The following is a 144,179-nucleotide window of genomic DNA, read 5'->3' as shown; positions in this document are numbered from 1 at the left end:
AGCAGCATTCACATGGACTTGCCCTTTGGAGACAGCAGGGAAGTAAAGCAGGTGAAGAAACCCAACAGAAATTTCCACATTAGTGGCTCAAGTGCTCAGCTGCCCTGTCTCCTGGTTGCAGTTTTCCCAAGACCGTTGTTCTCATCATAAACTGTTGACTCAAAAGATTTCAAATGAAGCTATCCCACCCCATCCCCTGCTGCTCTCTTCCCAATACACAGAGATGCTTAAAACAAACCAGATGTGCCACATAAGGCTGTTTTGTGATAAAATCCTCAGAAGGCTCTTGCTTACCCAGCCTGTCCTCAAGTACTAGAAGTGGCCAGTTCATTTCCATAAGTTATTATGCAAAATAGCCCGACAAGCCAGGGTGCTGGGGAGATGATTTCCCTTCTCTAATGTGACTTTCACACTCTCCTGATGATATACAGCTTTAATAAAAAGCATAAAAAGAAAGTTCAGCTGAGTTGGGCATGTGGTGCACGACTCAGTCCCATTCCCCCCTCAGGCACTAATTTAAAACACATCCCAGGATACTGATAGGAGTCCAGCATGCTGAGAGCCTGGTGAGAATGCACACGAGTCCAGGGCTGGAAGGTCATAAACTGGCAGTGTCATTTTGCATAAGGATTCCCAGGTGATCCTCATTTCCAGAACAAAGGTAGGACACATCTGACACAGCTGATAAAAAGACACGAGGTAGTACTAATTGCTTCTGTAGTAGCACTTTTAATCCCTTCAACTTTTAGATAAGAATTTCTTGTGCTGCATTTTGGAACTGGAGGATCCCAAGTGGTCTGAGAGGTCACCAACAGAGCGCAGAGCCAGACACTCTAAATCTCAAACTGTTATCAGGTAGTAAGAGATTCAAAACACCACTGCCAGCCCACCACAAGCTCTCCTGGGGCTTGACCAACTTTCAGCAGAAGGTAAAATTACGTCCTGGCTTTTCACAGCCCTTTCAAAAGCCCTGGGAAGCGCAAATAGTACATTGCAACTATATCCTAACTACCCCTCTTCAGCCCAAGTACCCCAAGGTACAAGGTAGGGAAGGAGGTGATAAAAAAGGAGAGGGAAAGGGGAGAAGGGACAAAAAATAAATCCATTATCTGCTTGTAATTGCTCAAATTGTCTGAACTTCCCTTTGCTGAATGCTACTATTCCCTGTAGTGCTCCACTCCATCATCCAACCTTAATATTGCTAAATCCTTCATGCATGTGTCTGCTCAGGTATAAAGGCCTTCAGGACATATAAAGACCTTCAGGACAAAGCACAGGCCAGGCTCAGTGAGAGGTTTCTCATTCCCCCACCTCTAGAACCAGCCATGCAGAAGGCTCCCATTTGTCAGAGTGATTCAAATCCCTCATCAAAATTCAGCCAAATGGTGTTTGCAAAGTGATGACCCTCCTCTGGGTCATTATTATGTGAGGAAATAAATTGGAAAGAGAGAATGAAGAGACCCAGGTGGATGGTCACACAATGGGAAGACTGCAGTGATCCCAGCGCAGCCACGTGCTGCGTGTTCATCCTCAATGCTTTAAGGGACCATATTCTCCCTTTTCCAAAAAACACAGCCCCCTTTAATAGAAGAACAGCTTATGATCTTCCCCATAGAGAGAAAAGAAGGAAATAGTTTCATTAGAGAGAGGCTGATTTTCACTCTTGCTCCAGTAACACTGGGAATTGATAATTTCTATATCAGCGAACGCAGGGGTTATACTGAAGAAATTATGCTGAGGGAAGGCTACTATCTCAAATTTCATTTTGGATTTCTGTTGGGTTTTTTCCAGTGCTGCAGTTCTGGCACCATGAACAGCACCCCATTGCACTGGGCATTTATACAAATGCAGGTGGAAATAAGGATCCTTGTCCCCAGCCAAGTGGGACAAGTGATATCAAGGGGTCACACTTAATGGGCAAAAAGAAATGGTGAAACCAGCATGGGCTGCCATCAGGGCACAGCGATGAGGATGTTCCCTGCTTCTCAGGTAATAGAAGGAATATCTGTTTTAATACATAATCTTTTTAATGAATCACAGTGGGTGAAGCCGCAGATGCTCCATCTGAAGGGTACAGGGGGTTAAAATCACAAAGCCATCTCATGCTGTTCCTAGTGACAGCATTAGTCTTTGCTTCACATCACACTGGATTGAGCAGTGAAATCAGCAACTAAAATAATTTCCAAGAAACAATTACTTTGTTGGATTGTGTTTGGGGGTTTTTTTCCTCAGTTTTAAACACATTATTTCTTTTGAAAGTAAGAGTCTGGGGAGGGAAAAAAAAAACACAACAAAAAATAAACGGCAGTTCAGCTACAGTTGACTTATATCTCCAAAAAATAGAATTTGTTTTCCCTACTCCCTTTTGAAAGGGCATCTTGATATTTGTAAGAGAAAGTCTTTGGATATATGAATGTAATTACTTGCTTTCTCCAAATCTGAGATCTCCCAGTTGTGAGAAATGGCAATAGATGCTGTGAAAAACACAGAACACAAAACGGCCTCTATCCCAAGGGTTGTAGCAGAGGTTGCAAAGAAAAGGACAGAGGAAAACAGACAAAGGGAGAAAGAAAAGATTTGGGGCTTCAGGCACTGTGATGTTGTATGGCCACTCACCAGCAGCTGCCTAGCTCAAAATGTCATGATTCCCAGTTTGCCAGGACTGACACTACCTTTGGTGTTCCAGAGAGCCAGGCAGCTAAATAAGGATGAAAAATTCACAAGGGGAGAGAAAAGAGTGATGAGCCAAGTGATGTTAACTGTTCAATATGTTTTGGTCTTTCTTGTGGCACAGAGGGTCCAAGAGTGACCCAGCTGGGTAAGGGGCCTGTGTTTCGTACCCTGGGGTTTTTCCCCCATAAAGATGAAAATGGGCTGAAATGGGCTGAAATGGGCTGAAAATGAGAAAATGGGCTGACAGCAAAGCTCCCTTATCACTCTCTCTTCACCCCTCTCCTTCCCCTGCCCCCCCCCATCCTGAGGCTATCTGGGGACATTCATCTCCAAAAATACATGGGCACATTAAATAAAAAATAACAAATCCTGAGGATCCGATATCATCCATCAGAGAGACAGCCCTTGCTCTTTCTGATGACAATGGTGCTAATCTTATCCCCTGGCTGCTGCCCAGAAGTGACATAATGCTTAAAAATATGTGTTTGTTTTAGAGGCTATTTACCACAGGAGTGGGGGAGAGATGCGAAGGCAGGAAAGGAGCTGGATTTGTGGGCACCCCAGAGGGGATCCTTGGTCTATCACAGTCCATTTGCACAGCTCTGTGTCACTTTTAGACCCATCAATACAGAGGGGAGCAAAAGACTCCTTGTGCAAAGGACTTTAAGCTCTTTTTGATCCCTTTGGAGCTGAATATGCATGAGCAAGAGTTAAGAACACAAATGTTAAGGAAAGTATCAGCTGATCACAATTCCCTCTTCAATACCTGGACTGAGGTGACCCTGTTTAGCAGCAAATACAGATCACCTCTTTTAGTCATCTTTTATTTCAAGACTGATTTGATTTCTTCAGCATGAACTCTGGAGTGATTTAAAAGCAACGGGACCTGCTCTTTCAGCATCACTCTGATAAAAATAAGTGGTTAACTGAAGAGACATCGATCTGCATGAGCTTTGGTCTAAATTAAGAACACTCCCATCAGAAACCCCAACTGCAGACATGCTGTACTCATGCAAAGCAAAGCCAGATTCCTAATAGGAAAATTACTTCAGCATCTCACTGGGTTAAGCCATGCCACTATAAAGCCTTCCTGCCAATATAGGCCCCTCATCCAGATCTGTTGGAGGCAGTGTAGTCAAACTGGTTGTTAAAATCACAGCCAGCTCCCCAAACGCTTGTCAAAGGCTCATTTCAGAGCACCCAGGTCCCTCCTGGCCCAAACATGGGGCTTTCCAAGATGCTCATCTTGGAGAGACTGAGAAAGCTCAGTCCCTTTAGAAACAGATCTGAATTTTACATATATTTATACCCACAAACACACACACACACATATATATACAATGCTATCATGAGACACAGCATCATGGGTAGTCTGTAGTTTCAAGGGCCATTGAACAAGAAATGAGGTTTGCACTATTTATCCTGAAATAGATATGTAGGAACTGAGAAACCAAGTGAAACGATTTAAAATCATGGTTCTAAATACACATTTCATGCAGATTTTACTAATCCACTGTTTCCTAATTAGTAACATGTGAAAACAGAGTAGGCTATTTTGAACTTTCACAACACAGTAGATTAATCACCATTACACAGTGATTTAAACTCCCAATACATTTGCAAACAATAAATACTCAGAAAGCATAAAGTGACAGCCTGATTAGATCTAAAGTAAATATATTTCATTTAGTGCTTCAATGTCGTGATAGGAGGAAAAGGAGACCCCACACAGAGCTGCACCAAAACACGTTGGCTCCCAAGGCAAACACACCACCTCCCCTCCCCAATTCTGGTATTTCCCTTGCTCATCAGAGAAACAGCCACCAAGGTAACAAGGTGTATCTGGGTGGAAAAACTGACCTGTAGAAAGCCTGAGGCTGAATCTGATGTGGATGAAGTGCTGGGAGTGCAAGGGTAAGGAGAGCAGGATGTAACAGCACTACAAAGAGAACCAATTCCCTGACTCTAGGAATCACCAGCCCCTTGCCCAGCGTCTCCACCAATACATGACACATCAGGACACAAATGAACACAAAAAAGCTTAATCCAGATAATACCTGACTTCTAATCACAGAGGGCCAATGTGCTGGGGTTTATCATTTTAGGAGGGCTATTTGTTATTAGGAGGAGTGTTTTCCACTATGAATTTCATTGAAAAAGCAGAATGAAAGGTTGAATGAAAGGTTGGAGCCAAATTCTCCAGTTACAATCCTAGCAAGATTGATAGTCAGCCTCATTGTCCTAGGCTCCATAAAGAGAAATGGGCTGGATAAATCCTGACTTATTGCTTGATCCTCCCATTGCCTTTCAGAACAGTCTTGCCTGGCTTTGTCCAAATAGACTGATATGACATGTAAGAATTACTTTTTTATTCTTTGAACGCTTTGTGTAAAGATTTGCTCTGCAAATCTGGCTTAAAAGTAGGACAGAGGCAAAAAAAAAAAAAAATCCATCCTTCAAAGAATAGAACTCAATCCCTGAATCCAGCCACTTTTGGGTACTCAGGCCCTAGAAGGTTACAGAAGGCCAGCTTAACACACAAATTCTCCCTAGAACACTAATCAGTGCCTAGCAATTTGACAAGATAGAAATTTGATAACACATTGGCTAGCTGTGATTGCCCAGGGAGAAACATCTCCTTCATAATAATCTTGTTATAGGCGAGCAGTGCTATTTTTTGAGCCTATTCTTTGTGCGGAGCAATTTATTTTTATGGCTGGCAAAAGGAAATAAATTCCTCAGAAACGGCTCCTTGGTGAATCAGGGTCTGTGTAGCTCATTTTACGTTTATAGATAAGCAAAAGGTCAATTGAATGTTATGTCTTTTATGGCACAGTTTGCTAAGTCTTCACATAACAGGAAGAGATAACACAACTGCTCCAACGTTTCCCTCCAGGAGCCTTGGCTGAAGGGAGCCTTCTGTTTTGTGAGGTTGAAGCAAGGCATGGAAGATTGGTCACTTGTCACAGGGTATTTGTCTCGCTCGTGAGGTTTAATAGAGTGAGCAGGATGAGACAGGGTAGGTATTGCTGATGTGAAGGTGAGGAATGTGCTGGCACCCTCCAGTATTTCATGTTTCTTATCATGCATAGATACACCCAGTAACATTAACTTGTTAGAGAGTGTTTTCTGTGGAGTTTCCACCCCTGACCAAAAGAAGCTGGAAGCATATTCCCTCTCATGTACATCTGATTTAAAGCTTGGATCCTCACAGCACTACCTGGCTCCATTTTGACCTGCTGGGAGTCACCCTGCTGAGTTACATCTCACCCTTTTCCCACTTTGCCTTTTCTTGTGCTGTGTTTGGCATACCAGGGACTGTGATCCCAACTGACCCTAAGAGAAAAGACTAAGGTAAAAATGGCTAATGCAGCAAGAGTGGCTGCAAAACCTCACAGCACATTACTGCACTTGCTGGAGAAAAAAAAAAACTTCAAGAACCAGTTTCTGGTAAGAGAGGCTCCTGTGAACACCTAGCAGCACCTTCCTGACATTTTGAGTGTGTTCACAGGCACAGAGGGCAGCGACTGCTGGAGCCTGGTATTTCCAGGCTGTACTGTGCTTTCTTTGAGGACATAAAACAAAAATACATGCTGAACAGATCTAAACAGTTGCTCATTACACATGCACACCTCCCATTCCACTTTCACCCTATTTGCTTTTAGAAATCATTGCTATGAGCCCTCTCCTCTGCCCTCAAGTTCTCTTCTCTTTAGAGTTGCCTCATCCTCTTCAGGCAGCTGTCCCATGGTCTACAGAGAAGGGCACAGCCTATTAGTCCTCACCAAATCCTCTGATCCAGTGTTTGTCCCAGCCCAGAGGGAGAAACAGCACAGACAAAAAGCTCTCATATATTATTGGAGAGTTAATAAACCCATCAGTGCATATTTTCTGTATGATCTTGCTGCAGTGCTGAAAAAGCAAGCCCCAGCTATCTCTTTCAGAAGTTCTGCCAGTTTGATAAACACAATGATTCTCTTGATAACAAAACTGTTTGTGGAAGGCAAGCCTTGTGCTTCCACCTTTGCTCTGATGGATTTGACTGCATGCTCCTGCATCTACAGAGACACAGAGAGAGCAAATGAACTATGACTGAGCCCCCATTTCTGAACATATAACACTCTCAGCTCACTTTTGATGTAGTTAAATATCTTTCCTGGGTATTTAAAGCTAATCAGAGAGAGCATTACTCAGACAGCTTTTTAGCTGTCCTGGAAGTTCTTTTGCATTTGTGTGTGTATTGTCCGCCAGGCTCAGCATCTGCACTCTGTTGCTTTCCTGCTCTCATTTATTGTTTGATATCTGAATTATGTGCCAGCTATGCCGTTAAAATGAGCTCTTCGAAATAACCTTTTCCTCATCCACTGAAGCAGTTACAATTCCCTGACATAACTCATCTAATCACCACCTCAATGAGCAGGGCTTAATCTAAATGCATGTACTGAGCACCTGCCACATGTACTCTTCATTTATCTTACACGGCTTTACATTAAAATCTAGCGTGGACCTTTGATACATTATAGATGACTGTATCAGGCTGTACACGGCGTAAATTGGGAGCAGCCACTCAAAGGACATGACAATTATCTCCTGGCCGGTACATAGCTCTAATTAAACTACTGCCACCTTGAGGGATTAGCAATCAGATCCCAGGCCGTATATGGGAAGAACATGAAATGCAAAGCCCTGATTATTTTGGCACCCTCAGAGCACTTGAGCTGTAAAAATTAAAATGCCTTGGAAGGAAGAGCCCGTTGTAGCTGAGGGATTGTGTTACCTGCCAATGCAACCCACTGCACACTCACTGCACTCCAGAAATGTCCCCGACACAAGCCTGAATTTTTCAGCAGGGGAAGAGCAGACAGAGTTCACTGTTGACTTGGCTAAGCTGGCTGTTCTTCACACAAGATGTAACTGGAAGTTCAGCCTCTTTTTTTTTTTTTTTCTCTTTTATCTCTGTTTTAAAGATAGTGTGTGACAGAGTTTAGCTTGTCTAATCTCTTAAAGATTTTTCTATACATCTTATATTCCTCTGTTGTCTTACCAAGAAGAGCTTGTTTCCTTAGAGAACAGAAATGGTTGAGGTCTAATGGACTTGTTTTTCCATCTTCCAGCCAGTTTTTCCAGAGAAGCAGCAGCCTGGGTGCAGTCTCTGTATCTGCAGCAGGGCTGCACATTGCACTGCAATTTTCCAATTCTGCCCTTAGGATAATGACTGTGAGTCATGGTAACAGGCTTCCACAGTGCACTTATGGAACTGAAAACTCCAACTGAAAACCAAGCCCACAAAAGCCTCCAAAGGTTTTTGAAAAGGCTGAATGTCCATGGCAAGTCCTTTCACTACACTCATGTCACTGAAGCTGCTGTACCACCAAAGCAATGGATTTTAGCTGCATGTTGACATAAACACACACTTTTATGCACCACCTTGAATGGCAGAGGTGAATATCTTGGATCTATTTCCAGCTCCAGCCCCTAGTCCCTACAGGCTCTCTGCAGTCGAGGATTTGAGGCTGCCCATCAGCCATGTCAGGTTGGAGAGACCATTCTGTTCTGGAAAGGTATTTCAAAATAGGTCATAAAATGCAACTGCTAAGTGTAACATCCATGAATTCAGCTTCAGAGGGGGCACCTCATGGTACTGCCCAACAAATCTTCCCTGAAGATCCCATCCCAAAACACAGACAGCATTTTCATTTCCCTAATAAATACTCTCTATGAAAGGGAATATTGCATGCACCTGCATATTTAGGAACATGCTAATAGCAGTTCTGATAAACAATCCCAATACAAATGATATATATCTCTAGATCCATAGAATACATCTTAGATGGGCAAGAGGTAAACAATGTTTTTGGTGACAGAAGGCAACCAGTAGTAAATCAGAGGAAAGAAGAAAAAAAAGAAAAAAAACCTACAAAAATACCCTGAAAACAAAAACACAAAAAAAAAAACCAAAAAAAAACCACCAAAAACCCCAGTACGTTTCTTAGCTGTGGATCTCCACTAGAGCTATGTAAATATTACTGCCCTGATGATCAGCTGGCCTCCATGGCATTGCTGAAAATTAAACATAACCCTAGTGATGCTAATGACTTTGTTAATTTCCAGTAGTACCACAAGATTTAAAACCTCCTTTCTCACACCAGTGACTACATGTACCTCTCATCACTGGGAAAACCAAGGATGGATTCCTCCCAAAATAAATGGAGCAGAAAAAACATGGACTTCAAAAGGGTCAACTTTGCATTTTCCAATATATACATTAATTCATAAAGGCAACAAGCCAGACTTTTTAATTTTCCTATATAATAAACGCAATAAAAGTATCTTTCTTGCCTTATGCAACATTTGAATTCCATGAAAGAGAGAATATTAAAAAGGAGGGGAAACTGGAGACAAAGCCGTGTTATTTTGACAAAAGCAGCTATTACACAGATTGCCAAAATTGAGCAAATACTATACATAAACAAGCTAAATACACTTCCACCTTCTCTAAGTAGACATCTGGACACACATCACAGAGACATTAGCATCACCAGATGTGCAGAAATCTCTAAATTTAGTTCAGGATAAAATAACCCCTTTAGTTCAAGGAGTTTGTTGTTGTTTTGGGGTGGGCTATTTTTTTTTAATTTTGCTTTTTTTCAAAAAGCTCATTTGCTTTGCTTAGGAAGTAGAAAAGAAGGCTCTGAAAGGTTTCTGAACTGAGTGGTTGTCAGATGCCCGGCATAAATCAAACCTGACAGGGCAACAGGGAATGCTGATTTAACTCCCCCCAGCACCAGCTCCTACTCAGATCAATATAAATTTCCAAACGTTTAGAATAAATGTAAGTAAAATCATTCCAGTACCATAAACATTCCTTCCATTGTTTTTCCCCCTCTTTTTTCCCCAGATGCCATTTGGATGGGGCTCTGCAAGCCCTCCTCCATTTGACACTCCGCTTCCCCGAGCCGGCTGTCAGTGTTTGATTAATGGCTCAGATCCTGCGCACCACATTTACCAAAGACATGAAATACTCTCTGCAGCTCTGACTTTGCAAGGCACATTCTCCCTCCCATAAGCTGCTGCAGTCCCACAGTATATTTCCATGCTTTGCTTTCCATGGGACCTGCGAAATTTCTCCCCAGCAGTCAAGCCACAAGCTGAAGATTTTTATGGCAGGTGGCCCAAATTTTTTAACGTTTGAGCTGCACCGTGATGTGGATGGAACCACATTGGTCACATCTTGTACACCAGTGCTATATACATAAAAAAAAAAGATAACGTTCCCATGGTGTTGGAGTTTATCTTGAAATTGTAAATGGAAAATGAATGTGTGTTTGTGTCTGCGTGTGCATTTAGAATTGTCTTTATGTACAGAAAAAAATACAGAGTTATTGTGGAATACATATCTGGACTAATATGCAGATTCTGGGGATTTTCGTCCAAGGCTTTTCCTTCAGGCAGCAATCTAGTAACACAGATTAATCAGAGTCCTTGGAAGCAGTAGTTCAGATGGCAGGTGAAGAAGAGCTGCGCACGTCTGCTGAGCTGAGCCCAACCGATAACCCAGCCCAGGTTTCCATGAGATACCTTCCCAGCCAGGTCAGAAACATGAAGTTTGGGAACTTTTTTCTCCTTTTTTTTTTTTGGATGTTGCAATGATTTTTACTTCTGGACTCATGCACTTACCTAAAGTATCTTCTGTTCCATTAAGTCAGACAGCCTAGTGAAGAAGTCCAGCTGGAATAAGCTTTGGAGCTTAATAGGTGCTGCCTGGCTTGACATAAAAGGGACTGAACTCCACAAAACAGTTCCAAACATCAATTACACTACAATAATTTCAGCTAGGACCTTCACAGGATTTCTATAATTGTGTAGACACAAAAAGGCCAATAATTCACTGGAAAACTAGGCAGAGAGGAAGATTGTGGCACAGAAAAAGGAGAAGTCATTTATTTTTCCTTTTCTTCCTCATTGTCAGGCCTCATAACTTTGAAGAAAACAAAAATCTGAAGGTCTAATCTGTGCCATAAAGCCAGTTCCAGTGAGAGCATTTAAAGACAGCAGACTCACAAACATTTAACACTAACAAAATTAAGCACAGCCCCATCCTCACACTACTCAAACAGCTGGATTAAATTCTGTTCCATGTTCAACAGAGAACATCTTGAGTCCATTCTCTCCTTGAATTTTCACTAATTGGGAAGTTTTCTAGGAACAAGTGTGAGGAGGACCTAATGTGTCCAAGCCAGAAAAATCAAGGGACTACCACTGAAAATATGTATATTCTGCTCTTATTTTCTTCTTTGTGACCTTCTGGGCCTCTATTGTGCATGAGCAGGTTTTACTGACTGCTATACAAGTACATAAAAGAAAAACTGCAGCTCTGAAAGATATTCCATTGAAAACCTAGAGTAGGTTTTTCCTGTAAAAAAAACCAAAACAAAACAAACCCACAGCTAAAGAGCCTTAAATTTACCAAGCAGCAGATTTCAAATATTTAAAAAGAGCACATTTCTACACAAATCTTTATTTTTGGTGTGGAACTCGTTGCCACATAACATTTTACAGAGCAAAGTAGTGCAAGTTGCAACTCTTGGCACTTTGCTATGAAATAAATCAAACACTTTATTTTCTGAATGTCCTTAGTTTTCATCAACCCTTTGGTAGCCAGTTCAGCTATCTCAAAAAACAATGACAGGAATGCTGCAAAGTTCCAGCCCTCCCTGCAGTCTTTTCCACCCTCCAGTTCCAGAAACTCACCTAGACTAAATGTTTACAGGATAGAAGAGTTGTCAGACACTTATCCTTTGCCATCTGGCAGTAATTTGCACCCCCCAAAATAATCTCTTTTTGGGAGTTCAAACACCAAGTTCAAAGGAAAACCTAAGAATAAACAGCATATTTCACCTGGTATTGAAATCCCGAGAGAATTTCAGCATTACCTGATTTCATCTTGAAACCATTAATCTCCCCAGATTTACACCAAGGTTCAGGGCTTGGTTGGGGCAAAACTGAGGCTTTTCACAGATTTTTCACACCAACTTCACATGATCCTCATCAACAGCACTGATGGGTTTTTCAGAAGGAGAAAAAAACCCTGAAAATCCCAGCTTTTGAGGACACTTCTAGCTCAGCCTACATTTGAACTGTTTCTATTCATCTTTCTTGCCTGTAACAGGCTAAGACAAATCCGTTTGTGTTCAAGAGCACAGCATGGTGTAAGAATGGATGAAGATGCATCTTTGGAGGCAGATACCACCTCCGTGCAACTCACAGGAGGAATGCAAGTATTAAATTAGCTAACAAATGTTAAAGAATTATAGTACCTTTTCAGTTCGTTCAGAATATGAAATATTTCAAAGATTAAAATTCTTACAAGAAAGCCCAAACCCAGCCTTCCTGCATGGGTCATTTTATTGTTCCTTAGTACCTGCACTCCTGAAGTTCTAATTAGAGATGTTACAGATCTCTGAGAAGGATTCATTCTCACTGTGTTAGACAGCCAAAGTTTGAGGCATGAATGCCCTCTAAAGCACTTAATCTTGAAAATCTAAAATCCAAACTTTACAGTTTTTTTGGTTTTTTCTAAGCAAACTGTTGCTTTGTAATCTGCCCATCATTCCCAGCTATTAAGAGTTTACAAATACTTTCATTTTATATCACAAAAAGGCACTGTGAGTGAGGACAAAAATACTCCTAATGGTTTATTAATATTCACATCACTTGACATTTGTGCAGAAGCTAACAGAACACGATCAAGTTTAACCTTGTGATTTTATGCTTTTAGCAAGTGAACAAATTTAATGTTTTTAAACCCTTATCAACTGCTCTACACTCCCCGCCTTTAGAGCATAATCTCCATCAAATGCTGCTGCAAATGTTCTCCAGGTGACCTTGAAATGAATCAGAATATGCACAGAATCCACTTTGAGGAGCACAACAACTTGTTTCGTACTCAAGGAAAACAGACATCAAAACCAAAGAGGATTATCTGGGGCTGCCTGGGGAGGGTGATGCCTCAGTCACCTCCTACCACCCAATTTCATTAAAAACATGACACAGTGCAGAATAATACCACTGGAATAAGTGCCCTGTCCTACATGCTTTGAAGGGGAAAGAGCAGTCAGCTGTGTCACATGTATCAAACAAAGAATCAGAAGGTGTTTTTTTCAGGAAACAGGAGCCTCGGGGGAATAGAAAGAGAAATTAAATATTTCCCATATATGTTCCCAACATGCTTGTTGAGCAGATCCATATCAATAAAACCTGTCTTCCAAGTTCTGGCTACTTAAAATTAGTTCTATAAGCCTCGTTTCTAAAGCCCCAGTAATTAGGAATACAGGCTTGATTGGCATCTACTCATTGATATGCTTAGCAAAAGAAGCCGGAGTTGAACCATTGTAGAACAGTGGTAGAATTGTTGTTTCTGTGGCTCCTCTTGCTTAGGCTTCAGTTTATCTTGGAAGGAGGAAGAATAATTAGAGAAGGTCTTTATACAAGCAGTTATCAGCCCACACTTTCTGCTGCAGCAGAACCACCAGGAAAACTAACAACAGGCAGTGTTGGTCCTGATGACAAGGAAAAAAATATTGACTATTGCATTTATGCAATGAGTTCTGCTCTCGTTAACATGGTTCCCCAATGCCCCCTCCTAAGACAGATAAAACAACAGCACAGCCTGAAGGTTATAGAACCATACAGGCTATAGACTATAACAAAAATGCTCTCTACTTTCTTACAGTGGTCTGAATCATTAGGAGAAACAAAGAAAGACATTTTAGGTCCATGTTTGTCTTCTGACTTAGTTCTAAGTTATAGTGGTATATTCTGTTTGTTGTTCTTTGGACATACAATAACATAATACCATATCTTTTCCCTCATGTTTAAGTACTGAAAACTTGGGTAAGTGTGGGGGTTTTTCTCATCCTTCATAGATTTTTAGGCCAGAAGGAAACATGTTCATAGAATCACAGAGTCACAGAATGGTTTTGGTTGAAAGAGACCTTAAAGATCATCTTGTTTCAACCCCCTGCCATGAGCAGAGACACCTTCCACTGGACCAGGTTGCTCAGAGCCCTGTCCGACCTGGCCTTGAACACCTCCACAGATATGGAGTCCACAATCTCTCTGGACAACCTGTTCCAGTGCCTCACCACCCTCAGAGTAAAGAATTTCTTCCTAATATTTAACCCAAATTACCATACTTCAGCTTAAGGCCTCTTCCCCTTGTCCTACCTCCACATGCCCTTGTGAAAAGTCCCCCTCCAGCCCCTGTTCTCTTGTTCTCTTGCAGAACAGAAGTCAGCAAACTCCACCCAGTCATTTCTCTATCAAAGTCACAGCTACTGTTTAAGACTGTATTTTACACGGAGGAAAAACCACAAGGAGTCCTGGGTGAGTTGTTAGTTACCTTCAGCATCAAAAATAGCAGAGCTCGAGTTCAGGCAGCTTTACCTTCCTACCACTGGGTCTCGTTACATGCTTTACTTACCACCTCCAGATTAATGGAGCTGTCTACTATCTATTAGTGGATCAAATCACCTCTTAACCTCCTCTTCAATAAACTGAATAGATGGAAGGGAAGGAGACATTTAGCTCTCTCAAAAGGGTGTGAAAGAACACCAGTCCTTCCTCATCGTCAGAACAGGGGTGATGAAGGAGATGTGATCAGTGGCAGGCATTGTACCAGTCCCCAGGGGCAATGAATTTGTTCTAGGTAGGCTGGCAAGTTGAGAAAAATATGGATTTAACTGGGATATTTATGGTCAGCTATTGAAGATTCCTTCCTTTAGCTGGCTCCTGGTATAACACCGCCTTTGGTATTTCCCAGTGTTTGAAAGGCTTTTCCAGCAAATGCAGGAACAATGGGGGTTTTGGGGATTTTTTTTTGCACAATCCACATTCATTTAAAAAAAAAAATGCACAAGCATCATAAAAGTATACAAAAAAATTCCTTTTTTTCAGTCCATTCCAGTAACCTATAGAACTATATTAAGCAATTGGCAATTATGCCAGGCACATTATAATAGAAATGCACTGTTTATCACCCAAAGATCCCAGAGCAACAGCTTCCCTTAGATTTGAGGGGGACTAAACTCCACTCGCTAAAATTGCAAGCAGTTTGCTGGACGATAAGCCACCTGCAGCTCAGGTGTGCATAGGTCTAGGGGCTGTGTCTCTATTTTTATACAAATATACTCACAAAACCTCAGAATATCTAATATGAAATCACCTTTCAAGGCAAAGAAAACAAAAACTATGATATTATTACTGTACTATGATATTAATACCATTTTGGAGAGCCTAGATGTTTCATGGTTGTTTTGAATACTGGTGAATCTAAGAGAATAGGCTGGTTTCCAAGTATTTTCCTGGTTTTCTTCTATGACTGGCATGAGTAAGACCATTTGCCAGCTTCAGAACTAACCCCACAATTTACTTATAAGATTTCACCACCATTGTAAACACAGCTGAGAACAGATTATCAGAATTAATAATCAAGTTCCTGGTATATGAATATGTATACAGTTTTTATTGCTTTAATATTCTAGTCTTATCATTCCCCGAATTCCAGAATATTTCTGCCAGTAAACATGTTCATTCAAGTGTTTGCAGAGAGCCAGCATGCAAGGGGCATGAGCACTGGTGAAATAAATGAGTTTAGAAAGAGGAAGAGGGGAAAAAAGGAAAGCAGCTCGCTTGTTGAGAACTCCTCTCACCATTTTCCTTCCACTTGTCCCAAAGTATTTATCACATTCCTCAACTTTTTAAGAGAAACTCAAAAGCTGTAACACCATCAAAAGCAGCAGAAGAGGGAGAGAAAAGCAGGAGGTGGAAGAAATCTCAACACTGAGTCTGATTTGCTTCAAGACAGGGTTTCGTCCAAGGAATAATGAGTACAACCTGCTCAAAGATGAGACTCATCACGATTGTTACCTTTAATAACCCTGATTCCTCATAAGAGCCCTCAGTGCTCAGGATGAGGCTGTGAGCTGGCAGCTTGAATTATTCATGAGGGCTGGTGGAAAACAATCATCTGCTCTGGCATTAATGGTCTGTAAAGAGTTGTTTTTGACAAAACCATTTAACACCAGCAATAAAATAAATAAATTAATAAGGGGGAGGGGGAGAAGGGGAGCATAATAATGATAATAATAATGATGTACTGATGCAAGCCAGCATGGAAAATATTGGTGTCTTAGACTGCAGATCACGGGCCCTTCCATCTCATCAGGGAGGAAAGGAGAAAGGGGAAGAAAAAATAACAAAACAAAGAAACAACATAATACATCTTGCTCCAAAATGGTGAAATGCTGGAAGATAAATTTGGGTTGGAGTTGGACAAACAGCAGATCTTGCAGAGGAAAACATGTAGAGGCCAAAGAAAGATATTATAGGTAATTAAATCTCTGCTCCAAGCAGGGAGGGAGGCATGGAAAATCTGGAATGGTTTTCTCAGGTCTTTTTTAATGCAGTAGGAGGAAAAAGATTCATAGGGTGAATGACAACAGATCTTTTGGCTCCACCTCTACCATAGTCTTGGTAGATTTCCATGGCTGGTTACTACATGTAAGAGTGACACTTGTTCTCTCCTTGCTAAATAAAGAATTCAAACTCACATAACACACAGGGCACTTGAGAATTTAAAGTCCAGGTAAGAGTTAGGATTTTTAAGTGAAGGATTTTCTGTTACTCACTTTACTAGAGTAGGTTATGTCTGTCAGATCCTCTTCACAGCAACTTACAGAGGAGCATCTTTGGAAAAGGAAATTATTTTGCACCGTTTTCTTCTATTCAGCACATTCCAACCCATTTAAGAAGTGTGGCTTTTTGAAAAGAAAAAAAAAATAGCAGCACTTGGCAGTATTATTGTGACCCTTAAGTTGTTTGACTCTTGTCAGGAAATCATGTCAGTATAAATTTTCATTTAAATCTGTGTAAAACGGATTACTCTGCAATTGGGAGGTAAGATTCCAACAAGACAAATAAAATAAATATTAAACATTTTCTTGGCTAACTAAATGAGTCTACACACTGCTCATACCACATTTCATTTATTTCCAGTAAGATTTACCTTGTAAAAAGGGAGAAAATAGATCAGAACTATTTGTGCTCTTTGTTTAATGATAAAACCACTGACATAGGAACTGTTCAGATATTCAACAGTAAAATTTTTTTCTGGGTTTAGGAATCAAAAGCCAAAGTCTCAGGTCTCCCCAGAGCAGTGCTGATTTTAGTTGTCATCCATGGGGACACTGTCTGTGCTGCTCTCCGCTGGACACCTCCAGTGGCAAGGGCTCCAACATCTCCTCAGCTTATTTCTCACATTTTCCTGATTTCTGATCTTCTTGCCTTTTTCTAAGTCACCTAATACACAAGCAAAAATCTTATTCAGCATCCCAAGTGCCACAACAAGTAGCCCAAATAATAAATTGCAGCATTTATATCAGGTCATTTGTACCACAGAGTCAATTATAAATAAGTGGCTCTCCAAGCCTCACTCCACCAGCCCCGGATCCAGTAAAGCTTTCCAATATGCAGCTAATTTAACAGGCTATTTTTCATTGCCAGCCAGGCAAAGCAATTGAACACATGCTTAATTTCAAGCACACACCTAAAACTTACTGCTTCTAGTGAGACCAAAGCATTTATTGTGTTTTGATGAACCAAGCTGTTATGCACAGATCGAGCCAGCAGGATTATACATGTTCTAAAGTCATACACCTGTTAAGTGCTCTATTGGATTGAGGGCATAATTAGTGCAAAATGTAGCTATATTTATTTAATTACAAACAGGACTAATGACTAAAATTATTTTTAAAAGAGCAGGATGTTTCCAGAGGCCAACTGTGAAACCAACTCATATTCCAAGATCTAATTCTGCATCCTCTTTGAATCCAAAGGGAGACAAAACAACTGCTGTGTTTTTCTCAGTCCCACAGAAATCATACTTGAATCAAATTATCTTTTGTATTTATCAGCTAAATAATTCTGTCAACTGTCCAACAACTGCAGCAGCCCCAGGAGCTTTTGTAAACTAGCTGATGAATGATTGGTTAAATAAATCTGCTACAATTATTCTGGTAATGGAAAACAAAAACGACAGCATGTCTTTTCTAACACAAGCTAAATCCCATTTGCTGCTTTTTGGTAATGGGATATATTTTGTTTCTTTAACGGTGAGGATTTACATTTGTGGTTAATTGCAAAGCTCAAAATAGCGAAAGAATCTTTTTTTTTCTCTGAGATAGGATCTTAAAAAGCTAACACTCATATTGTCCAGGCTTATCATAATGTAACATCTGACTTAATGAAACTCAAGGATGACTCAAGCATCGCTGAATTTATAGACTTTTTGTGCGTTAAGAAACAGACATGAGCTCAGACTTCAACTGTAATGAATAGAAGCAAGAGCATGAACAAACAGCTATTTATATGAGGGCAGTGTCTCCACAAAAAGCTACAAGGTCCCTGGGTCAAACTCAACTGATGTAAATGCCTCTTTGCATTTTATTAGAAATATGTTTTAATAAAAAGCACAGCAAGGTGTCAAAACGGAGCCACACAACTCATCTTTTCCATAATCCTTCCATAATCCATTTATAACCTGCCTCAGTCATGTGTCTGCAAGAGACAGAAAAAGCCAGCAAGTCTTTCATCCTACTGAAACAAATTTCTGATAAGGCCTAAATGACTGACCATGAGCAAGCAAAGAATTGATGCGTTCCTGCCATTCCAGTATCACAAAATCTGTGTTCTGTCATCAAGTCAGAGAGGCTCATCTCAGGAGAAGCTGTTGTTTATCCATCCTCTGGGATGGATGGCACAGTTTAGAATATTTTTTAGTTGTTAGAAAAAGAGAAAGAAAGAAATCGCTTGGGCTTTTGTGTGGAGCTGTGTATATAAGAATTATATACACAGATATTGATCCTCTGGGGGGGGGGATAAATTTTTTTGATACTTTTTTTTTTTTCTTGTGAGGCAGGCCCAAATCCACCACAGTCTTTGCAGATCTTTGAATCCAGAAAGAAAGATATCCAGGGCTGCTTGCATGTGTTCTGACCTATGTTTTGATCCAGCATTTGTAACTCTGTGTTCTGCAAGTGTTTTTACAAGCCAAGATGTATTAAATAAACAGCAGAAAACAAGATTCGTGGGCTAGTTGGGTTTCATTTTAAAACTGAAATTATTTATCAAGAGAAGAAAGCTCACCCTCAGTTTAGAAAAGCTATGCAGCAAGAATAAGGAAAAAAGGCAAAAGCAATGGTTGACCGAATTCCTGTTGAAGGGATAAGGGAATTCAGACCTGCTATGTGAATAAGAAATCACAGAATTCTTTTACAAGCAGAACAGGCTTTGAAGTTTGCTCAAACACACTTGCCTGGCAATTTTGGATAGGCAGCAATCCATAAAAACATGGGTTCTTAAATCACCATCTGATCACAGGCAACTCATGGAGTTGGCATTCCCTGGATGAATGCCACACAGGTGTACTTACTTCATGAGCAGGTGATGTTATTTGGTCTATAAAGTGCTCAGGAAAATTTTAGTTGGCAATCCTACAGTCCTCAAGGAATAAATTTGTTTGTTTCAGTTTGTGGACAGTTACATTTACTTGCCACAAGCGTTGCAATACCATGGACAGAGCACTTATATTTAGAAAAATGGGGGGAAAAGGTTGACTGCAGTCCAAACAAACTGCTCAGTTCTTCCCATACTGTGTTGCTACTCTGGGGATATTAGCATCACTAGTAAGAGCTGAAGCAGTGTTATTTTGCCATCAACAGTAAAATTGTGGCCACATTTTCCCTTTTGGAAAGGAAAAGTTGTGCTTGACTTCACTAGGGCTAGAACTGGAGGGAAACTCTGAGCCACAGACACAAAATAGTGAAGCACAAAGAGGAGCTGACAAAGTGCTCACAGCAGAGTCACAGATGAGACAGGCTGAAGAATTCAAACCTCTGCAATTCAATGTTAGAGAGGCAAAGATTCTGGCAGAAGCACAACCTCTAAAGGGAGCACATTATAAAACAAGCTACATAAGTGTGTTTATGTTGAAACATGGAGACCTTTTTCTTCTTCAAATGATTAAAAAAAAACCAGCTTAAATTTTAATACACACATATACACGTGTTTGTGTATTGCTGTCCTTTCGTGGTTGCAATTTCTTTTCTGCTTCCAAGGATGATCAAGGTCAGTCTACAAGGTCTGAGGAACTTAATCAAATGCAAATTAAAACATGAACGCACAGAAGATCATAATATTCAATAAGGCAACTTTGGAAATAGAGTAAGTGAATTAGAGGGTTGAAGGCATAATTCATTTTCAGTGGATAATGTAAAGCTACATGGGAAGGAAATGCTTGTGTGTTTGCAAAGCCCAGAGTCAGCTCAGAATAAGAAACGGGATAGATGGATTTAGCAGGTAACACATAATGTTTCCCTGAGGTGACTAAATTTCCCTGAGAAATGAACCAATTCTTGCACCTGTGCTACAGGGTTATGAAACCCTGGGGAATGAAATATCTTGTCTAGAAGTTAAAATTTGTTATTGCATATGCAAGATTTAATTCATGAATATCTGTGCAGAGAGAACTATTTTCCATATAACTGCAGCTGTGTTCCGAGACAAGCATCCCAATGAAGAGAGAACAAACTCCAGTGAGTCTGGGAGAAGAATTTTCCCTCTGATGGCCTCCTGCTGACACAAAGTTCTTACAAGAATGGAAAAATCAAAGCATATCTGCACCTACAGCAAGAAACAAATACTAATGAGAGGCTAGTGAGAGATAGTGGTATAAGGTGATGTCTGTAGACTTGTCTGCTCCTGAATTCCCTCATTATTTGTATACAAAAAATACCAAAAATGAACAAGGACGTATGGGTTAAAAAATCTTGGAGAAATAACTCATCGCCACACCTAGAAAACCAGTAGAAAGTGAAATTTGTGGGCATTTGTTTCCTTTTCAGATGTTTTTAAAGTGAAGTATCTGATTTAAATAAGTTTGCAATCTCCGTTCTTACCTGCAGTTTTCCCATACATAAGATGGACACCCAATTCCTTACCAGCCCTTTATGGTTATCTGCTGAGTGGTATGATAGAACAGAACAGAAATCTTTAAAATATGAATTTGTGAGCTTCAAAGACTCTCTCTGGTTCAAAAAGGCATGAGTTTGTACCACCAGTGTATGAATATTTGAAGCCCTGAGAGAGAAGCCCTGCTCAGGTAGCTGCTCATGTCGCTGACAGAGGATGCTGCTCACCCTTTCAGGCTGAGCTCAGCACAGAGGACAAGCTACTAAATCAGACCTTGGCAGATCCAGCCCCCCAAACAACTGTGATGCAGTTCAGTCCCTGGTGGCAGCAATCCATAAGTAGATCACAGTTGCTTTGTAAATTTGGCCCTCGTTAAAATGGGTGAATGAATAATCTCATGCTAATTCTTGCAGTAATTCCCTTGCACACAGCTTTCATATTTCTGGATAATTAGAAGAAAATGTAATCCATTCCTAGAGACACATTGCTCTCAGTGTTTCCTTTTCTTTAATAAAGATTTTGCAATTACACTTCCTTGGCAAATGGCCCAGCTCAGTGACCTTGTGTATTTTACCTGTAGGATAAGCAGCAACAGGAATGGAGCACAAACAGCCACCAGTATTACAGCCTGTATTTAAATATTTGGAGGAAAACAGGAACTTGTTAGAGCAGGGCAGGCTTTTGTGAGCACTCCACCACTGCCATCCCCAGCTATTTAACATGTCATCAGCACCACCAGCTTCTCTTCTCGCCTTTCCTACTCAGCAATAATTAAATTGCCCACATCAGAGTGCACTAAACAGTACAAGTTCCCCTGATTTCTAGTAACCTTATTTCAGAAGCATCAGCTTTCCACTTTAACTTATTCTTTCTCCTGAATCCATTATCAGCACCAAACCATTCCCATTTCTTTTATAAACTTCAGTGAAGGAAAACATCTCTAGAGTACTGAGGAAAATAAAAACACATTAGAGGCCCAGAGTCAGGGATAGTCCTCGTCCACCTTCACTACCTGAATACCCAGTTAATTTATTTTAGCATGGCATAAATATCTATCTCCTTGCAGCCTAGGAACTACAGAAAAAAAAAACCAAAACAACCTATTTTTTGTTTAAATGAGGTTAAAAAACTGGGGCATTCTGTGGCCAAGCTCGTGACAGAAAAAAAAGCACTTTCCACCTTTGAATCTATAAATACTTTGTGGATAGTAATTCACCTTTCTATCTGCCCTGAACAGCAGGTTAATATTGTCTCACGCCTTTGGGACTGAAAACTGAGGTGCAGAGAAGCTTGGTGATGACTCAACATCACATGGCATTTTAGTGTTGGAAAGGACAATAAAACTGAGGCAGAAGAGCTACTGCAGTCCTTCCAGCTAATAAGTATATGTTAGGGAGATGTGCAAGCTGGGAGTCTGGTTGGCCACAGATTAACTCAGTTTTATCCTGGTGCAGCTGACTGTTTTTGGTGGAACACAGGATGGCAGCAAACATGGCTCATGTCATACAGTTCTTAAGGTCTAACGTCATCCCTCAGAGCAGGAAGAGACCTGCAGATATCAGATCAACACTCAGCTGCCTGTTTCCACTGCTCACAGCGTAATTAAATTATAAACAAAAGGAGCAGTTATTGATCAGGTTAAAATATTTCACCAAAAGAGACGCTTGTTTTGAGCCAGGCTATCCTGAGATTTGCAAGCCTCAACTGCAGCGATCAATCACAGCTCTGCACTGCAAAGCCCTAAAGAAACCTTTAATACATTGAAACTGTTACTGATAGACCCATTCAGAGAGAAAAGAAGGGGTGAGAAAAAAAAAGTCAAATGCTGACTTATCCTTTCCCTACTCCACTCAGAATCCACCTGGGGTCCACAAAACTGTCCTTTTCCCCTTTACATTATAAACCAAAATGACCTCCAAACCCCCGGTTTCTCCCTGGGTCAAGGAAGGGTTTTAACAAACAGCGTGGTAACATCTCCTGTGTTAAATCAAGGTTCAGGCACCAAACACACACAGGCAAAGTAGTCAGGAGAGAGCTTACAAGGTTAACAGCTGACAACTGACTGGAATGGCATGAAGGTTAATTGCTATTTGCAAAGCACTTTTCAGGTCTCTTCAGATAAAAGGTTTTCTGTCTCCATTAAGAAACTTTGAAGCAAACTGCAACCAGTGAGTAATCAGCGCTCCGTACCTCAAACTGCTCCAGACAATCAGCTCATAAATGCTGGCAGATGAAAAATATTTTGAAGCATAACAAGATGAGAAAACCCACTTCTTTTTTAATGTGAACATTTTATAGTGCAGCCCTGAGATCTCGGGAGGAAATGCAGCCACCACCTGGAGGTTCCATACCCCACAACCAGGGATTCACCATCCCCAAACACACGGAGCCCCGAAGGCCATTCCAGAGTGGTTTGCCCCACACTGACATCCCACAGAGGATGGACGCGACTTGCCTGGGGGGCAGGAACAAAGAACATTAAGAAGTGAAACCATCCCTGTCTCTCATCTCCCTGCCAGGTCTGACAGTTCAGAGGTGCCACAAAGGAACAGGACAGTGCAAGAGGAATAAACCAGGAATATGAAAGGGCAATGACCAGAGATGAGAGGAAAAGAGAAATGAAACAGCTCTTTGAAGCCAAACCCCATCTTTCTAGGGTAGCTACACAGTCAGGATTACAGTGGAACAGGGGAACACCACTCAGTCTACACCAGTGTCAAAAAGCCCCTTTAGATGTAAGGTGGTGTCATCTGCACTGTTTGTACATTCCAAGGAGAAGCATCCATAGATCAAGATAACCCCCTTTCTTGCTTGTGCTTTCAGCCTGTTCATTTTTTTCAGTGTCAGCAAATTCTGGATTGTTTGTAAGCCAAAAAGTGACAGCAGTTTGATCTTAGTTCACCCAATATGTGCTTGCCATGGGACATGTGGCTCCCATACACCAATTCATTTCATTAAGGAGCAGGAGCTGAGACTCTGAGATGGTCCTGTGACTTCAGTCCCAGAGAATTTTTTAAAAATTCTTCTCAGGCTTGTTAACCAAAATAAATTTTTAAAAAATTAAAAAAAGGAAAAATAAAAGGCCCATGCTAGTATGAGGAACAAGTGATTTTGGGTTTGGGTTAGGTTTTTTTGAAGAAGAAAAGCTTATGAACATGACCAATGCAAGCCTTTTCATTGAATTAAAGTTTGGGACAGAAGTTCTATGTATTGGTGGATGAGGGAAGACAGAGTAAACTAAATGCACACCCAGGGACAGGACTGTGAAAAGCCTGCATTCTCCCTAATATAATGAAAAGCTGAGAAGTGTGACATGTTTGCAGATTATTTATTAACAGTAGGACAGAAGCTATTTTAGGCACACGTCTTTAGACCATTAACAGAGTAATTTACTCTCCAGAGTGCCCTTTCAGGAAACAGTAGGAACTGAGTAAACCCAATATATCATTCAGAACCAGGAACAATTCTCATTGGTTTTTTTCCTAAATCTATTTCCTTTCTCAGAGCTTTGTCACCACATGGTCAACAAGGAAGCAGCGTAACAGGATCTGATAAGATTGAATTATATATTTTAGCAAGCTTCAGGAATTGAGACAAGGTATTTAAATAAATCAGTTACAGAATTGGGACAAATTGCTTTGCACCTTATTAAATGCAAAAAAACCCCAAAACCACAAAAAGGAAAAGCTTCACATGTGATCTAATTCATGAGGGGCTTCATAGCAATGATAGCAATGAAGGGTCAGGCACAGTTGTTTCTCATGATAGCATGTTAAAAATGGCTCTTTCCTGAATATTTTTTTTAATTCCTCCTAGAGAAGCAGGCAGCAAACATGACATAATGTACACCAAGGCCTGACAGCAGACAGGATGCGTTGCTGTTCTCCATCACTGCACGTGTTCGGTTTTGCGCTGCTCCAACAGCTGCGTCCTCTCTGTCTACACATCTTGTGTCAGATTAAAGAAAAATCAATCTGAGAAAGAACAAAAGTGCCCCCTCACACACAAATTGCACACTGATGTGTGGGGTGTGGTGTGCAGAGAGGCAGCATGCTGTGTGCACTGTGGGTTTGGAACTGGAGATTAAATGGCCTCTGCCTCCACCAAGGCAAACTGGAAGAGTGAATGTAAAGCCCAGAGAAAAGCAAAAACAGAGCCTTTTTCAAAAGGTTCTAATAATGTTAAGTGGGATGAATAATGTGAACAGGAAGGGATTTGTGTTCTGGCTTTCTCCTCAGAGAAGTCTCCTTTGATATCTCAAAATGGGACCTTGATAGGGTTTTCGGAGGATTTTCTGTCCTCCGGGGATAAATTTCACACAGGAAAAGGAAACAAGTTGGTAGGTACATAACAATATTAAATTGTTTCTTCCACAGAGCGACTTCAGTATCTTTTTTCCATCCCAGCTCCATTTTGACACCATCCCTCTCAAGGCTACAACCATATGAACATTCTCCAGTGCGATGATGTAAGACATATCAAAACATTTTGGGGAGATTGATGGTCACTTTGAAGCAGAAGAAAAGCATGAGAAGCCCATCCAAGTGTTCTTTTGTATCTCCTACAACAAAGCTACAAATTGATTTTAATTTTGTCAGAAGATGAATAAGATATTACAGCTGGTGCTGAGGTTTTGTAGTGTGGAAGTGGCCCTCACACTTCACTGCAGGATTCCAAAACCACCATGAGCCTTCCTGGAGCCTGCAGTGAAATCCCTACAGATGTGGGACCCTCCTCAGCACCCAAGGGAGCACATCAGTGGATTGAGGGAGAACCGGATGATGTCAAACTCATGCATTTACCCGGGAATAGTATTCCACAGTCAGAAACTAATCCTGAGAGTGTAAACTGCTGAACTGCTGCTAATTGTCTGCTCGTCCTCACTGTGTCTCTGTTAGCCTCCCAAATTGTGCTTCCACTCCCATTTATCAGATGTTGGTCTTTCCAGACCCTTGTATCTTTTTGGAAAGCCTGAAAAGGACATTCAGCTCTTGCTCTCAGCTCAATGGAATAAGCTAAATTAAAAGGGGAGTGATCAGCTTTCCCAGCTGTAGCACTGTGTGTCCACACAAATTATCTCCTTTCAGCTCCAAAGGCAGGGCTGCCTTACACTTACAACCTTTTATTTTCCCTGTAGAAGGAATTTTGGGGCACTCCACTTCGCAAAAACATCACAGAGTCTGTGTGTAAAGCCCTGTAAGCAAACCCTCACAACTATGTACAGCTTGGAAATATTCTCCTATTGCCAATACACTTTGTGTAAGCAACAAGTATTTGTGTGGACAAGGACTGCCTGGGAGTCACACTCCACCACCAGCAAGCTCAGGTTAATTTACTTATGCAATACTTTTTTTTTTTTTTTCTAAGAAATTCAGCTTCCTTTAAATAAAGCAGAGAAAACAAATAAAAGCACAGTCCAGATGGAAACGAAGCCTGTTCCTTCTTCATTAGCCAAGCCACAGACAAGTTATAATTCACATCTCCCTTGAGTCTCATCATTACCCAAATTTGGAAAACAAGCATAAGGGTTAGGGGGTGATGGTGGGGGGGTGGGAGGAGGGGATGCAGCTTGCCAGCAAATGACATGCTAGATTTCTTTGCTTTTAATTGTATCCGAAATAAATGAAACACTTGTTGTGGTCCAAGTCATGGGATTCCTTAATCAAGAGGGTAGAGCTGGGCTTGCGAAACTGAAGTCCCTGGGGAAATGGCTTCACTACTGAAGGAAACAAGTGACTCAGAGCCCCATCCTCGGGCTCAGAGCTTTTCTTGTTACGGCAGGGATTGCACATACCCAGAACTGGGAGCCTCACACATTTCTGGTAGGGAAAGTTCTAAGAGCTGAAAGGTAACATTACCCTCTGCTTCTAGGAGCAGAAATGCACAGTAAAGTCATTATCTGTAGGGAAAAAAATAAAAAATATTGTCAAAGAATGGGTCTCTTTAACAATTGCTCAAGCCTTCTAAACAATTAGAACTGTTAACGGTAGAATTGTATCTTATTTGCCTGATGAGTCTCATTTTTAATGCAATTAGGCAGCCAAGGTTTGACAGACTAGACTATCAGAGAGCCAAAGAGCCAAAGGGAATTTGCATATATTATAAAATAATTGGAATGGCAGGGTAAAGTAAGAACTAACCTGACCTAAGCCTTCACTCAAATAGAATAGTGTGAATAATTGATTTTCCACATTCCTGGCTGAACAAAAAATAGGAAAAAAAAAAAGTTCATCAGATTTTCTTTCTCTAATCTGTGCTAAAAAAAATTTAAAACCACTGGAATGTACAGAAAATGTTAAAATGAAATGCCCATTTGAAATATTATACTGAGGCATTTCATTTATAAGGTAAAATATTTGCAGCCAAAATAAACCAGCAAAATGAACATTTTTAGGGGAAAAAAACTTTGGACTGAAAAGTTTCACACATCTTTAATTCAGGGGAAAAAAAGGAAAAAAAAAAAAAAGACACTAAATACTCATTTTTTCCTCAGCAGAAAAAACACCCCATGTGCTAAAACGATTGTTTTTCAGTAGTTTTAATGACACACTTTTCAAGGATGCATTGTCAACTGCAAGATTTCCAGACAAATCCAGAGAGTTTGGAGACACATCCTCCATAGCCAATAGCAGACACTAAAATCTCTGCCTCACACATCAGGTGAAAATATCTCCCAGCTATTGGCCACTCCTCAGCGCAGCACCCCCTCTTCCATTCCTGAACTTTCAGAGTTCCAAATATCTTCTGAGCTGGTAAAAAAATGTTACAATCTTCAAATGTTAATAGTATGAAGAAAAACAATCAATTTCCTCATTGTGTTTATGTACATTGTTTTGCTTCCCAAAATGCGGCCTTTCAACTCATGTCTAGGACACAAGATCCAAAATATCAGGAAAGAATGGCTTTTGGCAAGCTTCCTACTCTCATCAGAGCCAAAAGGCTACCAGAAGAGGGGGTTTGGGAGGGGGTAAAAAGGGGGGTGGGTCAAAGAAAACAGAGCTGATGTCAACCAAATGAAAGGAAGCACCTGATTTTACAACGCTTAGTTGGACCTGAGATTTTACATTTCAGCTACTTGTTATTGCAGGACATAAATAGAAGGTAAATCCACTTTGCCAGACTGTTTCTACCTTAACTCTTGACTTACTTCTGGAGCTAAGCTGAAGCATACATTATTCTGCTCATGCAGCTTAACTCTTCACAGAGGTCAGAGGAGCTCATACTATTAAATAATGCAGGCTAGACAATGCTGACTTAATAAAACTCACGTGTCATTTTGTGTTGGAATTGATTTTCTTACTTGAAGGCCACTTTAGCTTGCAAATCAAAAGTGTCTTGTGTTGGTGCTTTCAAAGGGATGCTGCTACAGCCCAAGCTTCCTTCAGAAACAGAGATTGATGGGCTCAGGCCTGTGCTGGGTCAGTGTCTAATGGCCTCCTCTCAGGGGCCTGAATTATTCATAAGTGCAGGAGCGTCTCACCAGAGCATGTACCAGGGAGGATGTGTCATAGCTGCAGTATCAAACTGCTGCTCTGCACTTTGCAGGCAGAGTTTTCTCTCTCCCTCCCTCCCTCCCTCCGTTGCAGATCCAAGAAACTAACTTATTTTGATGACAGGCACATTTTTTCCCAACCTTAAGTCATCCCTAGGCAGGTAGACCGATTTCACTAATTTCATTTGGATTCTTCACACAGTTATATACTCTCATTTTCTAGCTTGTTTGATCCCAGGCTTCCCAAACAATGGCTCACCTGTATCCACCTGAGCTATAAACTTACTAAGGTCACCAGACTATTCGACAGCAAAGTTAAGAATACATTCACTACTCTCATAAAAATAATCCTCTCCCCACTTGCCCCCTTTCATTTGTCTGTAAATTTTCACTGGTTCTTTCTCAGAAATTTAAAAAAGGGTTTGTAATTCACACACAGGACACAGTTGTAGAAGATGTGAGACCCTTGTTTCATAGGCTGTAATACCTATGAAACTGGAATACTTTTGTCACTTTCCAGCCCTTTTCCTCTGGGCTCTGACCACTGCCAACAGCAGAGCTGGACTTTAATAACACAAATCTTACACCAGTTGTAGGCAGCTTTGACTATCAAACCATGCCCTCTTGGCTCAAGAAATAAGCAAGGCCCCAACAGAGCAAGAACTCTGAAAGGGAAAGCAATTAAACCACTTCTAGAATTAATTAAGTTTCACCACCAAGTACTTTCTATAAAAGGGAGTGAGTTCCAACCCAGGATGGAGCCCAGGAATATGCAGAGTGGCCCAGATCTCCTGAGAAGTTTGCAGGAGGTGAAATGCAAGGTACATTGCAAACAAAGCCTGCAGGTACAAGACAGGATGGGAAAAGGAATTCTGCTCTCACAAAAAGAGGCCAAATGTGGGTATATGCAAAGTCCTTTAGAATCTTTGAAGAGCTAATATGCAAACAAGTGAAGGAGCCTTTCTTAGAGTAGAGATGAACTGGCTGGGGCAACTTGTTTCTCTTCCCAGCTTTGCTACAGACTTCAACAATGTGAGTTTGGAAGAATAATTTTGAATTTGTGCAAAATTTGACTTTTGCCCTACAGCACATCTCATCCCAGCTACAGAGCCACACTGCAGTGGGCGTGAGTCAGGTTTGCAGCAGCTGACACATAAATGCACCTCTGGTTCCTCATGGGTCCTGCTCACTGCTGCAATAACTCCAAACCTCATTTAGAGCAGTGAGGCAGGGAAAACAGCGATGACAAAACCGGAATCGATGTTTAATGCTGTCAATTGTAACAATGACATTATGTAATTGGAAAAAAACAAATTACAGAAGACAGAACAGATCATAAGTCCTTCCTCTGATGATCCACACTGAACTTCTGGTTGATGGATTAGTTATGTACATAATTGCAGCCACTTAAATTCTGCAGAGCTGAATCTTCTCAGCTTCAGTCCAAATTAGCCTAAGAAAATCTAACCAATTAAAAGTAATATAAAATTCTGAAGGAAAACACGCATAGATATTGAGATACAAATTAGAAAGAGGAAACTACTTACAGAGAGACCCAGCAAATTAACTTTCCTGTGTGCTGAACTGTGCTTTGCCTGAATTTGAAATGACAACTTTGAAGCTGAAATGAAAACCCCAAACCTATTTAACCTACTTTATCTCCACCAAGTGAAATCGTTTGCAATGCCTTCACTGACCCACCAGCCAGGTAAGCAAAGAGACTCCAACACAAGCCCTAGGCTGAAGAACCTCATTAGCAATTCATATTTCAGCATTTCTGTTTATTGTCCCTAGAGCTCATTCTTGATGCACTAGGCCAACCTCATGAATTCATGAATAGACACAAAAGACTTATGGTCATCATTAGGATGTATTTCCCTCCAAATAGCCACTTTTTAAATGTCACTAATCTTTCTCAGGTCTGCAGCACAGAGCACCTAATTTGCTTAGGAAGTTTGGGAATGTGGAGTCCAATCAAAGACAGCATGTTAAGTGTACATGCTTGAATTTTATGAAATCTAAACACTTTCAGAGTCATTTATATTCTACTCTATCCTTGTGACCTTCTGGGCTGACAAGAAAAAAAACTTCCCTAACCAAGAGAGGTAGAAAATACTGATTTCATTTACACACTCCCTTTCCCATTTGCTTTCAAAAAAAATGAGGGAAGAGGAAAGAACAAAGATCAAGCTAGAAATTCCACTTAATAATACAACTTTTACTAAGGCTATGCCTCTGTTTAAGATGTGAAGCTACTTCTTGCTCATTCTCTACTGAATTTGATTTAGTAATTTCACCTACTCTTTTCTACTGAGGGGTTTATGTTTGAGGGGTTTATGTTTGATGGGTTCAAGATGTCACCTAAGTAAGTACATTAAAATTAATTAAAAAGATAAAGTGAAATAGGTATATTTTTGAGATAAGAAACCCTGAAATAAATTACTGAGCAGGCATAGGTGATCTATAAGGAAAAGATGAAAGAGCACAGAGTGTGAGGGGGATAGCAAACACAGAAGGAACATGAGCAGGGTGTGCAATGAAGCAAAGATGCCAAAGGAGGAAAACCACAAAGAAAAATGAAAATACAGAAAGATAGATAGTAGGGTCACAGAACACCCTGAGGGGAAGAGGAGCATGAAAAAAACAAACAACCCATGTCAATGTGAAAAGAATAAGCCAGAAAGGAGGTGGGGAAAAAAGGCTTCAGGAAGATCAGAAGAAAATCTGATAGAGTGACAGGAAAGGGTCTCCCACCAGACAAGGATGACTCCATCATTAAATTGATGACTAAAAAAATGATAGTACTCAGAAGGGCTCTGAAATTTCCAGGAAGGTGCCACACTAGCTAATGCAGCTAAAATGGGAAATAACAGGGAAGCCTCTCTTTAGCCCTATTTCCAAGGGCAGAGTCAGGGCAGGAGGGACGAGACAGCAGCCCCTTGGATGGAAGGGGCTGTGGGTGATCACAGCCTGTCTGTGCTTCCTCATGCCCTCTGCCATTGCCACCACACCTGTGAGGAGCCACAGGGGCTTTTTATACAAGTATCCCCTCAAGGAGAAGGGGTTTACAGGATCAAGACCTACTTTAAGGGAGGGAGCAAATAAGGGCAATGGCAGTTCAAGCTCTTCTCAAGGCAGAAAGCCCATAGGGCAGAGGGACAGTGGGATGAGGCTTGGGGCAGTCTCAGAAGCTGGGACTGTCACCTCACAGATCAGGCTGTGCACTGCAAACAGGTTTCCTGGAGAGCTGGAGGGGAATAAGAAAGGCAAGATATAAAAGAGAGGCTGTTGCTTTCTCTGCAATATAGGGACAAAGATTTCCCAAATATAAGATTTGTTGTCAGAACAAAGACCTGGTACATCACTATCACCAGTCAGAGCATAGCAATGTATGAGAGCTTTTCTTTCTTATCAGGTGCTTTTCTTTCATTTCTAATTGCAGATGACTGCTTGAATGCTTTCAGCTCAGTGTCCCAGTGCAACAGGAAAACTGCACCATGCTGTACTGTTCTCTCTTAGCTGGGCAGGGATTTTCATGTCATCTATTATTCACATCACAACTTGCTGCAGTGATTCCAGGAAGACCTCAAAAATGCCCTGTTCTCCTGTCAAGAAAAGGAAGGGAATATGATTTCCCCATACAAGGGGTCAGGAAACTGGAAAGCCAAACTCCTCCCTGTGCACAACCCCCATGTTTTACAGCAGGGACAGCAACACCAGGACTAACATAAGCATTTAAAAATTTAACTATGGCATCAGGCAGAAATAATCACATAATTCATAAGTATTAATCAATGTAGGATAAGAGACAAGCTATTTTCTTTTCTACGCTGCTCGACAGGAATTTGGGTGTGAGAAGACTCCTGTAGACATCTCGCCATAAAGATGAGACATTAGCAATAAAATGACTGTCAGCCTTGCTCTGAAGGAACTGAGGGTGCTGGTGCCACTCACCCATCAGTGCTGACAACAGAGGCTTTAATTGATGTGGCGAGGTGGGGATGTGATCACAGCTGCCCCTCTCACCTCCCTCTGCTGTTGTTCCTGACCCTTTCCCCCTGGTTATGGCATAGATCACACGTGACCTCAAAAAACAAAAAGAAAAAAGAAAATGAAAAGCCAACACACAGGCTGCAGTTGTGTTTTGGATACACTTGAGAGCTCCCAAGGAATCCAAGCCCTGTGCTGCAAGGCACAAGCTCATTTAAGGCGGAAAAGAAACCAAACCAGAACAAAACATACTCTTCTGACTTTCTAAGATATATGTTTCATAACCTGACTGTGCCCTAATTAACAGCTTAATTAATTTAAATTAACAAAGGAAACAGAGTAGTGGACAAAACTGAATTCAGGCTACTTCAAGTCCCAATTTACCTTACCTTTTCAAGAAGTTTTCCTACTTTATACTTCCTGCACCCACTTTTTTCCTACATTCCCATTCTACATTTGGATCAACTCCATTTTCACTGAAGCAAAATTCCCTTTGGCTTCAACAGAACCTGACTTTAAAGAGACACCAGTCTCTTTTTCTGACTCCAGGAAGGTGAAGATTATTTTTAATGCTGCTTTTGTGATATTTGGCTTGCAATTTTTCAGGAGAGAGGAAGGGGTCCCAGATGAGGAGTGGATTTGTATTGACTTCTATAAGGAAGGTTTGGGCCCATAAGTAAGTGACATTTTAATTTAATGAGAGTATGGAGAAGTTCTGTGTGCTGCATCATGGCATTAGGCATTTCCAATCACTAGAGCCTCATTCAGTACTTTTAGGCACGACATTTATTGCTCCTTTTTATGGTTATTTGTAATAAAAATGTTACCCATGAAAAAGTTATACAAAAAGGAAAGAGCAAACATGCAAATACACACAGGAGAGCCAAAAGCTTCACAGCACAACTTCTCCCAGGTCCAGCTGTTCCTGGGTTAGGGCTCAGAACCCTACAGAGCTCACACTTTCAATAGACAAGAGGGGGGAAAACATCAATTTTAGGAAATAAAAACAGCAGCACTGGAAAATAACAGCCCAGGACAGGGATTCCCACACCTGAGCTGCCACCAGCTGGGAAGCTCAACCCTGGGCCACGCTGCTCCCCCAGGTGCAGGGTAAATTTGATGCCTTAACCATCACTGCCGAAACAACCTTCCTTATTTGTGAGGTGTGATTGACTGGTGCAGCAAAGTAGCACCCATCCTGCAGGTAACTCCTGCACATGCAGCTCCAGCTTTAAGGTAGCAAATATTTAATATTTATTAAGAATTTTGGGTGTTCTCTTGATTTTTCTAGTAACTTTCCGGAAGACACAGAGGGGTTAAAGGCTCATCTGTGGGAGGCTGCTACCTCATCTCCATGCTGACTCACCCCAGGACATCAGCAAAGCTGAGAGAATAAAGTTCTCTCAGGGTCAGCCATAACCTGACCTGAAGGTAAAAGAAGGATTTTCCTGAGGTTTTTCCAGAGCTGACAACAAGCTGCTCAGTTAGAGGGGAGCAATCCTTCAGCAGAGGTACCAAAAAATAATCCCCTTCCTGAAAAACAGGACAGAGACTTCACTGTGGTACTTTGGAATATTTCTTCTAGTTCCATCATAAAAACAATAAAATAAAAATATCCAAGGCTTCTACAAAAACTGCTAGAGGGAAAACAGCAACTGGCTTACAACAGAACAAATCCCTCCTGCCACAGACAATATTTCATTATAGCAGCAGCAACTGGCCCACTGCACAGGAGTTGGTGATATTTGAAATTACGAACATGACACAAAAGTTCACAAGCTGATTAACACAATTACTGTTCATTTGGTCCTCATTGCTACAGCAGGGACTTCTGATTAAGTCAGGCTCTCCTGCAATTTCCCTGGATTTTCTTCCGTGCTTTGCATACCATGGGGCAAATATCCCAAATTCAGCCTAGTTATTTCACTTGGAGTGCAGCAGCCTCAGCAGTCCCAATTAGTCCATTTATAAGGAGCCATTTAGTTTTGTTCCCCACAAGCTACACATTCATTAACATCCCTAAGGTTAATTATGTAAATCTCATGTCCAGTCAGTCCTGTCTCAACTGGAGGTTTTCATCACCTTCTGCCATATACTTTGCTGATAACAGAGGCTCAGTTTAATTACAGAGAAGGATTGCAAGTTCCACTTAGGAAGAAAAGTGGGGATTTTCTCTGAGATTAGGGGGAAGAAAGGCAAAAAGTAGAAGGAAAGATTTCCCTTCGCATAGCACCAAACCTCTCGTAGTTTGCAGATCCCCACTACTCATATTTCCATATAATTAAAATAGAACAAAAATAATCAATCCTTACATGCCATCAGATAATAACAAACTCCCTCTATTTCACACCCTTCCCTCCACCCACAGCTGTTTCTGATCCAAGGTTTTGCAGTTCCAAACACCTTCTACTCCCTGCAAATTGAATGCTGAGCTCTACTCAACACTGCAGAAAGCACAGGGATCTGAAAAAGCTGTGAGGTGGGATGCTTCAAGAGGAAGAAAAAGCTGGTGTTTCTCATTATTTTTCCTTGTTTCCCCCCTCCCTGTGCCCCACATTTTGGCTGTGATGATATCCTGCAGCCACTGTACTTGGAACTGGAGCAGCTCAAGACAGGGATAGAGGAGACAGTGTCCTGATAGGGCCCGGGAGCATCCCTAGTGAGAAGGGATGGAGTAATTGCTCACTGCCAGAGGAGCTGTTTTATTGAGCCTACCTGCAGTTCAGCTCAGGCATGTGTGATAAACCCTGTATTTTAATATTCTTACCCTGATCCCGACTGGGACCTTACTGCCTCCAAAACTGTGGTTCAGCTGAAAGCCCAGAAAGCTTCAATTGGCTGGAAACCTCTTGAAAAGTACTAAATAATCACACTACAAAATAACTGAATAAGCAGAATACTGTCTTCTTGGCCTCCTGTGTCTGTTGCTTTAAAAACAGGCACATTTTGCCTGCAGCAAATCTGGTGTAAGCTAAGTAAGTATTGTTTTATTGTGACCTAGAGAAAAATTAAGCTTAGGTTTTAGAATTTAAGATGATCCTTCTTCACTGCATAGAAAGTAGCTGGGTTTTGGCCTTTTTTTTTTTGATTCCCTGTTCTTTGTTATTATCACTTCAAACTTCCCATCATCCTCCCAAATGCAGGTGTGTGTTTGATTCCAAGGCCTTTGCAAGCCAATTGTTTCACTTAAAACTAGCTTAAAAGAACAAAATACCCTCAGGTAGACCAGCTCCTATCAGCAGCTGAGGTACCAGATATATCTACACCATTTCTATTTGGAGCTAAAACCTTGCAGGATTATTTTCCCTATCGGTTTTTCCTTCTTCTAGGTAAATCATGTGGCCTATCAAAGCCATTTCTGTGATCTCCCTCAACAACACATTTGAAGGCGATATCAAAGAATTGCTGCTGGTGTTACACATATTACAGTAAGCCCCTGATAGCAGATGTTAATGCATTTTATGATTGGGAATGTTGTCTCAAGATAAAAACAGGCAGTCTGCGGGAATCAGCAAAAACCCACTTAATTTCACACATGTATGGCCACTGACGTGTGTGCAATGAGATTAGGCGATGCCCTTGTCGGCAAACTTATCATAACTTTCTCCAAACAGCAAATCCCTAATTAGTTTATACTGTGGCTTTGCAGAGGGTAAGCATGGCTGGAGAAGAACAAACCAGCTGATTTCACAGGAACATGCTTGCTTAGCCATTGTAAGAAAGTAAATGCCGCCTTAAAAGAAAAAAGCACTCGAATGGAAAGATTCATCTGGTTTGTTTCAGCAAGGTTTGCAGATTTATCTAGAAACTTCCTGAATCCCCAGCATCTTAATAAACTGGAGGTGGACCAGATCATTGCCAGAGGCTGTCTCTTAATTTAGGTGCAATATTGTTGAAAAACCCATTGAATTTGCCACTTACTGGTCATTTTTCCCATCCAGTGCGTGGTTTTTATTCAAGCAAGTTCATGTTGTTTACATCTGGAAGAGCAACAGAGAGATAGCTGTAGTGTCCTACTTTGAGGAAGCTATGTCTGTCCTACTTTGAGGAAGCTATGTCAGGGGGCAAAGGAAGAGTCAGAAAAGAAAGGCTGAGCTCATTTCTGCAGACAGCAGAAAGTTGTTCAATTTAAAGGGGGAAAAAAGCATCTTTCATGACCTTCCAGTGCCATCAAACCTGGGGAGTGAACTGCACGACCGAGCGTGGATCAAAGTGGTTTGAACAGATTTTTCTCAAAGAGAACTCCCTGGAGAGGGGAGATAAAGGTTATGGTGGCTCTGCAAAGGAGTTGTAGAAGTCCAGGGGACCTGCTGGTCATCACAGCACCAGGACATCAGAGCAGGGCCAGCAGCCTCAATGACCAGCAAGAGGATGAGGAGAGCGGGGAGATAACCACTGTAAATTATTGAGTGAACTCCTACATGATGGTCACACTGAGCTGCATTAATAGTAAAATATAATTTTGCTTTGATGCAGAAAAAAAATTTAAACTTCTGGTCTGAGTATTATTTTAAGAGTGAAAACCATCTTGAGTAACTGTTGCATTCAAATGTGACAAATTCATCCTTCAACATCATGAAATCATCTCCAAGAGGCCACTCATCTGCCTTCCTTCAATTTCATGTATCAGTTAATATATATCAGATAAGTGACTTTAAATTACTTCTCAGCTCCCCACATATTTCAGGCTCAAACTTATTCCCTATAGTCTTCCCCTTTTTAATACATACAGAACTCTATAAATAAGAGACATAATAGGGAATTGGAATGGAAGCATTAACTGGGCTATTTATAGTTTTATCTACAAAGTAGTTTCCCAAATGTTCTGATTGTCCTAAAACCACCACCTCCCAAAAGCACATCTCCAGCCCCAGACCTTCACCTCCATTTGCTGCAGCCTCCTCAGGTCACCTGTGCAATTCAGTCCTGACTTTTCTCTACAAAATGCAATGAAAAAAATTTAAATAAATTTAAAAAATAATAAGTACAATAATTTTTTTTTTTAATCCACCTTTTCTTTTTTTTTTTTTCAAATCCCTGTTCCACTCCTGGAAGCATCTCTTGGATAGGTAGAAACTGTATATCCAAGGAAGTATAATTTCCTCTACTACCCCCCAGTCTCTACCTAAAGAATCACTTTAAATCACAGTGAAGCACACGATGGCTAAAGGTCAAATTGTATTTATTTACTCATTAAAGGATTATTTGAAAGGTTTATTTTTTCTTCACCGTAAGAAGTCTATTTTTTTTTATATTGCCATATGTACGATATACATAAAGAATTTATATCTCTTTTAGAACAAAGTACTGCTAGGCCCCAAAATTTCTATTCTAATTAAGACTGAAAGAGAAAAAAAGAAAAAAAAAAAAATTACCTTTGCTTGACTCAAGACCATGAGCAAAACCTTCAGCTGAGTCCAACAAAAAGGTTTTTTGAACATTCTGGCAGCTTTAGCATAGTATTTGGGAGAAACTTACATTTGGCATTTTTACCCTCCAGAAATAAGGGGTTTTTAGAGCAAAAATGTGTTGCTGCACACCCACAGAATTTCAGCACAGACAAGGATAGCGATAGAACAAAGTAACATCCACATACACAATTTAATTGCATTTTAAGTACTGTAGTAATAAACCAAGTTTAACTATAAGATACTGGAATATTCTTCACATATTGTCTATACCCTCATCTCTCATGTAATGGTTCTCTGGAGTAACTTAACTTTTTTTATTATTATTCCAAGTCATATTGTTCAGCACCATGGGAAAGAATATGTAAATCAGAAACATAAATGCACCAGTTAAAGCTGCCAGATTGAAATAATGAGGGTGTTATAGCAATGACACAGCTACGTTTTGATATTTTTTAAAGAGCTAATTAAGGCTTCCTAATTACCCCAACCAGTGAGAGTATTACCCTCTTGAATTGCTATGAGTAATTAAGTTAAAGCAATTTTCAAAAGAAAAGTAATATAAGCTTCAGATAATCTTTGAATACCCCAACAGCAGCTGATAGATTATGTGGAAGAAGCGGCTATCCCGGCAAGAGCTTCAGCTCCTGAGAGGGGAATGTAGGAAATACCAGTTCAACCACTTGGGGAAGGTGAATGTGGCATTTGAACCCAGATTGAGATTTGGGTTTCTATTCAGTTTTCACAAATAGAAAAAGTAAAAATTCAACCAGTAGCAGAAAGTCACCAGTGGGTTTCTGAGGAAATATCTGAAGTACAAAGGATATTCTCCACATCAAGGAATTTTAAGATTAAAAGGACACAAAGAGACCCCAGTCCCCCTTGAAAGACAGTAACAAAGGTTTCATGAATACCATCACGTTAGATAAGAAAATGCTGCAAGCAGAGCATTCAGAACTGTCAAAACAGAACAGAAAATGCCACAAGGAGTTTGGATAAAGCTCTTGTCTGAGAGAACAGTTCTGCTGAAGGAATTAAGGTTTGTCTAAGTGTGCCTAACTTAGAGCCGCCAGGTCCAACCCTACACTTGCATGAGCCAAAGCACCACATATTCACATCCAAACCATTCACTTCATCGGGAGTAAACACTAGTGGTTATAATCCAAAGCCCTGGCTACTACAGACCACAGAAAAAGCCTTCAAAGTCTTTCGGGAAGGGCAAAAGATACAAAATATATACAGAATGTTTTAAATTAACAACTTCTTAATAAAACTTAGAATTGGCACATAGGTGAGAAAATGCACAAATTGGATCTCTGGCTTCTGCCCATTCAATGCCACCGCAGCTCCTCTGGGCCAGCTGAGGTACTGGTGCCACCACCTGCAGAGCATTTCCAAGTCCTTGCGCTCCCTGCAACACCATGCACCAGCAGTGAGACCAGGACAAGGTTATCAAGCCATAATTCTCACAGAAAGACTTGCCCTGGGTCACACCACGAGTTCTACATGGAGCCAAGCAGGGAATCCAATGTCACCATGAAATCCTTCTTCAGTGCCTTAGAAATGCCTCTTCCTCTACCAGAGCTGCTGCTTTACTTCATTCTTGACTCTGCTGCCAGCCCACGACCCTTACCATGTGCACAGCACATAAACCAAAAGGCCTCATCCCTCCTAAAGAAATTTCTGGGAAGACACGTTTTCTCCCCTAAAGGAAAACAAATTTTACTCGTGAGTGCTTCAGCTCCTACCCTGAACCAGAGGAATAACCTTCTCCTTTGCTACTCACAGATAATTTGTAAGTCTCCCTGCTGCCCTAATCCCAGTTTTCCTGAGTTACCAGGCTCATTCACCAGGTGGTTTGAGTTGCTCTGAAGTTCAGGGCAGCAAAGGCTGATGCTTTGCTTAGTTCTGAGTATCGTTCTGAAGGCTCAGGAGAACCTTTTCCCTGCAGCTCACTTGCCAGCTTTCTCTGAGCTCAGCCAGAGTGCTGGTGTAGGAGATGGTCACATTATCGTACCACTGGCTGAGCTTTACTAAAGGCTGTTTAGAAAATGGAGAAGGGGCATCAGCTAACTAGAGGGTATTTCGGGGTATTTGATATGGGACTAAGCCATGGAGGCCAGTTCTGGCAGGAGGAAAAGTGTTAAAATAGAAGATGGAGCTTCCTCTATTCTGTGGAATAAGAGTTTCTAGACATACACACAGACAGACCTGTCCCTGGATCTTTCCTCTGCTGTGAGGAGCCCAGCAGAGCTCTCTACCAGAGGGATGTCACCAGGAGACATCATAGAATGGTGTGGGTTGGAAGAACCCTTAAAGATTATCTCGTTCCGGCCCTCCTGCCATGGGCAGGGATAACGTAAAATGAAATACCCATGACATTGCTGATATTTCCTGTACAGAACTCACATACTCCATCCTGACACCTTCTCATTTTGGCATATTACCCCACACCTCTGATGAAATTTGATTAATTGATGGGAAGTTCCACGCTACCACTCCTGCTCTGTCGCAAACGCTGTCACACCCAGCCCTCGTGCTAAAACTAAGGACCACTGCATCATGCCAGCTCTGTACCAAGATACTGGAACAAAGATTGTAACAGTGATTAACAGGATGAAAAATCTAATGTCCTGCTTTGGAATGAAAAGAACACCCAAAAGTTTGCCCTGTAAGCAAGGAACAACTGCTTTTATTTTTCAGTACTGCAGCAGACTCCAAAAAGTCTATTTTAGGCCAGGCCCAGGATATAAAATAAAGGAGTCAGCTGCAAAGAAGGAATTAAATCCAATGATATCCCTCCCTTCTCATATACCTGGGTCCACAACAAACAAATGAGTCAATGTGAGAGGAAAAAACTCAATGAGCAATCCTGCGTTCGCGAGCATGGCTCGTGCATCTTGCTGTTCCAGGGGTGTTATCAGCAAAGCCTGGGTGTCCAGTCATTGCAGTGCTCATAATTGTTTTTATCCCCTTGCAAACAACCTGGTTAGGAGCAGAATTAAATTGATTTTTGAACAATGTTTACCCTTTTTCCTCGCCACCAAGCAGACAACCAATTAATGGCATTAAAGATTAATTAACGGGGAGGCCGGTGCACTACCTGCCAGACTAACAATTGTGTGGTGTTATATGTTCTGTTCTCAGCAAGACAAGTACCTGCAGTTCTGCTTGAAGTTTCTCTTTTGAAAAACTAGAGTGCAGCAAAATCGTGGAAAATGTCTTAAAGGAAAAAAAAAAAAAAGCCTGAGAGGTATGGGGATGGTGGGGTTTCAGCTGTTATTTGCCAGTGCCTCACTCACAGGGAAAGGTGCAGAGTGCTCAGTGACTTTGGGAGCATTTGGCCTAAAATGGAGTGGAAATGTGGTCTGAAGAGCTGGGTGTGTTTGTGTAAGTTGGAAGGAGGGAGAAAGTATATATTAGGCATTTCTCATACACACATACCCCACACCTGCTCTTGACAGCTTGTTCCATGTTTCCTATCAAATGTATAAATAAAGTATATACATTTTACATATAAATGGAGTAACACAAGCCCTGCCAACTCTCCATCTGTATACTCAGAAATAAGAGCACAGACATAGAGCTAGAAATCCATGTGCACAGGGACATGCAGGCACCCACTTAACATTTAAATCCTTCCCATCCTGTGAAGTTGCAAAACAAACCCTTCTTTTCCCCTGAGGTAATAAGTCTGTTAATTGTATTTCTTGCCCTGCTTTTCATTTTTATTTTCAGACCAATCTTTTTTTTCTTCTTCCTCAGATGTGTGTGAAATGGGGGTTTTGTTGGGTTTTTTTTGCTGCTGCTGAAGGATGTTAAGAAAATTTTGCTTAATTTCTCATAAAGTACTAAAGGGACTAAAAGCAAAATCAGATTGTGCTTGCGGCTTTCGTGCTCCAAATTTTCTATGCTGACTTTGTCCAATCTAACAGGTTACAGTGGAAATCTTCTGTCTCTCTTCCTCTCTGCTTTAACCCAGTCCACACTTGCTCAGAGCTATTCCCTTGAGCACACAAAGTAAGCTCAAAACACTTCTTGTTGTTTGAGGTGAGGGAGTCCGGGTTCTGGCTCACAGCCATACTCACTGCAGCTGCTTGGCAGAGCCAGTGGAGTGGGCAGTAGAAGTGATTAAGAAAAAAGGAGGGGCACAAGAATTTTGGATAGGATATGAAATAGCTGAGCAGCACAGCCAAGAGCTTGGTAACCCACTGCAAGTCAGCAGCAAAGTGATCTGGGGGCTGGGATTAAACAAAGCCAGCTTGACCCACTCCTGCTGAGGACGCTTTTATTGTACAGAGGGTCTTGCAGAAACTCCCCATCTCCACAGTAAAACCCATACCCCGCAGCTCTGATCCTGGCCCCAAATCTTCATTCCTCTTTCCCTTTCCCCCACCCATGGTCCTCTCTTACTTCCCACATAAGGTAGACTGGTCCCAAGTCCTGCTTAAAATATGATTCCCCCCTTATCTTCATGTTTCCCTGCTCTGAAACTTCCCTGCTCTCCCCATTTGCTCATCTGGTTCCTCTCTCTCCACCAAGGCCTTGAGGCTGCAGCAAACCCCAGAGTGTATCTTGTATATGTCATGTGTCAAATGGGGAAATCACAATATATTGCATTTCTGGGCTGAAAGTGGCTCTGGGAGATGCTCTCATGCCTGGAGGAGAGTTAGGACCCAGTAAAGGTGCTTGTACAGAGCTTTCACTGACTCAGGCTGGCAAGGTACAGAAGATTCCTCTGTTGGAGTGAGGGCAATGACCTCAGGAGTCTGTAACAGGTGACTCAGAGGCTGTTTCAACATTTTCCAGGAACACAAAGAGAGAAAAACAGCAGCTGCCATCATAAGTTCATTTTTCAATTAAAAAATGCATGCATTGATCCAGCTGCAAGCCAGAGGACGTGAACAAGGAGTTGGGTGACATCCCAGGGCTGGCATGTCTCAGTGTGCCTCAAGAGAACAACACAACAGTTCACTCTGGCTCTAAAATTCTCAGTACAGACTTGAAGCAGTTACCTCTGAGTATCGGAAAGGGGCTTTAAACAGAAGAAGCTGGTCTGGTAATCAACCTCTAAGGCATCACAGCTCTTCCCCTTCTCCAGTGGGACACCTCCATCAGCACAGCCACCACCATAGAATGGTCTGGGACCTTAAAGATCATCCAGTTCCAACCCCCTGCCATGGGCAGAGACACCTTCCACTAGGATCAGGTTGCTCAAAGCCCCATCCAACATCTCTTCCCACTTTGGTTTTCTGGCTCTGGAGCAGAGGAGCCATGCAGGCTTTCTGTCTTCTCCTTCTATTCATCAGCTGGAGAGATATAATGACAGATTATGATGATTCCTATTAGTTATCAGGAACTTTGTGTTCATCTCTGAAGCCTCTTTCAGGTTTGACAAGAATCACCTGCTGCTGATCTGAATGATGTGAGGGTCACTTGGGCCAAGGGAACCTTTATCACTTTCTCTCTCTTCTCAAGGGAGATAATAACAGCCAAGATTTTAGTTTAAGCTTATTAAAGCGCCCAGTTATCTGTTTCAGCATGGATAATTTAATCAGACAATTTAAATATTTATGAGGCTGCACTTTATTGTCGACAAAAGATAAAAATGTGCTTTAAGTGCTATTCAGAATAAGAATTATAATGATGATTAAAAAAGCCATTGGTAATGACACTTGATATTATTATTGTTAGCTCCTAAGATTACTGAACCATCACGGAGGACTGCAAACAAGAGCCCAGGAGCTGGATTGAAACACACTCCCTATCTCTGTCCGTGCAGATCTTGTGAAGAGATCCAAGGCTCAACACATCACCCACGCGTGCAGCCCAGAACTGTATCGTGTGTACTCAGAGGATAAAGCCAGCCCAACAAAGGAAAAATCACTGCAGTGCCTCCTGCCATCATTTAAAGACAAAAACCACATGAGTGACCCTGGGAAAGGAGCATTGCACAGACAGGGCTCACAGCTGTGGGCTGCAAGTCACCAGAACTGCAGTGCAAATCTGAAAGGAGAGTTCAGCCCTGCCTGTAATGCCTCCCACCCCTCACAAGCAGCCAAAACCAGCCAGTTAGGCACACTTTTAAACTAGGCATTGGTTCCTTTTCATCCTGGATCCTCAGGAAGGCATCTTTAGCACAGGCTTCTCCATTTCATATGGAGCCTGAGCATTTCCCAAGGTGAACAGCTTCACTTTTGGAGGTGTGGAGACTTCAGGGCTTCTGCCAGAAGAGACCTTGATCAGCAGGGTGTTCACACACAGAGCCAACAGTGAGCACATGGACAATACCCATTGATTTAAAACAATGGCAGAACACATTATTTATCTGAGGTCAGAACTTCTGAACCGAGTATTTTGCTGGAAGCAGACCCATTTAAAAAAAAATTAAATTAAGAAAACGTGTGTGGGGAGAGCCCTGCTTTCTACTTCATCGAATTTTAATTTTTTCTAATCTTTATGACCATTAAAGCTCAAACAATTTGAAGGCATATAAGCCATGCATGCAAGCTGAATACACAGAAAGCAGTGCAGCCTACCAGCTACTTTTGTTCTGCTTTGCCTAATTTCAACATTTTAAAATTATATTCATCCCCTTTCTTAATGTTCAGATTCTACTGGGTCAGTATTTTATTTATGAGTGCCAGCTACGTAAGCAGGTGGCAAAAGTTATATTTTATTTATGAAATATAAATAGGCAGCAAATCTGAATTAACTGGTAGAAAAGCTTTCATTTAGGGAATTTTTTCTATTTGAGCTCTTATTAATGTTACTTTGATGTCATGTATCATCTTAGCATATACTTCATGGGGTTGGAAGTGTGACATAAGTGGAAGATGGATATTAATATTCCTACCATTATTTCTACCTTCCCTACTAATACTGAAGACTACCACTTCCAGTAGAATAGAATAGACAATAAAGCCATTTAAAAACAGCCTGTCATTTATTTTATTTTTATTATTTTACATCAGAACCAACAATACTTATTGTGTAAAAATTTTGGTGGTATGTCAGGTAATATTCCAGCTGCTCATTAGCTTAGGTTGGATTTTGGGGAGGGTGTCTGGTGTTAATTTGTTTGACAAAAGACATTATTAAACACTTAGTACAAAAGATATTTCACCTTTTATTCTCGCTATTCTCTGTCTCAAAAGCAAACCAAATACCTCATCCTGCCTGTCACACACATGCACCAGGTGTCCCGTGCATAATTATGCAGTGTTTCACAGAAACACTGAGCCTGAAGGAACTTTTAATTCTTTGGAGGTGGAGAGGAAAATTCTCTTGTCTTCCTGATCAGATGAGGAATCCACTTTCAAGAAGGAAAAAAAAATAATAATTTTTTAAGATTTAAAAGCTTTGACTCATTTTCTAATCAATCATTTTCATTAACAAGTGCCTCTAAAATGCTGCTGCTACAGAAAAATATTTCAACCTGTCAAGGGCTTTCTTTCCTTCCTCCCTCCTGCACCCAATTAAGGCTTCTACTGCAGTTATTCCACTGCCTGCAGAAGGCTGAGCCTTTTTCAGACAAGTCCTTCCCTGTGGAGAACTGCCATTTACTTGCAGCTCTGAGACACTAAACCACAACAACGCCTATTTAAGAGCTGTGAAAACCCTTTTGGAGGCAGAACTAGGGAAAACACAGCCCAGCAAACCAGTTGTTCTGTCACATATTGAAGGGATAAAGCTGCACGAAAATTTGTTAAAAAAAAGATGCTTGAATCAAATTGCATGTAACTTGTTGAATCAAATACTAATAAATAGATATTAATACGTAACAAGGTCCCAGTAAACAGAGTGAGTTAATGTATTGTATTCAAGTGAAACTGAGTCACAAGAAGAACTTTCCTAAATATGTGAGAAGTGAATCAGAGGAGTGTTTTCGATGTAGATTCATTCAAAACTGTCTTCCAACTCCTGCTTTGCTTGTTTATTTACAGGTGCCTTACTGTGTGGCTCCTGATCCCTTAACAGATGCCATTATGGTTTTGAAACAACTTGGGAAACCATAAAAGATTTTTTCAGCAGTGGAATTCATGGAAGTTTGCAAAACTTGGTTCCACCGGCTGTCATCTCTTTCCCTCGCCCCCAGCATACTTGGTCAAAATGTTGAATTAATTGAGAATTTTTTCTTTCCAATTTCATAATTTCAGTAATTCTTTCAAACACTGCAAACCACTGAAACCCTCTCTGAAACCTCACAAATGTTCCCTTGGGTCCAACAAATACTCCTTACACAGTCTTTCTTCTGTCTCTTCACTGAACCTTAGCCCCAGCACAGATATTTGGGGTCACCATCTCCACAAATGAGGAAAGAGCTGCTGAGGAACAAATCCTGGCTCTCCTCAAGACCAAAAGAGAGCAAACCCAGCCTTTCCCTTTATCCCAGCTCCTGTGCAGAGCCACTGTCTGTCTCAAGCCAGAAAACTTGCACAAGCTGTGTGATTTCCCACCCTAGGTGAGGCTCTACGAATGTGAAGGTGAAGCAATGCAGATACAAAATTACTGGAAGATCTGATTTAATATTTCCTTTACTATGAGTGAGATAACTACTTGCTTCTGGGTAGGGAAAGAAAGAGGGAAGGGCAAAGCTGTGGCTGCTTTGTACATATTTTAGCAGGGCCTGTTGTGATAGGACAAAGGGCAATTATTTTTAATTTGAAGGAGGTAGAACATATATAAGGAAGACATTTTTTACAATGAGGGTGGTGATGCACTGGCACAGGCTGCCCAGAGAGGTGGTGGATGCCCCCTCCCTGGAAATATTCAAGGTGGTGGATGGGGCTCTGAGCAACTTGATCTAGTGGAAGACATCCCCAGTCATGACAGAGGGCTTGGACTAAAAGTCCTCTAAAGATTTCTCCTAGCTTAAACCATTCTATGACTCTATATTAAAAAAAAAAAGTATATCTATATATATAAAAATATAAATATAAATATATGCACAAGCATCACAGGAACTCTTCCTCTCCCAGCTCTCATCATTCACAAAGTACAGAACACTGAGACTGGTGCCCTTATGCATAATGGAAATGAGGCATAAATAGGAAAAAGACGGGTTTGTCTTCTTTGTTAACAATCTGCCTCTCCGCCTCAGAGGCAAGATGTCAGCTAGGTAATTTATTAGGAAATATCACCGTAGTGTAATATGGTATGTACTGTCCTTTGGGGGTTGAAAATCAAATATCCACTTGTCACTGGAAGGGTTGATTTAATTGATACATATAACGATTCACCCGATCGTTTAAATTTTTAAAGCTATGTGGGCTGGATTTTTCATAGTAAGAAGAGGTGGGGTTTAATTCAGGTAAACTGAGAACAATCACCAGAGTGGCATGCAGAGGTTCATGATCTTCAGACCCCAAACACCCCAAAACCAAGCAGCACCTCCCACTCAGACCGTCGGGTGCAGCCACTGGCACCTGCTGTTTGCCAGCCCATGGGATGCCCCCAAAATCAGCAGCGGCTCCAGCCAGCTGGGCAAGTGTCAGGCACTGAGAAATTCCTCCTCAGCCCCATGGCCAGGGAAACAAGGGCAACAGGCCATGCTCCTGAAACCTGAGATTTCAGCAAAACCCAAAGAAGGATTTTGAGACCAAGTGAGACCTCCCACAGCAGGCAGAACACCATGTGCTCTGCACCAGCAGGGAATTTGGTCTTGGTGAGGAGGGGTGGAGTTTTTTTTTTAGGTTTAATGAGTTATTTCTTAATATCCCAGTAACCACTATGTCATTCAGAAGGCAAAGACACACACCCTAAAGCACAAATCACTCTTGCCAGGGCAACCAGACCTCCCAGAGCAGAGTGTGCCCACTTGGTTTGTCCCATAACCCAGCAGTGCCCATCCTCAGGGAGCAACAAGTGACAGAGAGGTCACAGCAAAGGGTTCAGCCTTCCTGTTTCCAGGGATTTACTAATTCCCCCTACTCAGGGAAAAGATGGATGGAGGGAGGAAGCTGCGTTGAAAAGATTTTCGTGAGCAGGTGTCTTCCTGCCAGCAAGATGAGCCTGAACTGGAAAAACTCCTTCCTTTATGCCTTGTGCAGGCACAAAATAATCCTGGGTTTCACCTGCAGAGATGGAGACCAGCAGAGACAGCACCTTGATATGATCTCTGACCAACTCAGAGACTAAACTCAGGGACTGTATTTAGCAGAGTCAGCCAAACCAATATCTGTAACTTTCTTACAAATGTGTATTTCAGTTAATCAAAACTAATCTGCCTGCTTCTGTCAGTAAGTTGTTTTGGTTGTGGAAATATTTATTTTTAAAATAAAATTTAAAATCCACACAAATGGAAACCAAAACCATTTTAAATACAGGGTTTTTTTCAGATGGGAGTCACCTTCATTTTGTAGTTTGTTTCTATAACACACACACACAAAAAAAAAAAATCCCAACTATTTCATTTCGAATATATAAAACCTTAGACTTGTTTAAAAACAGTGTAAGGCATTTTTATATAAGAGAGGAAACAGAAAACCCAAACAAATCCATTTCACAGTAACCCACAATGAAATGTATTGCCAGTTCTTCATTTGGCCAGTGACCTTGAAAATCATAACTCCAGTTTAGGGTCTGTCTGTCTCTCCTCTAAGTGACAGCTAATGAATCAGATATGCATCCTGGCACAGAATTAGAACTACATCCTTTTGATATTACAACTTTTACAGGCATTACTTATACAAACTCACATTCTCATGCTTCTTGAGGTAGTAATTTTTCTGATGGTGTTGTTTCAAACCCATTCTGTAACTGCAGTGTGTTTAAGGAGGGAACCCAGCTGCATTGTTGGGGTTTTTTACGATCTCCTTCCAGGCTGCATCTGTACTGCTAATGAATAGTGACATCAAACACATAAATTAGACTGTAGGCTGAAGATAATTAAATTGAGAAACTTGACAAAAATAAACTGTATCAACTAAATCCCCAATTGCGAATTATTATATGCAGCCTTCAAGGTTTCAGCAGAACAATGAATACAAGGGGAGGAATACAGCAAGGTTTAAATTTCACAGGGAGAATTTGATATTCTATCTGCACTGTGAGCAAGTCATGTTGCATCAGATCAAATCCTCGCTTCATTTCATTGTGAAAAAAAATCTATTGTTGCCACTCTTTCCCCCTACTTCTTCATTATGAGGATGTAATTTATCGAAGCGCTCCTGAGAGTTTGCAGAAGGGAATGGCTGTAGCTTTATATATTTCAAACAGCTTCTTTGTTGCAGAGTGCTAGTGGTTAATAGGAAGATAATGAAAATATGGAAATTAAATTAATTTGCTTCCAGGGCTGAGAAGAATACTCTCTTTAATTTGCGATACACCAAGGTTATGGACAAAATTTGAAGAAAGAAAAAGGAAACGTGACTGCTGCATTCTTCTAGAGAAGCTGGTAAGGTGGGAATTTCTCCATTAGCCTGAGCTTGGAGAGAAATCAAGTGTTTTGCATATCGCTTACTAATGGTAGGGATCTAGATTTTGGATAGCATGGGAAAAAGTGTTAGTTAAACAGCATGATATGGGAGGGCAAGATATTGATCAGTGACACTCCAAGGAGGGAGACCAAAGTTTGAGTCAGTAAGAAGCAAAAGAAGTGCATGGATGGCCCTAAAGCCCAGCAAGATTTATTACCTCTATGAAACATAAATCCTAATTAAAGGCAAAGTCTTCTCTGGCTTTTTCAGACTACGCCTAATTAGCCCAGGGAATTCAAAATTCATTATTGGTGCCAGATACTACTCTCTGAATTGAGAAGAACTTTGCAACAGTGTGTGGAGTCTTAGTTCTGATGTGAGCAGCGGTGAAAGAGAGAGCACATCCCATGGGACATGCTGGGGTATCAGCAATTCCAGCTGGTCAAGGCCACTGCAGCTGGATGCCATCCTACACTCAGCATGATTCCCTTCACTGGCTCAGCACAGAGCAATGACCTTGATTCTGGCACGTCAGCCAACCCTTGAATGAGTCTTCTCCGCCCAAGCTCAACATTGTGGATGCTCTAAGAGTCCAACAAACTCAGATTCTCCCTTGAAGCTCCATGATGAAGATTAAAGCAAACCAACTCACCCCCCCAGACATCAAAGCATGTTTCTTTCTTACCCAATACGATCACACTGCTCATTGAGGTACTTTGCACAACATTTCCCCCAATCTCTGATTAAATAAATATCCTAACGGTCTTGGAGAAAGATATGACACACCAGCTTGTATCCTTTATGAATCTGGCAGGCAGTTAACAGAGTGCTAAGTGAAACACTAATCACTCAGGCAGACAAAACACTACTGCTATCCAAAATTGTGTTTTTCTCATTGTAGACACAAACCAGCTATATTAAACCTGCAAATACGATAATCTATAATGCTGTTACTTCATGTCTGCTCCCAACTGCTGTCAGGAGCCAGCTCCTACCTGTTGAGGCACCTGTGGCTACAAGCCCCCTCACCTCAGGCATGGTGGGTATCCACTGCTGCTGTCACCTGCTGGCACCTTGCAGACCATGGGTCTGAATGCCCCAGTGCTGCACTTGCCCAGATTTATAGCGCTCACATGCACCCATACCTTTTATATAGTCAAACACTATAACTGTGCCAGGGTTTCTAAAGCTGGATCAGAGACTGTCCAAACAACTGCCTCGCAAATATTTCTTTCCACAGATCCAGAAAATGAGAAATGCAGCAGATTAAGCTTGACAGCTTTTTCTTTCAAGTATGATTTCCTCTATCTCGTCTTCCCCACAGGCTTCCAAGAAGCGATGCATAAATACGAATAATAAAGAAATCTCTAAACTATGCCAATAGAACAAAAGGAATACGGAGATGATAAACCATTGTGCTTCAGAAGGAAAGCCAATGACTTCCAGCCAAGTTTTCAACAGGGCAACAAACACGGCAATTTGTTTCAGAGCTTCAAAGGGGACATAGCTCATCTCAAAAAGCTAGGCTTGGGGTGACGGAGAAATCTTCTCTTCCCTTATGGGCACCCAACATTGTCCATGAGAACATCTGGGACTGCCCCTGGTCAAAGCAGGACGAAACAGCAGATGGATCCACATGAACATGGGTAGAAGTGCAGGATAGAGAGCAACATACAGCAGAGCTGCCTTTCTCCAAAGAGGAAGGACACACAGCAGCCCCCAGGCAGCAGGAATCTCCCACCACCTTCAGGCACAGTCCCAGGCAGGAGACGGCACTCAGTAGGACAAGAAGCTGAAAAGTGAAATCAAAGCAATTAGCGACTTTGCTAAACTTGGCCAGGATTGCAGAGCTCATTATTTCCTGATAAGCCACAGAAACAGCAGGACCACAAGTGGTAAACATGATTCTGTGAAAAGGGTACAAACAGCTATGAAAATGTTGCAGCGATAATTTTTTTTTCTTTCTTTCTCTCTCTCTCTCCACAATTTTCATCCTCATTTCTTAGAATCTCCCTCAGAATAGTTTCTATATGAAGCAAGCATTGTCAGGAGCTCCTCTGTACTTTTTCATTCCCTTCATGTGGAAGAGCTGCTTGTACAAACTTCATTACACATTGGTGGAACAATTCTGGGGTTTGCGGACTAGAGAGAACCAGTGAAATCTTGGCTCCATCAAAACTAATTGCAAAACACTGGTTGCTGAAATAAATCCTGGGCCCATCTCAAAAGTTGAAAAAAAAAAAAATTAAAATTATGGCAGGAAACCGCAGGGCAGATATCTCATGTCTGGGAACATCTCATATCAGGAGAAAACTCGTGCAAGTGTTCTATGAACATTAACGCTACTGTCACGATCGTTATAATGAAAGAGTGACGTTCTGATTTACTTAAATCAGGCAAAGATATCCATCTGGTTAGAGTACTCATGACTGCAGTACAATATATTTCAACACTGTGGTTGCAAAATGATCTTTATTTTTTTCCATGGGAGATTACTCAAACCGTGATAATGTGTTTTTCCAAATTAAATAGATAACTTTACAGACTGCTGGGTAATAAAATACGAATAAACACGGAAGACATACCTTATTAAAAATTAGCTTGTCATTTTTCAGGCTCTCCTTTTGATTTGCAAGTTAATAAAAACCACAGCCAGTTGCCATAGGGAGGATAATTAATTATCCACCTATAAAATTAATGTTGGGGGGTGAAGAGGTTTTAATTTGAAATATTCATAGCACACAGTCAAACAGTAGAGATAGTGTTAGAAGTCTCCCACACAGACTGACAACTAAACTTAAACAAGTGCAATTTGAGTGGGTTTTTGAGTGAAGAACAGTTCTGATGGTGTTAAAAGGTGGTCAAAAGAATGACTCCGTTTACCAGCTCTCCTGCTAAAAGTAGTCACGTGTCTTCCTCTGGAAGGACAAAGAATTGCAGCGCTGGATTCAGACAATGAGCTGGGCAAGCTGCAGTCCCTGTGCTCCAGCACGTTTTTAAATGGGGCCAGTGCCAGTCCCAGGTCTCCCTGCAGCAGCTGTGCAGCACATCCAGAACCATCTGAGCAGCATCCTGCTGCTCACATGGACACCCCAGGACCAGCTGCACCCAGAGAGGCCCTGGGAGTTGACTCCAAACACGGCTGGGTGAGGACAAGACTCCCAGAAATGTATCTGAGCATGAAGTCAAGCAAATCTCTCCAGCATATCCCAAAGATCAGCTGAAGAGAGGTCAGTGAGAAAATTCAGGCCCCAGCCCAGTATTAAGTTTCCCACCCAGGCAAACCAGGGAGCCAGAAAAAAATTAATAAGAGGAGATAACAATGTCCCCAAATGCTGTGTGAATATTTTAAAACTGAATATTTATTCCAAAGTCAATTAAGGCAATTTTAACTTTTCATGAATGCTTCCCCCCAGAAGGTTTCAATAATCCACTAATGTGGAGATTTAGTTAATTTGAACCATTTTCTCTGTATCTTTTTCAGAACATTACCATGTCTTTAAATTTGCTCTGATGCTGCTAGTGAGAATGTAGATAACTGTGGAGTAGTTCTTGTGATGGAATGTACTCCCACATCTACTAAAAAGCTGAATAAAAGTCAGATATAATCAACTCATTATCACATAGGACAGCGAAAAGTTGCTAAATAAGTAGCTAATTTTTGAAGTGTTGTTTGGACCAGATTTATGCTATTAAAAGAATGAATATGAATATTCTTCATATATTATTGTTGCTAATTTTACACCACCATCACACAATGTACTGAGGCCAGCCTGGCCCCAAAGAGGTCACCATGAGATGACAGAAATGTGCAGAAAGAGGAAAAATTACAAGGAAACTGTGAGATCAAGATGATGACCGTGGCATGCACGTTCTATAGACCTAATCATTATCATCAGGCAACGGGGTAAAAAGTATGGACTCCAAGGCTGGTAATGGCACTGCTGTGGGGGGGCTGATGGTGGCTTTCCTCCAGGTGAAGGATTGCCTGAGAGAAGGGAGTAGAAATGCGTGATTGAAAATGTAATGAGCAGGTGATGAAGGCCAGCATTATGGGCTGATTGGAGGCAGGAACTTTGATCTTGTTTGATACAGGCTGCAAGATAAGTGGGGAAGAGCCTGTGAAAGCTCTGGGAAATGAAGAAAAGCCATTTGGAGGATTAGAGAGAGAGGAATGAGTACAGAGGTAGCACGGTCACAGTGATATATTCAGGTCCTATAACCAAGCCACATGGCATCTGTCAAAGCCAGAGGGAAAATGATGTTGCTGAAATGAAATAAGAGTTACCACCTGGACATGAGTTTTATTTAAACCAGTAGATAGAACTGTGTTTAAACCAATAGATAGAACAGGCCACTGGCTCAACTACTACACAGGACCTATTAGACAAATATGAATGTAAGACTTGCAGAACTACAGGAATCTAAACACAGCCTGGATGGGAGACATCTGTAGTGAGCAAAAACATGATGGGGATGTTTCAACCATAAAGGCATTTGTGACTGTGAGTTAGGAAAATTTCAACAATCTTGATCTGATGTCTAGACATTCACAAGGAGCTGTTGGAGGCCCATATTTTAGTTTGGCAGGAAGGTCTGCAGAAGACAGCTGGGCAAGCTGTCACACAAGAGACAACAGCATCATTCTGTCCACGCTTTCACTTGCGTGACTGCCTTTTACTGCCACAGAACTGCCTGTGCCCAGACAGAATCAACCAGAGATGCTCTTCTCCCCATCATGTTTTCAAGCTGTCAGGGCTTCACTTTGACAAATATTCCGGTGGGAATAGCATCACCATATCTCACAGTAAGAATAACTGCAGTCATCTGTGAAGAGCCTTAGAGAAAAATACAAAGCTCTACTGCACTATTTGGGCTCCTTCTGGAAAGGACATCAACTGCAGTAAGAGTGTTATTAATTACATTTCATAAAAGAAGGAGAACTACACTCTGAATGATAAAATGTTATTTTTTCCTGGAGTCTCATAACTTCACACACTTTTAAAAGTAAGTAAATGAGGCTGCCATTCTGAGAAAGAAGCCACCATTTATTGCCTTTTTTAAGCCTCCATTTATCGCAAAATTTCTGATTCACCCTCCCCTCACACTAAAATTGTGTTATAAATAAGACCATGAAGATCCAAATCCCACTTAACTCTGGTGATTCATTTTGCTAAACTACTGTTACCTGAGGGTAGACATATTTTAAACCACACTGAAATAATTACTTGGTGCCTTGTGGTGTTTCCTGAAGTTGGAAGCAAAATATAAAAGTTGACATTTGTTCTCCAGCAGGGCAGGTCAGAGCCCACCACAATTTCTACAGGACCCAGCTTCTTAAGTGAGAAATTCTCACTAATCAGGAGCTTCTTGGGCAGGTTAAGTGAAGCAGAAGAGAAAAACCTGGGTATTCTGTCACTGATCCAATGGGTGACAGTGTCCAGCCTAGAAAATACATTGCCTTGAGGATGTTTGCTATGACCTTCTCCATTTTTACCTCTAAAAGGGCCTCTAGTCATTTTCCAAAAATATTTCTGTGCAATACCTCATCCCTGATTGTTAAGGTGGCATTTACAAAATACCACAGTCCTGGATGAAATGTGTCAGGGTGACAGCTTCACAGATGGAAATCTCATTTTCTGACCCTTAGGATTCATATAATCTGGAAAACAAAGATACTAAGATGACGAGGATTTGGAAGTTTAAGTACCTGATTTGCAAGCACAATTAGGTATTTACATTCCAGAATATCACAGAATTTCAGCCTGCAGACAAAGATAGTTGCAGAAAGAAAGGCCTTGTGAAGACAGATAACAGGAGCCTAAAATTTGTACCACTGTTTGGCAAGACTATCAGAACATTCTGCCCGTAACTGTACTCACATTATCATTTACTTCTGCTACCTCTGAAATCCATGCCCAGCTACTTCTATCAATATTTTTCCCAGCTGACAGTTGCTAGATCCAGCTCAGGAAGAAATTCATCATTAAATTAACAATGTTCCCCTGATTACTCTTTGATTTCTTGTGCAATAGCTGTTCCCAGTTTCCCAGATTATTCCAGCAATGATGTGATTGGAGATGTCCAGCCTTCACTGATCAGAGCCCTGTGATATGAACCTACTCCCCTGAGAAATAAAAAGGTGAAAACAACTGAGTTCACATGGACAGCACCACTAATCACATTGCTCATCTGCTGCTCCTCTCACCACCATACATGGTTCTTCAAAGACACAGTGAAGGTTCATTAGCAAACACTGCATGGGTGAAAAAACCCAGAAGCCCACAGTTCATCAGCTTATACTTACACTGGGAGCAGAGAGAGGTCTTCAAATATCTGCCTCAGCTACTCAATCAACAAAGGATTTACTTTAAAACAAAATTAATTTGTAGGACACTGTCATATTATGCAGCAAGGACACAGTTCTGTTCTACTGGATTATAGGGTGGCTGTCCTTGCTCACTCACCCCTCACAGCAGCACGCTCTCACCTTCTCTTGGCAGTAGCTCAGCAAGACAGGCCCATATTGAAGACTAGTTAAAGCCAGACAAGAAGAAATGGAAACATTACACTGTGTCTTCCGGACAAATTAAAATTTCACTCTTGGTTCATTGAAAAGCCTGGACACCAATTACTCCATTCACTCTACCCTGCATGGCTAATGGATATGGATAGGTGTGAGCAGCAAACCACAGTCTCCCTCAAATGGGATGGATGCTCAGCACTGCAGAGCTGGAGCATTCAATTTCTCATCCACAGGCAGTCAGCAGAGAGAGCAGCCCTTCTTCCCCACCTTCACCTCCTCAGCAGAAGGGACCAAAGGAGTCTCAGACTGAACCATGGCATTGACTTACAAATGACTACAAGGACTTGCCAAGCAGTGGTTTGGTTGGGGCGTATCTAAAAGTCTAAGTCCATAATTCAGTATTTAACCTGGCCAAGGAATAGCTCAGAAATATTCCTTCCACAGAGGGCCAAAACATACATCCTGTTAAATCTAAAAATAACACTTTTCTGTATTTTGTTTCATGACTGACAGATGCGGTTCATCTTCCCAGTTTTAGTAGCCAGAAAGGGTTATAAAATAAGGACTAAAGAAAAACAAAAATTAGTAGAATATGTTCTGGTGAGAGGTACCAGTTTTTGAAGATGTGGCCGGATTATTATAAACCTCCTCTCATCATCTTTGGTATTTCTGAAAGATATATATTTAACATTCCAAAGGCCTTCAGTTTAAAACCACTCTTTAAGGGGTTTTTTATTATTTTTGAAACGTATCAGCCTGTAGAAGAGAAGATCCCCCTAAGAGTTATACCTCCAGTGTTCAGACAGATTTTAAGTTGGGTAATTGGCCAAATGACTAAACCATGTCTGTATTTCAGCATTGCACTACCTGAGACAATAATTCATCCATGAGCTTAAGCATAAGACAGTAGAGTTGTGTGTGACCAAAACAGTGTAATTATATATCAAAAAACACTGTGGAGAAAAATGAGATCCCACAGTAAACATGGTTCCCTACACACACCCACCCCACAGGAAATGGCCATAAAAAGAATAACAGTGTTTTATACAGCAAAAGAGTACCTTGGATAAGACTGATAAAAAAAAAATTCTCAGTCCTCAAGATTTCCAAAAATCTTGCAAATTTTTGCTGAAAGCTAAATACCTGTTTCATTTCATGACAGGCACTAACAAGCTTGATTTCCTTCTTCATAAGTGTCATGAAACCCAGAAATATTGATTTCCAGTTTGGACAACCGGTGTCAGATACAGCCAGCACTGTGCTTTCATGTAAAATTCGTCATAGAAATCCTTGCAGCCTTCTGATTAAGATCTGTACATATCTGCCTATTAATAAATGAAATTACTTATCTCCCTCATACAGAAATATAAATAGTTGTTGGCTAAACATCAGCTTTTAGTAATCAAATGCAAATAATCTCTTCTCAATGTGAAAATTGTTTCAGACATGAAGTAATGCATGAATCAGGCTCTTCCAAATGAGCATTTTTCCGGTTCAGTTCAACACAGAGAGTTACACTCCTGCAGCTTGCTGTACCCACAGTAATTACACCTGCAGTAACTCTACCACTGGGTCTGAAATCATCTTTGAGGGTTTATGTCCATATCCACATGGACAAGTCAGACAGTCTCAGAGCTTTAGTTCAGATCCACATGATCACACATGGTGGATGCCCCATCCCTGGAAGCGTTCAAGGTCACGTTGGGGCCCTGCGCAACCTGGGTTAGTGGAAGTTGTCTGCTCACGGCAGAGGAGGTGCAAAAGGATTATCTTTAAGGTCCTCTCCAACCTATTTTTAATTGACTTAATAATTAGTTAACCTACTTTAATTATGTTCCAGAGGTTTGAGCAAAAGAGGAGGGAATCAGAAAGGTGGAGTTAGCTTCTGAAGGAATTACCAAGCCAAAAATGTAACTGTCTCTCTTGCCATCTGCCCTGAGAATGCAAAAAAAGCAGCTTAAGCATGAAAAGAACAACAAAAATTCATTTCCAAGAGCAACAAATAAGGCATCTAAAAGCAGCCACGCCCAGAGAAGCATCTGTGTAAACCCTTAATCCTCCTCTGTGAAACTACCTTCCTGTCCTCTCCATATTCTGGCTTTTGTGTACTACACTGACATCCCAAGCTCTCCAAGTGCATTGTCCTGGAAGTTCAGGTATCTCCTTCAGAGCTGTGGATCCAGAGCATCTTGGCATGGATGAAAGGGACAGTGTGTTACTGTTATTTTAATTTCTTTGGTGACTTGGTCCTTCCATTTACTCAGAGTTTTACCTTCCCATGTAGAAGTGGTGAGTATTTGACAGATATTTATTAATAATTTCAAGATCTGAAGATAAAAATTATAACACAGGTGCATGGTGTTATTTCTCATAATTAGAGCAAAGGGCTCCAAGAGTTTCTAGGATCTAAAACAGCTGCTAATGACCTCTGGCAAACCACTAAATATTTGCTGGTTTCAACACATACAGTTAGCATGATCCAGAGTTTTAAGAGAGAGGTAGAAAGTGGAACCAGTAACTAACAAATAGATCAGTAAAATCTTCCTGAAAGTAGACAAGACATAAAGAGAACTAAATGGTTTGAGACAATTAAATAGAGAGATAATTCAAAAGAAAATTAAAGCCTAGATATAATTCCTGACTGATAGATACTTTGTTTCATCATTGGAAAATTCCACAAGGAAAGAAACTCAGCACACACGTAGGAACAGGGAACAACACCCTAGTTTGCTACCGAAAGCTGATGTGAAATGGTTCACACAGATGTGTTAGCAGATACAAGTTTGCATGGAGACAACATCTCTGAATGCATGACCTCACTGGCTATAAAATCATCTTGCAATAGCGGGAGGGAGAGGGAACAGGGAGGAAGAATGACTGCCGATTGTCTCATGGAGATGCTCAGAAATACTAATCAGGTTCAGCTACCTCACCACCCACTCTGGTTTGCACAAGAGCGCTTTCCCAGTACACTAGAAAAAAAAAAAAAAGTAGAAACAAAGGGGAATTAAATCAAGAGAAATTCTATTAGACCTGGAGCAAAGAGAGGTGAGTGGCCTGTAGGAGTGTGCAGCTACAAGACAGTCTATAACACAAGACATTTTGCAGTGTAAAAGAGGCAAGTGGACTGTGTGAGATAGCTGGAGATAGGATCATGAAACCATCAGCAATTGTGTGCAGGTGCAGGATTAGGTAACCACCTGCAGTTGCACATAGCTGCAGGGAGAGGCTCTTTGTTCCTTAAATTACCTGTGGTACCCATTATCTTTGGGATGAATTTGGCTAGAGACCCAGAGAATGCAGAAGATGCCATCTCAGCTAAATTAAGAGATCCTGTCTGTTTTCCAGTAGCTTGTATATAAAACAACTGGTTGCTATTCCATGGACTAGCTCCTCTCAAGACTCTGATCAAACCCTAAAACATTTCTGGAAAGGAAAGGAGAGGAGATTCAAAAAGCATACACAGTGCCAATAAAATTCCATGACATCCAAAAATGTACTTGAAAGGTGCCTATTCCTTGCTGGTAGGCTGAGAATCAACAAGGCAGCCGAGTTAAGGTTGGATAATGAAAACTCTTGTGAGTGCCTGGATGAACACAAGACACAGAGAAGATGGATTTTAAAAGGAGTTTCATCCAAGTAGAGACTGGAATTTATCTTGCAGTGTCTCCCCGAAATGTTGTTTCCAATCATTATTAAATGGCTCAAAGGCCAGTGGTGAAATCTGTTTTATGAGCCCAGAGTTGTTTGCCACAAGCTGAAGTTAAAACAATTTGTGACAGAAGCAGCATTGCCATATCAACAGCCTAACAGGGTTTTACTAACACATACACAACCTCATTACAGCCTGAATCAATCTCAGCTCAATCAGATATTGCATATTTTATAAGACAGACCATCATGGAGAGATCACCCAGAGAGCCTTAGCAGAGCAAGCAATAGGGCAGGTTTACAGGACTATCATGGGATTACTTTCAAAGAAATAACCCTAAAAGGTTGAGCAACTACTTCACACCCAAATCCCAGTGTGGAACACCATAAATTCCTTCCCTCGACTCCACTTTCAACCTGACCTCATAAACCAACTCTCACTCCTGCTCTTGTCAAGCACAGATAGCCAAAGAAGCAGTGCCACATATTCTCTCCCCACATCACTCCGCACCATTTCAGGATTTTGGCGTGGAGGTTTTTTCCAATTACTATGAATACCTTTATTGTTGCTGTATTTTGGCAAGTTTTGTGGGTTTGGGGTTTTCCTTTTTAGTTTTGTTGTCTCGTTTGGGTTTTTTTTTCCTATCTGGAATTTGTTGTCTTAGTTACCAGTTTAGTCACACCCTGACAGAGCCATCTAAACCTGCAGTTCCCAAATCCAACTCCCCCTTTGCAGGTCACTCAGCCGAGTTTTGGCTATAAACCCACATCCCTGCATGGTTGGGTTAATCTCCCCTTTTCTGCTCCTCTCTCAAAGCACTTCCCAGATGAGAAGAGAAGCTTATCCAAGAAGAGATCTTTCCATGAGGTCTATCCACCCAGCTCTTCCCTCCAGCTAGGACATACTGCAGTCCAGTGCCAAAATCAGCAAGATGCAGCATGTGAAAAAACACTGTTTATTTTCTAGGGAAATAACTGCAACCTGTCTTTTCATTTCCACCCTCCTAGAGGCTACAGACATCCCAAGCACACACTCACAGAGTGCCTTTCCTGCTACACTGAACTCTGCTGAAGGAGCCCACAAGAGGGTTTTGGGAATGGATGTACACAAGTAGAGCTGCAGTCCACTTGAAATATCTGCAGGCCCCTGAAAATTTGATTTTAATACTGATCTCTTTAGGAAACAACTATCTAGCATTCACCCGTGGCTACCTCAGAAGACAGATGGCCCATACAAGAGCTGCAAAACATTTTCTCTGAACATTTATACTGTAAAGCCTTGACTGTTTACTGTAGAGGTAGTGAGGTTAATGAAGGTAGAGGTTAATGAAGCTGTGAAGAGAACATAGTCTTGCTGAGATTATTGCTTCTGGGCAACACAGAGCATCAGCCATTCTTAATCCAAAGGAATGGCATGACAGATAGACCAATTAAAAAGGTTTCCAAACAAGCTTTGAGACGCAGGGCAGCTGTAACGTGACTATTTTTTCTAACCCCCCTATCCTACAAATACTAATTGCAGTGCCTTGTAGCCTCTGAATTCAGCATTCTCAAAAAGATTTGCAGTGCACTGCTCCTAAATCAACCCAGTCCAGTCACATGACCCAGGCTCATACAGAAGCCAAAAAAATCCCCATCAGAGAAAATTTGCTGCTTTTTTATTTATTTCTTGCCACAACAGCTAACAGTTATTTCTGAACGCTGTCTGGGAAAAGTAAAAGTATTCAGAAAAGAGCTACTCAATATTTTCTTAAACCATCACAAAAGCTTTTTATCCTGCAGAGAGTCTCCACATGCATTCATGGCTGACCACACAGATACGCTCACTGCTTGGTTAAATCTCCCATAAATGTTTTCTCTGCTTTGGTATAATATCATACAAAGGTGCATCACAAAATTCCTCAGAGAGAGAAGTTTTGTTCTCAAATATGTGGTTTGCCTTAGTCTGTCTAGATGCACAGAAAATCCAAAAAGGAGAGGGAACAAGATACAACCTCTGTTTATAACAATCTTGGGTTTATTATTAAAAAAAGCAGAGAAAAGCAAAAAGAAAAGTTTTTCCCTCTTAAATCTTCAGCAATCATTCATATTTCATTACATATCCTTACCTAGAGGAGCAGAGCATGCATCTACTAGATGCAGAAATTGGAGCTATGCCTGAAGCTACATCATTCCCACCACCCCAAAATTACAGACTAAACTCACTGAACAGGTGTTGGCCAGTGAAAGGCAAGAAACTACTTTCTTACCCTTGCAGTGGATTCTACCTACTACTGGCGGACCATTAAGCACAATAAAATGCTTCCAACTCTTGGCCGACTTTTTCTTGACTGTTCTTTCTTTTGCATCTATTTTGCAAGTATGGGCTGCTCCAGATCTTACTGAAGGAAAAGAAGTAGAACAGAGCTCAATAATCCTACTTTCAAACAGATATTAAGTCCTGATGAGCATTAACAAATCTAAACAGTGCAGAAGTACCAAAAGAGGAAAAGACCAACTTCACGAGGAGTTCATGATCCTACATGACCACACCTGAAAAATCTTTGGGGAGGACTTGAGCCCGGGGGAACAGGCTTCAAGTGAAGAGAAATGTGTGCCTTGAAACTTGCCTCAGACTCCATTCAAACACCTGTTTGAATCCAACAGGGCAAATCCTGGGACTTCTTTGCTGCTCAGGATGTTCATCAGTGACATCAGTGCAGGATGTCACAGAGTCTCCCCCTGGAATACGCCTCTATTCATCTCAGCTCCCCTGCTGTGCTGCTGCTATATTTATCTTTGCTGCTGCCAGTCATTTAGATGTCAGTTTGCTCAGAACAGGACTGACACAAACTGCAGAGTTACCATTTTCTTAAAAGATTCTTTCTTGAGCTGTGCTTTGCTTTAGCATTCCTTCAGCAGTGGGCTCAAATGATTGTGTGCTCCCTCAGACTAGGAGACACTGCTAGAGGAATATCAAGAATGTGGAATTTAAACACCTGGTCTCCTCAATTCATGAATTAACCAATCACAGAAAAATAAAACTGGCATCTGAGCTGCACACTGCTGTTGCTTTATGATATACTTAACCCAAACTCCCTAATCTCATATTCCATTAATAGAATAACCAAGATCACAATTTGAGGGAGCTCCAAAGACAAAAGCTTGCTGGCTCTAGGTGCTATCTCAACTAATGGGATATTATTTCAATGAGAAAATTAAATAGATGTATAGAGAAAACTAAATAAATATGTACAGCATTGCATTCATTTTACATGGAGATTTCTCAAGGGAAAAAATACCTTTTCTGGAGAGCACATTGTTTTAGATTTTTCCATGAAAATATATTCCCTCCCTTCTTCCTGGCTCTTCTCCTTAGATTTTTCTGGTTTTCTTTGCCCAAAGGTGTTGGCTCCTTTTCTCTGGCTTGGCCCTCTATGGGTTTCAAGATTATTCCAAGTTGTTTTTACACAGCCTTCTGGATCATGTTAGGAAAAGGTGCTTTAAAAACATGTTAAAATAATGTTATTTTTAAATGGAGTTCAGGACTGACAAAGGCACTGGGCTGGCTGACGATCCAATTTGTTTCCATTAGGAATACATTCCCAGTTGGCCAGTCAAAAGCACGGAGAAAATGTTTATTGACATTGCCATGTAAATATGTCATTAGCTTTTCTTTAACACAACCAGCCTCCAAACCATGTGTATTTCAGCTCCTTCCCATTCATCCAGCCATTTACTCTACACCTTGCATGTGTGTAGGGGAGCACCGAGGCCAGAGCCAAGCAGGAGAGGTTGTGCATGACCTGCCAAGGGGCTCATTCCTTCCTGCACCGGGGTTGGCAGCAAACTGGAGGCAAAAACCCCAGGCACAGAAGTGTCTCCACAGACACCTCTATGCTTTGGCCAAACTCACTTGGTGAGTTTTTACTGAAACAGGAGCTTGATCATCACAAGAGGTCAAGTAACGCATGAACTTGTGCCCTGCTGCCTCATGCTCGGGGGACAGCTTCCCCTGCCTTAGTCCCACACAGTTAAGCCATAATCAAATCTTAAGACAGGTTCAGGCATGAAGACCCAGAGCAGGAGGAAATCCATCCTCAAAGAGGACAAATGCAAGCAAACAGAACTTCTCTCCCCAGAGCAATACCATGACATCAATAGAATGCTGCCTAAAGCATCCCTGGGTCAGCTGAAAGCAGCTTGCTCCCTCCTGCTCTCTGCCAGAGCTGGGATGTCACATCAGCTGGAACTTCAGGTACCTGCTGTGTTCCAGGGATGAAAAGAGACTCAACATTCCCTGAAAGTCAAATCCCAAAAGGAGTCAGGCAGGTTCCACATCACATAACAGCCACAGCAGGACGACGCCTGCTCCTTGCCATCAGCTCGCCCCTGCAGCAGAGAGAAAAGCACAGAAATCCCCTTCACACCCCAGGGTTTTTCAAGGGTGTGTTTCTTCCTGACTTGCCTCCTCTCCTTTCAAATTATACAAACCTGAACTTCCTCCCTGGCTGTGTGTTCAGGGTGTTTCATTGTGCCTCCATTGTTTTGAATTGTTTGCTAATTTCTGGGAAGCAGCTCCACTTTCCACACCACTGGGATTATGTAAAGGGGGCAGAGACGATACAGAGCCATTGGTCATTCACTTCTCAACAGGGGAGCTCATTGATTTAACTAAAAAAGTTTGCACTGTGCTGAGAGCTCTGAATTTCTCCAAACCACAACTTCAAACTTTTAAAAAGATTACAATCAACATTGCTATTAAAACACAGAATCTGCTCTCAGAAGAGAAGAAATCTGTCCTAACACAATAAACTACTGATTGTTTTGAAAGCTTGAGTTGAAAGATAGAACACTGCTAGCCCCTGGATAAAACTTAGAGACCTAATAGTCTGAATTTCACATGCCACATATTGAGAAAAAAAAATACACTTTTTCAAACAAAACTGGTCATTTTTTAGAAAACAATTTACAAAGATATGGACACAGAGGGTAAGATTCAAGCCACGTGCTGAAAACCTGTCTTCTTGATACTTCCTGAAGTCTCTTCCCCTTCCTGATCCAAACTCCATTGGTTCCAGTACCATCAGAAGAGATATCCATCTCTCCCATTAAGGGGAAGCCATTGCCATGTTTAGCTCTAAAATTGAGCCTATGTAATGCATGGTAAGAAAGGGTTCTGATCTACTTGGAGAGCATTCAGAATTAGCACTTCAAAGTGTGATGTAAGGAAAGAACAGCAACATATCCAGCTACAGTAAACCCAGAAAAAAGTAGTCTCACTCCCACAAAATTCCTTTGCATTGTTTCAACAATTTTAAAAGATAGCAAAAATTTTAATACTGCAAATTTTTAAAATATTAATAAGTACTTGGATTATTATATCTTGTTAGCTCCTGACTGCATTTGCCCCCATCACTGTTACATCCAAGGTGCAGCTCTGAGCTCCGTGGCTCTCCAGCCAGCTCCTCTTACTGTTCATGGAGTGCACAATCCCACGCTGTCCACCCAAGCCTCAGCCAGCTGAGGACTCCTGGGCTCAGAGGCAGCTGTATTGCCAGAATCTCACACAGTACTTAGCAAGAAAACGTATTCCAGATAATCAGTGCATCTGACAAACAGGAAAAGGGTCACAGCTCTGAGAAATGGGTTCCCAGTGCATTCCCTTCACACATGCAACCTTGTCCTCCCCAGATGAACAGCTGGGAGCCAGCTGAAATATAAGAACTCCAGACTCCAGACTGTGCTCTCTGTTCGGGGTTTAAGACAATTACACAGTTATTTGGTGTAAGAAAAGTCAGTCAAGGCGTAGACAAACTGTTTTATTGCTCACCCAGCTACATAACATATTTCTAGGAGTGCAAACTCATCTGTCTTTCCACTATTTTACTGTCATTATAAGGTTGGGAATAGGAAGTCATTTTTCACAAGATGGATCTTTAACTAGTTAGAAATTAAACTGCTCAAATGGGTGAGTCCTGTGGAATGGAACATCTGTTATCTGGGGCTCATGGCTTTGGTTGCACCTTATTTATCATCACAGCAGGTCCTTCTCCAAACCCAACCTCACTCACCAAGTTCCCAAGACACAAACACAAGCAAAAGACATGTGACAATGAGACAGAAAGGTCCAAATCCAAAAGCTCATTACAAAACAAAGCAACAGAGTATCAAAACTGAGCAGCTGTGCTAAGGGAAACAGGACTGTCTCCCAGAGCAACCCCATCCTCCTAAGCTGAGTGGGCAGATCTGTCTTTCATCATCCCCAGCCTCTCCACCTCAGTACATCCTCCTCTCAACTGCTGCTGCCCAGCTCCTGTCCTGTAGGCAATAGACAACACGTGGGCGTCCCATGAGACTGGTCCCAAGCAGATCAATGCCATCAACACTTCCACAGCCAGTTTCCTGCCCCAGCATGATGGTACATTTCACCACGTTGACTGTCCCCATCACTGGTGAATGTCCCAGGCCCTCAGAGGACCTGAGCTGGAGCAGGTCTGGCAGATCCTGCAGTGCAAAGGGCAGAATTAGCCAAAGTGCACATCTTAGTCTTCCCTGATTCTCCTTCTGAGGCATCTCAGAAGGGACAGGACACCGTTATATTTTTACTCCTGCTGTGTGGGGAGCATATTACTCTGTCTTGGTAATTTATCTGACTCTATTTATTTATTTTACTTCTTGTTACAACAGGCAACTGAGCTGTGCTTCATCCTCTCAGATTTTAAAGGCATGAGGTGGCTGCAGTGGGTGTTTCACTATGACCTCATGGGTAACACTTGCTGCCATAATGTTATGCAGATCTCTGCACTCTGCTCCTGGTTGAAACAGAAAATCAGATTTTTTAGGAAAAACAAACACCTTGGATAGAAGCAATGTTTCCCTGCAAGGATATTGCCACTGTAACCAATTTGCTCTAATAGCAAACTTCAACCACTGGTAAAAAATTGCAAAAATAACAATGATTCTTAAAACCATGCTTTTCAGCTGCTACCTGTGAATGTCTTGGGGTTTTTTCCCCTTACAGTCTTCTGCTATGCTTTCAAGTAGATGTCTATGGATTGTTGATTTTCTTAAAAAAGTTGATGTTAGTAATAATCTCAGATTTCTCACTAGGGGATGAAATTCTAAGACTCATTCCTGTCACTTCCATTTTTTTACTGCTACAACTTCCTTTAAAGAGGAGGAAAGCACCCCATCTACATATTCTAGAAGCAAGAAATATTTCCAATACCTCTTCACTTCCTTGTCAAGAAAGCACATCTACCCTCTCACCCACCACATCAAAGAACTCTTTTTCCAGTCTCAGATGAACACCTGAAAGAATCCAGTGGTCCAGGGCTGCTTCCCTTGCTGTTTAGCAAGGGTTAAAGTGACTGCCCTCTACTACTTATGAAATTAAGCTCCAAATTATTTGCTTCTAAACACTATCATCACGATCACCAAGAGTCCCTAGAAGTAATTATACGGCTTTTATAACCAGTGAAAGAATAAAAAAATTAAAGGTCAAACCTTTTTTGCACCAAAAGTTTGCTTCTTTCTTTTTTTATAGGCAAAAGAATCTGAGAGAGATAGAGGCTGAATTATTGTGGCCTTTCTGCCTCCCAGCTTTTTAATTAGTAGAATTGCACAGCTATGGCTTAAAATACTGTCACCCTGAAACTAGGGTGACTGACTTTGAATTTACTGAACATTAAAGGTATATTTACTATATAAATTGCAGGGCTGTGCACTTCTGAACGACACTTGCATTCATCTGAACGTCACACATCAGACCACTCTATAAACATGCTATTTAAGACTCACAGTATGCCAGCAAGTACAGGCAGATGTTGAAAACCTTCTCTACTGCAATTGTTTCAGTGGCTCTTTTCATCCTCTAGTTTACATCAGGAAAAACTAGAAATTATGGAACACCAAAGGCTCAGGAACAGAGTGCAGGGCTGTGAGAACAAAAAAATAATAATCAAGATAAAAACCCGGATATTTATTGCCAGGAAAAATCTATCTTAGAGTAACAGGGATTGTTTTCACAGCCCACAGACTAACTTCCGAGGTCAAATCTCAACTCAAATAAATTCACTGGTTTATACAAAGGTTCATAGCTTACACACCTGCACATACCACGACAGCTTCTTTATCTAAAGGTACCTCAAATATGAGTCAAACACACTGCTCAGTAAAACAAGAGACAGGTCTTGGCCCTGAGTTATGGCAATCTTTTGTTGAAAACCTTTTCACATGTTAGTTCCCTGCTGAGAGAAGTAAATACCTCAAGCACAGAGTTGAACACAATGAACTTTCCTCAATATTTCTATTTTTCACTCTGTCACCTTTTGACAATTAAAATCAGTGTATACACAAAAAACCAACCTGCATAAAACCCGCAGGTGCAAACCTCTATTTACAAGCCCCTTGCCATGGGCAACACCAGACCAGGTTGCTCCAAGCCCCATCCAACCTGGCCTTGAACACTTCCAGGAATGAGGCATCCACAGCTTCTTTGGTGTTACAAGTGTCTATCTAGGCTGTAAAATGATTGAAGATTCTTCAGGCAATGCTACTTGAGAGACTAAATGTTCCTTGAGAGACTAAACTCACAAACATTTCTCACGCTGTCTCTACTGCTCAAGCCAGCTTTCTGTGAGTTAGCTCACATATCTGCCAATGAACAGGTATTGCCTTTGCTGGGGGGACTCGTAAAATTCATTACCAGGACTTCAAGGTTTTATTAGAATTTCTTTCATGAGGTCAAATCAATCAGAGAGATTTGTATGAGTTTCCACCCGTTAAGCAGTGCTGGGGGTGTTGGGGCCCTGGCTCTGCTCCCCTTGCTAACACAACAGAAACCCAGTATCTGATCTTCCTAATGGAACTGAGTCATGGTTTCAAAAACCCCATCCAAGCTTTACTGCTCACACCTGCACTGAGCACTCTGAGGTGTGTTCTGCACACATACCTTTGCCATCTCCTCAGCATCTTACTCAATATACATTTCCCAAAAGTACCCAGCTGGCACCAGCACATTCCTTTGGAAGCCAGAGCCTGCTGCAGTGTGGAATCACTCCAGGGAAGACAACTCGTATCGGCTGAGAGCCTGACCTGCTTAACTTTGGGTACCCTATAATTCTGTGTCTTCCTTTGCAACAACCTGATCTGTTAACTACATCCCTGTACTCCAACCTGCTAGGAAAACTCATTTTTAGTTCATTCTCACTAAGTGCATAATCAGGTCTTTGCCTCTACTGTGTATAGGGATGGGTGGAGGGGGGGGAAGACTGAAAGAGGGGATGTATTTTTTTTTTTTTAATTTTTTTTTAAGAGGTGTGATGTGATTTTTATTGTATGACTATTCACCTGCTTTCTGTGACCTCCTAAACGTATTTAAGAGGGAATTTGACACTGGGACCAAACATGAGGCTGGGGGAGAAGTCAGCTAACAAAAACCACATGTGCTCAAGCATTTTGCTTTGCCTCGCTAATATTGAAGAGATTTGTTTTGCTCAGTAAAGCACTTGCATTTCAGCTCAGTCCTGCAGGGAAAAGCTAATCCTCAAGTTATGGCAATACAGGCAGCTGATATGGGGAAGGAAGGAGGGGGCCAGAGAACCATGGGAAGGAGAAAGGAAAGACTCAGCATTTTAGCCTGACCTGACTCCAGGTTCACACGAGAAGAGGTGAAGCTGCAGCTGTCATGCCAAAGGGAAATGCAGTCATTTATAAACCCAAGGAAGTCTCCTGGGAAAGAGAAGTAACAAAAAAACCACCAAAACTAGAGTTAAGGGCAGGTTTTTCCCACCGGGTGAGAGACCCAGTGCAACCAGACCAAACTCTGGCACTGCTCTCAGAGCAGCTCTGGCCAGACTTCCTCCCTGTCCCAGCAGGGGCAGATGCCACCTGCCTTTTCCACATCATCTCTCCAGGAGAAGACCTCCTCCAGCGTGAGAAGCTCCACCATCAAAGCACAGAAATCCATCCCTTTGCTAATATACAGAGGATCTCATGGGAACAGCTACTGTCCACAGTGGCTGACGGCTGAGGAAAAAAATCAAATTATATCTCCTTTCCTCCCCCCCATCCTGAATATATCACTTTCACTTGAAGTTTGACTCATATCTGCTTTTGGAGAGCAGGAGAAAACTGTTGTCTGTGCAGCTGAATAGGGAACAACCACTGTGAATATGCATGATCTGATACTGGTATCTCTTCAGGTATTTCAGCACACCTCAGAGGTGAGAGAGAGAAGCAAGGCTGAGTACTCAGGAGGTTAACAACCACAACAAACAGCAAATCATTCAGAAAAACATTTGATCAACACAGAGACAGAAAATTGTATAGCAAACTGGTCTGTGACCTATGGGGCATAACAACTCAAATTGCAAGAGGGGCTCATGGGGAAGGAAATAAAAAAAACAGCCAGCAGGATTCCCAGCCTAAAATAAAAACTACAGCTGCCAGCTGGTTTGTTCACATCGAATATCCAAACTAGGCTTTCTGGTTTCTCTAAAACTCATTTCATGAGGAAAAATAAAATTGTGATAAAAATACAATTCCTTTCTTACGGTAGCTACTTGGATTCATGGTTTCTGTGACCTGCCATTGAGAAAGATGTGATGGCAACTGTCCTCCTTGTGCTAAGTGCCCTGGCAGCAAGTGCTTAGCCTGGCAGGGGAGCCCAGGGTTTCACCAAAGGGCAAATTATATCCTGCTAATTGAACCAGCATCATTTTAGAATCTCCCCATGAGCCTGTCAGGTTTGTGCATGGGCAACTGTGAAGATCTTAATGGACCTGGGAGGCTGAATCAAATAGAAGGACCAAGCAAGAGCAGAGAAAATGGGACACAGCAGGAGGGTATCAAATCCTTTTGGGTTAATAACGCACCTTCCCGGGATGTGAAGCAGAAGCCCAGAACTCCGGGCTGTGTTCATTAATTGCCATGCACGAGAAAAACCCAGCAAGGCTCCCAGCACACACAAAGCTTTGGCAGAGAGAAAGGAGGGGCAGGGGAAAGAATCCAGCCCTCCCCAAGCAATGCAATTAATACATTTGCTGCAGCTTTGTGTCATGTTCCCTCAGCACCACTCAGCTCCAGTTGTCAGCATCTGTCTGGAATGAGCTGCTCCATGAAGCCAGTGGCCCCACTCACATGGAGAGGCAAGGGATAAGATTTCAGGAAAGGCTGAAGTCCACTGTTAAGGGATTCATCCCATATATATTGCCTGTCAGCTACAGCTGAGGTACAATATTGGCTGCCCTTCTCCTGGTGAGTAATAACAGGACTTTGCTGAAGACAGAGGTACCTGACTTCCATGGAAACCAAAGTTTAGGTCCGACCTGATGACTAAAATACAGCTCACTTACTTGTGAGAGGAGGTGCCAACAATGAAATATAAAAGGGGACTCGAAGGAGTATCTCTGCTTTTGCTCCTGAATCATCTCTGCTCTGCAAGAGTACAGGCAGAAATGCAACAGCAATACCTGAGCATTAGTAAAAAACCCGACAAAATCAAGTGCGTGCACAGAGAGGTAATTCCTTTTTCTGAGCATGAGGAATCAGAGCAGAAAAACCAGATAAAAAGGAATTTTTTTATCATCCCAGATGTACTCAGTAGAGGATCTGAGGCCCAGAGAAGCTAAATAACTTGCCTAAGATGAAACAAATGGTTGGAAGGTGGATCTAACGTATAAATCCATATATTATTTGAACCTATTCAGTACTCTGACCATGCTTTCTCTCTCATATGGTAATTCATAAATAGGCTTGGGTGTATACCTCATAATACCATTTATTACATACATACATCTTCCAGCATAGGCAACCAAGCTCCTATGGGATTTGACTCCTGGGCTTAATTGGCAGGCTTGTTTGTGGAACCAACAGGTGCATTAGAAGTGAACAGAGAGCACATTCTCACATCACAAAATATGTGCTGCAAACCATGTTATGAGAGACTAAGCCAGGGAGCAAGCACAAAACCATCCAGCACCATCCAGCCCCTCCAGATGGCCAGGAGCCCAGGGAGGAGCACCACGCGCCCTCCCAACCAACAGCCTGGGATGCCCTCAGGCTGCCCACACAGGCACTCAAGGAGGGCTTGAGTCATTTGCACCATCTTTTCCTTACCTCTCGCACCTCTTCTCCTCAGTGCTTAATCCCAGTGAGTAAGTAACAGGGCTTTCATACTGGATTCACTTTGGCCATAGCAAAAAGAGAAGTACCAGAAGGAAGAAGCAAGAATTTGGAGAAGACTGTGGCTGATGTGGAGCATCCACTTCATTGGCCAAACATTGTTCCTGACTCCTGACTCCTTACTCCTTTCTGGTTGGTTTGTATGAGGGCAAGGAACATCAGATGCCACCGGTCTGTGCAGACCCACTTATTACCTCAGAAGATGCAGGTTTGTGATAGGGACTGGAGAGAAAATTGTCTTTTAATACCTTCCTCCAATGCATCTTGATTCTGCTACCTACTGCAAAAATCTGGTCTGAATATGGCTGATTCCAAACCCCTTTAAAGGAAGAACCACATTAAAACAGCTGAAAATTTCCCTTGTCCTCACCTTACCAAAGTGATTTTTTCTTTTTAAAATTGCTATGAAACAAAGAGAATGGCTCAAATGGAAAGAAATTATCTCCATTGATCCAAAAATAATTTCATGGAAAACTTTGGGCCAAAGAAAAGGAGACATCTTCAAACTATGCGTGTGACTGACATCTCTTACCAGGCCCAGATGGGAGTGATGCCTACAGGAGTGTTTAAAATTAGTCTGGGTAACAGGATTGCTGCTACTGTTGTTGGGAACTGTCCTATGGCCAAATTTATTTCACTCTCAGTATGTTTTTCCTGATGTTCAGCCAAAGTCGCTCTCTTTGTTTCATTGTTAAGTGTGCCTGTATCTCTGTACCACTCAATGCCTCCCCTCCTGGGAGTCTTTACCCTCAATAATGTATAGTTTATTTATTACAGTGACTCTTCGCACAAATTTAATCATGGCAGTGGGTGAAAAGGGTTGGGACAGGCAGATAAAGCTTATCACGTGTTTTAAGCCTCATCTCTCACTCCAACAGAGAGGTACTTTCCCCTCTGAACACTAAAGATCCCCAGTCTGACCCAGCAGCTTTTCAACAATTCCAGGAGGCAAAACAGCATCTCATAAAACCTGGGACTACATCCCACTCTGAAGGACAAAATGACACACTCTAACAGGATTTTACCCTGTGCAGGACTCAAGTCAATCGTTTTTCCCTTGAAAACAAGCTGCAAATAATTGGATAAGCAGTGTCCTATTTCCAGGATATAGACCAATGTACTTGGAGTTGCTCCAGCTCTGCTGCTGTGATAAACTCAGTTTAGATTATCCCTTCTGCACACACAACTCACAGAGAGAAATTGGATTGCTAAAAGCAAAGCAAAGGTAAACACCAGTTTTGGAAGTTCCCCTAGTGCCATCCAGGATTCCTCCCCACTTAGGGGTATGTTGGCTGATTTTTACTACACGTTCTTCTATTTGCTAAAACATCCAACTGCTGTTCAGGAAGACCCAATTATGAAAAAGAAATCCTGCCACAAAAACATACAGTAAATACACACAGAAACCACTTTGCAACAGCCCCAGGGTAGTCACACCTTCCCAGGATGGAATCATCCCCAGCTGTGTTATGGTTGTCCAAATCACACTGCTGGTCCCAGTTACACAACAAACTCCTCAAGGCTTGAATCGACATCATCTAAATTTGTGCAGATTCCAGAAGGCTTCTCACATTCAGCAAACTGTTTCTCTTGGGCAGAAGCCTGACCATGCTCTTTATCCACCACTGCAGCCCCCAGGCTGGTTTCTTTTGGGGTGGACACCATTGTCTGTCCCCAGGAGCCATTCACATCGACAAATACTGATTCAGTCCCACCTGCCCTGTCTTCCTGACACCGACCTTCAAGGGGGCCTTAAGACAAGGATAACATAGCTGGGCTTGCAAGAAGAATGGGATCCAACAATTACCAGTCTTCCAGTCATTCAAACCCTTTCTTTAACATACCGTGGATTTTTTTTTTCCCTGACTCAATTAGAAAGCTGCACTCATTTTTTCCCTGCCTTTAGCATCTCCCTCTGGTTTTTCCTAACAAGGTAAGTTGCAACATAAGCTGGCAGCCCCTGCAAACAGGAACAAGAGCACACTCTGTGATCTCAGAGGAGTTTGGACTTGTGATTTGCTCTGAACACTGCTATGGAGAAGCTCTCTCCAGATGTGTTGTGCTAGACAGAGATGCTCTCTAGCATAGGGAGGACAGCTGGTATTTAAAGTGCTTAAAGCCATAGGATGGCAGCAAGAAATTGGTCAAACAACCCAGTGATGAGGCACCAAGAAAGGTTTGTAGCAAAGGTGGAAGTCTCCTTTCTGAGTTTCAGGAATAACTGCATATATAGAGTTCCTCAAATGCCTCCATCAGCACACAGAAGCAGTTTTTTAATTTCTGGCTCTCTGAGAGGAATGCAGTTGGTTTTGGCTCCTCTGTTCTGTCTACTGGGCAAGGAACCTGAAGAGGAGCTAAATTCAGCCAGTCTGGAACAGCAGTGGCCCAGCCACCAGGTGGGCCAGCCCCAGAGCCACCTTCTGGTGGGGCAGGCTACATATTCTATGGAATAATTCCTGCCAGGCTCCCCCAGAGTTTTCTTCCAAGGTCCATACACAGAAGAATTCAGGGAAGGTGCCCTCAGTCTAGCCAGGCTGTTCTGGATGCCTTTAAGTTCTCTGTGAAACCCTCAGGGCAGTGTTAGCCCAAGGATTCTCCAGCAAATGGGACCCTTTTATGGGAAAGTCTAGACTTCCTAATGACCTTGGAAAAGCAGCCAAGTGCTCCTCCACCCAGCCAGTGCTGCCTGCAGGCTGCTGTCTCTGTCCCACTGCCTGGGGAACCTTTCTCCTGCCATTGCTTCATATTCTGCAGCTGCTTTTGGTCTTCAATGTGACAAATCACTTGTTTCACAGACTTTCCTCCCCTGATACTCCTTATCTGCGTGGTTAACATAATAATTCCATATCTTCATCACCAAACAGGTACCCTTGGAGGTAACATAAAATGCTGTTGACTAAACACATTTATTTTCTTAAAAAAAAATAAAAAAATTAAGTACCTAATACATTTCCTGACTCATTCCTACATGCACCCCTCAGCATTTTCCCTTTGCCAGTATTAGCTACACAGCCAGCACAGCTTCCACTACTGCTTCCCTCCTCACACAGGCCTCAGATGAACTCCCAGCACTCCCTCCAAGTACTCCAGGTAGGCTTTATTCCCATCTCACCTCCTCAGCAACACACTAGATCAGTTTTCTCAGCTCCAACAGGAGAAAAGAAACGAGAATGCGAATAACCCCTTTGCAATCTTCCCCTCACCACCCTTGCCCTTTCCTTCCCTACCCATGGGCTTCAAGCATGAACAACACAGAGCAGAATCATAGAATGGTTTGGGTTGGAAGGAACCTCAGAGATCATTTCATTCCAATCCTCTGCTAGTGACAGGGGCACCTTCTGCTAGACCAGGTTGGTCCCTCAAGGTTCTGTGGATGGTCCTTCTGCACACACACAGGACACATCCTCACACAAACCCCTCTGCACTGAGTGGTCCTGACCCCACATTTGAGGAAGGAGGAAGCTCTCCCTGCTCTCCTCACACATCCTGGCTCCGGGGCTGCAAAGCACCACACACAGACACCGTCTCTGCACCTTTAAACCTGCTGAATGGCTCAGTTCAGAACATGAACAGAGTGTTTGACTTCAGCAGAATTTAACCAAAGAGGCACAACTTTCTTTGGCTCCTCCGGCACTGACGCACAGCTCTCTTGCATTATGTTCCCTAATGAGGGCCACCTGAAGCCTAAAACGGTGCCTGAGCACAACACAGCACTCTCTTTTCATGATGGGCTAACAAAAAAAATAATACTCTGATTATTTCTCACTCACAGATAAACTTGGCCATCACACTAAGGAAATTAAAGCAAATAGAACCAGTCTGTCAACTGGAACGCTCTGCCTGCCCTGGCTGTTACTTTACATGGATCTTAAATTAAATGTCAAATAGGGTTTGGCACAAGAGCCTTGTGACTGCCCTTAGAGAAAATCTGACACCTTTGCTAACTGTTTCCCACTGCTCTCTACTGCTTGGCAAGGGGTCCGGGAAGTACAGACTGTCTCACTGCTCTCTGTTTTTTCCCCTTATTTTTCTCCATGAAGAATGCATGAAAATAAAGAAATATCTTGTGTTTAATCAAAGTGACTGAAAAGAGTGCAGTGTTAGGTAACATCAGGCACAATTGTGGGGCATTTCATTTCATTTGCTTTCCTGGCACTTCCACCCCAGTTAAGCTGACATAACAAACATCCATCAGTGCTTTCTCATCTCTACCTGCTCCAGTTTCAGTACTTTTGACTCTGAGTTTTAGCAAAACAGGAGCTGAACAGCTCTACCACATAAGGTCAACCGGTCACCTTGCAGTGCCAACACACCTCTGCCAACCTGGTGTCTCCCCCTGCCACAACTTTACCATCACCTGGATGCTGCCTTCCACTGCATCCCCAGGAGATAAGCCATGCACAACACACTGGAGACCTCCCAGGAGCTGGCATTCCCTAGTGCCAGGTTAGGAACTGGGCTTTGAGACAGCAGTCGGGTTATTATAACAAAACAGCAGTGACAACTGAGCCACAGTAACTCTCCATGAGCACACACAGAGCCAAGGGGAAATAGAAATGGGATTGCACCCAGCTGAGACCACCCAAGCTGCCTGCATCATGCTAGTCTTTGTGCAGGGGTGAGCCTGTTCCCTCTTGCCATTCTCCAGGCTGAGCCACCAATCCAAGCAAACGTATCCATCGGCAAGGATGCAGAATTCCCTCTGTTCCATCAGGAACATTGAGGAACAGAAAGTGTTCAGCAGAACTACAGTTCATAGAAACAGAGCACCTGCTGTGAAAGGGCAAAAGCAAAACCAAGTTATCATTAAGTGTCTAGAACCAGAACAAACACTGAGCTGATGTTGCTGCCTTGCGTTTGTCTCCAGACAGCACCAGAAATGCGCTTTCCTTCAAGGTCTGGAAGTTCCATACTGTGTGTCTCTGGATGATAAAGAGCTAACTGCCAATGGCCACAGATTATGTAAGTATATATATACATATTTTAAACTCAGTTGAAGACCAAGTACACTGTTCCTCATACACACCTGGAATCCAGTTTGGGTTCACACACACTTCATCTCCACCCTATTGCTTTAATCCCTGCAGAAAGTTCCTGGCAGCATCAGTGAGGGTTTCAGCTCTGCCTCTGTGCTCTGGGAAGTTCACACTGAGCTCAGAGTGCTGCTACAAGGGCTGTGAGAAGATGAGCCTTTCCCATGGACTTGTTACTATTCCATGTCTGCACCCAGCTGGGGCTCAGGAGCTGCAGAGAAGAAAAAACAGGAACCAATATATTTATTGTTTTAACCCCTCACCTCCCAGAAAAAAAAAAAAAAAGGAAAAAATAGAAGAAAGCCTGTGGGTTGAGGTGAATTCTGGGCAAAAGCTAAAGGGATGTGAAGGGAAGGCAGTGAGTGGAAAATACAAGGAAACAACAGAAAAAAAGAATAGATATTTTCTACAGTATTCTAATTAAACTGTACTATTTTGAATCCTGCATTGATCACACTGGCAGGCAGAACTCACACAAGTGGTGATGGTACTGGGTCTGTCCTGAATTTGTTCCTGCCCCTGTGGAAGTTGGAAAGATTGCTAGAGATGGGGAGCACAAGGGGCTCCTCCTCTTTTGTGGTAACTCCTTCATCAAGACAAAACCATGCAAAGCTAGTGCCAGTCAGAGGTTCAAGGGATGTGTGAAGCTGAAGGTGCCTGAAGGCAAAGGCATAAAAGTGGCTCCAAATTCTGCACTCATTTGCAGTAGGGAAGGCTGAGTTCTTGAATTAAGCTGAAATACATTTGTGCAGTAAGCAGTGCCTTTCATCTAATCATTTTACCTGATATGCACAGTGTTAAGTACTACACACTCCAAATCATAAACCTGGCACAGAAAAATTAAGTGACAACACCCAAAGGTTCCCCAGAAAGCTCTTGGAGCTGATGAGGGAGCACAGACTGGTAGACACCTACCTGTGTCCACTTGCCAGCACTTCCCTATCAAGTGCAATCTCAAAACCCATTCCTTCTGCTCAGCAGTTTTTTGCTATTACAGAGAGATAGCACAGGCTCTTCAAGCAGCACAGTGCTGGCTGACTGGAAACACAGTAGAAAATAAGTATTTTCTTCTTCCATTTTTTTTTTTCTCCCCCAAGCAGCCTGTAGCTCTCTGTGATGTGCTCTGCTGATGGGTCAAGCAGAGCAGGAAAGACCCTCAGTACTTCCTATGCAAAAGGGAAGCCTAGTGGGATAAAAGAGATGCTCCACTTTTTCTCATCCTTACCTCTCCCACCATACTTCCCCACACATAACTCCTTGTTCTCAATGAACTCCTGAACTGCTGCAAAGCTCTGCTTAATTTCCTACATGCCCCCGAGGCCTCCCAGGGCTTAAAAGAAAAAGACCTTTGGAAAGGATTAAAAATAGTGCAGGGGAACTTCCATCCTATGAAGTACAGTTATTTGTAAACTGCTGTGCAATTAAAGTGCTGCCTGGGCACAGCAGGAGCTGAGGGAAGTGTGCCATGAGCTGTGCCTTTTACATTCAGTCTGAGCCCATGTGTCCATTCTCCTCACCAGCTGACTGAGCTGCTGGCACTGGGTAGTGTCCATCTAATGGGAGAGAGCAGTCTCATCAAGAAGGGGGTTAGAGGGGCAGAGCTGTGGGGGTGGTGCAGCATAGGGTGGTCTGTGTAGCCTGCTCCTCCCCACCTTCCTAACTGCAGTTGTCTCTCCATGGAAAAAATCCTCTTAACTCCAGATCTTTTGCTCAACCAGTGACAGACCCTGTTGTGATACACTTCTCTTTTCCTCCAAAAAATCAGTTTCCATCAGAAATCCAGGGCAGGAGCAGGAAAGACCCCTCCAGCACCATCCCCTGCAGGCTCCAGGATCCGTGGAAAAAACAGCAATTTTCATACCATGTTTCCACGATAGCAGTGAGCGGTGCTGCACAGGCAGAGGGTCACCACTGGAATGCAAGTGTGGGCAGAGGAAAGTTTGAAAAGGGAAAAAAATGCCTCTCCTGCCATCAACACTGTATCTGACAGAAGAGGGAAACAGGAAGAAGGATGCCAGCTGTTTTGATAGCTGTTCTCAGTTTAATGTGTCCTCCAAGGTAAATATACTCTCCTAAAGGAACAAGATCATAATTGGGTCTGTGAAAATTTGCCTCTCAAAACACTAGAAAACCCAAAGTACTGTACCACACAGCCAGGAAAGAAAGGCAAAGATAGAAAATGCTGCTTGAGGGCTACAATATATTAAGACCTGACAGGAGAAGAGACATCCCACACAGCCAGGGAAGAGTCATTGGAAGAAGAGCCAACAACAATTACTGAGGTGATGTCTCAGTCTGTAAGACAGGACTAGAGAAAAGCCTGGAGAGCAAGCTGACTCGTATTTTGCAAGAAAGACCTCGGCCCCGATAGTGTTTCGCTTGCTCCACGGGACAGTTGGCAACCCACAGCTGGGCCAGACTGGCAAAGATCCACCAGCATTTATCCAGCCTTGCCCACCGGCAGCCAAGAGACTGACCGTGGGGACTGAAGGCATTTACTGCTGTGCAGGGCCAGCCCTTTACCACTGCAACAACAGAGAACCTCAGAATGCACATTCTCTCCTAGCACCCATGGGCAGCAAAGGATTTAGCAGGAAAATGCTAATCCCTTTTAATAAGATGAACTTTATGGTCTGTACTTTGCTAGTTTTAATGAGCCCGCCTGCAAGGGTTGATTGATTTACTTGCCTGGTGCTCTTAGACTCAAATTTATTATAATTAAGTTGTTAGTTAAAGAAGTTTGCCTTGCTCTCCATGCCTGGGACCTCAGGTCATTATTATTAGACTCTCACATGCATCACCCCCATCATTCTGCATCTAGAAATTAATGAGAGATTGGCAACGCCACTCCCCTCCCCTCCACCCCCCACGCCGCCCCTACCATGGTTACTTTGGCAGCAGAGGGGCATGAGCAAATGGAAAGGCAGGATGGAATACGGGTTTCTGTGCACAAGCGAAGCGCCTGACTCACAAAACCACTTGGAGCAGAGCGAGCAAGGCGAGGGCAGCCTTCCAGCTGCAGGCACTGCCTGCCTTCATGGCACTTGGGGGCAAGGAGCTGAGTGGACGGTGACAATGTGCAGAGTCTGGGCAGATTTCCGCGTGCTGGATGAGGGAGAACGACTGGAGAGTCATGCTTTTATTTACTTAATCAGTAAAGCAGCTGTTTCCCCCTACCCTTGTCTGGAGAATAATGGGGCATTATGCTCTCAGTGCAATAAAAGGGCCGCACTCACACGATTACATCACATCACCATGCAGAGCCAGGGATGAAGCTCAGGAAGCCAAGGATTCAGCTCAGGAAGAGCCAGCAACAATTGCTGAGGTGATTTCTGCAAGGCACAGACCTGGGGAAGACACAGGACAGAGATTGCTCGTGTTTTGTGAGCTCCACCAGAGGCCGAGGGCTGGCAAGCTCAAACCTTCTTGTGCCTCGCTGCGCTCCAGGGATGCAGTCCCAGAGTCTCTATCCATTGGGGAGCACCTACTGTGTGTCCCAACCCCACTTTGAGCCGCAGAATGCCTTCATTTCCCCACTGGCACCATGTTTCTTTCACAAAGCACACGGATGCATGAGCTTATCACTGCTGCGCTCAGCCTGAAGCTCCTTTTGCTATTGACGGTGTGCGACATCCAGAATACAAATTCCTTTCAACACACTGTATTTTTGCTGCCCTATTTGAGGTATCTCTACCCTAGTGCAATCTTAATCAGTGATTAGATTTCTTAGCCATTACAGCAAGCAAATAACAAGATTTCATTGTTAATAAATAATAATAAATAATTTTCCAGAGACGTTTACCCATCTTCCAACCTAGCCAGACACAAGCCAGCTCCAAAAGTGAAGTTGTGTAACTGGATTATGCAGTGCCCTCTGCAAGCTAATAAATTCTGCTTGAGTTAACTCTGGCCACGTGGCATTTGGCCAGGTCAGCTCACAGCAGGTCAGCTGAGAGCTTGGGTCAAGAGAGCTCTTGCTGTGAGGAACAGGCTGGATAAACTCTCTGAGCACACTTTGAAGGTGGATTTAGCCAATCCACAAAAGGGTTTGCGCCATTCACCCTATGGGAGTCTGCTGAGGAAGGAAGACAGAATATACATGAGGTGTGTGCTAGCTTCACTGTCTGAGTTCCAACAGGAGTCATCTGTCTCACTATCACCAAAACATGTGGTTGTATCTAGAGAAGCAGCTACATCAGCATATTTTGACACAGAACCACCAGCAAAAATATCACCATATCCAGTATAATCCAGAGAATGAGAGGACCCTTGAAAGCAGGCAGAGCTCAAGGAACAGAGCAGCCAGACCAAACTACTCTATAAAATTCCTGAAGGAGTCACAGCTGTGAATTTGCCTGCAAAAGTGAGAAGAAAAAGCCCAGGCAGAAGACCCTTGGTGTGCTTTTGGTTTGGACACCCTTCTCTGAATGAAGCAGTCAAGATCTCAATCCCTCCTCTCTTCTACAATCTAGTCATGGGGCTACATAACCACTTTCCTGACCTTAACTGAGGCAATATTTTAATGAGATGCTCTGGGCCATGGTTAAGTCTGCAGACATGTTTATGCACCCTTCCCGAGGAGACGGAAATGATGGGAATGAGTCATGACAGGTGATGGAATGATTCAGACATCCATCCACCCGCTTTCCATGAACTGTATCACTTCTGACTGCAATAAATTGCCCATATAAAAATAATGGGCTGTTAAATTCCAGGGCATCTCTCAAAGTCAGACTCCTATTTCTAGGATGGTATTTTCAATAAGCAGATTTATTTGAGAATTAGAAAAAAATGTTCCCTGGCACATTTAACCCCAGTGCAAGCACTAATGCTGCTATTTAATTAATTAGATTTTAGCCTTATGGACTCTCAAGTTAGTCCAGCTCAGAGCAGGCAGAGAAATACAGAGACCCACAGAAATATGTTGCCAATGAAGTGAAGTTCATAATCAGGCTTAACTATCACATGTGTTAATGGCTGGAAAAGCTGTAACTATTAGTTCATTTCTGTGCTTTATGAGATGTATTTACATGTTAATGACTATGGTAAGTACAGGAATCTGTTTGAAAATTAAAACATTCCTGTAGACAGGTAGTGAGGTCCAACCAGGCTGACAATGTGCTAAGGTCAGCAAAGTCATCAGGAAAAAGGGAGAAACATGTTACGGTCACTTACATGATAAATATTCTGGATTTCAGTAGCTTTTATGGATATCTCTCCTGATTCAAGATGAGATTTTGTGAGCACACTATAAAAAGTAGTCATAAGTTATTAAATTTATCCTGACTGGTTATTAAGGACAGTGAATGACAATCAAGGGAAGGTACTGGCCCAGCATTTCTTGGAGTCAAGGAGGACTCACGCATTTTCAAGGGAGGAAGAAAACCTCCTTGGTGTTTATAAATGGGAAAATAAAATCCAGACCTGTGACAGGTGGTGCTTCAAAACCCTCTACACCACACCTGACATATATTTTGCAAGCCCTTTGTACTCATGCCCCAGCCAAACTCTAAGTGGTTGCCCACTTTCTAACTCAGGTCAGCTCCTTGTTTTCTGCCAGGAAAAGCCATCAAATAGTGCTGCTGTATTTCTTTTAAAAGCATGTCCTACCCAAGATAAAACAGCAGAAAAGGTCACGGTGCACCTCAGTGCTTCCTTTAATGGCTTCAGTAGTCCTCACTCGCCAAGTGCAGGTTCACTGAGGATATGTCTGTCCAACACCTCCCAAAACCCCTTAAAATCTCTCAGCTTTTCTCAGGGCAGAGTTTACTCCTTACAGTTATTTCTTGGGCGAAAATTTTCCATTTCAGTGGTGGCTTTCTCCTGAAGCCAACACATCCATCTACCTGCTATCCTCACCATCCACCACTGTCATTTTCAGGTCCAGGTCCAATTCAGCAGCAGAGATTTTTTTGTTGGTTCCACCACTGATGCAAATGCAAACCTTATCTGCAGCAATGCTTGATTTCCATTCTGGACCACAGATCCCTCTGCAAGCCTGAACCAACCTCCTTTATAAGATATTTTCAAAGCATGCTTGAAATCCCTTTAATCTTACCCTGCTCTGAAATAAAGTCCATGATGTCTTTCCCTGCCTATCTGAAAAGCATTCTCGCCAAGAGAGTTCACGTTAGTCTCCCACAACACATGTAACTGAATTATGCTTTCAGAAAGTTGCTGTATTGATCTCTCTACTGATAAAAGAAGGCATGTTAAAAGACATTTTTTACTGCTGACATGACTGCACAATAAGCAGGATAGGATAAAAAACATGTTCTTCCTTGCTAGCAGACAAAGAGAACCCCTTGACTACTCCCACAATGGAGAAAAGCAGATCCTAATGTAAAACCAATGCATTAATCATGTTTGATTAAGTAAACAGCGACTTTGCTACTGTGGTAGCCACATGTCATTTGTAATATAGACTCTCTGGTCTGGTTAAATGAAAACTAAATTGGGCTAAACAATCAACTCCACTGTCTGCTTTCAGGCAGATCCGAGAGGGGAAATTCTGCTAAAGGCACTTATTTATCTTTCCATCCTAGCTGAAGTTAGTTTATATATTTGTGTTTACACATAGCTAGGTACATACATTAATGATGGGCTGTGTTGATGAAAAGGTAGGGTTGAGCTGACCAACAAAATAAGCATGGGGAGAGGAGGGGAGGATTGGATCCCAGCCCAGGAAGATCTATGAGGATCTCCCTTGTGCAAAATAGAGATCATGCCAATTTTGTGGTTAGCTGCCTAAACCATACTCTGCCTTTGATCAATGCATTTATTCTAAATTCCCCCAACACCTTGAACTGCCCAATTACAGCTCCAACATTGACAGATCAGCCAGACTCAGTATCTAAAGCTAACCCAAGCCAGATCCAAACCCAAAGTGTTTCTCAGCCCATGGGATACGCTCATCCTTCCCTCCTCCAGCTTTTTCTCCATGAACCCCATGCCCACACCCAGCAGAGCAGTGGATCCCAATTCACCCTCAATGCTTTGCCTCAGGGACACAAGACATCCCAGCTGCCTCTCCAGCTTCCCACCTGACACCCAGACTATGGGGTCAGGGCTGCCACACACATTCTCCCACTGCCTTACAGCTCTGGAGCAATGCCAAGAACTCCAGTCCACTGAAGTCAGTGGAAGTTTTCCTTTTGGCTTGAAGGAGTCTCCCAATCCTCAGGGATGGAGGTGGGACAAGAAGCCAAGTTGGAGAGATGCTGACCAACACAGGACCTTGTCTTCTTCCAGAATCAGCTGCCAGTACTTCAGAGACTTAATCATGCCCAGCTTCTCTTTCCCTATTACTCCATCATCATCTCTTCCACATCTATACTATCACCTAGATGTTTACAATTTGTAATTCAAAGCCTAAAGAGTTCCAGATAAGTGTTTACTTACCTGTAAAAAACTGGGAACACTGGAAAACAGACTATTGTTATAGTAGAAGATGAAGCTATTAATATTCCAACAAATTCACTTTCCCTTGAAAGTATCTACCCTTTTTCTCTATTTTGACACTTGAGCATCATCTTTGGCAGAAAAGGTAAAATGCTGCTGTTCTAATTAGGAATTAAATTGTGACTACTGTACTCTGATGTAGATAATTACAGATATAGCAGAGAATTATGAATTAAGAACCCACAGCACAGTAGATGAATGGAGGAAAAACCTTTTTCCAGAAACTGGAGGATTTTGTGTCCACACATACTGGTCTTGATTATTTCTGCTGCAGTGAAGGGAATCCACACTGCCCAACCTGCACAGCAGTTTAGCTAAAGAAATCACTTTCAGCTCCAAAACCATCTGAGCAGAACAATCATCATATAAACAAATAAACCTCTTGGGGCAAAAGCTATCCCAGTTTTGTCACCATTGATAGAGAATTTCAGCCTCTCTAATTTTCTACCCTAATTTGCAGGTTTCTGGCAATTTCTCTCTCATCTTCATGTGCATTCAGTTAAAGATGCCTTGAGATAAACTGCAAGATTTCTGTGAAGCATTTGCTCAGCTCCCCCTCCTATTCCTACCCTGCCAGCATCACCCTGGGAAAGGAGCTCTGATATCAGGCCGAGAGAAAGTCAATAGCTGACAGCAAGGAAATAATCTGAGCCATTGATCCTCACTCCAGCCTTCAGAGTCAATACAAACCAAAGGGAAGACACATGCTTATAAACACACACAAAAGGGAGAGAATATATTAACTCCCAGTGTGCTACAAAGACTAGGAATGGCTAATGTGATTAATGAGCACAAGAAACACCAGAAAAGGCACATCCAGGGAATGATGAACTTGCATATCAAGTCACAAAAAATATATTCTGAAAGGCAAGAGTCAGAGAACAAAATATTTTGCCATAAAGGTCAGATCTTCTATCTAACTGAATCCCTATGGCAATGCATAGGATATAAGAATAAGTGTCTATATACCCTCAGAGATGGCCTATTTCATTCTGCCTAGGGGCAAAGGTGGCAGAAAGTCAGTTTTAACTGATACTCATCCCCTGAGAAAAGTTGAAGTCTCCTACCAAGTTCCCCACCAAAAAACGTCCAAAAGAAAAGACTTCAGCACTGAGAAGGGATGTTATTGCACATTTAAGCTTGCCAAGGATGCCCTGATCCTTGGCAACAGATTTTTCCTGGAAAACAACTACATCACTCAAAACAATGTGACTCACTTTTAAAGTTATTCTTCATTCTATCATCAAACTCATATTTTACAACTCTGTTTTGCAGACTGGTATCTAATCCAATAGTGAGGCCTTTATTTTACATAAGCCTCATTTTTCTATCAGATATTCACATAGAATTTCAGCGTGCCATCAGAAGATGAACTACAACACAGACTAGCAACTATATGAAATATTCTTCATAATTAATTCACAGAGCATTCTAAAAATGAAGAGTCTCAAGGATATATTATGGTCAGACAATACCCACCAACACCGAAGAGTTTGATAAGAATAACCCAATATTGATGAGGTAACACTCTACTTTGATACACTCATACTTACTGAGAAATAACAAAATTTATAATTATTGGAATGATATAAAGCATGCTGAAATCACATCCATAAACCTAAAACACATTGTCCAATTATCAGACACACAAGCCTTCAGTGCTCGGGATCAAGTCTTGCACTGAGTTTCATGGTTAGACATGGATCAGATAACCCTATGTGCTGCTCTTTTCCTTCTCAGCCCCAGATTCCCCCCTCCAGGACAGTCTCTAGTGCCTGCACACTGCCAGATAAATCTGGATACAGACTTTCTTTTGGAACAGAGATTCAATTAAATCCCACTTTCCAAAATGATCTGTGCACGCATCTGTGTGCTCCTCACCTGTGCTACAAATAACACCTGAAATTGGAAAAGATCGTGAGTGATATTCTTGGCAGCGTTAATCACACTGCTTTATTGACATCAACTTGTATTATACTGATCTACACCATCTGGTCCCAAATCTAATTTGCTTTTCACTGCCGACTTGCCAGCGGTTTACTTTCAATATTTTCCTGAGCTGGTGGAATGAGAAAAGACTGGTCTGCTTCAATTTTAATTTGTAGTCCAACTGCCTCCTGTCAGCTTCACTTCTGCCATTCCTGCCCAGCATAAAGTTGCTGTATTTCTCACGCAAACAAGCCTTACTTCTCCCAATTAAAAGGAAAGTAATGCTGAAAAGAACAGGCCAGACCTTCACGTTGTTTTTGAGGGATAAGTATAACATCCCAAAGGTCTGGCTTGACACACAACTTCTATGCCCCCAACCTTGGCAGATGTGGTTTTGTTTAACTTGGACTGTGTTGGGTTCTGTGTGTGAGACAGATATTGTCTGTCAATACCCCTCAACACCCCTATTGCTGTTTGGGGTTGAGCCCTATGGAACAGGTTGGTGATCCAGGCATCAGGGATCCGTTTCTGAATCGCTGTTCCATTAATCCACCTCTGAAATGGTCTCTAGCTGCAGCACAGTTCTCTTCCTGTTCATTTTCCAGTTATTTCAGATCTATGAGTCCAGTACTGTTTGATGGACTCCCAAATTAGTGGCTGCCAGTTTATCAGCCCAGGGGAAATTGAATCCATTTTCTGCTGAACGCAACAGTTTTGAAAATGGTTCATGTGAAATATTACTATCCCTTACACGTGAAATAATAGGATTAGGTCCTTCTATGCATATCTAAAGAGATTATAAAATAGTTAAAATACATTAACTCCATTTCTTTCAGCATTTTTTTACCAGAAAACAACACCTTCTATTTACAGATTTTATAATTGCTAAATCTAAAAGTAGACCTGTTTTTCAAGGCTAACTCAAGTTCCTTCTTATGAGTCTCCATCTTCTTTTGGCTGCAGTTATGTGAGATGACAAGTTTATGATCCTCAGTGCATTCTAGTTCTCCTTCTCTAAGATATTATTAGCCCCTTTGTTACAGAGTCTTTCCTGTCAAAATGATCTCATAAGAATTTGAGCAAACTGGATCATCTTTATCAAAGTGAGTTAAAATCAGGAACAGCCCCACAGGGGCTCTATGGAAAGTAGCAGGGGATAGACACCTCTTCAACTCACAGACTGCAGCAGAAAACAAATGTCAAAAATGGGTATTTTTGTGGGGGTCTTAGAGCAAGATTCACCTCCCAGTTCCACCCTTCTGCTTGCATGGGATGTTTTTCATTTCATCACAGCCTCTGCTCCCACCAGTCCATCCTCACAGCAAGACTCATTTAAAGAATGGGTAGGAAAGGGCACGCCCACACCACCCTTAAAACACATCAGTCTCCAGGACTGGCAAGGGATGTTAAACCTGGCCCAGCAATAAGCTAATTCTCCCATCACTGCTGGGGTGATGCTGCGCAGGCAAGACAAGCCACAGGCAACCCCCTTTAAATCCAAATAAAAGCAGGAGATGAAATCAGGGGCTGTGAAATCCTTCCTGAGGGACCACCTCTCTCTCCAAAAGAGCATTTACAGACTATCCAGCTCAGGCATCAAGGCATTTCAGCATGAATGGGCTCCTTGGCTGCTCCCCACCTGCTCAGCTGGCAACATCACTTTGAACTTAACACCAGTTCTGTGGAACGTGAAAGACTGAACGATCATATCCCACAGTGACAGAACCTGATAAGTGGGATCATTGACTTTAGTTTGCCTTCAACTCAATTATTCATGCCCCAGCTAAAATAACTCCTAATATTTGGGCCATCTACTAACTAAGCATTACCCAATAAACTCTGACCTTATTACACTGCACTCCAGGGAAGTTTGTTTCTGACAACAGTGTAGAACCATCTATGTATTGCCTTCAGCCTTTTAAGTTTAGAGACCAAACTGAAGCCCTTCCAAGACTACAGGGTATGTGTTGCTGTGATTTGGAGTGAAGACAGAGAAAAGCAGGTCAAAAGTCCCTTGTCTGAAAGAGAAAAGAAACACTACCAGGGAAATCAAAACCCAACACTGAATAGCAATTAAGTGAAACTGGTCTATCAGTTTTTTCTTGGCCCAGGTGAATCAAGTGTGCTCTGAACAACTATATAGCAACTATTGAGTAAAGCAAACCTCACATTAAAATTCAGTTCTCCTGAATAATTTGCAGCCTGATTAATTATCACCTTCATTCAGCAAGGTACTTAAACAGCTGAGCAATCCCATTAACCTCCCTAGGACTACACAGAAGATTGATGCTGGGTGAATGTGTGTTGCTAGACCTTGTGAGGGTTTTGCAACTAGGAAAAAGTCTGTAGGTTACCCATCCATCTTCCTTTGCCCTCCATCTTGTGAATATATGGGCACCCACATATCTCTATGCTACAGTATTGTCCTTCCAGTCAAGTAGAACAGATGTCGCCTCTGCCTCCAAGTGAGGAAGAAAGCAAGGAAAAACGGATAAAGGAAAAACACATGGCTGAAAAGATCTCAGCTGCTCAAGAGGTTTATCCAGCAGCAAGGAAAATCTATGGGCTCTACTTGTCTCTCCTAGAGGCAAGATTTCATTTTTAGATTAAGAACTTCAACACCCACTTGCTGTATGTGAACAGCACATTTCTCCCGTGGCTAAAATTGATAGCATGCCATGGGCTGTAAAATGTTAGCACCAGCACTATTGTAATCCTTGGCCACAACTTTCATTTCCTTAATTTGCTGACACAGGGTAATGGAGGGCTGTGCTGTATGAGAGAATACTAAACAATTTGAGTTACAAATATTCTCTGAATGTCTATGCTGACCTTTGAAGCTTTCAATAAAAATATAATTTAAAGAGGGGGAGAAAAATTGTTAACATGGAAATGGAGTTACAGGAACAAGACCAAATTCATTCCTTTGACTTGGTATCTGCTCATGTTTGATGTCAGCTGTATAATTATACATCACAGCTTGAGTGAAAAAGGCATTCAGTTCCTGCTAAAAGCAGGCCATGAATAAATGGTTTATTAACTGGAAAGGAATCAACAGTGCTCAAGTCTTTGGGGACAGCACCTCATCAACAATCTGAGCATCCTCCCTCTCACAGAGCCCTGATTTCTCTTTTTGGGCTGTTTTACATTACTCTGTGGGAGCACAAAGGGAATTCTGAAGGCCATTTTTATTTATATCTACTCTAGGATGCTATGCATTGCTGGAGAGGTGAAATGTGGCTTTTGTGTACATGACAACATGGCCTGCAGTATTTTAGCAAAGAAAATCTTTAAGGGGAGCTGCCAGGATGAAAGATAAGAGTTCCTTCATGCTTGGGGACATGTTTAGTTGTGAACTTGGCAGCGCTGGGTCAACAATTGGACTCTATGATCTTAAAGGTTTTTTCCAACCTAAACAATTCTGTGATTCCATGATTAATGTTCTCCAGAGATCCCAGAGCAGACAGTAGCTGACATGGGTATGCTTCCTCCAAATCCCTGTCAGTTAGCAGTGCTGCTTCAAGCACGAGGGCAGTGTTTTGTGTGTGTGTAAAATAAGGTCAAAAAACCCAAGAAAAACAAAGAAGCCACTCTTGTGGCCCACGTGAGAGATGTGACAACAAAGAAAAGAGGGGGTCATATTGGGCAACAGGGAGAAGGAAGAAGAAAGTTAGTTCTTGAGGTGGGGGAGAAGCTGACACCATAGCAGTTTCCTCACAGGGAAAACAGGTGTCTCCTCATTCAGGGAAAACCTATGAGTCAGGATTTTGCTGGATGAACCAAGAAACTGAGAAAAGCATCCACTGGCCTTGAGAGGGAAAACCAGCTTGAAAGTCAATATCACAGTCTCTTCCTTAGAGCCCTTTACTAAAAGCTAAATATGATCTGCTTCATTTTCATGACAAATTTTGCTGCTGTTCTCCAGTAAGAACAGAACTAGAAAGGGAAAGGAACATATACTGGCCATCACTCAAGCAAGGGTGGAAGCAACAGTGGATTCACTGATCCAAAGCAGCAGTTAATAGCTGCATTCAGTCATTGCAGCACAAAGTTTTTGCTATAAAGCTTGGTCCTATCTCTGTGTTAGCAAAGCTTAGCTGCTCAAATCCTGTTGTTTGCCACCTAATTTCCTCTTGGATCACTGACTACAAGACCCAGCACCCCTATCCCAACATTTTGAAATATTTTCTCCCAAATCCAACCTGTTGCAGGAGCAATAGAGAAAGCACAACTCTGGGAGAGTTACTCACAGACATCCTTAACACTTGCCTGATGGAAGTCCACATTCTGTCACCTTTCCCTAGAACACCACAAGATGCACACGGTAGCACTCAGCTGGAGCAGGTCGAGGTACTCCATGCAGAAAAACTCCTTAAAATCATTTCAGCCCCATAGTGACATATGGCAAGAGATTTTAAAGCACTGCCATAGGACCTAAGTACACCAGAGCTTGCTGTAGCAAGGCAGATTTCCATGGCCCAATGGTAGTTAATTTTCTAAAGGTCAAATTTTACATGTTTATTTTGCCGGGTGCCCTGCACAATACAAAGACACAGCTATATTAATAGCTGACAAATTAAAAGCTCAGCTCATTCTAAGAGACTGTGCAGAGTTTTATTCTATTTCATCCAGACTGACATTTCATCCCAGAAAAGGCCAGGGCAGCGTCCCAGCACAGAACATCTGGTTGGCAAACACAATGGAGCACAGCACCTGCAAACACGCTCAGTGTTTGCTTTGCAACTATTTGTTCCCCCATCCACAGAAAAAATATGTTTTTAGGCTGTCAAAATTCATTCCTTGCCAGGGGAGTCTGGTGTGATAATGCAGCCCGTTTGTCTTGGAAAGTCCTCGTTTCTGGGCCATGCATGGCCAAGCCAAAGTTTCTGGAAGGTGAAAGGGGGAAAAGAAGGTTTTCTTCCCTCTTTTTCCTCTCTGTATTTTTTTTTTCCTAGTTTTTGCAGCTTTTTAGACATTCTGCTGAATGTCTAGCAGGATCAGACTGAGCCAAACAGCACAGTTAAGAAAGAACAGAGATGGATTGCAGCAAGGTCTGTGGTTTAAAATCTGTCATCCAGGGGCTAAGGAAGTACAAACAAACTAATAAAAGCAGAAAATTATGAAATCCTGGCCTTAATGCCAAGCAAAATTTCTTCATTTAGGGCTCTCCTAATGGCTGAAACCACCACCAAGCTGACTCTGGGGGACAATCCCTCCTCCTATCAGACCCTTCATTTGGAAAGGAGAAACTCCAGGATCCCAGCCAGCCTAAGGTGTTACTGGGGGAAGGAGGTTTTCAGGAGGAACAAGGCTGGGGGAATGCAAAAGTCTTATAAAAAGTCCTGCCAAAAGGGAGGTGCGGGATTATAGCTGAAAGTTTGAGATACATTATGTAGGCTTCCGTCAGTCAGCCAAATTCTCCACCACTCCCCATATAGGCTGCAAAAACACAACAGGACTGACCACTGAAAAATCCACCCAGTGGCCTGGAAGAAGTTTCCAGAGGACCAGACCTGGCCAAAGATGCGGCCAGCACTGTGATGCATCACAGCCTGGGAAGCAGGCAACTTCAAGGTGGGAGGAAGGGACAGTGAGGGGGATGAATGAGCCCACTGCTGGCAGCTCTTAGCCACATCAGCCAAAGACCAGTTCCAACCACCTCTTCCTTATTTTTATTTTCTGCATTGTGAGAAGCATTTACTTTCAATGAAGAAATAAACCTTTTTTTTTTTTTAATACATGACAAGCCACATCTGAAAGACCATTTCTCCTCCTATCCTACTTCTTTAAACCTGTAGGGGTTGCTGACACTTTTTACCACTGAACATCTGCCTCAGTGGTGCCACAATATCATTATTATAAAGGACATTTACAGGAATAAAAAACTATGCAGGATATTCCCCCTGGCACAGCCACTCATTGTGTGGCCTTCAGCAAAACAATTCAGCCCTTCATATTATAAGCTGAAAAACTGAGTGAGAAATATGAAGCCCACTGAAAAAAAACAGATGCTACATTTTAGTTGAGATTGATTCTTAATAAGCAGCTACCCACGTACATTAAATAGAACAGCAATTTTAAGATACACTAAGAAGACAAAGCTTGGCAAAGCCTTCACTCAAGAAGAATCCAGCTGATAAGACAGAGCTGTTGAACAAGAGCTCATGTTCAAGAAAGTTTCTCCTTTCCTCTTTATTTCACAGTCTCTCACTTAGCTCACCCCCCCAACACAGAAGCTACAGCCACATATGAGTGACAAAATTTCCTCAAATACACAGGTAACACCTACCAGCACAGTGGGTGAGTAGAGCTCCCTGCCCCCAGCTCTAACTCATCAAATCACCCATCCCATGGTTTCAATCCATAGCATGGCATTGTCTCTGCTTTTTGTTGGGAGCTTGAGCTCTTCTGTGTGGATGGAAGATGATGCAGAATTCCAAACAAATGCTTACTGGGGTTGCCAAAATGTCATTTGAAATTAGATTCATACTGCAATTTACAAAGATTCCCCATCTCAGTACCCTGTCTTAAGCACTCTTCTAAATAATTGTAGATTAAACAAGGCACAAGTCAGAGCGAAGTGCCAAATCAGTTGTGACATCTATTTTTAATTAAAAATAGCAGTAATTGAAATGTATTTATCTCCACTGAAATATCCTGGGCTTGCAGCCTCCAGGAAAGATTTGGCACAGGCAATGAAAGAGCTCGTAGTCATTAAATCCTTACCTCCTTCCTGGCCTGCTTCAAACCTGCCCAACAAACCACATTGTTACAAACAATGAGAAGATCCATTTACTGCAGTCCTTGGACGTCCCACAGAGGCCAATGGCCAGAGTGTCCATTAACAGGCAAGGACAGGAGAAATGCCCTTTCAGCCTCCTTTGTAACCTCCCTTTGTCTTGCCCCTGCTATCTCCCATTCTTCCCCTCGTCTCATCCCCAAGAGGCTGGAGGACCTGACTTTTCAATTTCCAGCTCCTTCCTGAGCGTGCCTGCTGTTTGTCAAGCACAGGCATTAAAGTGCAGCACTCTTTTGTCTTACTCTGGTGAGCGTGTTTTGGAGGTTTTATATGAAAGGTAGGTACATGTGTGCTTAATACAGTCATTTTTCATAGCAAGAAAGACATCATAAGTGATTAACATAAATCAGATATCATTAATTATATGGACAGACTCCCCGAACTACTGCTGAAAGAAAGATGAAGAGGAAAAACAGTTATCCCTGTAACAGAAATGAGTTAATGATGTATATTTCCTTCTTGTAACATTTTTCAAATTAGAAGTTTGCACAGAATTGCTTTTGACCTGTAATTGAACCATCTTCAAATTCCCAGGGACAGAAAACTTAGTTAAATTCTCAATGCTTCTTCCCTGTATCACGAGAAAGCCAAGCAACCCTGCTCACCCCAGGAATTCACAGGCTATAATACAGATACAGGGGAAAAAAAAAAATTGACTTCTCCTGATGCACAGAATTTGCAATCCAAGCAAACTGGAATAAAAGAAAGCAATTGTCATCAAAATATCTTATCTGAATCAGTCTGTTGATGCAAAGAGGGGAATAAATTTAAGAGTATCCACTCCCATTGGTACCTCTTTGGTGAGCTGACTGTATTTAACTCTTGAGCCGTGCCATAAAGTATAACACACAAGGGAAAATCACTAAGCGGATAAAGGACTTACAAACAGTTCCAAATGCTGTGATAAATATTTAGATTATTGACTATAGTCTCATAGCATGATAAACCTACATATTTTAGGCTAATGTAAATGCTTATCTATCTCTTCACTGCAATACTACTATCTACACATCCTTGAGCAGAGAGATGTTATAGGTTTTTTCATTAGGTACCTGTGTTGGGGAGGGGTGGCAAACAGTCAACAAGAGCAGTTTTCCAAGTTTCAAAATTCTCCTAACCTGCATTACTTCCACTTGTGATTTTAGCTCTCAGTCTCCCAGCCAGACTAAAACCAGCCAAACATTTAAATGTAAACTCCTCAAGATGCCTCATCTCTGTTATTTTCCAGTGAGGTGTGGAAATTAATAAACTCCTGTTTCTACTGGAGCCATGCAGAGAGAGAAAGCTTTCATATCCCAAGCCTCAGGCAAAGCCACCAGAGCAAGCTGGAATTACTAACAAAATCCATGGGCCAGGAGAAAAGGTGGGGCAAGAAGATCAGAGCCCTCAATGCTCAATCTGATTCATGCAGTTTAGTGTCGAAATTTATTTCCCCTGCTGTGTTGGACACAAATGTCAGCAGATATTTTGGCATCACTGGCACAGTGAAACAGAATTTCACTTCTCTGCAGCTCAGATTCTTGAAATGATTTGTCTCCCAGAGCAAGTGTAATTACCTTAATAGACTTTAATGCAAATGGTTGGAGAGGAAGGAGTTCATCACCAGCACATATGGTGTTAGGAGATCTCTGTTAAACAGGTTCATTTAGGAGGGTAACAGGAAATGGCAAGTAGCACACATGGCCATACAAAACCAAAATAGGATAAAAATGGAAGATGGAGAAGCAGAAATCCCTGCCATCACTGGTGCACTCATCATTTCCCAATGGATTAATTCTGATAAATCCCTTTGCCTATACCTCCCAAGCAATCAGTGTGCACTTTTTGGGATGCCCTCACGTTGGGCAGCCCAAGATGGGACAGAAGTAGCCAAAATCCTGCAACGGCAGCTGAGGCAGCTTCCTTCAGCCAGGAAAAGAATAATGTGCATTGCCTCTGGCCTTCTCATCCTTGTCTTCTACACTCCCAGTCTATACCTCAAGCTCTCAGTGTGGACCTGGAAAATCCTGTGATGATGGACAAAAATACTGGGGCATAATCCCTCCACCACTTCCTTCATGGGAAGAAAGAGATGCATATACTGAAGGGTCAGAAATCACCACACATTATCTCTGATAAGGACAAGAGCAGGTTCATTCAACTCCAAGTAATGTTCAAGCCAGCAATGTCAACTCCTCCTTCATTCCTCACTAATGCAGAACATTTATCACTAAGTGTAATAATAATGAATAATAATTAATTCCACTGGCTGCAGAAACATTGGAGCAGCACAGATGGTAAAAATACTTTCTTTTCCCCCCAGACGTGTTGCACCTGCAAATATACCAAATTTAAAAACAATGATGGATAATATTAGGTCCTAAAAGACATTTTGCTGATTCCATCTGCACAAAGAATGAAGCGTTGAGCAGGAAATTCACAGTTCTCCATTTTCCAATGGCACAGGAAAAAGATTAAACAGACCCAGAGGTGAAATACTACCCAGGCCTGTCATTTGACCAGTGGGGGATTCTGATATTTGCAGTGATGCTTCAGGTCTGAGCTTTCTAGCCCACTCAGATCACATTCCTCCTGAGCTGTCTGCCCTGTTCCCTCCAGCTGAAAGGATAGTTGCTAATCTATATATAGGGCTGACAATGAAGGCAACCAGGTCTGTTCCAAGAGAAAACAGCAAAGGGCTTTTGGACTCAAAGCCCCTCTGTGGCATGCTGGATGCTGCTGGAAAGCATCTGCAGGGCTGGCTGTGCTTGAGAGCTGCTGAGTGGGGATGGCTGGCTGCCTCCTGAACAGGAGCCAGGCATCATCACGGGTGTCTGCTGCTAATGAGCAAGCAGAGGATCCTACTGGGGCTCCTGTCAGGCTGAGCTGTGCACACACTTTATCCCTGCTGCAGCCTCCCAGGGCAGCTGCTGGGTGCTGAAAGGTGCTACTGAGCTGAGGGTGCCCAGAGAAAGGAGGGAAGGAAGAGAGCATGAGGCTCTGTTGCTTGACACTTCAGGCACATCTTCCTGTGCCTCCAGCCTCCTGTAAAGTCAGCATGACACCACATGTTTTGGAGAGGTGCAAGGAACCCACTACTGCCTGCAGCTGCCACGAGCTCTTTGGACAGCAGGTGCCATTCACCTTCTGCATGGCTTGAAGTTCCTGCACAACATTTCCTTGTACAGTACACTTAATTCAGCATTTTGATGTGTTAGTATAAAGGAATGAAACCCTAAACAGGACAGTAAAGAAGGGCAGGGCCAACGGGTACCTCTGACTGTCAACAAAATCAAACTGCAGCAGGCTCCTGGGAAGCCCAGAAGTAACTTCCTGGCTGAGAACATAAAATATAATTTCCACTTTAGCCAATTTCCCAGGCCCTCTGGTGACAAGCGCTACTGGCATGACACTGGCATCACTGACACCCAACCAATACACCACATTGCCATACAAAGTCATTTCCAAAGAGAAATTACTATACAGTGTGCTGCAGGGGTACAAGGAGGGAAGGAAACAGTGACTCTTCAGGATATCTCAGGATGACAGAATCATCGTTATCCAGCTGTAAGAACACAGGACCAATTCTGAGGGGGTTTTCCCCTGGTCTTTACACTTGTGCAACTCAGCAGCTCACACAGAATTAATGGCACACTGGACAAACACCTGGCAATTGCAACTGAGCAAGGAGGTTGCCTGCAGCCAGCGGCTCCACAGATTGCTTCCAAACTGCACACCCACATTTGCACACATAAGGCTTTTGGCATAGAACCTTAAGAAACTGGTTTGTTAACATTTCAAGTTCCTCTGAAGAAACTAGGAAAACAAGCAAGTTTAGAAAAATAGTGGTGAATTTTGATTGGTTTTGCAGGTGTGAAGAAAACACAGAAAAAAAACACTAGGAGGTGAATAAACCCCAGGCTGATACAGAGGAAAGCAAAAGGAACTTTCTACTGTGATGAAAACTTTCCTGCAGCTCCAGGAAAGGGCTTTAAATCTCCTAAGAGGAAGTTCTCTCCCCAGCTTTTTCAGACTTCTCCGGTAGTTCTGTTAAATGCTGTTTTAATACTTCCAAGTCCAACCACAGCCAGAATTTAACAAAACAGGCAGTATCTGAGGCGTTAAGAAACAAAGAGAAGAGAAAAAAAAAAAATCAACATTGACTGAGGTTTTCAGAGATCTCAAGAACAAAACCAGAAGTGAGCAAAAAGCCTCAATTCCTACTCCCTGAAAGAAGTACAATTAATCACTAGTAGTACAGAATTAAACAACTCAAGACCTAGAATATTCTTAAAATGCTTATTCCAGCCAGGGGTGGTGTGGATATTCTGAGATTACTGTGCTGGAAATGGGAAGAGGTGAGATCGTTGACTCTAAGGTCAGCAGAAGCAGCCCATTGCTGAGGTACCTGAATGTTATCAACAGAGTTTCTGCAGCCACACGTCCAAACTGCTCCCAGGAACAGACTTTTGCTTCAGCACCTCTTCAAAACTCACTTTGGGTAGGAGTGTTTAACCAAATATGCGGGAAACAACAGACACCAGTTAAAAAGGGAGCCTACTTCTTCTTAAGAAGCCTTTCCAGCTGGGAATGAAGAACGAGTGAGACACCTGATGTCTCTATTTCAATCCATTCAGCCATCCCAAATTACAAAGGAGGTTGAGGGAGAAAAAGAAATAAAAATCAGCCTTTATGAAAGAAGTTTAATTGTTCAAGTTACATCTGAAGCCAGTCTCACCTCACTTCCCATCATGCATTACTGAACCATTCCCAGCTTTATGAGGTATCGACAAACCAACTCTTCAGTATTATTTACCACTGCAAAGTCAGCAAGGGCTTTAACACTAGCTCAAACCACAGACTATAAATAAGCAACTAGCAGATCATCTTAAGGGCTGGGTGGAGTACTTTCCTTTCCATCCCCAGCACCTCTCTCTATCCAGAGCTCCTACATCCAGGGAAAAGAAATGCTTGGGATGGAGTACAGAATTTGGATTTATGAAATAAGAACCCATAACGGGAAACAATCCTGCCAAATCCTCCCTGCTAATCTCTTCCTTTGGCCCCCTGAGCCCCTAACAGGAGCATCAGAAACCAAAGTGGGAAAAAAATTACTTTTTTGTTTTGAATTTAGTCATTTTTCACTTGTCTTGGCTACTTTTTCCCCTTTGCAGCCTTTTCACAAACTTGACTTTGTGGCTAACTAGAAGCAGTCAAGCAGTCACATTTCCAAAGTCTCTTGAAATCCACCTCCTTGGTAACCCAATAACTCTCACTACTGACCTTCTAGACAGAAAATTGATGTACTTGACCTTACCTGAGGAAGTGCAGAACAGAGAAGGCAATGGGTCACTTCTTGGCCTGCATTTCAATTCTGGAGTTAATTTTATATCACACAGTATCAACAGGTACTGGGAATTTCTTAATATCACTTTTCTTCACCCAAGCCAAGTGTTCTTGTAGGGAATACATATAAAAATAGGTACACAGAAGTGTTCTCGTAGGGAATACATATAAGAATAGGTACACAGAAGTTTAGTATTACCATGTCCACTATATGAGCCCATGCCTCATTTTACCATGTGGCTCCAAGACCCAGTTAAAGTGCCAAAAGATTTTGACTGGTTCCTATCATGACATTAAGGCAGAGCCACTTGTCTAAATTCTAATTTTTTTTTTTCTCAAAAAAGCAGCCCTTACCTTTTCTCCATATTTTCCCTGAGTTTTGAATTTAATCCCTTTGATCTTCATGAGGGTCTGTGGGCCAACATCATACCTAACAAGCTGCCTGTTGAACAACATACCAGCCCAAAAATTTGACATGAGAGAACAGGACCTAGAAAGGCAAACCACTCTCCAATGCTCAAAACTACCTTATATTTGCACTGTGAAAATAAAAAGAATCAAAGTGTTTGATACAGGACAAACAGCATTTATTATTCACTAGCAAGGTCAAGGACACACTTGTTAAAGAAAATCATCTCAGAAAAATGTTTATCTCATGCCAGATCTCTTCTGTAAGAGGACCAATAGGTAATTAAGGCTTTTTATTTCCCCAGCAGTCAAAGGGGACATCAGATTTTTTTTTTTCCTTTAGCTCCTAAAAAAAAAAAAAAAAAAAAAATCAGTGTTCTTTCAGTGGTGCTGGAGCTGTTTCACTGTGACACGTACCATAGTCAGCCAACACGTCAACAAATGCAACATAGCAGCTGCTAATGTAATTTTATGTGTTATCTTTTCCTTCAAGAAATCTCAGTCTGACTTTGTTTGCCCATCCGCTGAAAACAAAACACCAACATAATGCTTACCAAAAGAGCATCCCAACATTGCTCATTTTCCATATTGCTGAAGGAAGACCTGCCTGGGATTTGAAGGACAAGCTCCATCTTTTCACTGCTGCTCCACGATTAACCCCATTCCCTTCTCTGGTTTAAGCAGCAGATCTGAAATACTATGGAAAGTCCTTACACAGGGGTCCAAAAAAGCCACTGGACAGGTCTTCCACCCTACACAGACTTCAGCTCCAACAAGGCTGCTCCAGCACACCTAAAACAGGGTCACTATTTCAACTAGTGCAAGAAACAGCTTGGTCCTGGCCCAAATTCCTCTGTGTCAGAGAAGATGGAGAGAACAATCCCAGAACAACTCTATCAGCAGGTTGCAGCTGCAAGAAGGAAGATTTCATCTAGTCTGAACCCCACTAGACTTCTCCCAGCTGCCCTTGTTTATTTGGATACCAGTCAGATATAAGAAGTCAGATTTAAACCCAGACCATTTCTATATGACCATAATGCAAAGGACCAAGCTATTTCCCCATGGTCCAGGCCAGCAATCAGTTCCTAGCACATTATATCCTCTTCCATTACCTCCAGATATTTTATTGGCAGGTTGGGTCCATCTTAGGAATTACAGGAAATGGAAGGGATTGAGAAATGCAATGTAAATGAAAGGCACATGGCACAGTTTTGTGGAATTCATTGGAAAGTCTCCAGGAGTGGCCCAGGCTCTCTGAGCTTTCAATGTGGTGAAGTGCTGTGCAATTCAGATTTGGAAAATGGCACCTGTGAAACACCAGGATGAAGAGACAGGGGTTACTTGCTCTGCTTTATGAGCTTTTTGTTAGGGAGGGGGAATGGAAAGTCTCGAGGACAAATCCTTCATGGAAAGGGGCACACAATTCTCTCCAAGTGAGGAAAACATCATCAAGGATGCACCTGGCTTCTCAAAGGGGCCCAGACAGCATTTTATCACCTTCTGCCTCAACTCAGAGGCTGAGTGGATATACACATGAAAAAAGAGAATATTTTTGTTGTTGATTAATATATTCATAATCTTTTAAATCCCACAGGAGAGGTGCTCCAGATTTTTGCAAAATAGTCCCAAAAAACCCCCCGGCAACAGAGAAAACAGGAGCAGCATCTAAACACCCACTGCTCACCATCCACTCCTAAACAAATCCATCATAGGAAAACATGCAAAAATGTTCTAAGGAAAGATGCATCACAAGTTCAACTTCAGCAGAGATAAGCTGTTCTGCCCAGATTTCACAGTTTGAACATAAGCTTTTCTTGGATTTAGCTCTCTCCCCCTCCCAAAAAAAAAAAAATGCATACTCTCAACTCAACCAGTTGCAATGATTTTTGCAAAGCATCAGAGCTTTATATATCAGGAAATGGGTTTAGAAAAGACCCTCAGATTCCATTGGCCTCCATAGTTTTGATACAACCAAAGCTGTTGAGAAGCTGCTTGTCCCTTCATTTCCTCCCTTTTTGTCTTTGTAGACTCAGAGAAGCATAATCCTGAACTGATAGCTTCTCCCAATGCTCAGGCCATGATTTATCAGTTCAGGAGGCTGCAGTGGAGAAGTAATTGCATTAGCACTGCCACTGATAAATAGTGCTTCCTTCAGACTTACGAGCCGCTGAGGGCTAATTACTCCTCAGATTCCAGATTCCGTTTGGCTTTAATCACAGGGTGAATCATCTCTTTCCAAACATGGCAGATATTAATGGTGGCACACTTATCCTAATTAATCTTCCATGGGGAAGGCCTTTTCTTTTAATTAAAGGCATGAAAATGTGCAAAAATGACAAAAGAGCATGTGGCCAAGTAAGGACAAGAGTCAAAGCACCGCAGAGGATGGTGAGGATTATTTTCACAAGGAGATAATGTAATGAGCCATATTCATCCCTGGCATCTGGATTTTGACCTTATTAAGCTGACACATTGAGACAAATTCATCTTCAAGACTTCAGCTAAGGGAAAGTGGTGTTGATGAAGGAATGGAGGACCCACTTCCAGCATCCTGAGCTCTGTGGCTCATCCATTTATACTCAACCCCCTCAAAGTCCTGCAGCTCAATAACAAAGATATGCAAAAGCCAGAGAATCAGCAAGTTATTGGGATGCAGAAAACTCTTGCTGCCATCTGTCTAAACATAAGAAAAAAAAAAAAACCAATGCCAGAGCACAAGACATGGAAGAATCAAAATTTCCATCAAATCTAAGCAAAAAGTAATGTTTTACTAAATGCTCACTAGTTCTGAAGAGATATACGTTGAACTATCAAACAAGGCAATTGGATATATTATATCAGCTCTTAAAAGTTTGCTACTGGGAACACTGTTCACAAACACAAGCTCAGGTGTCAGTCCCTCTGCTGTGAACTGGATGCTGAGAATATGAGTTTCTTTCAAAGGCAAGCTTCATATAGGATTCTGTGGACAATATCTGAAATATGTTCCGTGAAATAGATGTTTCTGTAAATAATTGAGGATCCTGTCTAGGCGATGATGTTTTCCAGCATCAAGAACTCCTTTGAATTAGGAGTCTAAGAGAATCTATGCTCATGGCACAAACCCACCTTTGGGCAGATGGAGCTTTCCTATCCTGTATCTCAGAGAAAGGCTGTAGAGAAAAAAAAAAAAGTCAAGAATGGCAAGAACAACTCATCAGTCAGCCTTATTACATTATTTGGAGTCAGTTGTCAGATTGCTTGCCACCCTTGAATGGTCAGTTGATAAATACTCAGCCAGGGTCTGCCCAGTGGAGTTACAAAGAGGTAATTATTCTCACAATGGGAACAGATAAGGTGGGATAACATTTTCTTTGAAATTTCTCAGAGTAGATTTACTGAGGGGCTGTTTTGTTCTCAGAATCCCCAGTAATTTCAAGGAGAGCCTGTGTACAGCTGTCCCTGGGGTTTCACCTATATTTGTACCTTGTGGCTCCCTTGAGCCAAAGGCCATTTGGGCTGCACATGCTCATGCTGCTCTTTTAGCTGACAAACAGAAGAAAACCATGTCCAAAGACCCTCTGAAAGGACACCAAGATGCAAAACAGCTCTTGCCCTGACCTGGCATATTTCAAATATCAGAGCTTTAGTCCAACCTGAGGTTCGTGATGTTCCCAGGCACTGAGGAAATGCACCTACTGGTACATTAAGTGAGACTGCAGTCGATACCTCTAAAGCGCCTGTTTATGCTGCAGCAGAGAGCTGATAAACAGCCTTGCTTCTAGTTTCTCTTAATTTAGAATTCATTACGTCTCTCTTTCAATGAAAGATAAACCAATAGCTGCCCTTGACAGCTGTTTTCTTTGGGGTCATTCTCTCTATCCACCCATCTAGTCTTTCTTCAGGGGGTTTTGCTCACTGTAATGCTAGCTCTATCAATTTCACTCAATTCTTCCAATACAATCTACAGGGACTGAGCAGGACAGCAAAGCCAAATGCATTTAACCATTTGGGTGCCGGGCATCAGTGTGAATTACGATAGCTAAAGGATCTGTAGCAACAGCAAGAGCTCTATCACAATAAGAAGCATGAGTAAATGGGAAGATGATGCCAAAAGGTGAGACACTCAGCAGGATGCCAGCTGGATTGACTTGAGAGGCTTTATTTTAGCTCAGCTAGTATTGCACCTGGCTGCAAGCTCTGCCAGGGTCTCAGCTGGAAATTCAGTTGTGTTAGTGAGTCAGATATACGCAGGACACATCCAGCCTTTTTAGAGTGGTGATTGCTTTCCGGGACTCGGATTTATACTCAGAAAAGAACAGATATGATTGCTTGAAGGGCCTGAGAAGTCCCTATTAGATCAGTGGATCATGTAGTGCAATGTCATTTCTCCAGCAGCAACCACAAAAGATGCTGTTTACAGAATACGAAGCCTGTGTGATCCCTTCCTCAGCAGATTCCTCCAACACCCACAGTCATTGCACAAGGGACTTTGAAGAAAACATCCCTGCCTACTCCTTTTAGCATCCATTCAGAGAGGAGTTTCTTATGAAATTATCCTTCTCAAGCCTGCTGATGTTATTTGAAAAGCTGCTCAGGTGGGAAACTTATGAAAGAAGGTAAAGATGAGAATAAAGAGAGCAGTGGAAGATGAGCAGCTTAAACTATACCACCCTCACTACTAACTCAGTGGTACAGTAAAATATTTCCTGGTGCCAAGGTCTGGAAACAGTGATATTGTACAGAGGGTTCCCAGGGGCCTGCTGAGGATTTAGTGTCCTCAGTCCTGTGGTGGCACCACACAGCTAAGACATTTAGACTATAAACACCTCCAAGAGAAAGCAGAGGCAGTAACTTTCATACTGGCCCCCTGTGAAAAATTCTGTGATATTCTTGGTAGAACTTTTCATGATACTGTAAGAACGAAGTGACTCCTCATCTTAGGAGCAGCCTGTCCTATCCATAGGTTTCTCACATTGGTCCTCAGCCACTTACTTAGCATCACAAAAGATGGGATACAAAAGAAATCCTCAAATTACTTTTTTCCTGTTCACAGCTGAGTTTATTTCTGCTCATATGCTGTGGTCAGCATTTGCTCACTGAAGCTACAAAACCTTCTATCTGCAAAACCCACAGTTAGCAAAAGATAAACTACAATAAATTAGTGCAGAATGGCAAGAACAATATTGACAAATCTTAGATGGTCAAAGTCTCAAAATGCTGACAGCAGCAATAGAACTGAATTAGGTTTTTTAAGTAGTCGGAAAACAAAGTGAGCATCAAAAGGCTTCCAACTACACCAGGACTTAAAAGGAGAGTGAGCTAGGTCTTAAAATTTGTTATTCTTCAAGCTGAAGAGACTTCAATAAAACCACTATAGTCTTTTTAAGCTGTTTTGTCAGGGATATCCCAGAACTCCCTCCTGTCATTCCTGTAACAGTTTATTCAAGCATTTTTCTCTGTCTGGTTGATTTAGACTGTCTAATACTGGCTCAGTTCCCAGATCACACGATTCAAAAGTTTATAGGGACATGGTGGACTCCAAAAAGCCATTGCATGACTTTGTACCAACAATCCCTTGAACAGTCTTCAGCATCAAGGGGTAGTGGCTAAAGAAAACTGGGGGAGCAACCTCTGAGCTAATCCCACTAAGGTTTCTGTGGCAGCCCTCAGTTCTGTCCCTGCAAATTAATGTCTGTACACATCAATTGTCTGACTTGGAGCCATCAGCCAGAAATAGTGGCCAGAAGTCAGTGGGAAGAGCAATCCTTTCTGGCCTACCACTCTCCCTACACCAGTGGATCCACCTCTGACATTACCAAACTGGAAATACTAGTCAATAAAATATCCTTCCCCCTCCATCCTGTCTCCCAAAAAGTGAAAGAAATGCCACCAAATTTTAGAATTGGGGATGATAAGTCAAATCCAACTCTGCAAAGCAGAAGCCTGCTACCAGAAAGCAACATGTGGGGAAATTAACCACTAAATGAGCCAAGCCTGCCCACTCCCTCAACCAAAAGGAAGCAGCTAGTGTTTCTATGGTGAGTGGGAAAGACATCTCCTCCAGTATGGCACTGGAAGGAGCCCACATTCCCTGGCAGCAAAGCCTTCCCCTATCCTCAGCTGTAATAGAAAACTACCTCTCCTTCTCTCCTTACCAAGCTCTCATTAAAGGTTGAAATGATCCCCAAGCAGAGAAATGTAATTAGGATCCAGCTCCTGGGAATTACTATCAGTTTGCTCACACTGGCTGGGAAATGGCTGAAGATTTCCATCCACCTGCCAGGCCACGATAGAATTTCCAGTGGCTTTTGTCACTGAACTGCGTGGTGGCTCCCAGAGCCCAGGAGAAATCCTGCCTGCAAGCCCTCAGCACAGCCCAGCTCCCAGTGTTCTCCTGATAATGCAAACTGCCAGCCAGCAGTTTTAATTGGAAAAGCAGATACAATGGAATAAAGTCAAGATTTAACCCATTGAGTCACCCTGCCCCATTTCCCCACAGAAACAAACTTGTGTAGAACCTCCTTTACCTATCAAGTGCCAAAAAAAACCAGCCAACACTACATTGTGTAAACAACCACAATACTGCAAGGAAACATTCCATTTTTAAAGGCAAGTGGTGGATGGTAGCAAGGGCTCTAGGAGAATTCTTCAGTCATCCAGATGGAATAAGCCTGGAAAGCAGGAAACTTTTCTTTCCAGGCTCTGTGTGACCTCAGTCATGTCCTTTTGCCTTCTGGACCTCTTTCTCCACCCAATGGTTCAGGAATGGTTGTTCAGACAAAGGTCCCAATGTGCTTTCAGAAATACCACATCAAATGCTCAAATCATTAAAATAAAAATAAAGCTCCTGTGCTGTTTGTCAGAGGTCTAACCAGTCCACACTGTGGTTCCCTTCTGGTCTGTTAATCTGCTTTTTCTTCCCATTAAAAGAGGAAAATGCATTCACCCATATGTCTAATGCAGCACCATTGTTAGATACTGGGAGGCCTGATGTTCTCCAGCTGTGACATTTTGCTCTCATGGCATGGAATTCATTCTTAGTTTCATTTATCTTTGAGTCCTTGTGTCAGTTTTATTCCTCATGTTGCTCCATGAGCCTGTCCTGTTATTTATATTATGGTGTGATCAACTGCTGCACTGTACCATGCTGATACACAAGGAGTTTTTTGTTTTGAAAGGGTGGGCTCACCTGGCCTGAAATCTACACAGTGAGGAATTTCCAGAAATAACGATGGTCCTGGGTTTATTACATAGATCAGAACCTTAGCGTTTCCATCAAACCTTAATGTGAAGTGAGAGAAGGTTGAACCATTCTGCCATGGATCCATTTCCAAGATTATGTAGGAAACAGATCTACAAAGGCTGCTGATCTTTACTTTAGGGATAATTTTCTTTGTTAAAAATGAGATAGAATCTGTCCCAGCATCGCAGGGGGTGAAGAAATGAGACCACAAAGATGAAATAAAGGTGGTGACGTGTTAGTCTGAGGATTAGGCCACAGGTCAGGATGCGGAGGTCTCCTTGTTTATGGAACAGTGGAGTTCCCATTACTACGAACATTTTAAATCAAACTGCATGAGGTATTAAAGCAAGCAGGACTAGAAAAACCTCAGAGGGCAGAGAACTGACCCAGTTCATGCTTTCCCTTTGAAATACTCATAATTAACTTTTCCCTTTGCCCTATTATCCTTCATTTTATTATTTTGAACCATCACAGCTATATTCTTCACACTCTTTCCTCTGAGCACAATTAAACTGTACTATAAACTTCATTTTAACAAGAAATAAACAATTAAAAATCATAATTTTAAAAAATCCACATTATCTGCCTGTGCTGCTCTCACTTGCTTTCTCTGCTTCAGCAGGTAGAAAACCACCAAGCTCAAACTGACAGCCAAGATGTTTTCAGCTTTTATGAATTACATCTTTCATTTCAGCTGTATCTGGGTTCAAAGAAACATCAGATTCCCATCTGTATTTTATATCTCAGGCTCAAACAAGAGCTCTGGGCTAAGGTGAGTAGATCCCTGCTCTGTCTTTTTTGCAGGTATTTCTCAGGGCATCAAAGTTTCATTTGAAGAGTTACCTTGGAGTCAAGAAATATATTGCTTATGGATCTCCAGGGAAAATGACACAAGTGAAAGTTATTAAGTGCACAGCCTCAATATTTGTCCATCCCCTCCCAAAGAGCCACGAGACAAGGCTACTCACTTCCCAGACAATAAGTGGTCAATCATTTTAAAGCATGAGGGGGTGCAAAAGCACAACTGTGGTCTTCAAGCAAAGCACTGACAGCACAATGTGCTCATGGCAGCAGCAAAACAGAGAGGGAATGCTTACAGCCAGTATCAGCTTATGCACTGAGCAGGCCTCTCCCCATCTCCACAAAGCCAGGTTCTGAGGTTTATTGCATCTTAAAAGAAGGTCAGACCTAGGCTTACAAAACCTGAGGGCCTTTATCAGTTACTGGTTGTGCACAGCACTGCCACAGCCTGAATTGCCAGACACAGCTGCTTCTCTGGCTGTACAAGGTGGGCAGAAATCTTCCATCGCTTAATTCCAGCCAGGCAATGAACCTGGTGTTTTAGTATGATTTCTCAAGTCTAACAGCTTTAATCACACACACACCATTCCTCCCCACAGTCCTCCAAAATGTAAACCTGCTTGCAATTGGCTCAGGAGCAGCATGAACTTGCTCAGGAGAATTTTCCTAAGACATGGCTAGAAAAGAAGCTGCATCACCATATATCAGTGGGCCCAGGTTCAGGGGCTGCACAGGCTGGCCAAAGTCTGAAATTCCAGCTGATTTGCAGATACTGTTGAATTTTTGTTGGTGCAGGAGGCAACAGGCACATGGATGACAAACCTGGAACTAAAAGCACAGCTCAGAAAGCAGCAGAGCGGAAAGCTGGTTGGAAATTTTAGCCATTTGGGCATTTATCACACCCCTAGTTGGTAGCTGGCAGGTTGTCAGCAAAATACAGAAGCACACAGTGGATTAGTTTCAACCAGCTTATTTTTGCAGTCAGGAGAGGACAAGCTTGACAATTAACAGCAATCATGTTCAGAACCGATACCAGCAAATTAACTCTATTTTTCCTCCTTGCCATGCACTGCATCCTAAGGTCTGTGAACACAAGCAGAGACTAAAGTGGATACTGAAGGGAAAAACACAAGGTCTCATTTTCAAAGCAGTCAGGAGATCTGTAGGAAAGGGAGGATAAAATATTTCAGGCTAACTACAGCAGGGAAATGGCATGAGCCATAGCAATGCTGCTGCTAACAGGGAATTTATTTAGAAATTATAGGATCTGGGAAGTCTGCTTTTTTTCCTAGCAGATTTTTTGGTTCTCAGCCTTTTATTTTATGTTTAAATGCCTTTTTTCAACTCCTTGTCAGTGTTACTTCATAGCCCGGTTCAGTCAGAGGTATTCTAGCTGATCTGTAGCTAAGTGTTTAGAATTCCCTAGAAAAATTCATTTAATTTGGAGATGGGATGCAGGGAGCCATTACAGGGGAAGAGGACAGAGGAGGTAGAATTTCTTCCTCAGCATCAGGGCTCACAGAAGAGCTTCCCAAGCTTTAAAGGGGGACGCAACCACAGCTGTGCAACACAACAAACACAGGCTTTGTTCCACTGAGCTCAAAGACTGATCACCTCCCGCTTCTCTGTTCAAGAGCACAACCCTTCAGCTCTCATGGGACAGCTCTCCCTGTCCCAAATGCCCCGACACCCAAGAGAGCTCCAAATATTTGAGGGCTTCAGACAGACAGTGGGACAAAGAACTGCAGCACTAACAGTGCCCACTCCTGGCAGACACAGCAGGGAGGCAAGTCTTAAAAAAAAAAAAAAAAAAAAATAGAAACCAAAGGGATTGTAGTCCAGAGAAATCTTTCAATGTAAATTATTTAAAAAAAAAAAAAAAAAAAAAAAGAAAGAAAGACAAGAGAGACACTTCTTCGACTTTATTCTAATCTGACAGGCTTCAAACCTCTGGTCATTTCCCCAGCAAGAACTTCATACCCCTGCAAGTGAAATCCTTTACAAGCTTAGGAAAACTGCTATTCCTTATTACCACCAATATCCTTTCCTGGCACGCAGCTCCTTTCAGTACTGTCGTTGCAGAAGAAACCCAAACATTATGCACGATGAATCTCCTTGTGACCTTTAGTGTAAACTTCCCTCAGCAAGAAGAACTCCCAAATTCCCTCTGCAGGCTCGGCCAGTGCAGGATCCGACTGGAGACACTGCCCTTTAGGCTTCCATCCTTTACTGGGACAGGAGGCTGTCAGGCTTCTCCTTGACATCCACGGGCTCAGGAAAGGGAAGTGGTGGCAGTTTATGTGAGGAAACTAATACCATATGGCTGGGTACTTTGGCAGGAGGGAAAAAAACCAAAATCCTCACAGTAAAATTATCCTAATGAAAAACTGGAAATACTCACTGAGCAAAGGCTCTCTGAGGGGAGACCAGAGAGATGATTATTCTAACCCAGGGGAAGCATACCCTTGAGAGCACATTGGGTGGGGGGGACTGGAAAAGCGTAATGAGAGAATGTCTAAGCCCATGTTTAATGCATTAAGAGATTTCAACCCTTTAATACCTCATATCTTCATTTCACTCATGTTCTGCCTCTCCCAAAGCACCTGAATGCCACCATGAACTAAGGAAGAGAGGAAGGAATATGATCTTTGAGGTAAAAATGTCTTCCCTTCCTTAATCCTTTTTATATCTGTATATAAATACAAAGGCTACTTACTTTTCATATTTACAAAGGGAGTGAAGGCATGAACCCTTCCTACAGCAAACAATATCACCTGGAGCACCTCACAAAAGCTTCATCAAACTGGGGAGGGAATCATGCCTTTCCTCTCTCAATTTACATTTCACAATACTTTACAACACAAACCCAGAACTCCTTGGCATATACTTCATACTCCAAAGGTTAAACCATTTCCTTTATGAAGATGTTTGGGGTGTGAAGAAAATAAATGGGTGCAATAAAAATAAATCAGCTCTTGCTTTGCTGGTTAATATTACCTTTTCTATTGCCTCATTCAAACTCCATCCCCACAAAAACTTTGGAGAGCAGAGAAGCAAAATTAAAATAAAGATGACAGTGGAGAGAGTAGAAGGGGAGAGGAAAGGAAGGAAAGATGAGTTTTCAGATGAGAAAACAGATGGGGAATGACTGGGGCACAGAGATTCATTGTTCTTGCAGAAATAGCTCTGAACAGATTATTAAAAGCAGCCCATCTTCTACTGTCACACTGTCTTTCCTAGAAAATCCAGCAGCTTTCTTCCCCGTTCCCAGCTCACAGCTTTCTGCAATCAGTTCCACAAGTAACCACATCCTTTCCCTTGAGATCTTCTCTTCCCTTTTGTCCCTGCCTTTTTCTGGCCACAGCTGGGAGGGTGAACTCAACCTGTCCTATGCCACCCCTTTTCTGCCTGACAGTCCAAATCCCAAGGCTTCTCCACTCTGTTCCAGGACACTGGGTGGCAATTCAACAAGGTCAGCACATGCTGAAACTTTTCTCTGTGCTCAGATGCACTGCTGGAGTATAAGAACATGTGCAACAACTTTTAGTTCTCTGCATAATTGATCACAATAGATTTGACTCCTAAACCATGTGGAGCTGGAACACCAGCTCAGAACTGCCTGATGAAGCATGGCAGCCTCTGGCTTGGTTGATGAGTTTTTCCGCACTGCATGAAGGTCAAGACACTTTTTGAGACACTTTGTGCTCGCCCATGTTGTCCATCTTTGCTAAAAGCAAACTCAGCTTCTCCCGAACTGGAAGGAGAGCTTTGATGGCTTGTAGGAAAAAAACCCCAAACAAGAGAATCAGAGCTTCTTGATCAGGTTTGAGGGAACTCCAGAGATAAGACTTGGAAAATGCAGTTGCCGGCAATACTCTGTAGACACTTCAGAGAAAGATCCAGCTTGCTTGGATTCATCCCTAAGATCCAGGCTTTGATCAGATTCTTCATCAGCTGCTCCACCAGCCTGACTGTGCTGACCAGGATCTTAACACTCTTTAATAAATTATGGTCTAGGCAATGAATTTTTTTCTTTTTATGCCTTCAAACATCCTGAGAGGAGAACACAAGCTGTGTTTACAAGTTGCTGAACTTATCTGTCCCTGTGCCCTGTGCTGTGTTTAGCCACTGGAGCACCTCTATAAATTACACATAGCAGAACAAGACTATCTATAAGCATGACAATTTATTAATAGAGGATTTTAAAGTGACTTGTTATAGGTGTAAAGCCCAGACTCATTTCAGCTTTTCTGAGAGAGGGCTATCTTCCTGGAAAAATTTAAAGCTTTTCAGATAAGATTTTCTTTTAACACAAAGGAGCAGAGCAGAGGAGACATTCCCCCCTTTGCTCCCCAATCCCACCAATTATGATATATGGCAGGTGGTAAAAAGTCACTTCTAAAAGCATCAGGTATGTTTTTGCCCAGGGTCTCACTGCAGAGCTGCAGTGCCTGCCCAGTGGGAGTTCATTTGCCAGGTTCCAACTCAAGCAGCAGATTGCCACTTTACCTGGGCATTTCACACACCTTGCATGGTCAGTTATGTCAAAAACATAGTCCTTTTTAGATGCTCCAGAATACGCTTGAGAGGCAACCAGCAAGCCTCAACAGCTTCAGGGCATCTTTGCTTGCCACATCTAAATATTGCCTTAGGTATTTACTTAATATCACTTCACAACAATTTCAGGAATGCTCTGTGAGTTTGAGTTTTAAAGCTCTCTGAGGAATTTTATCTTTGCAATTGGACAGTAAGTTTCACCAGAAGATCTAAGGCTCAAGGCTTGGCACCATGAATGGTGCCCTGCAACAGCCCTGGCACACAGCTGAGTACTACTAACTCAGAGAAACAAAGGCACAGGATATGAAAGACCAAATTTAAATATTGCTCCCAAAAATAAAGGGCTTAAATCCCGACAAAACACTTGGGGATGGCCAAGAGTGGCCTATAGGATCACAAAGGAATTGCCTCAGAGGCAGAAATACCATCCATATTTCTAGTATCTGTCCAAGGCACTGACTGACCTCTCCCACCCCTGGGTGTGTGATAGGAGGGATAAACAAGTCACTGACATGTCCTGACCGACCCCTCGGACATCCAAGCCTAGGCTTGGACTCTTTCAGGAGACATCTCTGGAGATAATATGTTGGAAAACAAATTTCAGCACTAGAACATTAATTAGCTCCATTTTTCCCAGAGCTGGGTTAGTCTAGCCCAGAATCTTCCTGGGCAACCAAGCTGCAGAGGCTGAGCACCAACCATCCTTGTGGCTGAGCCTCATATGTGGTGCCAGAGAAGAACAAGCTGTGATGGATGATTCCTCTGGCTTGAAAATGCATCTTATCAGTCCTATGGGTTGTTGTCAGAGAGAAGTAAGACTCTGCAGAGGGAAGATAAGCCCTTTGATATGGAAGTGGGAGGAGAGATGCAGAGGACAACTCTCCAGGCCAGTGCCAGTTCTGGGAAGGAAGCCACAACCAAAAGCTCGTAGCCACCTCCCTGCCCTGTGAAATCCAGGGGCCATTCCAACAAAGCTACGTGGTGTAACAACACACATGGAGGCCTTTTAAGACTTTTCATCAAGACCATCCTTAATTCCTAACAGGCAGAAAGAAAAATATCCCCATTCACAATGGCAAGTATTTGCCACACTTGGCTGTAGAAAGTCACCCCACCTGTTAGGATACAGGCCCAGAGGAAAAAAAAAAAAAACCTATTGACAAGCAGCTACTAACTCTTCCACTGTTGTCTCAGCAATCTCTGCCTATGTTCCCATTTTTCTGGGAAAAATCAAACACATTTAACCAGAACAACAAAATCAGTTGTTCTCTCTGGGACTATTCAGATGCCAGCCTGGTGCTCTGGAGGGGCTGAGACAATTCACACAACAGTGACTTATGAGAGGAAGAAAAGAAGAGGCTGAAGGGTGGAATAAGACCAAGAAAGGAAGAGCTACAAGGCATCTGCAAACTCTCTTTAATCATATATGAAAGTAGCATCTCTCCCCCAAAAATACAGAAAAAACATTGAAGATGTTGCTTTAAAATGCATCTGGTTTTGTCACAACCAAATACCTGAAAATAGGATTTTAGGCCTCCTGCTACAAAGATAGAAGAAAAAATATAAACTAAGACTGAATACATCAGGAAAGAGGAGATTCAGATTAAGTTTAATTGAGTGCTACTCACTTGAGAGGTCCTTTCACCCAAAATCTGTTCGAACCAATATATTTTTAAAACCAGTAGCTTGATAAATTTACCTGGGGATTTGAAGTTTTCAGGTTAAGTGCAGTCCTTAAGAAAGAAATTTTCCTCCTGAGAAATTGCTCCTCTGGAAATTATTTAATCCTCCACTGTTTTTCTAAAGTCATGCTGCAAATATCAGTAATGGATTAAATACCATCTCATGAACAGTCATAAAAATAGCTGGAAAAAGCACCTTAGAATTGTGTGTGTCTGCCAGAAATCCTGTTATCTGGCACCACTCAGCTGAGATCATCACTTGCCTCAGGAGTTACTCTGGGTTTTTACACAAGCACAGAGCATTTGGATATGGATACAAAGCAGTATTCTTCCTGCCTTTTTTTATTATCATTGACCTTGGTAAACCTGCATAACAAAGGTCACACATTGCTCCAGATGCACCAAGTTACACAGATATCACCAAAAAACCTACAAAGTTCTAGCAAGTTGCTTGGGGTGGGTTTTTTGTGGCCCCCTCTTACCCCTGTAAGATTCCTTTTCCTTAAGGATTCTCATTTTTCTCATTCTCACATACCACCAGACTCAGTCCTGACCACTTTCATAGAGCCATCTCTGTCTCTCCACTCTCAGGTGCACACTCCCACTGTCTGTCAGAGCCAAAACAGCAATGATTTTGCTGCCATGAGCACACAGGATCTTGAAGAAATTCTCCAAAATCATGGACTAAGCCAGAACTTGAAGTTACACATCTAGGAGCATGAGGTCTGTGGTCCAACACAGTCATTGGCACATTTTCAGCAGAGCCAGGCAATGGCCACTTCATTTGCTGTCTGAGGACCCTTCGTAACTGACATGTCATTGGGTGAGCTCTCTGCAACTTCATTTTTACACAAAGATTCCAATTTGTAGAATCTTTTTTTCCTCCAAAAGCCTCCATAAGTTCTTGAAGTTCACAGACAAGCGTGCAAGATAGTTACAATTTACCTATTCTTGGAGAATAGTCTGTCTTCCAACAGCAAAAACCAAAGAATGCCAGTATCTCATGGTGGCCAAACAAAAAAGCCACCAGGAAAAAAAGAAATGCTCAGTAAAGAAATCTTCGGCTTTGCTGTGAGCAAAACCCTTGACACAGCTTGCTATAGACACGACTGTTCCAGGGAGCTTATTTTACATCACTAACCACTCCAAACACATGCATGGACAGCACGCCCTGAGAAAAATATCCATATGGCATCCCCTATACCTGAATGGAGGGGGCTGTGCAATGCCTGCTCCAAGGAGGGCAGCTGGCTGCTGGGCAGGTCCATTGCTGACCTCTCATGGTCGGAGCCAGACTTACATGGCCAGGGACAGTCCCCAGGATAAGGTGGGAGGGTCCCCCACCCTTGTGCCTGTCACTCCTGCAGCTCACAGGCAGGTCCTGAGCTGTTTGGCTCAATTCACCCAATCATCAGTGACAAGTTCAGGGTGGAAAAACCAACCTAGAGTAAAACTTTGCTTTTATCCAAGTGACTAACCTTCGCAGAGACCAGTTTGAACAAAGTCTTGGGCCAGAGGGGTAGGACTAGGTTGAAATTCAGTAGCAAGACCATCCCTGAAAATGGAATTGAAAAGTCCCACCTTTCACTCCACTCTCATCTGCCCACACATGTTCACAACACACCAGTGCACAGGTAGAGCACAGGGAACTTGAGTGTTCATCCTTCTGCCTGCTCAGCTATAAATCCAACACTGACACTATTGCAGCTACTGAGACCTCCTGTCCCAGCAAACACAGTGGGCTCAGGAGCTCCAGTTCAGACACAGGCACCCAAACTGGGATCCACCATGACTGATAATTAGACATGGCCATAATCAGTGTTCCCTCACTGCACAGCAACCACCCCAGAAAGCTTCAAACAGGAAACACTTTGCAGGATGCAGGTGCTGGAGAAGGGGTGAGACATTTCAGTTCCTCCACACCCTGTTCCTCCCCCCTCCCCAAAAGTCATGGGAGCTAAAATAACATTTCTTTCAGCAAGTGTCAGAAGAAGGAACTTCCATGACTCATCAGCTGTTGTTTTAGCCTGCAAGGGACTATAAATTACACTAATTAGAACATGGTCTTTTTCTTGCAGTTATACAAAATGCTGTCTCTTCCTGCGACATCCAAGCACAGAGCCATCAAGCACAAGCGTGCTCCGTACATGTTTTAACTGGAATCCACAATTCACTTGCATGAAAATCCTCCTAGCAGCAAATTGGGGAGAGCTGGCAGAGCACATCAAGAAAGCTGTGCTGAATTATGAGAGGAGCAAGAGTAAATTAGCAGCCAATCAAACCTGTCCAACCAGAAAGAGTCATTCCTTACTGTCAGGGACTACAGCACCAGTATCACTTTCACTCTGAGCAGAAAAAAGGTAATTTATGTGCTCTCCAGTCGCTCACGCTGTCAGCCCATGCAGATAATAAGTTTAGCACTTGTGACTGTGTTTCCTGGGAGCAGCTTATTTGCATTTAGCCACATAACACACATGCACAATCTTGGACAAGCCAAACTGAAAAGCCTGGCCATAAGCTGTCACTTCAGTTTTCAAGCCTGAATTAGCCCAGCAAAGTAAAAGCTAAGATTGATTCAGAGCCCATCATCTTAAATCTGGCAATTACAACAGGCTCCTGCAGAGCCATTGCCCTGATTCACCTTCCAGCAAGATTGCTTCAGGGACAGATACAAAAAGGGGTTTTCTGCCCTGTTCCTGGAGCATGGTAGTGCTTTATGGAGCCCTAATCCCTGCCTCCCCCAAGGTGGGCACAGATGGGAACAATGTGCCCATGGGATAACTGCATTGATGAGGAGGAGCTGCCCTAAAGCAGAGCTGCTTCTTGCAGTGCCCTGGTCCTCACAGCAACAGAATTTGAAGGCTTTGGCTGATTTTACCTCTTCAAGAAGGAAGAGATTTGCCTGAGCTATGAAGGCTGATGGAATGTAGTTGCACACTGATGGCACAGCTCAGCCCAGGGCTATGGGGAAGACTGGAGGGGGATCTGAGGCAAGGAGAGAGACCACTGCTCACTGCCGACAAGTTACCACCTAGATCTAGCCACACTTATTCCTCAGAAATCTGTTTTTCCTTCTGGAAAGAAAATGATCTTCCTCAAAAGAGGATTCCCTGGTGTTCGCAGCTTTTTAAAGTTTATTAAGTTCAACACTAGTTATTTTATTGATTTTTCATGAAAAGCTCATGTGTCACTGTCTAAAAGCAATACAATGTCCTCATTTTGTATTGCCACCAGACTTCTCAACAATTTGAAAAATCACGGGAAAAAAAATGAACCTTTTTTTTTTTTTTTAATTAAAGAATACCATCTTGATTGCAAAGCCAGCACAACCCAGCGCCCAAGGCAGGACTCTGCCTCCCTCCAGAAACTCCAGACATAAACTCGCCAGCAACATTGTCCGCTTGTGCTTTGCACAGAGCCTACAGCCCACGGGCCGGAGGGGAGCAGGGAGGGGCAAAGCCCTTAGATCAATGCTCTGCTAAGAAATAAAAACCTTTGGCACCGGGAAAGCCCAAAGGAGCCTTTCCCCAGCTGTCTGGAGCGGGGGCCTGCAGGGGTCCCTGGTTCTGCTCCCTGCAAGCCACCAGCGCGGCAGCCAAAAGCAGCTGGAGAGCGAGTGCTGCGGGGCAGCTGTGACAACAGCCCCCTCCCCACCTCCCTCCCAGCAGGGTGGGGGGCAGAGATGGACCCAGCTGCCGCAGATGCCTCCCCCGGGGCCGGCCCCACAATCGCTGGCTCCCTGCCCCAGCGCCGCGGGGATGTGCGAGCTCCTCACCTGCGCCGCACCTCCGCGGGGAGCGAGGGAGGGAGCGAGGGAAGGAGCAGCCTCGGCTCCTTGGCCCCTTCTGGAGGAGCCCAGCGGTATCTGGAGGACATCTGGCCACCTGGATTTCCAGACAATGACTCATGCACACATCCTGGGACAGCAGAACCTGCGGTCTTGGGAAGGGATATTAGCGAAGGTCCCGCTTGCTCTTGGTTGTGCAAGGTTTAATTGGCACCTGAGCCTCGTTGAGGACCGGAGGAGCAAGGGGCTGGTTTGGGTATTAGAGTCACCTCCCCAAAAACAGCCCCTCCAGCGAGGCAGCAATGCACCAGCACAAGGGTCAGCAGAAAACGCAGCTCCACAGCCCAGGGCGTTACCAAGGGAGCAACACCCTGAGCTAGAAAATGAATTCCTTAAACAGAGGAAAGAGTCAGAAAGTTTGTTTCTGCAGTTTACCACGAACCACAGCCCAGGTGTAACACAGGCAAATCCCCTAGGCAAAAGCATCACAGCACCCTGGCCTGGGTCAGCAGGGAGCAGGTTCTTGCCCTCCACACTTCACTAACACTGCATTGTTGTCCACGAGCTATCAAAGTCTGAAGAGCCCTAATCTACACTAACACTTCTCAGCCAGAGGATTATGAAAGACAAACAGGACACTGCTAGGTGCTGGAAATATCATTCCTTTAAGCACAGAAAATGTTGCTATCCCACAGCTGGCCAACAGCTACATCATCTTTTTGAAGCACGTACAAACATAAATGGGCCCAATGTTTTCTCTCCGCATTTTTTCAAATCTTAAGTTCACAGTAAACAGAATTTTTTAAAAAAATCTTAAAAAATAAAAATCTTTGGTTTCTGTTAAGGTATCATCACCTCAAAGAAATAGAGCTATGTGGTCAGGACAGAGCAGCTGGAGTCACAACCAGATAGAGCCACCACAAACCCATGGAATAGTTGTCCTGTTCACACCTGCTGCTCCTCAGACTCAGAGATTTTCAGCAATTTCCAGCAGTGCCTCTCTGTTCCCATGGTTTATCCTAAAAAGGATAGAGGCCATACACCCCTTGCTGCCCCCCCAGCCCCACCCTGTGCTAGCAAGACAGCACAGGTCTCCTCTGTGTGCCTCACTCAGTAAAACAGACAGCATATGGCATCCCACGATCAGCCTTATGATCTCATCTTGTCTGACTGCTATTTTTACAGCTTGTTATTAATAAGCATAAAGAAGGAATTTGAGGTGCTGTCATGTTGGATATTCACACACTTCCAGCCCAGATGGTGCTTTATCAGGATTACGGATTGCCAGGCAGAGGAGCTTGCAGAGGGGAGCCACACACGGCTGCACACGAGCTCTACTGCTCATTCCCAGCTAAGAGCAGGACAGGGGTGAGACAGGAGAACAGAGCAACAGCGCTGTCCCCAAGTGACAAAAAAAGGCCTATTAGCAAGACCATAGCACAAGCCTACCTTGGGAAGCAATGGAGGATGAACCACAACTTGCAGACCCCACCACTCAGCAGACAAACCAGCACTCCCAGCTCCTGGGTAGGTATTTGTACTCTCTGAGCAGGGCCATCAGCTCAACACCTAAGCTCTGTGACTTTAATTATTTCCAACCTCTGCCCAACAAATAGCAGAGAGGAGCCACCTGTGGGTAGGTTCACCTGTGACCTATTCTTACCCTCCCCAGACTTACCCAAATTCCTTACTGTCTTCAGATCCCCTCCACCAGTAAACCCCAAAGCAGGGCTCAGGTGAAAAATAGTGCAAACTTCAGGCTTCACAGCATGAATGGAGGAGAAATCTGCTCATGGGACTCAAGAACAGGTCTGGCCCATTGTTCCACAGGGGTGAATAGACTTGTGCTATCAAAGACATGAGAACATCAGGGACCTGCAACACTGATGCCCAGCAGTGGCTGCGTCCACGGCAATATCCAGGTTGTTGCCTAGAATCATGGAATCATAGAAGGGTTTTAGATGAAAGTGACCCTAAAGATCATCTCATTTCAACCCCTCTGCCATGGGCAAGAACACCTAGAGCATCAAGGTCATTTTGTTAGATGAGCTCAAATTCCACATTTCATCCATCAGGTTCTTCTAGCCTGAATGGACACTGAAGTCCCTGGGGGCACAGCAGCCCTGCTTTGGCTCGTTTTCCCATTATTGCTCTTCCTGCAGAGACCACCCCAAGAGGCACTGCAACAAGTTTTCTTTGACCAGGGAACAAAACCAGTCTCCTTGCTGACCTCTGACCCACAGACATTGCAGGGATCAGCCCTGCTTGCATCATTTTCTCGAGTGGTTTGACTTTCAGATATGAAGAACAAAATGCCATTGAAGTCAGCTCCATCCAGAGAAGAATGGAAGGGGAAAAACACCCTCCAACACATGTGAGGCAGCACACACATGAACAAGGCAGCAGCTTCCCGCAGCCTGACAGGAGTGGAGGGTGCACACAGACCACCGAGGCATTGGAGTGGTTTCCACCCAGATAAGCAAACCCATCCAGTCACTCAGGTCTACCTGTGGCTGCAGAAATGCCTTCATACCAACTTGACAGAAATACAGATCTGGTAACAGAACCGTGAGGAAAGAGGTAGAACTCTACCCAGAGAGGACAACTAGAAATAAGTGTCCTAGAAATGGGAAAGCATCCCTCTGACCTAATTGTGAAAGGATGGGGAGAGGAGAAGTGCAGAAACAGGTCAGGGAAAGCAAAGTGTAAGAAAAAGGCAGCAAGAGGAAGAACAGGAAGAAGGGTTTAAGGTCATACATAGAGAGCAACGAGGCTGGCTGAGAAAGGCGGTGGGAATCGGCTGTTTCAAGCAGCCCAAAAATACTGTCCAGCTGTGCACAGCCCTGGGACCAGAGGCCAAGGCTGGGTGCCTGGCTGTGGGAGGAGGGGCAGATGTGGCTGGAGTGGGAGAGGAGGGGCAGAGAGGCTGCAAGCACCTACAAGAGCTTTACAGACCTCATAAAACAGAGCAGGCTCCAGCTGTTCCCTGTACTCAGCCTGACACACGGGTGCCATGGGCTGTTCAGCGCAGCCAGGCGCTGGGGAATAATGGAGATGGGTGAAGCCCCTGCTCCTGGAAGGCCAAGGTGCAGCACAGTCATCCAGAGAACGTGTGTGTGTGTGTGTCTGTGTGTGTTGAAACCCCCTTAGTGCTCCCAGGTGGGCGGTGAACAGAGCAGTCCTTCCTTCCACCCCCTGCCCTGGAAGGGTGGTGGAGGCTGCAAGGACCTCCTGTCTCTAAGGTATTCTCTGCCCTTCACACTGGGCCATGTGTGCTGCTGATTTATTTCACCCCACCAGAGATCTCGCTGTAGCAATGCTTTAAACCCCAGAAACTTTCTGCTGCATGCAAGATGTTCTGCAATGTGCTCTGATGGCAAGGCAGGTTTGAGAGGGGGACTGCAATGGTTTGATCTGGGTTCTAGTTTTAAAAAGTGGTGTTTTTTCTAAATGGGCTCAGGATTTCCACTTCATGCATGTTTGACTAATCCTCCCCAGCTCCTTCTAACTTCCCCAGGAGCAGAGGGATGAGTTTTGGCTATGGAGGACAGCCGAGGGAGTCAGCGGGTGCAGAGGAGACAGTGCAGAGAGCAACAGGAATTAGAGAATCATTTAGGTTGGAAAAAACCTCTAACAGTATCAAATCCAACCACTAACCCTGCACGGCCAAGCCCACCACTAAACCATGTCCCCAAGTGCCACATCTAGACATCTTTCAAATCCCTGCAGGGATGGTGACTCCACTACTTCCCTGGGCATGCTGTTCCAATGTTTGACAGCCCTTCCTGTAAATAACTTTTTCCTAATTTCCAATCTAAACCTCCCCTGGTACAACCTGATGAATGAAGAAAGGCTTTCCAAAACTGGGCCCACAGGATAACCCTGTTCCAGCTACCCATCCCTGAAGGAATGAGCATCCTCAGAGGTCACACGGGATTTCTATCTCCCTTCCATCTCCTGCCTGGCCATCGGGGCTGTCCCAGCCAGCAAAGAGGAGCTCCCTGCCTGCAGCTGCTGCCTCCCACGGGGCCCTCTCCTCTCTCCCAGCTGGAAATCACACTGGGGAGAGAGCTTGGGTTTGAAAACAGAAAGGAGCGTCTTAATGGGCCATTGTTCAGTGGGTAATTGCTTCCTTTCTTTCCCTCTCTCCTGGTAAAGCCAGGGGCAATTCCTTCTAGCTGGAGACAGCCCCCTCCAGGCTTCTGCTTAAGTCCTTAAGAGAGACTTTCCAAAGAAATAATTGCTGCCTTTCTACTTCAGAGTCTTAACGAATATCTTTCGACCTCATTTCAACACTTACTGGGTTTTATTCAGGTGATGAAGGGATTGTCTTTCTTTATTTTAGCTCCTGCAGTCTTTTCTCTTTTATCCCATTTTGATTCTTTTCCCTCTTTCAGTCCCCACACAAGTTTTAAGCTCATTCAGAACTATTCTTAGGATTCAATGTTGTGCAAATTTGAAATTATTTCCAGCAGTAATGTTTAACTCTGTAAAATAAGGTGCTTTGGATCGAATTAAATAAGACTTCTGCATAAGAAATATTAGTTGATCCCCCAATATCTCCTCAGTTAACACAGGCTAAAATTTAAATCCGTGTCTTCAAAGGATAAAATTGTCCATCAGATTCTTTATTAAAGCCTATAAACATCTCAGGAAGTGAGAGGTCTCATGAGCTCAACACATCCAGCAAAATGTGGGGAAACCTCTGAGAAAAACGGATTTAATAAAGCAAATGTGGTTTCAGTGGATGGTCTCACTGTAGCAGCACTGACAGAGGCTCCTTTCCCATGCATGGAAGAACTGCACCCTTGTATTCAGGGAGGATGCAGAAGTGAAGATCAAGGAAAAGTCGCCCTTACCTCCTCGGGAGCAGAGACAGGAGGTGATGAGCTGTGAGGTAGGACCGGAGCCCATCCACCAAAGTCAACCACGGGGGAGCTGAAGCCTCCTGTACTTCCAAGAAAACCCTCGCATTAGCTCACAAAGTGTATATTCAATGTCTGGATTTCCCCCCAAATTTCTCCTTTAGTCCCAAGGACTCCAGGACTTTCTTGCTGGAAACCACTGGATGATCCCATTGTTTACAGCACCTGCCGGCATGGTGGGCTGGGAACCCGTGGGATGCTCTGCAGAGAAAGGAAGGCTGAGAGACAGCTCCTCCCTGGTGACAGAGATGAGGTGGGCTGAAACCAGAAGAAAGTGCAGTGCAAACATCCTGTGTCATTTGCAGAGGCACGAGTGCTTTAACCTGGTACCTGAGGGCACAGCTTGGATGGCTCCTCCACCAGAGGAAATGAAACGATCACAAGGGTGCTTAAAAGAATGCACGACCTGTTTTGGGGGCTGTCTTGGTACATGACAAATAAGATTGGCACAGTGACACCTGACACTTCAGGGTTTTGGGAGAGCCCGCAGGACATAAATGTGAGAAAATGCTCATGACACATATTCCATACAGTTTAAGTCATCTAAAATCACAGATGCACCGAAGGCTGAGAGAGACCTACTTGAGAACTGACCCTTGACAACCGTAGCAATCCAGCAGGCTGGCCATCTGTCCCAATTCTTTTCCCAAAGCAGTCCTGAAGTGTTACATGCTGTCAAGTGCTGAGCAAGAGCACCTGGGGCTTAGGAGCCCTCGTGTTGTCTAAAGCCCACGAGAAAAGCAGGAAAAACCCCATGAGGATTCCCTACAGAGTTCAAGGAAACATCTGAACTCGTTCCAGCCAACACAAGTTCAGAGCCAAGCAAATATTTCCCAACACCTCGGTCTGTCACTTCGGTTTTGCCTCCTTATCGGCTGTGGATTGGCCAAGTTACATTCCTTCTGCTCTCCAAAAGGACAGGAATAAATCACACATGAATGGTTTGAATGCCTGAGACTTAAGCTTTTGCTAAAAGTTAAGCATGTGTTTAAGTGATTTGCTGGTGAATTTAAGCTCGGGAGCATTTTGCTGAATTGAGCCTAATGGGATAGTCCGGGTGGAGTAGTCCGATTTGTAGGAAAGATAAAAGTTCTTAAATAAATCACAGCATTTCAGAAGTTCAGAAAGTACAAATTTTTTTATGCTTCAGGTATAGTTTTGCAGGGAGGGTGGTCTGATTTTATCAGGTGAACTCATTGTCCCTATGTATATGGGCAATTTATACCTGTGAGTTGGCCCTTTCTCTCCTCCCTCTCCAATACACAACTTCAGACAAGCTTCCTCTGGGTGAATGTATTGGCAGAACAAAAGACTCCTTGTGAACAATACATTTATTGTTCCAGTTTTAAAAAATAAATATTTTCTTTACAAATAAAATTGAGCCAGAGGGTTGGAGGGAGGGAATGTAAAGGGATTTGTTTTCTTGCCATCACACCTTCTCAAATTAACATTATTGCTAAACAAAGACACATCAGAAGACACTTTTAATTAAATTGATTTATGGGAGAAGTCAATGGATTTCTGCCAGTTTACACCAGCAGAGAATTTGACCCTAGGTGATTCTGTGTGTGGGAGATATTTGTTCTTCTGAGTTGGGGGGCTTCACGGCGATACATGAATTTTAGATAGTCAATCTCTATTTGTGCTTATCAGACAACATAACCTTGAAGCGTCTTTACAGGTTGATCACAGATTTTGCTTATTTGAGATTATTCTTTCTTTAAATAACAAGAACCTGAAAAAAAGCCAAAACTTGTATATCTTCGGTTGATATGTGCGAGTTGTGGAGGCTGAGGGTAGGGCAGTGTACCATTAACTTGAAAATCATTCTGATTGGGAGCAATGTTGAGGAGGGAGACCAGTCTGAAAGCTTTGCATGGGAACACCTCTGCACACCTGAAAATCAGGTTCAGCCTTTGGAAGTTTTCCTTTGGCCAAGCATCCCTTCACATCTGGCAGCTTCTCCCACCCAGCCCTCTCCCCAGGACCCTCCTGCGTTTTCAAAAGAAGGGCGTATGATCCCCAGCAGCCCCTCCCTCCTCCCCACTTCAAGCCACTTCAGAAACCTCTGCCAAGAGCCTGTCTCACAGGCTGCGGGTGAGACCAGATGTCCTCTCATCTTTATCTCTGCATCTGCAAGCTGTGAGTCCTGGAACCTCCTCTTCCCTGTGCCACTGTCAGGCAGATACTCATCTCTTCCCAGGGCTGAGAAAAGTGAGAGGAAAATGCAGCCTGCCAGCACTGACTGGGCTGACTGGTTAAATCAAGGTAGAAATCAGAGAGTGGTTGCAGAAGGACACACCAACTGGTGTTTTGCGGAGTGGGTACTTTCCAGCAGCTGCCTCATTTCTGGATGGTAGTCCTGCCTAGCTTCAGGAGAACGTGAAATATCTCCCACAGAACTGTATTTCAGCATAAGCTCTCTTCACAGCCTCCTTCTCTGTAGAGATTTTGTATTGATAGGAAACAGTACGGTCAGAAAAAAAAAATACTTAAACCAACATCATCTTCTTCAGGCAGATAAAAGCACCTTTCAGTTTGTTGGAGATTTAGATATGACTTTATGACTACCAGTTACACAAAGCATTCTTCCACTAAAGGAGATCATCCATCGTTCTAGGCACCCTTCCATCATATTAAAATTGAGAAGCCAAAAACTATAACCTGAGTAAGCGTGGGCTGCTTAAATGATCACAATGCAAAATATATGCAGGCTTTCTCTTTCCTACCAGCAGTCTCATCTCTCCCTAAGTTCCTCTTCCCCCTCATACCTGGAGAAAAAGCTGGGTCTGTGCATCACAGATATTGTTCCAGCAAAACATCCAGACGTGGGAAGAGGCCCAGGACTCTGTTCTCTTTGCTGCAGCCGGAGTGTCATTAAATGATGGGAAAGGAGACTTGAAAACCTCCCTCTGTTGCCATATGTGATCTGTGTATCAAAGTACAGACATTTACAGTCTTCAAGGTTGTCACAGAAGCCCAGCACCTGCCCTGCACCTTCTCTTGGCACCAGCCAGAACAGACACATGCCAGTCCAGCAGAAAGGAGACAACGCTGGATAAAGTCTGTCTCTGCAAACAAAGGTCTCTGTTTCCTGGTGTTTCTTCACTCCATTGTCCAGTTAACACGTCTTGTCCGCACAAAAAAGCAGCTTTGCTCTTTTGTTGGAGTCTTTCCCAGCACATTGGCTGCAATTCTCTGCTCTGTTTTTGTTCCCTCATTTTGAACCGATGATGTGACCCCCTGGACTTCACCAGATACAACTTCTGCCACTCTATTTGATGGGACTCTGAACCACATGGTCCTTCGCCCCACCAGAATGAAAAGGCCTCACAAGACCCACCCAAATGCACTTCAAGTTGCACGGCTTGATCAGAGTCATATACGGGGAGGAAGAAAAGCAAACGTGCCAGGGAGAAAAGTATAACTGTGTCCAAGACATATACAAACTATATACATAATTATTTTGTATTTTATATGTTACATTAGATGTGTTTAATGTCGTGTGTGGAGCAGCCAAAGGACTATTGTGCCTAGGTGAAGACCTCTGCTTGCCTATCATATACCCAAGAGCCCAGCTGTTTCTGAAGATATCCATATCTCCACGTATCCTGCAGATCCTAGGATGAGGGTTTGGTAGATGCCCTCTTCTCCTGGACAAGCTTGGAGAGGTCAGGGAGCAGTGGGGAACACTTGCCCCTTGATAAATCCCTGTATGAAGCTCTGAGGAGACCGCAGGCAGTCCTACAGTCAGGGCTTGCATGGTTATTCCTAAATCCACTAAGCATATTCTGGTACCTTGCATGCCCCTAAAAGCTTCAGAGAAACATGGTATTTTTGTTAATTTCCAGTCCAGGAAAGTTCAGTGCTGAGCAGTGCCAGCATTATTTGAACACTGTTCATCCTCCACCCCAGACATTACTGCATTTCCACGTTTGTTCCTAAAGGATGATTTAGAGATGATTTTCACTGAAGATATCCAAAAAGAATGAAGCATTGTTATTGCTGAACCAAGGCAGGTTTAAATTATGTGAAGAGAACTTACCAGGGTCATTCTTATGAAGTACTTAAGGATCACATCTCTCCTGAAAATAAGATTCAGCCTTACTCTGAGGCTTACAAATTGTTTAGTAATTTTTCTTTTTGTTTCCTTTAGACTCCAATAAGTAACTAATTGTTTTACAACTAAATACTATAATTTATTAAAAATATATATATTTTTTTAAATGAAGCATCAGACCATGAAACTCCAAATTCACTAAAGTACTGAGCTATTCAATAATGCTGGAGCCTCTTCCCTCCATTTCCCCTAAATAAGCATTCAGTGAGATGGCACAGTCCTGGAGCACACTGAGCCTGAGACAGAAATGCCCCCTCTAACCAGACCTTTGCCAAGGGATGGTTCTGTCATGGTGTTTCCATCATCTTCACTTGCCAGAAACACTGCTGTAATTAGCTTTTACACTTACACACACAAGCCCTTCATCTCCCAGCACCCCCAGAGTATTTTTGAGATTGGAAATTAAGAGATAAGCTTGCCCTCCCCTGTGGAAAGCAGCCCTCTCTGCCCTGGGTTTCTGCAGCTCATTAAAAGCTGTCAGCACTGCATAGCCCTCCCAGCAGGCCACCTGGGATAAAGGGACATGTGAAGCTGAGCCCACAGAGAGTATTTGTGGAGGAAGGGTGTAGTACTTGCGATGGATGCTGAGGAGTCTAAGAGAAAGCAGAACCTTAAGTTGAGCAGAAAGCTCAACTCAAAAAACAAGCTGTAGGTTAAAAAAGAGTTAAAGAGTATGAATTTTCATTTGGAGCAAATGTTGTTCTTGGAATATATGAAACATCTATTACCAGACATCAATTTCTACCATATGGCACATGCATTACTTCTCCTTCTAAGCAGACCTGCAGTTGCAGGCTTGTACCTCACATCCAGCAACCATATTGTGACAGAAAAGTCCACTTTGATGAAGTGCATCAGTCTGGCAAGCTGAAGGCATTCACATGGTGGTGTGGAAGTTCCCTGAGACTCTCTGTTCTTGTTAAATCTGTGCCTAAGTACTACAGCATGCAGCCTGCAGCATATCTGAGGGGAGCGAACACCTCCAGCCAAATTATCACTAGGATCAGGCAAATTAATTCAACTCAGATAAGTTCTTCAAATCTTTTCCAAAGCTCCAAGCAGGCTCTCAATGAGGATTTATTTTGGCAGGTCTCAATCTCTTCTATCTCATGAGTCTATGTTGCAATGGAAAAGAAAAATTTCAGGATTCTTTTTCCTGGCAGTTAAAATAGGAGGGAGGCCTCTCCTATTCATTTGCAATTTACAGGTTGAAAACATCTCATCTGTATCCAGTCATCTTATATTTCTTAACCTCTAAAAGAAAATGCCTTGTAACGTTTCCAGTGCATCTGGAAGCAAAGATGGGTGGACTTGGTGCCTCAGGATACATCCAGTTTAACTTCTTTGGAGTGATAAATGAAGAAGAGCAGAAGTGAAGCAGAGCATGAACCACAGAAACTCTGAAGAGTGAAATCCAGCTCTGAGCAGGTATTTTTGCTAAGTGAAAATACCCACCCAAATGTGTCTTAGTGCCTCAGTTTGGCTCAAATATACAGAGAAAAAACCTTGTGCATTTTCCTCTGGGTCATGCCCCTAAATACACTCAGTCCTGCCCAGGATCCCCAATACACTGAGAGCGGACTCACAGCTTTGATATGACCTCCTGAGGTTTAATTTCCTTCCTCCCTGACAACAAGATCATAATTATTGAGGTTTTAGCTGACAGGCACTGACTGATTAAATCTAAAACAAATACTAATTGCAGACACATCATTAAAAAGGAGAGACAATATCTGACTCTAGGTCCGACGCAAGCAAAGATCCACTCACAGTTAAGGACAAACCCCAACTTGGTGATGAGCTCGATGTTCTTGCTAAAAGTGCCAGTCTGTAATAATGAGGAGCCTGAAATTTAGCTGAGGGCATGAGCCTAGAAGTGTTCTGTCACCAAAACTATCCACATTTACCACACAGCACAGCTGAATGAACAGCTCAAGTCCAAGGTGACACTAAACAAGTCCTCTGCTGCTCAACCCATCACCTGCCACATCCCTCCTGCACTGATACAGGTCTGTAAAGACAATATTCCTCCTTCAAGCTCTGCCCCTGCTCAGCTCTGCCTCTGTACCAGGGTGGGCACAAGCTAAAAGCTACAAGTATCATTTTGTGTCAATTTTTAGACCCATTTCCTCACCTCAAGTCTTGCTGTATTCCTGTGACATTTTCCATGCAAATGTCAAAAGGTCCCAATCAGGAATGAAAAAAATTCCAGCACCTCTGACAGCTTGCATCTGGGTTTGGCTATTTTTTCTCCCCTGAAGTTTTTTCTTGTCTTTCAGTATGGAGCTCAAGCCCATGTTCCCTTTTCCCAAAAACTAATCCAGCCACTTACGGGATTCTCAGTGAGATCATTCAGGAAATATTTCCAGTTGGAGGTCTTTGCTTGGGGAATTTTTTTTATTTATTTTGTCCTGTGCTTGGCATCAGTTACAGGTGCTTTTCCTATTTTGGATGGAAAGGATATTAAGCAGTATTCCTAAAGGTCCTTTTGGCCTTTTTTTTTTTTTTTTTTTTTTCAATTTGCCAAAAAAGCTTTTGATGGAACATCCTCCCCTGGCCCCCAGTCTGACAGGATTCCCTGACCTGCATAACGCTGTCCAGATTGAGGCATGAGAAACATTTTGAAAATGAACTATGCTGGAGTCTGGGAGTTATTAGCTGCCAAGAAATCCCAAAAGCTTTTAAACCTTGTTTGCAGCTGCAGAGTAGGAAACCTAGGTGCTATTCATAGAGGAATTCAACAGGAACTGTAAATTCAAGGCAACTTGCTGCTAAAATACAAAGGTAAAGAATTAAAACAGACTTAAGAAAAGAGCAACCCAAGCCATTACGATGCCAAAGTGACTGATTGAAAAGGAAGTTTGAAAAATTTCAGTATGCCTGGCTGGGATATAAAACTCAGACTGAGGTAAAACAGCACATTCTCTGAAATCATGTGTCCTTTGCAGCTGGTTATAGACCAAGGCTGAAAGAGGAGGTAGAGGAGCTTGTTAGCACTCCAGGATGGGAGATTTTTGTTATGCAGCTGGAACAGGAGAAATGGGGGTGGTTCTGAGAAAAAAAACAGACTCAATCAGCCAAAAATTGCCCAAACTGTCTCATCCCTGGAAATGTCCAAGGCCAGGTTGGATGGGGCTTTGAGCAACCTGGTCTAGTGGAAGTTGGCCCTGCCCATGGCAGTGGGGTTGGAACTGGATGATCTTTAAAGTCTCTTCCAAACCAAACTATTCCATGATTCTATGAATAAACATCTTCATCAATGAATCAAATGCTTCTCCAGCCCCAGTCACGACACTTTATTTTCTGTACCATTAGAAAACTGCTCCTTCACCATTAACAGAAAAGGAAATTAGGGTGAATATTTAAGGTGGCTTCACAACAAAGGGTTATGAAGATCATTGTCTGACAATCAAAAGTCACTGAGTATGTTGGCTGTATAGAAGGTGTTCACCAGACACTGCCTGGATGTCCCACCAGCCCAGACTGTGAGGACAGGCACAGCCACCAGGCCGTGGAGCAGAGATTTTCATTTCCCTGTAGGCAGAGCAGGAGCAGGTACACAGTGAGTTACAGCAGCTCAGCTTTTCTCTTCCAATACAGCCCCGAGCCCGTGCCTCATGAAAAACACCCTCTTTCCCTGCCCTCCTGCCTGCAGAACAGCCAGCAGCCCCAGCCAGCAAGGGAATAAACTGTGAACACCTTTTAGGGAATGATCTCATCCTGAACAAAAGTTAAATAAAACAACTTGATAAATCACCGTTCCCCTGTGTGCACAAGCACACAAAAAACCAGAGTCTTCCTGCAAGCTGAAGTGAGCAGCTGCTTCAGGGTTTGAGGCATTTTTAGGGGGAGAGGAGCTTGATTTTCAGATACATCCTTAAGTACAACCTCTAAAAAATCAGGTCCCATCAAGTTATCTTATGTTCCATCCCTTCAACAGAAGCATTCCAAATGAACTTGTCACTTGTCACCATCTTTTCCAAGGACTCCAGAAGGAGAAACAAGACTCTTAAGGCAGCAGAATACTTTTGCACACCTGGCTTGTACTACTTTAAGGAAAATTACTCTCAAGAGCTAATTAAAATGCATGATTTTCCCCCTCTAGCTGTATAGATTAATCTATTTCATTTTCAAAAATCTCATTTTTTCCCATCACTTCAAGTATTCAGGAGAGATTACATTATTACAATCACAACTTGGCCTCAGTCCCAGAACACAGAGATGAAGAGAGAAAAGGCTTTTGTTGAGGACACGCACACACACTCACACACACACTTTAGACAAAATGAAAGCACATTAATCAGCTAATAGGGAGGGGGGAAAATCTAAATTCTTATGACAGAAACCACGAAAATGAAAGATTTCTGGTGGAATGTACTGTCAATGCAGTAGAAAAAAAGAGCAGGGAATCTCATGGAAAACCATGAGGCTTTGAGCCTTTTTTTTCTTTTTTTGCTAGGGAAAAACACAGATCTTGGTCTCTCAGAAGCACATAAATGGAAAGGACATTTCTCAAGGGCTCAGCAGCGGCACTGGGCAGTTCATGCCCAGGTGAAATCAAGATCTTTAAGATAATATGAAGCCCAAAGAGGTTAAAAAACTACTGATACTGTGGCTAGATAAAGCAGTTTTACTGCAGTGAAAGAGCTGTGAGGGAAAAGAAGAAAGAGAAAAACTACACAGTGTATTAAGATGCTTCATTAGAGAGCAGGTACTCAAACTTTCCCTGGAAGAAACAAATCCCCTGAGGTGAAGGGACGAGGTTTTTTGTCAGTTATGCCAAAGTGCTTTCTGTAAAATTAATGGAAGCTCTGGGAAGTTCACACAGTTAAACGAGAGCAGAAGTGCTGTCCCTGCAGGATGCCTCCTCCCAGCACTGCCGTCCCCCCTCTCTGCAGATGTTTGGGGAGGGGGAGAGGCTCAGGCTGTGGTTCCACATCTATTAATATCACATCTGCTGTACTCTGAGGTTTCGTGGCAGGACAGATTCGATCTGGATCAAGCACAAACACATTTTTGCTGAATTAGCCTGAGCACGTGATATGATGTGCTCCAGCTCTAAGTTAGCTGGCCACATTATGGCAGTGTGAAGCTGACACACAGCTCTGGGCTTGGCATAAAGGTTCTCAGGATCAAGGTATGTCACAAAGCTGTTGAATGCACTTGAACCAGGTGGTGAATTTGTACCAGATCAGGAGTTTCCATCACAGGGATCAAGCTCCTTTGATCCACTGCTGGGCACCTTAAGTCCAGGTGTGTCAACTTGTGAAAGCAGCCTCTAAATCCTAAACCCACGTGTGCAAGATAGTGATCATTCCCCAAAACCCAGTGCCCAGAATTAAAGAAAACAAGTTGGGGCTCAATCTGAGTTTTATACAAGTCTTCCTTTTTCTTGCTGCAACAGGGGCTGATTCCCTGTTGGCACAGATCAAGGCAGGGATGCTGATGCCTTCACTGTGCCCTGACTCTGTATCTCCCCACGAGCTGCTGGCTGAAGGACTGTCTCAGGTTAGGGGCAGCACATCAGAGCAGTGAGAAATAAATAAATATTATATTTTGTCGGAAGGATTTGGGGTTTTAAATTATATATTTAGCAAAAACACAAATAATTCATGAGTGTTTTCAAATACATGAATAATTTAAGCTGGAACCAAAATAGCTAAATCATCAGGGCCATCATCCTCATAGAGGCATCTAGGATAGGTTATTTCAAGTACATTTCACTGCAGACTGGCACGTGCACAAGTTCACTAATAAGCAGCTGCATCCTTGCCTTTAAGCTCCCACAAACCCCAGCTAGTCACAAATCCCTGACTCAGGATGGCAGCCCTAGAGCTGAGATGCATCTGAGCCCTAACTGAGCCATGGCTTTAAGAGTAGGGACAGAACCAGTCTGAAATCCCGTTTTATAGCTCCTCAAACCACATCTGAACCATGTGGTACATGTGTGGCATTTAAGAACAAATTATCTGAGCACCATACAAATGTTCACTAATAGCTAACTCCAAGTTCTAGCAACCAGCATTCTTGCCTGCATATTTGTGGCTGACATTGTGTAGACTTTGAGGCATGTATATTTGTTAATTTGAATTCTGTGTATTTTGTGGGCATTGAGGGTGTAATACTGAAACCATAACTTCATTGTGAAAAAGCTTGCACTTTTGTATATATAGGGAAATCTGGTATGAGCTGGACAGACAGATTAGCAGGAATTCCCAGAACAAGAAAATCTCAGGTTTTTAAGTAATTTTGTGGCACTGAGGGACATTGTTTAGTGATGGACTCGGCAGTGCTGGGTTAACAGTGGGACTTGATGACCCTAGAGGTCTTTTCCAACCTTAATGATTCTATGAGTCTAAGTACCTTTTAATGACAGTTGCCTTTACCTTTATCTTGACACCAACAGATTTAATATTTTTATTACTACTTCTCAAATTTAGTTTTCAGAATTAACATTTAACTTCAAATCCCTTTCAATTAAAAACTGCACTTTAAATTTCACACATCCTAGCCCATCCAACAGTATCACTTAAGGCCTCTCCTAATTTACTGATACAAATTGAAATCCTATGGTTTTGTTATCAGGTAATCAAGGAAACGCTTATCCTGCTAAAAGTGCAGTAGTTTATCGCTAAGGTTTTAAGGTTAAAATGTTTGCCAAAAAATCCCTGCTTTGACATTTCACTTATTACTGATTTAATGCATAATGCCAAAAGTTTATTCCAGTGCATCCATCATCACACCTCCAGCCTCCCTCTTGCCCTGGCCTTTACACCACACCTGGTCAGCCTCCTGCCAGGGAGAAATTCAAAACTCAGACCTAAAGAACTGTGAATTCAGCATCAGGCTACGAGACAGTAGCTGTTGTCACCTCAAGCTCTGCAAATACTAATCCCAGAGGAAACCCCGTGCCAATGGGGGTGGAACTAGATGATCTTAAAGGTCCTTTCCAACTCAAACCATTCTAGGAGTCTATGATTCTATGAAAAGCAGCCACATTTCACCAAGAGCTCTGTGCAGGACCATGGTGTCTGTTCACCCAAAATGCTGAGGTAGGACCTGGATGTTGTCAGCCACCACAGTGCATAAACCCAGCAGAGAGTCCCGCTCTGGGAAAATGAAGGTGAGCATTCCTGACTGTAAGCATTTTGGCAAACGACATTATTCTGGTTCTTGAAGTCCCAGTGCACCACCAAGATGCCCCTGTGCCAATGGGGACATGGTTCCTCTGTGCTGCTGGCACAGGGTGACGTTGATGCACCCAATGGGCAGCTCCCTCAACCACCCTGTGTGGCTGCAGCCAGAGCCCTGAACAATTACCATGGAGGACATGCAGCTTTTAGAGAGCCATAATTAAGTAAACAGCTGTCCCATGTGCCCTCCTGCACCCCACTGCAGAAGAAAGTTATGTAGGATGGGTTACACAGCTGTTCTTTGGCCAGAGACAACACTGACAGCAAGAAAAAAGTTTTTGGAAGGAAGCTGTAAGTCTAATATTTCATTAAGAGGAAATGAAGGAGCTACATTGTGGTATTGACTTATACAGTTATAGCTGATGGCATTTCACATTCTCTGCTTATCACCCCAGCTACGTGTCTGCTTTGGGAAAACCTGGGGCTCAGAACCACCAACAGAAAAATACTGCAGGGTAAATGCCTGACACTGAGTGCACTGGAGGCACTCCTCTAACCCTCTGATCTTGGGACACATAACGGCTCATTCATTCTCTTCTGCATTTTTGCAGTTTTGTAGGAATTCTCCCATTGTAACGAGCCTTTGACCTTACCCCCATTTCTTCTAACACTGCCTGACATCTTCCCATCATATGTTAACAGTGTGTGCGTGTCTTCAGTGAAAAGCAAACCATTGCTGGTGCTCTCGGGCCCCAAAGCAAAGCAATGTGGAGGAAGAAAGAAAGAGAAACCTCAGCCTCACTGGTTCTTCCCAGAGATCTGTTGCTCCAGCAACTCAAAGTCAAACAATGATGTCAAGAAGACAGAGCTGAGCACTTTGAGTGCAGCGTCCAGTTGCCACAGCAACTCGTTCTTAAAGTAAGTGATGCAGAGAGGTTTCCTTTTCTCAGTAGTAAAAAAATATGAGAGAGTAAATGAGTGTAAAGGATGTTTACCTGGGGCTGGGGGTGTTAATTTAGGGGGCTGGGATGCAGCACCCTGCCAAAGGGCCAGGGCAGGGAGCAGGAGGAGGATGCTGTTCCCTCCCAGTGGAACGGAGCAGCTGCCTGGAAAGGAATTGCTTTGCTCTTCCTTTCACCAGAGGAAATGCCAGAGAAGCAAGCTCTGCTGCCAGATGCCACATGGACACCAAATGTTCCCCACTGGCTCACACCAGCCCGCGCTGCCGAGGCTCTGAGGGGAGGGCTCCTCGTCTCGCTTTCATCCCGCCTGCCCTGAGCTCCCTCAGCTGTTGCAGACCCATCTGTCCCACGAGCCTCTGGCCTTGCTGGGCAGCTTACAGGCTTCAGACAGGGAGGACAGGTGCTGGGGGGAGCAGGGGAGCTCTTTGGCCACCCCTGAGCATAAACCCTTTTCCAGCCCCCGCTCGCCTCCGGCCCTTTCCCCAACCTCCTGCACAGCTCTTTTGTTTGGGACCATCAGTTTGTGGCTTCCCAAGAACTGAAATCTGTGGCAAAAAGGCAGAGTTTTACGATTTCACTCCGAATAAAAAACCTCCCCCAGCCCTCTGCCCTTAAAGGGCCGAGAGGGGAGATGGAGTGAGAGCTGTTGGTGTTTCTGGGAGACAGGACATGGCCAGTTTTGGAGGTTACAACCAAGGTTTTTGTTGACAGACCATTTACTCACATAGCTTCTTGCATGTGGAGCACGTTGCTTCCCAGAGCAGCCATCCATATGGATCTGGGAGACAGGAGACACCTTCAGCTATGGTCCCTGCTTGAAAGACACCACAGATCTCCTAAGGAGCTGCTTTATCCCCACGTGCCTGTAAGGAACAACATGATTAACTCTTGCACTGATTCATCTTTATCCATTTATCTAATACAAACCATTTCTTACTCCATTAGGCCCTTGCCCTCACTGAGTAATCCCTGGTTGTATCATGCTTTGGAATTAGTCTGTAAGGTCCTCAGGGCAGGGATCATGCCTTGGAAGGTGCCTCACAGACTTTAGGCCATTGCTAAATTAATAAGAACGTAATAAAAGTATTAGAGCTCTACTGAGGGAGGCATTGTTATGCCCCAGAGGCAACATATCTGGTTAACAACCCTGAAAAGGAATGCCAACAACATTAGCCTCTGCCCCTACATCCCTCCACCTAATGTAAAATTAAATAGCTACAAATTACCTATCTATTTTTCTATCTGCCTAGGCAATTAGCCCATGCTCATTACCGGACATATGGGGATACATCCAAGCTTGCAGGCGCTCACCAAGATGGGAGGCACAACACACAACAAGGCAGGAGTAGATGGTCCGAGGCTTCTGCTTCCTTGTAAAACACACCATTAAACCACAACACGTTGGACCATCAGCAGAGGTCAGAAAAAACCTGCAAAATCTGGCAAGAAAAGTGTCCAAAGAGCAAATCAAGAGCCAAGGGCAGCAAACAGGCTGTGAAAGTGTTCTCAAGGGTGTGTGCGGGACAGAGTGGAGCAGCCAGGGATGTTTGTTCATATGGGAAAGGTAAACACCAAGCTATAAGTAAATGTGGCGTTTATTTGCAATTAAACTCGTGCATACATCTCCATGAATACGAGGTGCACCCCACTGACGAGGGGGCCTGCTGCCAATGGGGCATTGTCAAGGATAAATACACGGAATTGCAGTGAGGGGAGAGCTGTGCATCAAGTCAAACATCCTGGAAGAAAATTCTGAGGTTCTTCAGTCAGCAGCACGAATAGAGCTCCCTTATGCTCGAGCTGAATTTGGGAGCACAGGAGCCCTCACACATCCCTCCATGAAGCCAAGAATGCAGCCTCAAATGTGCTTTAATCCAGTTAAGTTCGAGCTCTCTGCTCTGCAGTTTGACAGTAATGCTATATTTTTATTCAGGGCAGGATCAGAGGGCTGACGAAACTTCATGTTGCCAACATGAAAGTGGAAAGAGCTTTAGCTAATCCCAAGCAAAATGAAGCCCACCTCTTTAACCCCACACCCCTCCTGAAAAGAAAGAAAATGCAAACCCCACATTTGACTCTCTTGGAAGAGAAAAATTCCCTGCTGTCCTCAGATGGTTAAAACATGCAGCTTTCGTGGGCTGCAGAAGGAATAGCAATTACATACCCTTCACCTCTTGCCAGCTTGGGCTTTTTTCTTTTTTTCTTTTCTTTTTGGTGGGGTTTTGTTCTAAATCTTTCAACTGTTTTTGGGGTTTTTTTCCCCCAGTCCTTCTTATGGGGGGAAACATTCTCACCCTCCATGAGAAAGGGTGGTTTAGGGGTGGAAGAAAACAGGACAAGGGAGTTCACAGTCTGCTTCAATGTCATTAAAAAAAAAAAAAAAAAAAGGAAGAAAATTTTAAAAAAGAGAGCAAGAGAGAAAGAAAGGCCAGGTCTTCAGTGGAGTTAGCCTGGCCATATTAAAGGAGCAGGTGTTGTACTGAGTTAATTTATCTGGGAGGAGACCTGAGCAAATCCCAGCAGCCCTGCTGAGAAAAAAGCTTTGTATGCTGACACAAAGCCCTCCCTGCTGCAGCACTGCTCTTGCTGTCTTCCCTTCCCTCCTCCCCAGGTTCTCCTAATTGCAGGGCTAATGTCCTCTGACAAGTGCCTCAGATGGTCCAACAGTAGCCCTATCACCCATTCCCCATCCCTGATTATTATTACTATTTTCAAAGCCCAAATCCCTGCCGAGCTCAGGCTGCTCTTGATTATTCTCCAGCACAACCGTGTCTGCTGAGGAGCTGCAAAATATTCCCTCTGCCATGCTGAGCACCCAGTTGCTTGGCTCTTATGACATTGCTGCAATTTCTGGCACAAGAAACAGCACAAACAGGGCTCCAAAGACTCCTCTTTTGAGGCTGCAAGCCCAGGACCCACATCAAAGCCGGATGCTTGACTGATGTTTGCTTGGAATGATGGTGTTGGAGGGAGGGGGCCTATCTGCCTACCATGCCTGGAATATGTGAGTTATTGGCACAGCCTCCAGCCACGCCGCAAGCTGTGTGTCAGTTAAAATGGGGATCTGGAGAGCAGCAAGCCCAGGCAAGCAGAGATGGGCAGCAAGTTTATTTATTAAGCAATTAAAATGGGTAGATGGTCATCATAAGAGGTCAAGAGGAACAACCTGGCAAACTCTTCTGTCGACAACGAAAAGAAGTTCAAGTTCAACAAGCCTAGTATCAGCATTTCTCACTCCCAAATACGTGCCCAGAAACCAGCACTGCCCTGGGATCTCAGGCTTTTACACAAAAATCACCATTTCCACCAGGGCCACATCATCCACCCCTGCTGCAGACCACTTTTACAAAGCCCAAAACATAGAGCAAATATCTCCAGCAGCTCCATTGTGCTTTGAGGCTTCTCTTCTTCTGCTCAGAGGACTTTCCTCTGGGAACAGAGGCAATCATGGCAGCAGAAGGGAAGCCAACACCTTCCAGAGCTGATTTTCGCAGTAGCATTAAGATGCACCACAGCTTCTCTGCTGCTTGGCACCACAGTGAAATGGATGCTCTGGGAAGAGAGAGGGAACAGGCTCTTGTCTTTGCTGCCAATACCTTCAGAAGGTGCACAGAGTGTTGCTGGAATAACCTCATGTCCACATCAGCCACACCGACTCACGCATGGGTCAGACCACAGCAGCCACCACCAGCCACAGGAGGGGACAAACAGGGTGGGAACGGGGTCCCCTGTCCATCCCCAGCTGCACCCACCCCTTCATGCTACAGGGACAGGAAATTGATAGCTGTGGCTCAGAGGGAGAGAAGGTGCCATCAGGCAAGAGTTACCCTGCATCAAAGGTTCCCTTCAATGGGAAGGAGAGAGGGAATCTGGGCAGGAAAGATTTCAGGACACCAGCAGGCAGCAAAGGGCATCTCATTCAAAAAGTGCTCAGCAGTTTCATCGCACAAAGCAAAAATAAGAGACACCCCTTTAAGATACAGTGAAAGGAAAAGCGTGCTGGAGAGGAAAGGGAGGGGCGGTGGAAAGGGGTGCGAGCAGCTGGAGAGGAATTCCAGCGGGACAGATACACAGGCAGTCACAAAGTCTGTTAATTATTTAAAAAATAAACTAACACAGAAAAGGACGTCCTGGGGAGGAGGGGGAGGCAGAACCTCAGGGTACCCATCAATCATGCACAAACCAGCTCGGGGACACTGTGAAAAAGGGTCCTGTGGGCACCATCAGAGAAATGTCACCAGAAGCTGGCCCCAACCCACTACCGGTGACACAGCATGGTACCTTCGTGACCCTTTGTTACCCCTGGCTTATTGTGTTTCGTAACTTGAGTTGGTACCCGCAAGAGGAAACAAAGGAACACAAAGGCTTGGCAATGGTTTGTGTTTCTAATTGCATTGCAACCGTGCGTTTTCACCTGGCACTCCCCTGGCACATCAAGAACGGGACAGCCTGGAGCCTCCCTCCTGCTTCTTGAAACAGTGACCACAACAAACAATTGGGTGTTAAGCAGAAGCCAACTGCATCCAGGTTGCTGCTGCCAGATCAAGGTGAACAAAGCTACAAGGCAGGAGACACAGGAAATAAATCTGTCCTTACCGAACACTTTTCCTGGCTGGAGCTTGGACTGATATGGAGCATCTCCTCCAGAGCTGTAGATTCCAACTTTTTAACAGGATCAGGTCACACACACTGCTCCTGGGGACTACACAACATGATTTTTCTTGGCCAGGCAGCCACCTACACTGCTGGCTTTCAGGTCCTTTTTTTTTTCTCCAAGAGCTCCATTAACAGAAAACCACTAAAACATGACAAAGTGGCAAAAGCATTTCTTCCCAGTTTTAATATTTTTCTTATAACTTGAGCCTTGAAATGATATCCCAATATCTTTAGTAAAGCTCTGGCCCAGAAAGTCTGAAGCTTAAGAGGGGAAGAGCCATCTCAGGTTCAGAATGGTAATCCTGCATCCTGCATACACTTCTATTGTTTCTTGCTATGATGAGAAAATATTAAATATTGCCTAGAAACCAAAAGCATTAACTTGCCTCATGCACACCATCAAATAGACATTGAACAATAAGAGGTTTGGCTTACAAATGGGTGTTGCTAGAATTCCAGTTTTCATCCTTGTCCTGGTTTTAAACCACAACAAGCTTGTAAGTATGAGGACCCAAAAAATTACAAAATCTTAACCCATCCAGGTTGTCCTAATTCCTTCTATTCCTCCAGTCTTGCTTTATCCGTGGGCAAAATGGCTTTTCTTTGCATTGAACTACTCCTTAAATCCTACAGAAACATGAAGCTTGCAAGCAAGAGGGGTGATGTGCGTTTGATAGAAACCACCCATATAAGTGAAACCGCAATTTTTACGATAAATCAGCAAATGGGTGAGCACGCAGAAACGGTATCTGCCATAATGATTTATTTAAAATAAACAAATCCAGCTGTGGTAAAATAACGAGTTCTCTGCAAATACACACACAAATTCTGGCTCTTTCATTATGAACATATTAAATCTAGTCCCTCAACTCCAGCTCTTGATGATAATTAAATACACATAGATGTACTGCAGTGGATTTGCTCCTGGTAATTTGCATAGCAGAAAATAATTACTCTGGCAATTAGATACAGTACTACGTGCTGCTTCTTTATGTGCACCACAAATTTCTTCTGATGTTTTGGCATCACCCTTTAAGAAATTAATGAAGGCCCCTTTCCTATTAACAGCATGCTACAGTGGGTTCGTGGTGGCTTTGTCTCATGTATTTGGAATAACTTTTGTCCTTGTTGCTAGGGCTGGTGCTGCAAACCTCTTGCTGCCTTTAAATAGCCAGCTCCTTTGCTGGCAGTGGTGTTTTCCATTTGTTAGCTATTATATTGGTCATTTGTCCAATTGTGCTGCTCTTGTCCAGTGATCAACCACACAGTGCCAGGGCATCCCTCAGTTCAAGGGAAATAATCAGTTCGTTCCCCTCCTGTCCAGGCTATTTGTCCTGTCATACACAGGGATGATGCATCTCTGACAGAGGAGAAAAGGTGCAGACTTGAATCTGTTTAGGTGAGACTCCTCATCCCAGGCTAAGCTTTAAAGTCCTCAGGTTGAGAAAAGTAATCCCCAGCTATCAGCAGGAGCAAAGGGAAGGATTAGGTAGAAGAGGAGCATCAGGCAAAACAAAGCCACAGAACAGATTTGCAGGGCTGAGTTTTGTACAGCCAGAAAGCCCAGCCTTTTCTTCTCTAAAGGCATTTCCCTTTCAACATTGGTCATAAAAGCCTGTGAGAAAGCCTTCTCTCCCTCTTGAGGCTGCTGCCTGAGCTACAGCTGGCCCCGCCAGCAGCCTTCCCTGCATTTCAACCCTGAGCCTGTGCTGAAAGGGAGGGGATGTCTCAGGTTAATTCCAGCACCTCTGGATCTCCAGAAGGTATCACAGCTTCAGTGTTTAAAGATGGGAGGCATATACAATAAATTTTGATTATTCAAGTCAAGAACTTTGATAAATGCTTGAGAACCCATTTGCTGCCAGTGCACATCTAATAATAAAGTGAGAACAGGGAAACATCAAAGACAAAACAGACAACAAGAAATGTGTGTGTGAGGTGAAACCATCACCATGGGGAACTTCTCTCCTCACCCAGACAGCTCCTGGTCCTGCTTCCTTATGACCTCGGAGCATTTTTCACTGGTGCTGCCACTGCTCTTGCCCTGCTGCCCTGTGCTGCCCCAGCTCCTCTCAGCTCTTGCCTAAAGACATTTCTCTCTCTCCTGAGCAACCTCCCACTTTCTACTGTCCCTCACACTTTGATTTTGAGTGAGGTTTAGTCTACTAGCACAAACTGCTGAGAGAAAAGATGGCCTAGAAGTGAGGGTGACAGCCTGGGCAGGGGAGAGTCACGTTCAATTCTCTCTGCCACTGACTTCTTGCCTAACCCTGGGCATCTTATTTCACACCTCTTCCTGTCCACCACTGCCTTCTTCAAAACACTGCTCAGATATATCTGGCTACTTCATTATGAACATATTAAATCTAGTCCCTCAATTCCAGCTCTTGATGATAACTAAATACACATAGTTGTACTTCGTTCAAAACATTTTGAACTTGATGTTAGCCACCAGCCACGTCAAAAAATCCTGTCAATTTTGGCTGGATGTTTATCCTTAGGTGAAACTGCAATTCTGCCATCAACCATAGCCAGACTCTGTTCTTCAGCAGATTCAGGCAGGTTTCACCCTCCCTTCCCAAGGGTCACGGCCAACGCTGCAGTCTGACCCAGCTCCCTGGGCACACACTGTGAGATGAACATGCAGAGGTGCTGCAGCTCTCCTACAACGAGCCCCAAACGCACCTGGAGGCCAGGCAGAGCTGGAAGGGTGGGGTATGGCCACCCAACACTTTCTAGCACTGAGAAGCACAGCGTGCTGCTGGGGCATGAAAAGGAAGAGAAAAAAATGCAACAAAAGACAAGGATAAAAGGACTTCCATTCCAAAGCACAATTAGGAAGAATGCACCCCTTTTTCTCAGGGTTAGACTTTTTTCTTTTTCTCTCTTTGGCCTGGCTCATGGCTGCCTGTAGATCCCTTTCCTGGTTGCCTAGCAGGGCTAGCATTCATGGCAAGCTGAGGTACACCATGGATGCTCCCTGGAAGCTGGCTGCTATTTCCTAGCCAGATGTCTTTTATTTCAGTCAGTGTCATTGCTTGAAGAGCAACAATAGCACTTTATTTCCATGGCTCTCATCTTCAGATAGTCTAGCAACAACCTTGCCTTACCTTCAGCTCTGTTGTACCCTCCATTAATAGCTCGTACAAAATAATTCAAAACAAATCAAGAAGGCTAAACCTGTAAATCCTCCCATTCTGCAAGGCCAAAGGGTTATTTTACAAAGCACAAGCACTCAGGCTACACAGTTCTGCCAAAGTGCCCCGTAAGAGTCAAGAACAGCTGAAGCAATTAGCAATGCCCCATTCTCCTCCAAAAGGCACAAACTCCAGGGAAGGAATCAATAGGAAAACTTTACAATACGGAGCCCTTAGCTCAAGACACGTTTTACGGATAAAGCCTTTAAAAGGCAGGGGATAAGATGCTAGACTAGGACTTAGGATAAGACTGAACTCTATCCTTGAATATCTGGCCGTGCCATGGATTCATGGGTTCCCCCATGTAAAAGGTAAGATACTGGTATTTGTTTCCTTAATCAAATTGCTTGGAGGCCACTGATGGAACAGGCTGAACAAGAACTAAGCCTCTGAGCTATTTATACCTTCCCATTATTTAACAGAATAATTTTAACTCTGAGATGTGCCAGAGCAGACACGGGGATAAAAGCTTCTGCAAACTTTTAACTACAGGCACCACACTTGCAGGATATCTGACAGGAGATTATCCATCTCCTCCTGCTTAGTTTTTGAATGGGATTTGTGACGTGTCCACTTGTCCAGGCAGGAGGTTCAATTTGCTGATTCCTACAGTCCCACATCTCTAAAAACTGCACTTTTTACAAACTGGAAAGGGAAAATGTTCTCCTACACCTGCTGGCTACATGATGGATGGAGAGGCAGTTCAACCTCTCACAATGAATTCTTGTTAACACAATTGGAATGCAGGTTTCCAAAATACTGCCTGAAAGGTGAAGTCTACCCAAAACTTTCAATTTAGAAATTTCACCTTCACAAACCTGTATTTCACCTGAGATCTTTGTGATTTGTCTGTGCCTTTCATCATCTTACAGCCACCTAACACCTCAGCCACATAAAGCACTAAGAACAGGACATAGAGAAATATTGTGATTATAAAACTGATTTATTGTTTACTCTCACAGGGCCTAGTTGTTACTTCCACTGAATTCAATGGGAGCTTTGCCATCAACTTCAATAGGGTGGAGCAGAGCCAGGGACTTTTGTCTGTTAATTCCCTGTGGATCATTTACAGCTTTCCAAGCACCACTGCAAAAATAAACTTCAGATTTTTAAAAAAAACCACACGCACACACAACAAAAAAACCAACTGGAGTTAAAATGTGTATAAAGACCCAAAGAGAACCACTGACATAATATCCCTACAGTATTTCAGAATAACTCATTATTTACTCATTAAATCAGCAAACGACAGCTCCATTTCTCAGGATCAGCAGTGTGTGCATTTCTCATGCCGGCAATCAAATTATTCACAAGCCGTGTACATAATTTGCTCTTGAATATATATAAAGTTTAGATATAATGAGTTGGGCTCAGAGCACAGAGACATAGCCAAAAGTGAGCTGTATAAGTGACAGTGCTCTGGAGGTGCCAAGCAAAGACATCCATGCAGGGGAGGGAACATCTCTTCTGGGTTCCTTTCTGGTGTGGTTCAATGGACCAACTCTAAGATGCCCAAGGTCCTGGCAAGGGAGAGAGAGCAGGCTACAGAAAACAACCAGCCACGTTAAACAGATAAACAGGGAGCCAAAATAAAGAGAGAAAAGGTGAAAACTCACCTCCTATTTCTTCCACCTTTAAGGTGCCTCTCCAATCTCAAGTAGCACATGACAAAACTCAATACTAGGATCGAGTTTGTGCAATTTTGCACACCGTTGTCACATGTTTTCAGACAGAAGTCATCTGAAACTAAATATTTTCCCTGCAGAAGCATGGGACATGTCACTCTTTTCCAAGTTTCCACCAGAGAGTCAAAAACTACAGCCCTGGACTAAAATGGGTCAACGCTCCTGGATGAACCTCCACCATCTTTCTGAAGTAATTCTCATGTCAACTGCTTGGGAAAAGTAGGACTAAGACAAAGGGGAGCTGAAAGCCTGGGGCTTGAATGGAAACTATAAAAGGAACAAAAGTAGCAGCAACAAAACTCCAAGGACTCCTTTGGCACCCAAGGAGGAAGCTTAAAATACAGCCAGCGTCTCTCAGCCTTTTTTCCCTATCTTAGTCTAAAAAAAAAAAAAAAAAAAAAAAAAGAAAGAAAAGAGACAGCTCTTCGAAACAATCTCTTTCTGTGTAAGCTGTTGCCAGAGTCTGAGAGAATAAGCCAGGGTTTCTGTGCCAGCCCATTCACATGGCCAGGTGAAAAGAAACTCATTCCTTTACAGCCTGTGCTGCCCCACACAACATCTGCTGAGAAAGTGGGATGGGAAACACCAAAAAGGGGAGAAGAGAACAGCCGAGGCCTTCAGGTTAGAAGGGCAGCCTGTTCCCACCAGGGAGCCCCTCTTTCACTCGCAGACAACTGCTGCATTTGACATTTCAATGGGAACTGAGGCAGAGCAGGAGGGAGGGCGATGGAGGAGGGGGCGGTGGGAGAGCACATAAAGGGACTGGAGCGAGAAAGGCAAGGAGACAAAAATTCTGCATCTCTTTCATTTTTGCTTTCAGGGTATTTTTTCTGCCCATAATATGACAGTCAGTAGAAAGAGGAGAGTTTCTTTTAAAATCACACAGATAGGCAGAGAGGGTTGGTCCTGCTAAAAACTTCTTCAAGATGAATCAATTTTATGGGGCCTACAGAGCAAAATTCTTTTTTTTTGGTCATCCCTTTTTTTGTTTGTGTTTTCAATGAGAAGGAAAAAAGGATTTACATAAAATAAACAAAAAGAATGAATAGCAGCAAACCCTGCCATGGGCACCAACAGTGGATGCTTTTAGAAGAGTTACATGAATATTGTTTCAGTGTTCAGCATTGTCTGAGGGTTCA

This window comes from Corvus cornix, chromosome 10 (assembly GCF_000738735.6).
Source record: "Corvus cornix cornix isolate S_Up_H32 chromosome 10, ASM73873v5, whole genome shotgun sequence".
Classification (NCBI taxonomy): domain Eukaryota; kingdom Metazoa; phylum Chordata; class Aves; order Passeriformes; family Corvidae; genus Corvus; species Corvus cornix.
This window is presented reverse-complemented; position numbering follows the sequence as displayed.